Source organism: Camelus ferus, chromosome 5 (genome assembly GCF_009834535.1).
Source record: "Camelus ferus isolate YT-003-E chromosome 5, BCGSAC_Cfer_1.0, whole genome shotgun sequence".
Taxonomy (NCBI): Eukaryota; Metazoa; Chordata; class Mammalia; order Artiodactyla; family Camelidae; genus Camelus; species Camelus ferus.
The window spans coordinates 270,971-414,641 of NC_045700.1; positions in this window are offsets into that span (position 1 = coordinate 270,971).

Here is a 143,671-nt window from a genome sequence, read left to right on the forward strand (position 1 = left end):
CCACACTCAGAATTCCGGAACACGGATGACTTTGTTGGGGAGGTTTGTGACGGCCCTCCACGCAGTTGCCTGGTGTCACAGGTGTTCCGGGCAGAGGAAAGTTCGCTAATTACCTCCACTCTCCAGGTGGAGGCACTAGATGCTACCTGCTTTTCCAACACAACCCCCTCATTCCCCGGCAGCCCGCACTTGGAGGGACTCAGGGAAGACACACGAAGGTCTCCTAGGCGATCCCGGGTGCTGCAGACAGAAGACGGATCCTCCCCACACTCAGAATTCCGGAACACGGCTGACTGTGTGGGGGAGGTTTGGGGCCGCACTCCACGCAGCTGCCTGGTGTCACAGGTGTTTCCTGGCAGGGGGAAGTCCGCTAATTACCTCCCCTGTCAAGGGGGAGGCACTAGATGCTACATGCCTTTCCAGCCCAAACCCCGCCTTTCCCCGGCAGCCCGCACTGGGAGGGGGTCGGGGAATATACGCGAAGTGCTCCTAGGAGATCCCGGCTGCTGCAGACAGAAGACGGAAACTCCCCACACTCAGAATACCGGAACACGGCTGACTGTGTGGGGGAGGTTTGGGGCCGCCCTCCACGCAGCTGCCTGGTGTCACAGGTGTTCCCTGGCAGGGGGAAGTCCGCTAATTACCTCCCCTGTCCAGGTGGAGGCACTAGATTCTACCTGAATTTCCAACACGACCCCCTCATTCCCCGGCATCCCGCACCGGTAGGCACTTTGGGAAGACACGCGAAGGGCTCCTAGGCGATCCCGGGTGCTGCAGACAGAAGACGGATCCTCCCCACACTCAGAATTCCGAAACACAGGCTGACTGTGTGGGGGAGGTTTGGGGCCGCCCTCCACGCAGCTTCCTGGTGTCACAGGTGTTCCCTGGCAGGGGGAATTCCGCTAATTACCTCCCCTGTCCAGGGGGAGGCATTAGATGCTACCTGCCTTTCCAGCCCAACCCCCGCATTTCCCCGGCAACCCGCACAGGGAGGGACTCGGGAACGATACGCGAAGGGCTCCTAGGAGATCCCGGGTGATGCAGACAGAAGACGGAACCTCCCCACACTCACAATTCCGGAACAAGGCTGACTGTGTGGGGGAGGTTTTGGGCCGCCCGCCACGCAGCTGCCTGGTGTCACAGGTGTTCCCTGGCAGGGGGAATTCCGCTAATTACCTCCCCTGTCCAGGGGGAGGCACTAGATGCTACCTGACTTTCCAGCACAACACCCGCATTTACCCGGCAGCCCGCACTGGGAGGGACTCGTTGAAGACACGCGAAGGGCTCCTAGGCGATCCCGGGTGCTGCAGACTGAAGACAAAACCTCCCCACACTCAGAATTCCGGAACACGGCTGACTGTTTTGGGTGTTTTGGGGTCGCCCTCCACGCAGCTGCTTGGTGTCACAGGTGTTCGCTGGCAGGGGGATATCTGCTAATTACCTCCCCTGTCCAGGGGGAGGCACTAGATGCTACCTGCCTTTCCAGCCCAACCCCCGCCTTTCCCCGGCAGCCCGCACAGTGAGGGCCTCGGGGAAGATACGTGAAGGGCTCCTAGGAGATCCCGGGTGCTGCAGACAGAAGACGGATCCTCCCCACTCTCAGAATTCCGGAACACGGCTGACTGTGTGGGGGAGGTTTGGGGCCGCCCTCCACGCAGCTGCCTGGTGTCTCAGGTGTTCCCTGGCAGGGGGAAGTCCGCTAATTTTCTCCCATGTCCAGGGGGAGGCAGTAGATGCTACCTGCCTTTCCAGCCCAACCCCCGCCTTTCCCCGGCAGCCCGCACAGTGAGGGCCTCGGGGAAGATTCGCGAAGGGCTCCTAGGAGATCCCGGGTGCTGCAGACAGAGGACGGATCCTCCCCACACTCAGAATTCCGAAACACGGCTGACTGTGTGGGGGAGGTTTGGGGCCGCCCTCCACGCAGCTGCCTGGTGTCACAGGTGTTCCCTGGCAGGGGGAAGTCCGCTAATTACCTCCCCTGTCCAGGGGGAGGCACTAGATGCTACCTGCCTTTCCAGCACAACACCCGCATTTACCCGGCAGCCCGCACTGGGAGGGAATCGGTGAAGACACGCGAAGGGCTCCTAGGCGATCCCGGGTGCTGCAGACAGAAGACAAAACCTCCCCACACTCAGAATTCCGGAACACGGCTGACTGTTTTGGGTGTTTGGGGTCGCCCTCCACGCAGCTGCTTGGTGTCACAGGTGTTCGCTGGCAGGGGGATATCTGCTAATTACCTCCCCAGTCCAGGGGGAGGCACTAGATGCTACCTGCCTTTCCAGCCCAACCCCCGCCTTTCCCCGGCAGCCCGCACAGTGAGGGCCTCGGGGAAGATACGTGAAGGGCTCCTAGGAGATCCCGGGTGCTGCAGACAGAAGACGGATCCTCCCCACTCTCAGAATTCCGGAACACGGCTGACTGTGTGGGGGAGGTTTGGGGCCGCCCTCCACGCAGCTGCCTGGTGTCTCAGGTGTTCCCTGGCAGGGGGAAGTCCGCTAATTTTCTCCCATGTCCAGGGGGAGGCAGTAGATGCTACCTGCCTTTCCAGCCCAACCCCCGCCTTTCCCCGGCAGCCCGCACAGTGAGGGCCTCGGGGAAGATTCGCGAAGGGCTCCTAGGAGATCCCGGGTGCTGCAGACAGAGGACGGATCCTCCCCACACTCAGAATTCCGAAACACGGCTGACTGTGTGGGGGAGGTTTGGGGCCGCCCTCCACGCAGCTGCCTGGTGTCACAGGTGTTCCCTGGCAGGGGGAAGTCCGCTAATTACCTCCCCTGTCCAGGGGGAGGCACTAGATGCTACCTGCCTTTCCAGCACAACACCCGCATTTACCCGGCAGCCCGCACTGGGAGGGAATCGGTGAAGACACGCGAAGGGCTCCTAGGCGATCCCGGGTGCTGCAGACAGAAGACAAAACCTCCCCACACTCAGAATTCCGGAACACGGCTGACTGTTTTGGGTGTTTGGGGTCGCCCTCCACGCAGCTGCTTGGTGTCACAGGTGTTCGCTGGCAGGGGGATATCTGCTAATTACCTCCCCAGTCCAGGGGGAGGCACTAGATGCTACCTGCCTTTCCAGCCCAACCCCCGCCTTTCCCCGGCAGCCCGCACAGTGAGGGCCTCGGGGAAGATACGTGAAGGGCTCCTAGGAGATCCCGGGTGCTGCAGACAGAAGACGGATCCTCCCCACTCTCAGAATTCCGGAACACGGCTGACTGTGTGGGGGAGGTTTGGGGCCGCCCTCCACGCAGCTGCCTGGTGTCTCAGGTGTTCCCTGGCAGGGGGAAGTCCGCTAATTTTCTCCCATGTCCAGGGGGAGGCAGTAGATGCTACCTGCCTTTCCAGCCCAACCCCCGCCTTTCCCCGGCAGCCCGCACAGTGAGGGCCTCGGGGAAGATTCGCGAAGGGCTCCTAGGAGATCCCGGGTGCTGCAGACAGAGGACGGATCCTCCCCACACTCAGAATTCCGAAACACGGCTGACTGTGTGGGGGAGGTTTGGGGCCGCCCTCCACGCAGCTGCCTGGTGTCACAGGTGTTCCCTGGCAGGGGGAAGTCCGCTAATTACCTCCCCTGTCCAGGGGGAGGCACTAGATGCTACCTGCCTTTCCAGCACAACACCCGCATTTACCCGGCAGCCCGCACTGGGAGGGAATCGGTGAAGACACGCGAAGGGCTCCTAGGCGATCCCGGGTGCTGCAGACAGAAGACAAAACCTCCCCACACTCAGAATTCCGGAACACGGCTGACTGTTTTGGGTGTTTTGGTGCCGCCCTCCACGCAGCTGCTTGGTGTCAGAGGTGTTCCCTGGCAGGGGGTAGTCCGCTAATTACCTCCCCTGTCCAGGGGGAGGCACTAGATGCTACCTGCCTTTCCAGCCCAACCCCCGCCTTTCCCGTCAGCCCGCACAGGGAGGGCCGCGGGGAAGATACGCGAAGGGCTCCTAGGAGATCCAGGGTGTTGCAGACAGAAGACGGAACCTCCCCACACTCAGAATTCCGGAACACGGCTGACTGTGTTGGGGAGGTTTGGGGCCGCCCTCCACGCAGTTGCCTGGTGTCACAGGTGTTCCCTGGCAGAGGAAAGTCCGCTAATTACCTCCACTCTCCAGGTGGAGGCACTAGATGCTACCTGCTTTTCCAACACAACCCCCTCATTCCCCGGCAGCCCGCACTTGGAGGGACTCAGGGAAGACACACGAAGGCCTCCTAGGCGATCCCGGGTGCTGCAGACAGAAGACGGATCCTCCCCACACTCAGAATTCCGGAACACGGCTGACTCTGTGGGGGAGTTCTGGGGCCGCCCTCCACGCAGCTGCCTGGTGTCACAGGTGTTCCCTGGCAGGGGGAAGTCCGCTAATTACCTCCCCTTTCCAGGTGGAGGCACTAGATGCTACCTGAATTTCCAGCACGACCCCCTCATTCCCCGGCATCCCGCACCGGTAGGCACTTTGGGAAGACACGCGAAGGGCTCCTAGGCGATCCCGGGTGCTGCAGACAGAAGACGGAACCTCCCCACACTCACAATTCCGGAACAAGGCTGACTGTGTGGGGGAGGTTTGGGGCCGCCCGCCACGCAGCTGCCTGGTGTCACAGGTTTTCCCTGGCAGGGGGAAGTCCGCTAATTACCTCCCCTGTCCAGGGGGAGGCACTAGATGCTACCTGCCTTTCCAGCACAACACCCGCATTTACCCGGCAGCCCGCACTGGGAGGGAATCGGTGAAGACACGCGAAGGGCTCCTAGGCGATCCCGGGTGCTGCAGACAGAAGACAAAACCTCCCCACACTCAGAATTCCGGAACACGGCTGACTGTTTTGGGTGTTTTGGTGCCGCCCTCCACGCAGCTGCTTGGTGTCACAGGTGTTCCCTGGCAGGGGGAAGTCCGCTAATTACCTCCCATGTCCAGGGGGAGGCACTAGATGCTACCTGCCTTTCCAGCCCAACTCCCGCCTTTCCCGTCAGCCCGCACAGGGAGGGCCGCGGGGAAGATAAGCGAAGGGCTCCTAGGAGATCCCGGGTGCTGCAGACAGAAGACGGAACCTCCCCACACGCATAATTCCGGAACAAGACTGACTGTGTTGGGGAGGTATGAGGCCGCCCTCCACGCAGCTGCCTGGTGTCACAGGTGTTCCCTGGCAGGGGGAAGTCCGCTAATTTCCTCCCCCGTCCAGGGGGAGGCACTAGATGCTACCTGCCTTTCTAGCCCAACGCCCGCCTTTCCCCGGCAGCCCGCTCAGGTAGGGACTCCGGGAAGACACGCGAAGGGCTCCTAGGCGATCCCGGGTGCTGCAGACAGAAGACGGAACCTCCCCACACTCAGAATTCCGGAACACGGCTGACTGTGTGGGGGAGGTTTGGGGCCGCCCACCACGCAGCTGCCTGTTGTCTCAGGTGTTCCCTGGCAGGGGGAAGTCCGCTAATTACCTCCCCTGTCCATAGGGAGGCACTAGATGCTACCTGCCTTTCCAGCCCAACCCCCGCCTTTCCCCGGCAGCCCGCACAGTGAGGGCCTCGGGGAAGATACTGCGAAGGGCTCCTAGGAGATCCCGGGTGTTGCAGACAGAAGACGGATCCTCCCCACACTCAGAATTCCGGAACACGTCTGACTGTGTGGGGGAGGTTTGGGGCCGCCCTCCACGCAGCTGCCTGGTGTCTCAGGTGTTCCCTGGCAGGGGGAAGTCCGCTAATTATCTCCCCTGTCCAGGGGGAGGCAGTAGATGCTACCTGCCTTTCCAGCCCAACCCCCGCCTTTCCTCGGCAGCCCGCACAGGGAGGGCCTCGGGGAAGACACGCGAAGGGCTCCTAGGCGATCCCGGGTGCTGCAGACAGAAGACGGAACCTCCCCACACTCAGAATTCCGGAACACGGCTGACTGTGTGGGGGAGGTTTGGGGCCGCCCTCCACGCAGCTGCCTGGTGTCACAGGTGTTCCCTGGCAGGGGGAAGTCCGCTAATTACCTCCCCTGTCCAGGTGGAGGCACTAGATGCTACCTGAATTTCCAGCACGACCCCCTCATTCCCCGGCATCCCGCACCGGTAGGCACTTTGGGAAGACACGCGAAGGGCTCCTAGGCGATCCCGGGTGCTGCAGACAGAAGACGGATCCTCCCCACACTCAGAATTCCGAAACACGGCTGACTGTGTGGGGGAGGTTTGGGGACGCCCTCCACGCAGCTTCCTGGTGTAACAGGTGTTCCCTGGCAGGGGGAATTCCGCTAAATACCTCCCCTGTCCAGGGGGAGGCACTAGATGCTACCTGCCTTTCCAGCCCAACCCCCGCATTTCCACGGCAACCCGCACAGGGAGGGACTCGGGAACGATACGCGAAGGGCTCCTAGGAGATCCCGGGTGTTGCAGACAGAAGACGGAACCTCCCCACACTCACAATTCCGGAACTAGGCTGACTGTGTGGGGGAGATTTGGGGCCGCCCGCCACGCAGCTGCCTGGTGTCACAGGTGTTCCCTGGCAGGGGGAATTCCGCTAATTACCTCCCCTGTCCAGGGGGAGGCACTAGATGCTACCTGCCTTTCCAGCACAACACCCGCCTTTACCCGGCTGCCCGCACTGGGAGGGACTCGGTGAAGACACGCGAAGGGCTCCTAGGCGATCCCGGGTGCTGCAGACAGAAGACAAAACCTCCCCACACTCAGAATTCCGGAACACGGCTGACAGTTTTGGGTGTTTTGGGGTCGCCCTCCACGCAGCTGCTTGGTGTCACAGGTGTTCGCTGGCAGGAGGATGTCTGCTAATTACCTCCCCAGTCCAGGTGGAGGCACTAGATGCTACCTGCCTTTCCAGCCCAACCCCCGCCTTTCCCGTCAGCCCGCACAGGGAGGGCCGCGGGGAAGATACGCGAAGGGCTCCTAGGAGATCCCGGGTGCTGCAGACAGAAGACGGAACCTCCCCACACTCAGAATTCCGGAACACGGCTGACTGTGTGGGGGAGGTTTGGGGCCGTTCTCCACGCAGCTGCCTGTTGTCTCAGGTGTTCCCTGGCAGGGGGAAGTCCGCTAATTACCTCCCCTGTCCATAGGGAGGCACTAGATGCTACCTGCCTTTCCAGCCCAACCCCCGCCTTTCCCCGGCAGCCTGCACAGTGAGGGCCTCGGGGAAGATACGTGAAGGGCTCCTAGGAGATCCCGGGTGCTGCAGACAGAAGACGGATCCTCCCCACTCTCACAATTCCGGAACACGACTGACTGTGTGGGGGAGTTTTGGGGCCGCCCTCCACGAAGCTGCCTGGTGTCTCAGGTGTTCCCTGGCAGGGGGAAGTCCGCTAATTTTCTCCCATGTCCAGGGGGAGGCACTAGATGCTACCTGCATTTCCAGCACAACCCCCTCATTCCCCGGCAGCACTCACCGGTAGGCAATTTTGGAAGACACGCGAAGGGCTCCTAGGCGATCCCGGGTGCTGCAGACTGAAGACGGAACCTCCCCACACTCAGAATTCCGGAACACGGCTGACTGTGTGTGGGAGGTTTGGGGCCGCACTCCACGCAGCTGCCTGGTGTCACAGGTGTTCCCTGGCAGGGGGAATTCCGCTAATTACCTCCCCTGTCCAGGGGGAGGCACTAGATGATACCTGCCTTTCCAGCCCATCCCCCGCATTTCCCCGGCAGCCCGCACTGGGAGGGACTCGGTTAAGACACGCGAAAGGCTCCTAGGCGATCCCGGGTGCTGCAGACAGAAGATGGAACCTCCCCACACTCAGAATTCCGGAACAAGGCTGACTGTGTGGGGGAGGTTTGGAGCCGCCCTCCACGCAGCTGCCTGGTGTCACAGGTGTTCCCTGTCAGGGGGAAGTCCGCTAATTACCTCCCATGTCAAGGGGGAGGCACTAGATGCTACATGCTTTTCCAGCCCAAACCCCGCCTTTCCCCGGCAGCCCGCACATGGAGGGACTCAGGGAAGACACGCGAAGTGCTCCTAGGCGATCCCGGGTGCTGCAGACAGAAGACGGATCCTCCCCACAATCAGAATTCCAGAACACGCCTGACTGTGTGGGGGAGGTTTGGGGCCACCCTCCACGCATCTGCCTGTTGTCACAGGTGTTCCCTGGCAGGGGGAAATCCGCTAATTACCTCCCCTGTCCAGGGGGAGGCACTAGATGCTACCTGCCTTTCCAGACCAATCCCCGCCTTTCACAGGCTGCCCGCACTGGGAGGGACTCGGTGAAGACACGCGAAGGGCTCCTAGGCGATCCCGGGTGCTGCAGACAGAAGATGGATCCTCCCCACACTCAGAATTCCGGAACAAGTCTGACTGTGTGGGGGAGGTTTGGGGCCGCCCTCCACGCAGCTGCCTGGTGTCACAGGTGTTCCCTGGCAGGGGGAAGTCCGCTAATTACCTCCCCTGTCAAGGGGGAGGCACTAGTTGCTACATGCCTTTCCAGCCCAAACCCCGCATTTCCCCGGCACCCCGCACTGGGAGGGTGTCGGGGAATATACGCGAAGGGCTCCTAGGAGATCCCGGGTGCTGCAGACAGAAGACGGAACCTCCCCACACTCAGAATTCCGGAACACGGCTGACTGTGTGGGGGAGGTTTGGGGCCGTTCTCCACGCAACTGCCTGTTGTCTCAGGTGTTCCCTGGCAGGGGGAAGTCCGCTAATTACCTCCCCTGTCCATAGGGAGGCACTTGATGCTACCTGCCTTTCCAGCCCAACCCCCGCCTTTCCCCGGCAGCCCGCACAGTGAGGGCCTCGGGGAAGATTCGCGAAGGGCTCCTAGGAGATCCCGGGTGCTGCAGACAGAAGACGGATCCTCCCCACACTCAGAATTCCGAAACACGGCTGACTGTGTGGGGGAGGTTTGGGGCCGCCATCCACGCAGCTTCCTGGTGTCACAGGTGTTCCCTGGCTGGGGGAAGTCCGCCAATTGCCTCCCCAGTCCAGGGGGAGGCACTAGATGCTACTTGCATTTCCAGCTCAACCCCAACTATTCCCCGGAAGCCCGCACAGGGAGGCACTCTGGGAAGACACGCGAAGGGCTCCTAGGAGATCCCGCGTGCTGCAGACAGATGAAGGATCCTCCCCACACTCAGAATTTCGGAACAAGGCTGACTGTGTTGGGGAGGCTTTGGGCCGCCCTCCCCGCAGCTGACTGTTGTCAAAGGTTTTCCCTGGCAGGGGGAATTCCGCTAATTAACTCCCATGTACAGGGGGAGGCTCTAGATGCTACCTGCATTTCCAGCCCAACCCCCACCTTTCCCCAGCAGCCCGCACTGGGAGGGACTCGGGGAAGACACGCGAAAGGCTCCTAGGAGATCCCGGGTGCTGCAGACAGAAGACGGAACCTCCCATCCCTCAGAATTCCGGAACAAGGCTTACTGTGTGGGGGAGGTCTGGGCGGCCCTCCACGCAGCTTCCTGGTGTCACAGGTGTTCCCTGGCAGGGGGAATTCCGCTAATTACCTCCCCTGTCCAGGGGGAGGCACTAGATGCTACCTGCATTTCCAGCCCTACACCCGCATGTCCCCGTCATCCCGCATTGGGAGGCACTCTGGGAAGACACGCGAAGGGCTCCTAGGAGATCCCGGGTGCTGCAGACAGTTGACGGAACCTCCCCACACTCAGAATTCCGGAACAAGACTGACTGTGTTGGGGAGGCTTTGGGCCACCCTCCACGAAGCTGACTGGTGTCACAGGTGTTCCCTGGCAGGGGGAATTCCGCTAATTACGTCCCCTGTCCAGGGGGAGGCACTAGATGCTACCTGCATTTCCATCCCAACCCCCGCCTTTCCCCGGCAGCCCGCACTGGGAGGGCCTCGGGGAAGACACGCGAAAGGCTCCTAGGAGATCCCGGGTGCTGCAGACAGATGACGGAACCTCCCCACACTCAGAATTCCGGAATAAGTCTTACTGTGTGGGGGAGTTCTGGGCGGCCCTCCACGCAGCTGACTGGTGTCACAGGTGTTCCCTGGCAGGGGGAATTCCGCTAATTACCTCCCCTGTTCAGGGGGATGCAATAGATGCTTCCTGCATTTCCAGCCGTACACCCGCATGTCCCCGTCATCCCGCACAGGGAGGCACTCTGGGAAGACACGCGAAGGGTTCCTAGGAGAACCCGGGTGCTACAGACAGATGACGGAACCTCCCAACACTCAGAATTCCGGAACTCTGCTGACTGTGTGGGGGAGGTTTGGGGCCGCCCTCCACGCATCTGCCTGGTGTCACAGGTGTTCCCTGGCAGGTGGAAGTCCGCTAATTATCTCCCCAGTCCAGGGGTAGGCGCTAGATGCTACCTGCATATCCAGGACACCCCCGCATTTCATCGGGAGCCCGCACTTGGAGGGACTCGGGGAAGACACGAGAAGGGCGCCTAGGAGATCCCGCGTGCTGCAGACAGATGAAGGATCCTCCCCACACTCAGAATTTCGGAACAAGGCTGACTGTGTTGGGGAGGCTTTGGGCCGCCCTCCCCGCAGCTGACTGGTGTCAAAGGTGTTCCCTGGCAGGGGGAATTCCGCTAATTAACTCCCATGTACAGGGGGAGGCACTAGATGCTACCTGCATTTCCAGCCCAACCCCCGCCTTTCCCCGGCAGCCCGCACTGGGAGGGACTCGGGGAAGACACGCGAAAGGCTCCTAGGAGATCCCGGGTGCTGCAGACAGAAGACGGAACCTCCCATCCCTCAGAATTCCGGAACAAGGCTTACTGTGTGGGGGAGGTCTGGGCGGCCCTCCACGCAGCTTCCTGGTGTCACAGGTGTTCCCTGGCAGGGGGAATTCCGCTAATTACCTCCCCTGTCCAGGGGGAGGCACTAGATGCTACCTGCATTTCCAGCCCTACACCCGCATGTCCCTGTCATCCCGCATTGGGAGGCACTCTGGGAAGACACGCGAAGGGCTCCTAGGAGATCCCGGGTGCTGCAGACAGTTGACGGAACCTCCCCACACTCAGAATTCCGGAACAAGACTGACTGTGTTGGGGAGGCTTTGGGCCACCCTCCACTCAGCTGACTGGTGTCACAGGTGTTCCCTTGCATGGGGAATTCCGCTAATAACCTCCCCTGTCCAGGGGGAGGCACTAGATGCTACCTGCATTTCCAGCCCAACCCCCGCCTTTCCCCGGCAGCCCGCACTGGGAGGGACTCGGGGAAGACACGCGAAGGGCTCCTAGGAGATCCCGGGTGCTGCAGACAGATGACGGAACCTCCCCACACTCAGAATTCCGGAACAAGGATTACTGTGTGGGGGAGGTCTGGGCGGCCCTCCACGTAGCTGACTGGTGTCACAGATGTTCCCTGGCAGGGGGAAGTCCGCCAATTGCCTCCCAATTCCAGGGGGAGGCACTAGATGCTACCTGCATTTCCAGCTCAACCCCATCTATTCCCCGGCAGCCCGCACAGGGAGGCACTCGGGGAAGACACGCGAAATGCCCCTAGGAGATCCCGGGTGCTGCAGAGAGAAGACGGAACCTCCCCACACTCAGAATTCCGTAACTCGGCTGACTGTGTGTGGGAGGTTTGGGGCCGCCCTCCACGAAGCTGACTGGTGTCACAGGTGTTCCCTGGCAGGGGAATTCCGCTAATTACCTCCCCTGTCCAGGGGGAGGCACTAGATGCTACCTGCATTTCCAGCCCAACCCCCGCCTTTCCCCGGCAGCCCGCACTGGGAGGGCCTCGGGGAAGACACGCGAAAGGCTCCTAGGAGATCCCGGATGCTGCAGACAGATGACGGAACCTCCCCACACTCAGAATTCCGGAATAAGTCTTACTGTGTGGGGGAGTTCTGGGCGGCCCTCCACGCAGCTGACTGGTGTCACAGGTGTTCCCTGGCAGGGGAAATTCCGCTAATTACCTCCCCTGTTCAGGGGGAGGCACTATATGCTACCTGCATTTCCAGCCCTACACCCGCATGTCCCCGTCATCCCGCACAGGGAGGCACTCTGGGAAGACACGCGAAGGGCTCCTAGGAGAACCCGGGTGCTGCAGACAGATGACGGAACCTCCCAACACTCAGAATTCCGGAACACTGCTGACTGTGTGGGGGAGGTTTGGGGCCGCCCTCCACGCAGCTGCCTGGAGTCACAGGTGTTCCCTGGCAGGGGGAAGTCCGCTAATTAACTCCCAAGTCCAGGGGGAGGCACTAGATGGTACCTGCATTTCCAGCTCAACCCCCGCAATTCCCCGGCAGCCCACACTGGGAGTCACTCGGGGAAGACACGCGAAGGGCTCCTAGGTGATCCCGGGTGCTGCATAAGATGACGGAATCTCCCCACACTCAGAATTCCGGAACACGGCTGACTGTTTGGGCGAGGTTTGGGGCCCCCTCCACGCAGCTGACTGGTGTCACAGATGTTCCCTCGCAGGGGGAATTCCGCTAATTACCTCCACTGTCAGGGGGAGGCAGTAGAGTCTACCTGCACTTCCAGCCCAACCCCCGCATTTCCCTGGCAGCCCGCACTGGGAGGGACTCGGGGAAGACAAGCGAAGTGCTCCTAGGGGATCCCGGATGCCGCAGACAGATGATGGAACCTCCCTAAACTTAGAATTCCGGAACACGGCTGACTGTGTGGGGGAGGTTTGGGGACACCCCCACGCAGTTGCCTGGTGTGACAGGTGTTCCCTGGCAGGGGGAAGTCGGCTAATTGCCTCCCCTCTCCAGGGGGATGCACTAGATTTTACCTGCATTTCCAGGCCAACCCCCGCATTTCCCCTGCAGCCCGCACTGGGAAAGAATCGGGAAGACACGCTAAGGGCTCCTAGGAGATCCCGGGTGCTGCAGAGAGAAGACGGAACCTCCCCACACTCAGAATTCCGGAACTCGGCTGACTGTGTGTGGGAGGATTGGGGCCGCCCTCTACGCAGCTGCTTGGTGTCACAGGTGTTCCCTGGCAGGGGGAATTCCGCTAATTACCTCCCCAGTCCAGGGGGAGGCACTAGATGCTACCTGCATTTCCAGCTCAACCCCCGCAATTCCCCGGCAGCCCGCACTGGGAAGGACTCGGGGAAGTCACGCGAAGGTCTCCTCGATGATCCCGGGTGCTACAGAGAGAAGACGGAACCTCCCCACTCTCAGAATTCCGGAACACGGCTTACTGTGTGGGGGAGGTTTGGGGCACCCCTCCACGCATCTGCCTGGTTTCACAGGTGTTGCCTGGCACGGGGAAGTCCGCTAATTACCTCCCCTGTCCAGGGGGAGGCACTAGAAGCTACCTGCATTTCCAGGCCACCCCAGGCTTTCCCCGGCAGCCCGCACTGGTAGGGACTCGGGGAAGACACGCGAAGGGCTCCTAGGTGATCCCGGGTGCTGCAGACAGATGACGGAACCTCCCAACACTCAGAATTCCGGAACTCTGCTGACTGTGTGGGGGAGGTTTGGGGCCGCCCTCCACGCATCTGCCTGGTGTCACAGGTGTTCCCTGGCAGGTGGAAGTCCGCTAATTATCTCCCCTGTCCAGGGGTAGGCGCTAGATGCTACCTGCATATCCAGGACACCCCCGCATTTCATCGGGAGCCCGCACTTGGAGGGACTCGGGGAAGACACGAGAAGGGCGCCTAGGAGATCCCGCGTGCTGCAGACAGATGAAGGATCCTCCCCACACTCAGAATTTCGGAACAAGGCCTGACTGTGTTGGGGAGGCTTTGGGCCGCCCTTCCCGCAGCTGACTGGTGTCAAAGGTGTTCCCTGGCAGGGGGAATTCCGCTAATTAACTCCCATGTACAGGGGGAGGCACTAGATGCTACCTGCATTTCCAGCACAACCCCCGCCTTTCCCCGGCAGCCCGCACTGGGAGGGACTCGGGGAAGACACGCGAAGGGCTCCTAGGAGATCCCGGGTGCTGCAGACAGATGACGGAACCTCCCCACACTCAGAATTCCGGAACAAGGATTACTGTGTGGGGGAGGTCTGGGCGGCCCTCCACGTAGCTGACTGGTGTCACAGATGTTCCCTGGCAGGGGGAAGTCCGCCAATTGCCTCCCAATTCCAGGGGGAGGCACTAGATGCTACCTGCATTTCCAGCTCAACCCCATCTATTCCCCGGCAGCCCGCACAGGGAGGCACTCGGGGAAGACACGCGAAATGCCCCTAGGAGATCCCGGGTGCTGCAGAGAGAAGACGGAACCTCCCCACACTCAGAATTCCGTAACTCGGCTGACTGTGTGTGGGAGGTTTGGGGCCGCCCTCCACGAAGCTGACTGGTGTCACAGGTGTTCCCTGGCAGGGGAATTCCGCTAATTACCTCCCCTGTCCAGGGGGAGGCACTAGATGCTACCTGCATTTCCAGCCCAACCCCCGCCTTTCCCCGGCAGCCCGCACTGGGAGGGCCTCGGGGAAGACACGCGAAAGGCTCCTAGGAGATCCCGGATGCTGCAGACAGATGACGGAACCTCCCCACACTCAGAATTCCGGAATAAGTCTTACTGTGTGGGGGAGTTCTGGGCGGCCCTCCACGCAGCTGACTGGTGTCACAGGTGTTCCCTGGCAGGGGAAATTCCGCTAATTACCTCCCCTGTTCAGGGGGAGGCACTATATGCTACCTGCATTTCCAGCCCTACACCCGCATGTCCCCGTCATCCCGCACAGGGAGGCACTCTGGGAAGACACGCGAAGGGCTCCTAGGAGAACCCGGGTGCTGCAGACAGATGACGGAACCTCCCAACACTCAGAATTCCGGAACACTGCTGACTGTGTGGGGGAGGTTTGGGGCCGCCCTCCACGCAGCTGCCTGGAGTCACAGGTGTTCCCTGGCAGGGGGAAGTCCGCTAATTAACTCCCAAGTCCAGGGGGAGGCACTAGATGGTACCTGCATTTCCAGCTCAACCCCCGCAATTCCCCGGCAGCCCACACTGGGAGTCACTCGGGGAAGACACGCGAAGGGCTCCTAGGTGATCCCGGGTGCTGCATAAGATGACGGAATCTCCCCACACTCAGAATTCCGGAACACGGCTGACAGTTTGGGCGAGGTTTGGGGCCCCCTCCACGCAGCTGACTGGTGTCACAGATGTTCCCTCGCAGGGGGAATTCCGCTAATTACCTCCACTGTCAGGGGGAGACAGTAGAGTCTACCTGCACTTCCAGCCCAACCCCCGCATTTCCCTGGCAGCCCGCACTGGGAGGGACTCGGGGAAGACAAGCGAAGTGCTCCTAGGGGATCCCGGATGCCGCAGACAGATGATGGAACCTCCCTAAACTTAGAATTCCGGAACACGGCTGACTGTGTGGGGGAGGTTTGGGGACACCCCCCACGCAGTTGCCTGGTGTGACAGGTGTTCCCTGGCAGGGGGAAGTCGGCTAATTTCCTCCCCTCTCCAGGGGGATGCACTAGATTTTACCTGCATTTCCAGGACAACCCCCGCATTTCCCCTGCAGCCCGCACTGGGAAAGAATCGGGAAGACACGCTAAGGGCTCCTAGGAGATCCCGGGTGCTGCAGAGAGAAGACGGAACCTCCCCACACTCAGAATTCCGGAACTCGGCTGACTGTGTGTGGGAGGTTTGGGGCCGCCCTCTACGCAGCTGCTTGGTGTCACAGGTGTTCCCTGGCAAGGGGAATTCCGCTAATTACCTCCCCTGTCCAGGGGGAGGCACTAGATGCTACCTGCATTTCCAGCCCTACACCGGCATGTCCCCGTCATCCCGCATTGGGAGGCAATCTGGGAAGACACGCGAAGGGCTCCTAGGAGATCCCGTGTGCTGCAGACAGATTACGGAACCTCCCAACACTCAGAATTCCGGAACACTGCTGACTGTGTGGGGGAGGTTTATGGCCGCCCTCCACGCAGCTGCCTGGTGTCACAGGTGTTCCCTGGCAGGGGGAAGTCCGCTAATTACCTCCCCAGTCCAGGGGGAGGCACTAGATGCTACCTGCATTTCCAGCTCAACCCCCGCAATTCCCCGGCAGCCCGCACTGGGAAGGACTCGGGGAAGTCACGCGAAGGTCTCCTCGATGATCCCGGGTGCTACAGAGAGAAGACGGAACCTCCCCACTCTCAGAATTCCGGAACACGGCTTACTGTGTGGGGGAGGTTTGGGGCACCCCTCCACGCATCTGCCTGGTTTCACAGGTGTTGCCTGGCACGGGGAAGTCCGCTAATTACCTCCCCTGTCCAGGGGGAGGCACTAGATGCTACCTGCATTTCCAGGCCACCCCAGGCTTTCCCCGGCAGCCCGCACTGGTAGGGACTCGGGGAAGACACCGAAGGGCTCCTAGGAGATCCCGGGTGCTGCAGACAGATGACGGAACCTCCCCAAACTCAGAATTCCGGAACAAGACTGACTGTGTTGGGGAGGCTTTGGGCCGCCCTCCCCGCAGCTGACTGGTGTCAAAGGTGTTCCCTGGCAGGGGGAATTCCGCTAATAACCTCCCCTGTCCAGGGGGAGGCACTAGATGCTACCAGCCTTTCCAGCCCAACCCCCGCCTTTCCCCGGCAGCCCGCACTGGGAGGGACTCGGGGAAGACACGCGAAGGGCTCCTAGGAGATCCCGGGTGCTGCAGACAGATGACGGAACCTCCCCACACTCAGAATTCCGGAACAAGACTTACTGTGTGGGGGAGGTCTGGGCGTCCATCCACGTAGCTGACTGGTGTCACAGATGTTCCCTGGCAGGGGAAAGTCCGCTAATTACCTACCCTGTCCAGGGGGAGACACTAGATGCTACCTGCATTTCCATCGCAAAACCCGCATGTCCCCGTCATCTCGCACTGGGAGGCAGTCTGGGAAGACACGCGAAGGGCTCCTAGGAGATACCGGGTGCTGCAGACAGATGACGGAACCTCCCCACACTCAGTATTCCGGAACACGGCTGACTGTGTGGGCGAGTATTGGGGCCGAACTCCACTAAGCTGACTGGTGTCACAGATGTTCCCTGGCAGGGGGAATTCCGCTAATTACCTCCAGTGTCAAGGGGAGGAACTAGAGTCTACCTGCATTTCCAGCCCAACCCCGCCTTTCCCCGGCAGCCCGCACTGTGTGGGACTCGGGGAAGAAACGCGAAGTGCTCCTAGGGGATCCCGGGTGCCGCAGACAGATGATGGAACCTCCCTAATCTCAGAATTCTGGAACACGGCTGACTGTGTGGGGGAGGTTTGGGGACACCCCCCACGCAGCTGCCTGGTGTCACAGGTGTTCCCTGGCAGGGGGAATTCGGCTCATTTCCTCCCCACTCCAGGTGGAGGCACTAGAATTTACCTGCATTTCCAGGCCAACCCCCGCATTTCCCCTGCAGCCCGCACTGGGATGCACTCGGGGAAGACACGCGAAGGGCTCCTAGGTGATCCCGGGTGCTGCATAAAATGACGGAATCTCCCCACACTCAGAATTCCGGAACACGGCTGACTGTGTGGGCGAGGTTTGGGTCCCCCTCCACGCAGCTGACTGGTGTCACAGATGTTCCTTGGCAGGGGGAATTCCGCTAATTACCTCCATTGTCAGGGGGAGGCACTAGATGCTACCTGCATTTCCAGCCCAACCCCCGCATTTCCCCGGCAGCCCGCACTGGAAGGGACTCGGGGAAGACAAGCGAAATGCTCCTAGGGGATCCAGGGTGCCGCAGTCAGATGATGGAATCTCCCTAATCTTAGAATTCCGGAACACGGCTGACTGTGTGGGGGAGGTTTGGGGACACCCTCCACGCAGCTGCCTGGTGTCACATGTGTTCCTTGGCAGGGGGAATTCGGCTAATTTCCTCCCCTCTCCAGGGGGAGGCACTAGATTTTACCTGCATTTCCAGGCCAACCCCCGCATTTCCCCTGCAGCCCGCACTGGGAAAGAATCGGGAAAACACTTTAAGGTCTCCTAGGAGATCCCGGGTGCTGCAGACAGAAGGAGGAACCTTCCCACACTCAGAATTCCGGAACAAGGCTGACTGTGTTGGGGAGGTTTTGGGCCGCCCTCCACGCAGCTGAATGGTGTCACAGGTGTTCCCTGGCAGGTGGAAGTCCGATAATTACCTCCCCAGTCCAGGGGGAGGCACTAGATGCTACCTGCATTTCCAGCTCAACCCCCGCAATTCCCCGGCAGCCCGCACTGGGAAGGACTCGGGGAAGTCACGCGAAGGACTCCTCGATGATCCCGGGTGCTACAGAGAGAAGACGGAACCTCCCCACTCTCAGAATTCCGGAACACGGCTTACTGTGTGGGGGAGGTTTGGGGCAACCCTCCACGCATCTGCCTGGTTTCACAGGTGTTGCCTGGCACGGGGAAGTCCGCTAATTACCTCCCCTGTCCAGGGGGAGGCACTAGATGCTACCTGCATTTCCAGGCCACCCCAGGCTTTCCCCGGCAGCCCGCACTGGTAGGGACTCGGGGAAGACACGCGAAGGGCTCCTAGGAGATCCCGGGTGCTGCAGACAGATGACGGAACCTCCCCAAACTCAGAATTCCGGAACAAGACTGACTGTGTTGGGGAGGCTTTGGGCCGCCCTCCCCGCAGCTGACTGGTGTCAAAGGTGTTCCCTGGCAGGGGGAATTCCGCTAATAACCTCCCCTGTCCAGGGGGAGGCACTAGATGCTACCAGCCTTTCCAGCCCAACCCCCGCCTTTCCCCGGCAGCCCGCACTGGGAGGGACTCGTTGAAGACACGCGAAGGGCTCCTAGGAGATCCCGGGTGCTGCAGACAGATGACGGAACCTCCCCACACTCAGAATTCCGGAACAAGACTTACTGTGTGGGGGAGGTCTGGGCGTCCATCCACGTAGCTGACTGGTGTCACAGATGTTCCCTGGCAGGGGGAAGTCCGCTAATTACCTACCCTGTCCAGGGGGAGACACTAGATGCTACCTGCATTTCCATCGCAAAACCCGCATGTCCCCGTCATCTCGCACTGGGAGGCAGTCTGGGAAGTCACGCGAAGGGCTCCTAGGAGATACCGGGTGCTGCAGACAGATGACGGAACCTCCCCACACTCAGTATTCCGGAACACGGCTGACTGTGTGGGCGAGTATTGGGGCCGAACTCCACTAAGCTGACTGGTGTCACAGATGTTCCCTGGCAGGGGGAAGTCCGCTAATTACCTACCCTGTCCAGGGGGAGACACTAGATGCTACCTGCATTTCCATCGCAAAACCCGCATGTCCCCGTCATCTCCCACTGGGAGGCAGTCTGGGAAGACACGCGAAGGGCTCCTAGGAGATACCGGGTGCTGCAGACAGATGACGGAACCTCCCCACACTCAGTATTCCGGAACACGGCTGACTGTGTGGGCGAGTATTGGGGCCGAACTCCACTAAGCTGACTGGTGTCACAGATGTTCCCTGGCAGGGGGAATTCCGCTAATTACCTCCAGTGTCAAGGGGAGGAACTAGAGTCTACCTGCATTTCCAGCCCAACCCCGCCTTTCCCCGGCAGCCCGCACTGTGTGGGACTCGGGGAAGAAACGCGAAGTGCTCCTAGGGGATCCCGGGTGCCGCAGACAGAAGAAGGAACCTCCCCAAACTCAGAATTCCGGAACTCGGCTGACTGTGTGGGGGAGGTTTGGGGAAACCCCCCACGCAGCTGCCTGGTGTCACAGGTGTTCCCTGTCAGGGTGAATTCTGTTAATTTCCTCCCCTGTCCAGGGGGAGGCACTAGAAGCTACCTTCATTTGCAGCCCAACACCCGCATGTCCCAGTCATCCCGCACTGGGAGCCACTCTGGGAAGATATGCGAAGGGCTCCTAGGAGATCCCGGGTGCTGCAGACCGATGACGAAACCTCCCAACACTCAGAATTCTGGAACACTGCTGACTGTGTGGGGGAGGTTTGGGGCCGCACTCCACGCAGCTGCCTGGTGTCACAGGTGTTCCCTGGTAGGGGGAATTCCGCTAATTACCTCCCCAGTCCAGGGGGAGGCACTAGATTCTACCTGAATTTGCAGCCCAACCCCCGCAATTCCCCGGCAGCCCGAACTGGGAGGCACTCGGGGAAGACACGCGAAGGGCTCCTAGTTGATCCCGGGTGCTGCATAAGATGACGGAACCCCCCCACACTCAGAATTCCGAAACACTTCTGACTGTGTGGGCGAGGATTTGTGCCGCACTCCACGCAGCTGACTGGTGTCACAGATGTTCCCTGGCAGGGGGAATTCCGCTAATTACCTCCACTGTCAGGGGGAGGCACTAGATGTTACCTGCATTTCCAGCCCAACCCCCGCATTTCCCCGGTAGCCCGCACTGGGGAAGAATCGGAGGAAAACAAGAGATGGGCTCCTAGGAGATCCTGGGTGCTGCAGACAGAAGAAGGAACCTCCACACAATCAGAATTCCGGAACAAGGCTGACTGTGTTGGGGAGGATTTGGGCCGCCATCCACGCAGCTGAATGGTGTCACAGGTGTTCCCTGGCAGGTGGAAGTCCGCTAATTACCTCCCCAGTCCAAGGGGAGGCACTAGATGCTACCAGCATTTCCAGCTCAACCCCCGCAATTCCCCGGCAGCCCGCACTGGGAGAGACTCCGGGAAGTCACGCGAAGGGCTCCTAGAAGATCCCGGGTGCTGCAGAGGGAAGACGGAACCTCCCCACACTCAGAATTCCGGAATAAGTCTTACTGTGTGGGGGAGTTCTGGGCGGCCCTCCACGCAGCTGACTGGTGTCACAGGTGTTCCCTGGCAGGGGGAAGTCCGCTAATTACCTCCCCTGTCCAGGGGGAGGCACTAGATCCTACCTGCATTTCCAGCCCTACACACGCATGTCCCCGTCATCCCGCACTGGGAGGCACTCTGGGAAGACACGCGAAGGGCTCCTAGGAGAACCCGGGTGCTGCAGACAGATGACGGAACCTCCCAACACTCAGAAATCCGGAACACTGCTGACTGTGTGGGGGAGGTTTGGGGCCGCCCTCCACGCAGCTGCCTGGTGTCACAGGTGTTCCCTGGCAGGGGAAGTCCGCTAATTACCTCCCCAGTCCAGGGGGAGGCACTAGATGCTACCTGCATTTCCAGCTCAACCCCCGCAATTCCCCGGCAGCCCACACACGGAGGCACTCGGGGAAGACACGCGAAGAGCTCCTATGTGATCCCGGGTGCTGCATAAGATGACGGAATCTCCCCACACTCAGAATTCCGGAACACGGCTGACTGTGTGGGCGAGGTTTGGGGCCCCCTCCACGCAGCTGACTGGTGTCACAGATGTTCCTTGGCAGGGGGAATTCCGCTAATTACCTCCACTGTCAGGGGGAGGCACTAGAGTCTACCTGCATTTCCAGCCCAACCCCCGCTTTTCCCCGGCAGCCCGCACTGGGAGGGACTCGGGAAAGACAAGCGAAGTGCTCCTAGGGGATCCCGGGTTCCGCAGACAGATGATGGAACCTCCCTAAACTTAGAATTCCGGAACACGGCTGACTGTGTGGGGGAGGTTTGAGGACACCCCCCACGCAGCTGCCTGGTGTCACAGGTGTTCCCTGGCAGGGGGAATTCGGCTAATTTCCTCCCCTCTCCAGGCGGAGGCACTAGATTTTACCTGCATTTCCAGGCCAACCTCCGCATTTCCCCTGCAGCCCGCACAGGGAAAGAATCGGGAAGACACGCTAAGGGCTCCTAGGAGATCCCGGGTGCTGCAGAGAGAAGACGGAACCTCCCCACACTCAGAATTCCGGAACTCGGCTGACTGTGTGTGGGAGGTTTGGGGCCTCCCTCCACGCAGCTGCTTGGTGTCACAGGTGTTCCCTGGAAGGGTGAATTCTGCTAATTACCTCCCCTGTCCAGGGGGAGGAACTAGATGCTACCTGCATTTCCATCCCAACCCCCGCAATTGACCGGCAGCCCGCACTGGGAAAGAATCGGAGGAAGACACGCGATGGGCTCCTAGGAGATCCCGGGTTCTGCAGACAGAAGAAGGAACCTCCCCACCATCAGAATTCCGGAACAAGGCTGACTGTGTTGGGGAGGATTTGGGCCGCCCTCCACGCAGCTGAATGGTGTCACAGGTGTTCCCTGGCAGGTGGAATTCCGATAATTACCTCCCCAGTCCAGGGGGAGGCACTAGATGCTACCTGCATTTCCAGCACAACCCCCGCAATTCCCCGGCAGCCCGCACTGGGAGAGACTCCGGGAAGTCCCGCGAAGGGCTCCTAGAAAATCCCGGGTGCTGCAGAGGGAAGACGGAACCTCCCCACTCTCAGAATTCCGGAACACTGCTGACTGTTTGAGGGAGGATTGGGGCCGCCCTCCACGCATCTGCCTGGTGTCACAGGTGTTCCCTGGGAGGGGGAAGTCCTCTAATTACCTCCCCAGTCCAGGGGGAGGCACTAGATGTTACCTGCATTTCCAGCTCAACACCATCTATTCCCCGGCAGCCCGCACTGGGAGGCACTCGGGGAAGACCAGCGAAATGCTCCTACGTGATCCCGGGTGATGCATAATATGACGGAACCTCCCCACAATCAGATTTCCGGAACACGGCTGACTGTGTGGGCGAGGTTTGGGGCCGACCTCCACGCAACTGACTGGTGTCACAGATGTACCTTGGCAGGGGGAATTCCGCTAATTACCTCCACTGTCAGGGGTAGTCACTAGTGTCTACCTGCATTTCCAGCCCAACCCCCGCCTTTCCCCGGCAGCCCGCACTGGGAAAGAATCGGAGGAACACACGCGATGGGCTCCTAGGAGATCCCAGGTGCTGCAGACAGAAGAAGTAACCTCCCCAAACTCAGAATTCCGGAACTCGGCTGACTGTGTGGAGGAGTTTTGGGGCCGCCCACCACGCAGCTGCCTGGTGACTCAAGTGATCCCTGGCAGTGGGAATTCCGCTAATTTCCTCCCCTTTCCAGGGGGAGGCACTAGAAGCTACCTTCATTAGCAGCCCAACACCCGCATGTCCCAGTCATCCCGCACTGGGAGCCACTCTGGGAAGATATGCGTAGGGCTCCTTGGAGATCCCGGGTGCTGCAGACCGATGACGAAACCTCCCAACACTCAGAATTCCGGAACACTGCTGACTGTGTGGGGGAGGTTTGGGGCCGCACTCCACGCAGCTGCCTGGTGTCACAGGTGTTCCCTGGCAGGGGGAAGTCCGCTAATTACCTCCCCAGTCCAGTGAGAGGCACTTGATGCTACCTGAATTTGCAGCCCAACCCCCGCAATTCCCCGGCAGCCCGCACTGGGAGGCACTCGGGGAAGACACGCGAAGGGCTCCTAGTTGATCCCGGGTGCTGCATAAGATGACGGAACCCCCCCACACTCAGAATTCCGGAACACGTCTGACTGTGTGGGCGAGGATTTGTGCCGCACTCCACGCAGCTGACTGGTGTCACAGATGTTCCCTGGCAGGGGGAATTCCGCTAATTACCTCCACTGTCAGGGGGAGGCACTAGATGTTACCTGCATTTCCAGCCCAACCCCCGCATTTCCCCGGTAGCCCGCACTGGGGAAGAATCGGAGGAAGACAAGCGATGGGCTCCTAGGAGATCCCGGGTGCTGCAGACAGAAGAAGGAACCTCCCCACAATCAGAATTCCGGAACAAGGCTGACTGTGTTGGGGAGGATTTGGGCCGCCATCCACGCAGCTGAATGGTGTCACAGGTGTTCCCTGGCAGGTGGAAGTCCGCTAATTACCTCCCCAGTCCAAGGGGAGGCACTAGATGCTACCAGCATTTCCAGCTCAACCCCCGCAATTCCCCGGCAGCCCGCACTGGGAGAGACTCCGGGAAGTCACGCGAAGGGCTCCTAGAAGATCCCGGGTGCTGCAGAGGGAAGACGGTACCTCCCCACACTCAGAATTCCGGAATAAGTCTTACTGTGTGGGGGAGTTCTGGGAGGCCCTCCACGCAGCTGACTGGTGTCACAGGTGTTCCCTGGCAGGGGGAAGTCCGCTAATTACCTCCCCTGTCCAGGGGGAGGCACTACATGCTACCTGCATTTCCAGCCCTACACCCGCATGTCCCCGTCATCCCGCACTGGGAGGCACTCTGGGAAGAGACGCGAAGGGCTCCTAGGAGAACCCGGGTGCTGCAGACAGATGATGGAACCTCCCAACACTCAGAATTCCGGAACACTGCTGACTGTGTGGGGGAGGTTTGGGGCCGCCCTCCACGCAGCTGCCTGGTGTCACAGGTGTTCCCTGGCAGGGGATTCCGCTAATTACCTCCCCAGTCCAGGGGGAGGCACTAGATGCTACCTGCATTTCCAGCTCAACCCCCGCAATTCCCCGGCAGCCCACACTGGGAGGCACTCGGGGAAGACACGCGAAGGGCTCCTATGTGATCCCGGGTGCTGCATAAGATGACGGAATCTTCCCACACTCAGAATTCCGGAACACGGCTGACTGTGTGGGTGATGTTTGGGGCCCCCTCCACGCAGCTGACTGGTGTCACAGATGTTCCTTGGCAGGGGGAATTCCGCTAATTACCTCCACTCTCAGGGGGAGGCACTAGAGTCTACCTGCATTTCCAGCCCAACCCCCGCATTTCCCTGGCAGCCCGCACTGGGAGGGACTCGGGGAAGACAAGCGAAGTGCTCCTAGGGGATCCCGGGTGCCGCAGACAGATGATGGAACCTCCCTAATCTTAGAATTCCGGAACACGGCTGACTGTGTGGGGGAGGTTTGGGGACACCCCCCACGCAGCTGCCTGGTGTCACAGGTGTTCCCTGGCAGGGGGAATTCGGCTAATTTCCTCCCCTCTCCAGGGGGAGGCACTAGATTTTACCTGCATTTCCAGGCCAACCCCCGCATTTCCCCGGAAGCCCGCACTGGGAAAGAATCGGGAAGACACGGTAAGGGCTCCTAGGGGATCCCGGGTGCTGCAGAGAGAAGACGGAACCTCCCCACACTCAGAATTCCGGAACTCGGCTGACTGTGTGTGGGAGGTTTGGGGCCGCCCTCCACGCAGCTGCTTGGTGTCACATGTGTTCCCTGGCAGGGTGAATTCTGCTAATTACCTCCCCTGTCCAGGGGGAGGCACTAGATGCTACCTGCATTTCCAGCCCAACCCCCGCAATTCCCCGGCAGCCCGCACTGGGAAAGAATCGGAGGAAGACACGCGATGGGCTCCTAGGAGATCCCGGGTGCTGCAGACAGAAGAAGGAACCTCCCCAAACTCAGAATTCCGGAACTCGGCTGACTGTGTGGGGGAGGTTTGGGGACACCTCCCACGCAGCTGCCTGGTGTCACAGGTGTTCCCTGGCAGGGGGAATTCGGCTAATTTCCTCCCCCCTCCAGGGGGAGGCACTAGATTTACCTGCATTTCCAGGCCAACCCTCGCATTTCCCCGGCAGCCCGCACTGGGAAAGAATCGGGAAGACACGCGAAGGGCTCCTAGGAGATCCAGGGTGCTGCAGAGAGAAGACGGAACCTCCCCACACTCAGAATTCCGGAACTCGGCAGACTGTGTGGGGGAGCTTTGGGGCCGCCCACCACGCAGCTGCCTGGTGACACAGGTGTTCCCTGGCAGTGGGAATTCCGCTAATTTCCTCCCCCCTCCAGGGGGAGGCACTAGATTTACCTGCATTTCCAGGCCAACCCCCGCCTTTCCCCGGCAGCCCGCACTGGGAGGGACTCGGGGAAAACACGCGAAGTGCTCCTAGGGGATCCCGGGTCTTGCAGATAGATGACGGAACCTCCCCACACTCAGAATTCCGGAACAAGGCTTACTGTTTAGGGGAGGTCTGGACGGCCCTCCACGCAGCTGACTGGTGTAACAGGTGTTCCCTGTCAGGGGGAAGTCCGCTAATTACCTCCACTGTCAGGGGGAGGCACTAGATGCTACTTGCATTTCCAGCCCAACCCCCGCAATTCCCCGGCAGCCCGCACTGGGAGGCACTCGGGGAAGACTGGCGAAGGGCTCCTATTTGATCCCGGGTGCTGCATAAGATGACGGAACCCCCCCACACTCAGAGTCCCGGAACACGTCTGACTGTGTGTGCGAGGTTTGCTGCCTCACTCTACGAAGCTGACTGGTGTCACAGATGTTCCCTGGCAGGGGGAATTCCGCTAATTATCTCCACTGTCAGGGGGAGGCACTAGATGCTACTTGCATTTCCAGCCCAACCCCCGCCTTTCCCCGGCAGCCCGCACTGTGTGGGACTCGGGGAAGACACGCGAAGTGCTCTTAGGGGATCCCGGGTGCTGAAGACAGATGATAGAACCTCCCCAATCTTAGAATTCCGGAACACTGCTGACTGTGTGGGGGAGGTTTGGGGCCGCCCTCCACGGAGCTGCCTGGTGTCACAGGTGTTCCCTGGCAGGGGGAAGTCCGCTAATTAACTCCCCATTCCAGGGGGAGGCATTAGATTTTACCTGCATTTCCAGGCCAACCCCCACATTTCCCCGGCATCTGGCACTGGGAAAGAATCGGGAAGACACGCGAAGGGCTCTAGGAGATCCCGTGTGCGGCAGACAGAAGACGGAACCTCCCCACACTCAGAATTCCGGAACAAGGCTGACTGTGTGGGGGAGGTTTTGGGCGGCACTCTACGCAGCTGACTGGTGTCACAGGTGTTCCCTGGCAGGGGGAAGTCCGCTAATTACCTCCCCTGTCCAGGTGTAGGCACTAGATGCTACCTGCATTTCCAGCCCAACACCCGCATGTGCCCGTCATCCCGCACTGGGAGGCACTCTGGGAAGATATGCGAAGGGCTCCTAGGAGATCCCGGGTGCTGCAGACAGATGACGGAACCTCCCAACACTCAGAATTCAGGAACAATGCTGACTGTGTGGGGGAGGTTTGGGGCCGCCCTCCACGCAGCTGCCTGGTGTCACAATTTTTCCCTGGCAGGATGAAGTCCACTGATTACCTCCCCTGTCCAGGGGGAGGCACTAGATGCTACCTGCATTTCCAGCCCAACCCCCGCATTTCCCCGGCAGCCCGCAATGGGAGGGACTCGTGGAAGACACGCGAAGGGCTCCTAGGAGATCCCGGGTGCTGCAGACAGATGACGGAACCTCCCCGCACTCAGAATTCCGGAACAAGGCTTACTGTGTGGGGGAGGTCTGGGCGGCCCTCCACGTAGCTGACTGGTGTCACAGATGTTCCCTGGCAGGGGGAAGTCCCCTAATTACCTCCCCTGTCCAGGGGGAGGCACTAGATGCTACCTGCATTTCCAGCCCAACCCCCGCCTTTCCACGGCAGCCCGCACTGAGAGGGACACGGGGAAGACACGCGAAAAGCTCCTAGGAGATCCCTGGTGCAGCAGACAGATGACGGAACCTCCCCACACTCAGAATTCCGGAACAAGGCTTACTGTGTGGTGGAGGTCTGGGCGGCCCTCCTTGTAGCTGACTGATGTCACAGATATTCCCAGGCAGGGGGAAGTCCGCTAATTACCTCCCCTGTCCAGGGGGAGGAACTAGATGCTAAATGCATTTCCAGCGCAACACCCGCATTTCCCCGTCATCCCGCACTGGGAGGCACTCTGGGAAGACACGCGAAGGGCTCCTAGGAGATCCCGGGTGCTGCAGACAGATGACGGAACCTCCCAACACTCAGAATCCCGGAACAATGCTGACTGTGTGGGGGAGGATTGGGGCTGACCTCCACGCAGCTGCCTGGTGTCACAGGTTTTCCCTGGCAGGGGGAAATCCGCTAATTACCTCCCCAGTCCAGGGGGAGGCACTAGATGCTACCTGCATTTCCAGCCCAACCCCTGCCTTTCCCCGGCAGCCCGCACTGAGAGGGACACGGGGAAGACACGCGAAAGGCTCCTAGGAGATCCCTGGTGCAGCAGACAGATGACGGAACCTCCCCACACTCAGAATTCTGGAACAAGGCTTACTGTGTGGTGGAGGTCTGGGCGGCCCTCCATGTAGCTGACTGATGTCACAGATATTCCCAGGCAGGGGGAAGTCCGCTAATTAACTCCCCATTCCAGGGGGAGGCATTAGATTTTACCTGCATTTCCAGGCCAACCCCCACATTTCCCCGGCATCTGGCACTGGGAAAGAATCGGGAAGACACGCGAAGGGCTCTAGGAGATCCCGGGTGCGGCAGACAGAAGACGGAACCTCCCCACACTCAGAATTCCGGAACAAGGCTGACTGTGTGGGGGAGGTTTTGGGCGGCACTCTACGCAGCTGACTGGTGTCACAGGTGTTCCCTGGCAGGGGGAAGTCCGCTAATTACCTCCCCTGTCCAGGTGTAGGCACTAGATGCTACCTGCATTTCCAGCCCAACCCCCGCTATTCCCCGGCAGTCCGCACTGGGAAAGAATCGGAGGAAGACAAGTGATGGGCTCCTAGGAGATCCCGGGTGCTGCAGACAGAAGTAGGAACCTCCCCAAACTCAGAATTCCGGAACTCGGCTGACAGTGTGGGGGAGTTTTGGGGCCGCCCACCACGCAGCTGCCTGGTGACACAGGTGTTCACTGGCAGTGGGAATTCCGCTAATTTCCTCCCCTGTCCAGGGGGAGGCTCTAGATGCTACCTGCATTTCCAGCCCAACCCCCGCCTTTCCCCAGAAGCCTGAACTGTGAGGGACTCTGGGAAGACACGCGAAGTGCTCCTAGGAGATCCCGGGTGCTGCAGACAGATGACGGAACCTCCCAACACTCAGAAACCCGGAACAATGCTGACTGTGTGGGGAGGTTTGGGGCCGCACTCCACGCAGCTGCCTGGTGTCACAGGTGTTCACTGGCAGGAGGAAGTCCGCTAATTACCTCCCCTGTCCAGGGGGAGGCACTAGATGCTACCAGCATTTCCAGCCAAACCCACGCATTTCCCGGTCAGCCCACATTGGGAGACACTCGGGGAAACCACGCGAAATGCTCCTAGAAGATCCCCGGTGCTGCAGACCGAAGACGGAACCTCCCCACACTCAGAAACCCGGAACACGGCTGACTGTGTGGGGGAGATTTGGGGCCGCCCTCCACGCAGCTGCCTGGTGTCACAGGTGTTCCCTGGCAGGGGGAATTCCGCTAATTAACTCCCCATTCCAGGGGGAGGCATTAGATTTTACCTGCATTTCCAGGCCAACCCCCACATTTCCCCGGCATCCGGCACTGGGAAAGAATCGGGAAGACACGCGAAGGGCTCTAGGAGATCTCGGGTGCGGCAGACAGAAAACGGAACCTCCCCACACTCAGAATTCCGGAACAAGGCTTATTGTTTGGGGGAGTTCTGGGCGGCCCTCCACGCAGCTGACTGGTGTAACAGGTGTTCCCTGTCAGGGGGAAGTCCGCTAATTACCTCCCCTGTCCAGGGGGAGGCACTAGAAGCTACCTTAATTTGCAGCCCAACACCAGCATGTCCCCGTCATTCCGCCCTGGGAGCCACTCTGGGAAGATATGCGAATGGCTCCTAGGCCATCCCGGGTGCTGCAGACAGATGACGGAACCTCCCATTACTCAGAATCCCGGAACAATGCTGAATGTGTGGGGGAGTTTTGGGGCCGCACTCCACGCAGCTGCCTGGTGTCACAGGTGTTCCCTGGCAGGAGGAAGTCCGCTAATTACCTCCCCTGTCCAGGGGGAAGCACTAGATGCTACCTGCATTTCCAGCCAAACCCACGCATTTCCCTGTCAGCCCGCATTGGGAGACACTCGGGGAAACCACGCGAAATGCTCCTATAAGATCCCGGGTGCTGCAGACAGAAGACGGAACCTCCCCACACTCAGAAAACCGGAACACGGCTGACTGTGTGGGGGAGATTTGGGGCCGCCCTCCACGCAGCTGCCTGGTGTCACAGGTGTTCCCTGGCAGGAGGAAGTCCGCTAATTACCTCCCCTGTCCAGGGGGAGGCACTAGATGCTACCTGCACTTCCAGGCCAACCCCCGCATTTCCCCAGCAGCCCACGCTGGGAGGTACTCGGGGAAGACACGCGAAGGGCTCCTAGGAGATCCCGGGTGCTGCAGACAGAAGACGGAACCTCCCCACACTCAGAATTCCGGAACATGGCTGACTGAGTGGGGGAGGTTTTTGGCCGCCCTCCACGCAGCTGCGTGGTTTCACAGTTGTTCCCTGGCAGGGGGAATTCCGCTAATTACCTACCCTGTCCAGGGGGAGGAACTAGATGCTACCTGCATTTCCAACACAACCCCCACTTTTCGCCGGCAGCCCGCACTGTGAGGCACTCGGGGAAGACACGCGAATGGCTCCTAGGAGATCCCGGGTTCTGCAGACAGATGATGGTACCTCCCCAATCTCAGAATTCCGGAACACTGCTGACTGTGTGGGGGAGTTTTGGGGCCGCCCACCACGCAGCTGCTTCGTGTCACAGGTGTTCCCTGTCAGGGGGAATTCCGCTAATTACCTCCCCAGTCCACGGGGAGGCACTAGATTTTACCTGCATTTCCAGCCCATCCCCCGCATTTCCCCGGCAGCCCGCATTGGGAAAGAATCGGGAAGAAATGCGAAGGGCTCCTAGGAGATCCCGGGTGCTGCAGACAGAAGACGGAACCTCCCCAAACTCAGAATTCCGGAACTCGGCTGACTGTGAGGTGGAGGTTGGGGCCGCCGTACACGCAGCTGCCTGGTGTCACAGGTGTTCCCTGGCAGTGGGAAGTCCGCTAATTACCTCCCCTGTCAAGGGGGAGGCACTAGATGATACCTGCATTTCCAGCCCAACCCCCGCATTTCCCCGGCAGCCCGCAATGGGAGGGACTCGGGGAAGACACGCGAAGGGCTCCTAGGAGATCCCGGGAGCTGCAGACAGATGACGGAACCTCCCCACACTCAGAATTCCGGAACAAGACTGACTGTGTTGGGAGGTTTTGGGCCGCGCTCCACGCAGGTGACTGGTGTCACAGGTGTTCCCTTGCAGGGAGAATTCCGCTAATTACCTCCCCTGTCCAGGGGGAGGCACTAGATGCTACCTGCATTTCCAGACCAACCCCCGCATTTCCCCGGGAGCCCGCAATGGGAAAGAATCGGGAAGACATGCGAAGTGCTCCTAGGAGATCCCGGGTGCTGCAGAGAGAAGACGGAACTTCCCCAAACTCAGAATTCCGGAACACGCCTGACTGTGTGGGGGAGGTTGAGGCCGCCCTCCAGGAATCTGCCTGGTGTCACAGGTGTTCCCTGGCAGTGGGAATTCCGCCAATTACCTCCCCTGTCAAGGGGGAGGCACTAGATGCTACCTGCATTTCCAGCCCAACCCCCGCCTTTCCCAGGAAGCCCGCACTGGTAGGGATTCGGGGAAGACACGCGAAGGGCTCCTAGTAGATCCCGGGTGCTGCAGACAGATGACAGAACCTCCCCACACTCAGAAATCCGGAACAAGGCTGACTGTGTTTGGGAGGTTTTGGGCCGCCCTCCACGCAGGTGACTGGTGTCACAGGTGATCCCTGGCAGGGAGAATTCCGCTAATTACCTCCCCTGTCCAGGACAAGGAACTAGATGCTACCTGCATTTCCAGCCCTACACCCGCATGTCCCCGTCATCCCGCACTGGGAGGCACTCTGGGAAGACACGCGAAGGGCTCCTAGGAGATCCGGGTTGCTGCAGACAGATGACGGAACCTCCCAACACTCAGAATTCCGGAACATTTCTGACTGTGTGGGGGAGGTTTGTGTCCGCACTCCACGCAGCTGCCTGGTGTCACAGGTGTTCCCTGGCAGGGGAAATTCCGCTAAATACCTCCCCTGTCCAGGGGGGGCACTTGATTTTACCTGAATTTCCAGCCCATCCCCCGCATTTCCCCTGCAGCCCGCACTGGGTAAGAATCGTGTAGACACGCGAAGGGCTCCTAGGAGATCCCGGGTGCTGCAGACAGATGACGGAACCTCCCAACACTCAGAATCCTGGAACAATGCTGACTGTGTGGGGGAGGTTTGTGGCCGAAATCCACGCAGCTGCCTGGTGTCACAGGTGTTCCCCGGCAGGGGGAATTCCGCTAATTACCTCCACTGTCAGGGGGAGGTACTAGAGTCTACCTGCATTTCCAGCCCAACCCCCGCCTTTCCCCGGCAGCCCGCACTGGGAGGGACTCGGGGAAGACACGCGAAGTGCTCCTAGGGGATCCCGGGTGCTGCAAACAGATGATAGAACCTCCCCAATCTCAGAATTCCGGAACAAGGCTGACTGTGTGGGGGAGGTTTGGGGCCGCACTCCACGGAGCTGCCTGGTGTCACAGGTGTTCCCTGGCAGGGGGAAGTCCGCTAATTAACTCCCCAGTCCAGGGGGAGGCATTAGAGTTTACCTGCATTTCCAGGCCAACCCCCGCATTTCCCCGGCAGCCCGCACTGGGAAAGAATCGGGAAGACACGCGAAGTGCTCCTAGGAGATCCCGGGTGCTGCAGACAGATGACAGAACCTCCCAACACTCAGAATTCTGGAACACTGCTGACTGTGTGGGGGAGGATTGTGGTCGCCCTCCACGCAGCTGCCTGGTGTCACAGGTGTTCCCTGGCAGTGGGAAGTCTGCTAAATACCTCCCCTGTCCAGGGGGAGGCACTAGATGCTACCTGCATTTACAGCCTAACACCCGCATTTCCCGGGCAGGCCGCACTGGGCGGGACTCGGGGAAGGCACGCGAAGGGCTCCTAGTAGATCCCGGGTGCTGCAGACAGATTACAGAACCTCCCAACACTCAGAATTCCGGAACAATGCTGACTGTTGGGGAGGTTTAGTGCCGCCCTCCACGCAGCTGCCTGGTGTCACATGTGTTCCCTGGCAGGGGGAAGTCCGCTATTACCTCCCCTGTCCAGGGGGAGTCACTAGATGCTACCTGCATTTACAGCCCAACCCCCGCATTTCCCAGGCAGCCCGAAAAGTGAGGCACTCGGGGAAGACAGGCGAAGGGCTCCTAGGTGATCCCGGGTTCTGCATAAGATGACGGAACATCCCCACACTCAGAATTCAGGAACAAGGCTGACTGTTTGGGGGAGGTTTTGGGCCGCCTCCACGAGGCTGACTGGTGTCACAGGTGTTCCCTGGCAGGTGGAAGTCCGCTAATTACCTCCCCTGTCCAGGGGGAGGCACTAGATGCTACCTGCATTTCCAGACCAACACACGCATGTCCCCGTCATCCCGCACAGGGAGGCACTCTGGGAAGACATGCGAAGTGCTCCTAGGAGATCACGGTTGCTGCAGACAGATGACGGAACCTCCCAACACTAAGAATTCCGGAACATGGCTGACTGTGTGGGCGATTTTTGGGGCCGCCCTGCACGCAGCTAACTGGTGTCACAGATGTTCCCTGGCAGGGGGAATTCCGCTAATTACCTCCCATGTCACGGGGAGTCACTAGATGCTACTTGCATTTCCAGGACAACCCCCGCCTTTCCCCGGCAGCCCGCACGGGGAGGGCCTCGGTGAAGACACGCGAAGGGCTCCTAGGAGATCCCGGGTGCTGCAGACAGATGATGGTACCTCCAAAATCTCAGAATTCCGGAACACGGCTGACTGTGTGGGGGAGTTTTGGGGCCGCCCACCACGCAGCTGCTTGGTGTCACAGGTGTACCCAGTCAGGAGGAATTCCGCTAATTACCTCCCCAGTCCAGGGGGAGGCACTAGATTTTACCTGCATTTCCAGCCCATCCCCCGCATTTCCCCGGCAGCCCGCATTGGGAGACACTCGGGGAAACCACGCGAAATGCTCCTAGGAGATCCCGGGTGTTGCAGACAGAAGACGGAACCTCCCCACACTCAGAAAACCGGAACACGGCTGACTGTGTGGGGGAGATTTGGGGCCGCCCTCCACGCAGCTGCCTGGTTTCACAGGTGTTCCCTGGCAGGAGGAAGTCCGCTAATTACCTCCCCTGTCCAGGGGGAGGCACTAGATGCTACCTGCACTTCCAGGCCAACCCCCGCATTTCTCCAGCAGCCCACACTGGGAGGTACTCGGGGAAGACACGCGAAGGGCTCCTAGGAGATCCCGGGTGCTGCAGACAGAAGACGGAACCTCCCCACAATCAGAATTCCGGAACATGGCTGACTGAGTGGGGGAGGTTTGGGGCCGCCCTCCACGCAGCTGCATGGTTTTACAGGTGTTCCCTGGCAGGGGGAAGTCCGCTAATTACCTCCCCAGTCCAGGGGGAGGCACTAGATGCTACCTGCATTTCCAGCTCAATCCCATCTATTCCCCGGGAGCCCGCACTGGGAGGCACTCTGGGAAGACACGCGAAATGCTCCTAGGTGATCCCGGGTGCTGCATAAGATGACGGAACATCCCCACACTCAGAATTCTGGAACATGCTGACTGTGTGGGCGAGTTTTGGGGCCGAACTCCACGCAGCTGATTGGTGTCACAGATGTTCCCTGGCAGGGGGAATTCCGCTAATTACCTCCACTTTCAGGGGGAGGCACTAGAGTCTACCTGCATTTCCAGCCAAACCCCCGCCTTTCCCCGGCAGCCCGCAATGGCAGGGACTCGGGGAAGACACGCGAAGTGCTCCTAGGGGATCCCGGGTGCTGCAGATATATGATGGAACCTCCCCACACTCAGAATTCCGGAACAAGGCTTACTGTTTGGGGGAGTTCTGGGCGGCCCTCCACGCAGCTGACTGGTGTAACAGGTGTTCCCTGTCAGGGGGAAGTCCGCTAATTACCTCCCCTGTCCAGGGGGAGGCACTAGAAGCTACCTTCATTTGCAGCCCAACACCAGCATGTCCCCGTCATTCCGCCCTGGGAGCCACTCTGGGAAGATATGCGAATGGCTCCTAGGAGATCCCGGGTGCTGCAGACAGAAGACGGAACCTCCCCACACTCAGAAAACCGGAACACGGCTGACTGTGTGGGGGAGATTTGGGGCCGCCCTCCACGCAGCTGCCTGGTGTCACAGGTGTTCCCTGGCAGGAGGAAGTCCGCTAATTACCTCCCCTGTCCAGGGGGAGGCACTAGATGCTACCTGCACTTCCAGGCCAACCCCCGCATTTCCCCAGCAGCCCACGCTGGGAGGTACTCGGGGAAGACACGCGAAGGGCTCCTAGGAGATCCCGGGTGCTGCAGACAGAAGACGGAACCTCCCCACACTCAGAATTCCGGAACATGACTGACTGAGTGGGGGAGGTTTTTGGCCGCCCTCCACGCAGCTGCGTGGTTTCACAGTTGTTCCCTGGCAGGGGGAATTCCGCTAATTACGTACCCTGTCCAGGGGGAGGAACTAGATGCTACCTGCATTTCCAACACAACCCCCGCTTTTCGCCGGCAGCCCGCACTGTGAGGCACTCGGGGAAGACACGCGAATGGCTCCTAGGAGATCCCGGGTTCTGCAGACAGATGATGGTACCTCCCCAATCTCAGAATTCCGGAACACTGCTGACTGTGTGGGGGAGTTTTGGGGCCGCCCACCACGCAGCTGCTTCGTGTCACAGGTGTTCCCTGTCAGGGGGAATTCCGCTAATTACCTCCCCAGTCCAGGGGGAGGCACTAGATTTTACCTGCATTTCCAGCCCATCCCCCGCATTTCCCCGGCAGCCCGCATTGGGAAAGAATCGGGAAGAAATGCGAAGGGCTCCTAGGAGATCCCGGGTGCTGCAGACAGAAGACGGAACCTCCCCAAACTCAGAATTCTGGAACTCGGCTGACTGTGAGGTGGAGGTTGGGGCCGCCGTACACGCAGCTGCCTGGTGTCACAGGTGTTCCCTGGCAGTGGGAAGTCCGCTAATTACCTCCCCTGTCAAGGGGGAGGCACTAGATGATACCTGCATTTCCAGCCCAACCCCCGCATTTCCCCGGCAGCCCGCAATGGGAGGGACTTGGGGAAGACATGCGAAGGGCTCCTAGGAGATCCCGGGAGCTGCAGACAGATGACGGAACCTCCCCACACTCAGAATTCCGGAACAAGACTGACTGTGTTGGGAGGTTTTGGGCCGCGCTCCACGCAGGTGACTGGTGTCACAGGTGTTCCCTTGCAGGGAGAATTCCGCTAAATACCTCCCCTGTCCAGGGGGAGGCACTAGATGCTACCTGCATTTCCAGACCAACCCTCGCATTTCCCCGGGAGCCCGCAATGGGAAAGAATCGGGAAGACATGCGAAGGGCTCCTAGGAGATCCCGGGTGCTGCAGAGAGAAGACGGAACTTCCCCAAACTCAGAATTCCGGAACTCGGCTGACTGTGTGGGGGAGGTTGAGGCCGCCCTCCAGGAATCTGCCTGGTGTCACAGGTGTTCCCTGGCAGTGGGAATTCCGCCAATTACCTCCCCTGTCAAGGGGGAGGCACTAGATGCTACCTGCATTTCCAGCCCAACCCCCGCCTTTCCCAGGAAGCCCGCACTGGTAGGGATTCGGGGAAGACACGCGAAGGGCTCCTAGTAGATCCCGGGTGCTGCAGACAGATGACAGAACCTCCCCACACTCAGAAATCCGGAACAAGGCTGACTGTGTTTGGGAGGTTTTGGGCCGCCCTCCACGCAGGTGACTGGTGTCACAGGTGATCCCTGGCAGGGAGAATTCCGCTAATTACCTCCCCTGTCCAGGACGAGGAACTAGATGCTACCTGCATTTCCAGCCCTACACCCGCATGTCCCCGTCATCCCGCACTGGGAGGCACTCTGGGAAGACACGCGAAGGGCTCCTAGGAGATCCGGGTTGCTGCAGACAGATGACGGAACCTCCCAACACTCAGAATTCCGGAACATTTCTGACTGTGTGGGGGAGGTTTGTGTCCGCACTCCACGCAGCTGCCTGGTGTCACAGGTGTTCCCTGGCAGGGGAAATTCCGCTAAATACCTCCCCTGTCCAGGGGGGGCACTTGATTTTACCTGAATTTCCAGCCCATCCCCCGCATTTCCCCTGCAGCCCGCACTGGGTAAGAATCGTGTAGACACGCGAAGGGCTCCTAGGAGATCCCGGGTGCTGCAGACAGATGACGGAACCTCCCAACACTCAGAATCCTGGAACAATGCTGACTGTGTGGGGGAGGTTTGTGGCCGAAATCCACGCAGCTGCCTGGTGTCACAGGTGTTCCCCGGCAGGGGTAATTCCGCTAATTACCTCCACTGTCAGGGGGAGGTACTAGAGTCTACCTGCATTTCCAGCCCAACCCCCGCCTTTCCCCGGCAGCCCGCACTGGGAGGGACTCGGGGAAGACACGCGAAGTGCTCCTAGGGGATCCCGGGTGCTGCAAACAGATGATAGAACCTCCCCAATCTCAGAATTCCGGAACAAGGCTGACTGTGTGGGGGAGGTTTGGGGCCGCACTCCACGGAGCTGCCTGGTGTCACAGGTGTTCCCTGGCAGGGGGAAGTCCGCTAATTAACTCCCCAGACCAGGGGGAGGCATTAGAGTTTACCTGCATTTCCAGGCCAACCCCCGCATTTCCCCGGCAGCCCGCACTGGGAAAGAATCGGGAAGACACGCGAAGTGCTGCTAGGAGATCCCGGGTGCTGCAGACAGATGACAGAACCTCCCAACACTCAGAATTCTGGAACACTGCTGACTGTGTGGGGGAGGATTGTGGTCGCCCTCCACGCAGCTGCCTGGTGTCACAGGTGTTCCCTGGCAGTGGGAAGTCTGCTAAATACCTCCCCTTTCCAGGGGGAGGCACTAGATGCTACCTGCATTTACAGCCTAACACCCGCATTTCCCGGGCAGGCCGCACTGGGCGGGACTCGGGGAAGGCACGCGAAGGGCTCCTAGTAGATCCCGGGTGCTGCAGACAAATTACAGAACCTCCCAACACTCAGAATTCCGGAACAATGCTGACTGTTGGGGAGGTTTAGGGCCGCCCTCCACGCAGCTGCCTGGTGTCACAGGTGTTCCCTGGCAGGGGGAAGTCCGCTATTACCTCCCCTGTCCAGGGGGAGGCACTAGATGCTACCTGCATTTACAGCCCAACCCCCGCATTTCCCAGGCAGCCCGAAAAGTGAGGCACTCGGGGAAGACACGCGAAGGGCTCCTAGGTGATCCCGGGTTCTGCATAAGATGACGGAACATCCCCACACTCAGAATTCAGGAACAAGGCTGACTGTTTGGGGGAGGTTTTGGGCCGCCTCCACGAGGCTGTCTGGTGTCACAGGTGTTCCCTGGCAGGTGGAAGTCCGCTAATTACCTCCCCTGTCCAGGGGGAGGCACTAGATGCTACCTGCATTTCCAGACCAACACACGCATGTCCCCGTCATCCCGCACAGGGAGGCACTCTGGGAAGACATGCGAAGGGCTCCTAGGAGATCACGGTTGCTGCAGACAGATGACGGAACCTCCCAACACTAAGAATTCCGGAACATGGCTGACTGTGTGGGCGATTTTTGGGGCCGCCCTGCACGCAGCTAACTGGTGTCACAGATGTTCCCTGGCAGGGGGAATTCCGCTAATTACCTCCCATGTCACGGGGAGTCACTAGATGCTACTTGCATTTCCAGGACAACCCCCACCTTTCCCCGGCAGCCCGCACGGGGAGGGCCTCGGTGAAGACACGCGAAGGGCTCCTAGGAGATCCCGGGTGCTGCAGACAGATGATGGTACCTCCAAAATCTCAGAATTCCGGAACACGGCTGACTGTGTGGGGGAGTTTTGGGGCCGCCCACCACGCAGCTGCTTGGTGTCACAGGTGTACCCAGTCAGGAGGAATTCCGCTAATTACCTCCCCAGTCCAGGGGGAGGCACTAGATTTTACCTGCATTTCCAGCCCATCCCCCGCATTTCCCCGGCAGCCCGCATTGGGAGACACTCGGGGAAACCACGCGAAATGCTCCTAGGAGATCCCGGGTGCTGCAGACAGAAGACGGAACCTCCCCACACTCAGAAAACCGGAACACGGCTGACTGTGTGGGGGAGATTTGGGGCCGCCCTCCACGCAGCTGCCTGGTTTCACAGCTGTTCCCTGGCAGGAGGAAGTCCGCTAATTACCTCCCCTGTCCAGGGGGAGGCACTAGATGCTACCTGCACTTCCAGGCCAACCCCCGCATTTCTCCATCAGCCCACACTGGGAGGTACTCGGGGAAGACACGCGAAGGGCTCCTAGGAGATCCCGGGTGCTGCAGACAGAAGACGGAACCTCCCCACAATCAGAATTCCGGAACATGGCTGACTGAGTGGGGGAGGTTTGGGGCCGCCCTCCACGCAGCTGCCGTGGTTTCACAGGTGTTCCCTGGCAGGGGGAAGTCCGCTAATTACCTCCCCAGTCCAGGGGGAGGCACTAGATGCTACCTGCATTTCCAGCTCAATCCCATCTATTCCCCGGGAGCCCGCACTGGGAGGCACTCTGGGAAGACACGCGAAATGCTCCTAGGTGATCCCGGGTGCTGCATAAGATGACGGAACATCCCCACACTCAGAATTCTGGAACATGCTGACTGTGTGGGCGAGTTTTGGGGCCGAACTCCACGCAGCTGATTGGTGTCACAGATGTTCCCTGGCAGGGGGAATTCCGCTAATTACCTCCACTTTCAGGGGGAGGCACTACAGTCTACCTGCATTTCCAGCCAAACCCCCGCCTTTCCCCGGTAGCCCGCAATGGGAGGGACTCGGGGAAGACACGCGAAGTGCTCCTAGGGGATCCCGGGTGCAGCAGATATATGATGGAACCTCCCTAAGCTCAGAATTCCGGAACACTGCTGACTGTGTGGGGGAGGTTTGGGGACAACCCCCACGCAGCTGCCTGGTGTCACAGGTGTTCCCTGGTAGGGTGAATTCTGCTAATTACCTAGCCTGCCCAGGGGGAGGCACTAGATGCTACCTGCATTTCCAGCCCAACCCCCGCTATTCCCCGGCAGCCCGCACTGGGAAAGAATCGGAGGAAGACAAGCGATGGGCTCCTAGGAGATCCCGGGTGCTGCAGACAGAAGAAGGAACCTCCCCAAACTCAGAATTCCGGAAAAAGGCTGACTGTTTGGGGGAGGTCTGGGCGGCCCTCCACGCAGCTGACTGGTGTAACAGGTGTTCCCTGTCAGGGGGAAGTCCGCTAATTACCTCCCCTGTCCAGGGGTAGGCACTAGATGCTACCTACATTTGCAGCCCAACACCCGCATATTCCCGTCATTCCGCACTGGGAGCCACTCTGGGAAGATATGCGAATGGCTCCTAGGAGATCCCGGGTGCTGCAGACAGATGACGGAACCTTCCAACACTCAGAATCCCGGAACAATGCTGACTGTGTGTGGGAGGTTTGTGGCCGAAATCCACGCTGCTGCCTGGTGTCACAGGTGTTCCACGGCAGGGGGAATTCCGCTAATTACCTCCACTGTCAGGGGGAGGTACTAGAGTCTACCTGCATTTCCAGCCCAACCCCCGCATTTCCCCGGCAGCCCGCACTGGGAGGGACTCGGGGAAGACACGCGAAGTGCTCCTAGGGGATCCCGGGTGCTGCAGACAGATGATAGAACCTCCCCAATCTCAGAATTCCGGAACAAGGCTGACTGTGTGGGGGAGGTTTGGGGCCGCACTCCACGGAGCTGCCTGGTGTCACAGGTGTTCCCTGGCAGGGGGAAGTCCGCTAATTAACTCCCCAGTCCAGGGGGAGGCATTAGAGTTTACCTGCATTTCCAGGCCAACCCTCGCATTTCCCCGGCAGCCCGCAATGGGAAAGAATCGGGAAGACACGCGAAGGGCTCCTAGGAGATCCCGGGTGCTGCAGACAGATGACGGAACCTCCCAAAGCTCAGAATTCTGGAACACTGCTGACTGTGTGGGGGAGGATTTTGGTCGCCCTCCACGCAGCTGCCTGGTGTTCCCTGGCAGTGGGAAGTCTGCTAATTACCTCCCCTGTCCAGGGGGAGGCACTAGATGCTACCTGCATTTCCAGCCAAACCCACGCATTTCCCGGTCAGCCCGCATTGGGAGACACTCGGGGAAACCACGCGAAATGCTCCTAGAAGATCCCGGGTGCTGCAGACAGAAGACGGAACCTCCCCACACTCAGAAAACCGGAACACGGCTGACTGTGTGGGGGAGATTTGGGGCCGCCCTCCACGCAGCTGCCTGGTGTCACAGGTGTTCCCTGGCAGGAGGAAGTCCGCTAATTACCTCCCCTGTCCAGGGGGAGGCACTAGATTTTACCTGCATTTCCAGGAAAACCCCCGCATTTCCCCGGCAGCCCGCATTGGGAGACACTCGGGAAACCACGCGAAATGCTCCTAGGAGATCCCGGGTGCTGCAGACAGAAGACGGAACCTCCCCACACTCAGAAAACCGGAACATGGCTGACTGTGTGGGGGAGATTTGGGGCCGCCCTCCACGCAGCTGCCTGGTTTCACAGGTGTTCCCTGGTAGGGTGAATTCTGCTAATTACCTAGCCTGTCCAGGGGGAGGCACTAGATGCTACCTGCATTTCCAGCACAACCCCCGCTATTCCCCGGCAGTCCGCACTGGGAAAGAATCGGAGGAAGACAAGTGATGGGCTCCTAAGAGATCCCGGGTGCTGCAGACAGAAGTAGGAACCTCCCCAAACTCAGAAATCCGGAACTCGGCTGACAGTGTGGGGGAGTTTTGGGGCCGCCCACCACGCAGCTGCCTGGTGACACAGGTGTTCACTGGCAGTGGGAATTCCGCTAATTTCCTCCCCTGTCCAGGGGGAGGCTCTAGATGCTACCTGCATTTCCAGCCCAACCCCCGCCTTTCCCCAGAAGCCTGAACTGTGAGGGACTCGGGGAAGACACGCGAAGTGCTCCTAGGAGATCCCGGGTGCTGCAGACAGATGACGGAACCTCCCAACACTCAGAAACCCGGAACACGGCTGACTGTGTGGGGGAGATTTGGGGCCGCCCTCCACGCAGCTGCCTGGTGTCACAGGTGTTCATTGGCAGGAGGAAGTCCGCTAATTACCTCCCCTGTCCAGGGGGAGGCACTAGATGCTACCAGCATTTCCAGCCAAACCCACGCATTTCCCGGTCAGCCCACATTGGGAGACACTCGGGGAAACCACGCGAAATGCTCCTAGAAGATCCCCGGTGCTGCAGACAGAAGACGGAACCTCCCCACACTCAGAAAAGCGGAACACGGCTGACTGTGTGGGGGAGATTTGGGGCCGCCCTCCACGCAGCTGCCTGGTGTCACAGGTGTTCATTGGCAGGAGGAAGTCCGCTAATTACCTCCCCTGTCCAGGGGGAGGCACTAGATGCTATCTGCATTTCCAGGGAAACCCACGCATTTCCCGGTCAGCCCGCATTTGGAGATACTCGGGGAAACCACGCGAAATGCTCCTAGAAGATCCCGGGTGCTGCAGACCGAAGACGGAACCTCCCCACACTCAGAAACCCGGAACACGGCTGACTGTGTGGGGGAGATTTGGGGCCGCCCTCCACGCAGCTGCCTGGTGTCACAGGTGTTCATTGGCAGGAGGAAGTCCGCTAATTACCTCCCCTGTCCAGGGGGAGGCACTAGATGCTACCTGCACTTCCACGCCAACCGCCGCATTTCCCCAGGAGCCCACGCTGGGAGGTACTCGGGGAAGACACGCGAAGGGCTCCTAGGAGATCCCGGGTGCTGCAGACAGAAGACGGAACCTCCCCACACTCAGAAACCCGGAACACGGCTGACTGTGTGGGGGAGATTTGGGGCCGCCCTCCACGCAGCTGCCTGGTGTCACAGGTGTTCCCTGGCAGGGGGAAGTCCGCTAATTAACTCCCCATTCCAGGGGGAGGCATTAGATTTTACCTGCATTTCCAGGGCAACCCCCACATTTCCCCGGCATCCGGCACTGGGAAAGAATCGGGAAGACACGCGAAGGGCTCTAGGAGATCCCGGGTGCGGCAGACAGAAAACGGAACCTCCCCACACTCAGAATTCCGGAACAAGGCTTATTGTTTGGGGGAGTTCTGGGCGGCCCTCCACGCAGCTGACTGGTGTAACAGGTGTTCCCTGTCAGAGGGAAGTCCGCTAATTACCTCCCCTGTCCATGGGGAGGCACTAGAAGCTACCTTCATTTGCAGCCCAACACCAGCATGTCCCCGTCATTCCGCCCTGGGAGCCACTCTGGGAAGATATGCGAATGGCTCCTAGGCCATCCCGGGTGCTGCAGACAGATGACGGAACCTCCCATTACTCAGAATCCCGGAACAATGCTGAATGTGTGGGGGAGTTTTGGGGCCGCACTCCACGCAGCTGCCTGGTGTCACAGGTGTTCCCTGGCAGGAGGAAGTCCGCTAATTACCTCCCCTGTCCAGGGGGAAGCACTAGATGCTACCTGCATTTCCAGCCAAACCCACGCATTTCCCGGTCAGCCCGCATTGGGAGACACTCGGGGAAACCACGCGAAATGCTCCTAGAAGATCCCGGGTGCTGCAGACAGAAGACGGAACCTCCCCACACTCAGAAAACCGGAACACGGCTGACTGTGTGGGGGAGATTTGGGGCCGCCCTCCACGCAGCTGCCTGGTGTCACAGGTGTTCCCTGGCAGGAGGAAGTCCGCTAATTACCTCCCCTGTCCAGGGGGAGGCACTAGATGCTACCTGCACTTCCAGGCCAACCCCCGCATTTCCCCAGCAGCCCACGCTGGGAGGTACTCGGGGAAGACACGCGAAGGGCTCCTAGGAGATCCCGGGTGCTGCAGACAGAAGACGGAACCTCCCCACACTCAGAATTCCGGAACATGGCTGACTGAGTGGGGGAGGTTTTTGGCCGCCCTCCACGCAGCTGCGTGGTTTCACAGTTGTTCCCTGGCAGGGGGAATTCCGCTAATTACCTACCCTGTCCAGGGGGAGGAACTAGATGCTACCTGCATTTCCAACACAACCCCCGCTTTTCGCCGGCAGCCCGCACTGTGAGGCACTCGGGGAAGACACGCGAATGGCTCCTAGGAGATCCCGGGTTCTGCAGACAGATGATGGTACCTCCCCAATCTCAGAATTCCGGAACACTGCTGACTGTGTGGGGGAGTTTTGGGGCCGCCCACCACGCAGCTGCTTCGTGTCACAGGTGTTCCCTGTCAGGGGGAATTCCGCTAATTACCTCCACAGTCCAGGGGGAGGCACTAGATTTTACCTGCATTTCCAGCCCATCCCCCGCATTTCCCCGGCAGCCCGCATTGGGAAAGAATCGGGAAGAAATGCGAAGGGCTCCTAGGAGATCCCGGGTGCTGCAGACAGAAGACGGAACCTCCCCAAACTCAGAATTCCGGAACTCGGCTGACTGTGAGGTGGAGGTTGGGGCCGCCGTACACGCAGCTGCCTGGTGTCACAGGTGTTCCCTGGCAGTGGGAAGTCCGCTAATTACCTCCCCTGTCAAGGGGGAGGCACTAGATGATACCTGCATTTCCAGCCCAACCCCCGCATTTCCCCGGCAGCCCGCAATGGGAGGGACTCGGGGAAGACACGCGAAGGGCTCCTAGGAGATCCCGGGAGCTGCAGACAGATGACGGAACCTCCCCACACTCAGAATTCCGGAACAAGACTGACTGTGTTGGGAGGTTTTGGGCCGCGCTCCACGCAGGTGACTGGTGTCACAGGTGTTCCCTTGCAGGGAGAATTCCGCTAATTACCTCCCCTGTCCAGGGGGAGGCACTAGATGCTACCTGCATTTCCAGACCAACCCCCGCATTTCCCCGGGAGCCCGCAATGGGAAAGAATCGGGAAGACATGCGAAGTGCTCCTAGGAGATCCCGGGTGCTGCAGAGAGAAGACGGAACTTCCCCAAACTCAGAATTCCGGAACACGCCTGACTGTGTGGGGGAGGTTGAGGCCGCCCTCCAGGAATCTGCCTGGTGTCACAGGTGTTCCCTGGCAGTGGGAATTCCGCCAATTACCTCCCCTGTCAAGGGGGAGGCACTAGATGCTACCTGCATTTCCAGCCCAACCCCCGCCTTTCCCAGGAAGCCCGCACTGGTAGGGATTCGGGGAAGACACGCGAAGGGCTCCTAGTAGATCCCGGGTGCTGCAGACAGATGACAGAACCTCCCCACACTCAGAAATCCGGAACAAGGCTGACTGTGTTTGGGAGGTTTTGGGCCGCCCTCCACGCAGGTGACTGGTGTCACAGGTGATCCCTGGCAGGGAGAATTCCGCTAATTACCTCCCCTGTCCAGGACGAGGAACTAGATGCTACCTGCATTTCCAGCCCTACACCCGCATGTCCCCGTCATCCCGCACTGGGAGGCACTCTGGGAAGACACGCGAAGGGCTCCTAGGAGATCCGGGTTGCTGCAGACAGAAGACGGAACCTCCCAACACTCAGAATTCCGGAACATTTCTGACTGTGTGGGGGAGGTTTGTGTCCGCACTCCACGCAGCTGCCTGTTGTCACAGGTGTTCCCTGGCAGGGGAAATTCCGCTAAATACCTCCCCTGTCCCGGGGGGGCACTTGATTTTACCTGAATTTCCAGCCCATCCCCCGCATTTCCCCTGCAGCCCGCACTGGGTAAGAATCGTGTAGACACGCGAAGGGCTCCTAGGAGATCCCGGGTGCTGCAGACAGATGACGGAACCTCCCAACACTCAGAATCCTGGAACAATGCTGACTGTGTGGGGGAGGTTTGTGGCCGAAATCCACGCAGCTGCCTGGTGTCACAGGTGTTCCCCGGCAGGGGGAATTCCGCTAATTACCTCCACTGTCAGGGGGAGGTACTAGAGTCTACCTGCATTTCCAGCACAACCCCCGCCTTTCCCCGGCAGCCCGCACTGGGAGGGACTCGGGGAAGACACGCGAAGTGCTCCTAGGGGATCCCGGGTGCTGCAAACAGATGATAGAACCTCCCCAATCTCAGAATTCCGGAACAAGGCTGACTGTGTGGGGGAGGTTTGGGGCCGCACTCCACGGAGCTGCCTGGTGTCACAGGTGTTCCCTGGCAGGTGGAAGTCCGCTAATTAACTCCCCAGTCCAGGGGGAGGCATTAGAGTTTACCTGCATTTCCAGGCCAACCCCCGCATTTCCCCGGCAGCCCGCACTGGGAAAGAATCGGGAAGACACGCGAAGTGCTCCTAGGAGATCCCGGGTGCTGCAGACAGATGACAGAACCTCCCAACACTCAGAATTCTGGAACACTGCTGACTGTGTGGGGGAGGATTGTGGTCGCCCTCCACGCAGCTGCCTGGTGTCACAGGTGTTCCCTGGCAGTGGGAAGTCTGCTAAATACCTCCCCTGTCCAGGGGGAGGCACTAGATGCTACCTGCATTTACAGCCTAACACCCGCATTTCCCGGGCAGGCCGCACTGGGCGGGACTCGGGGAAGGCACGCGAAGGGCTCCTAGTAGATCCCGGGTGCTGCAGACAGATTACAGAACCTCCCAACACTCAGAATTCCGGAACAATGCTGACTGTTGGGGAGGTTTAGGGCCGCCCTCCACGCAGCTGCCTGGTGTCACATGTGTTCCCTGGCAGGGGGAAGTCCGCTATTACCTCCCCTGTCCAGGGGGAGTCACTAGATGCTACCTGCATTTACAGCCCAACCCCCGCATTTCCCAGGCAGCCCGAAAAGTGAGGCACTCGGGGAAGACACGCGAAGGGCTCCTAGGTGATCCCGGGTTCTGCATAAGATGACGGAACATCCCCACACTCAGAATTCAGGAACAAGGCTGACTGTTTGGGGGAGGTTTTGGGCCGCCTCCACGAGGCTGACTGGTGTCACAGGTGTTCCCTGGCAGGTGGAAGTCCGCTAATTACCTCCCCTGTCCAGGGGGAGGCACTAGATGCTACCTGCATTTCCAGACCAACACACGCATGTCCCTGTCATCCCGCACAGGGAGGCACACTGGGAAGACATGCGAAGGGCTCCTAGGAGATCACGGTTGCTGCAGACAGATGACGGAACCTCCCAACACTAAGAATTCCGGAACATGGCTGACTGTGTGGGCGATTTTTGGGGCCGCCCTGCACGCAGCTAACTGGTGTCACAGATGTTCCCTGGCAGGGGGAATTCCGCTAATTACCTCCCATGTCACGGGGAGTCACTAGATGCTACTTGCATTTCCAGGACAACCCCCACCTTTCCCCGGCAGCCCGCACGGGGAGGGCCTCGGTGAAGACACGCGAAGGGCTCCAAGGAGATCCCGGGTGCTGCAGACAGATGATGGTACCTCCAAAATCTCAGAATTCCGGAACACGGCTGACTGTGTGGGGGAGTTTTGGGGCCGCCCACCACGCAGCTGCTTGGTGTCACAGGTGTACCCAGTCAGGAGGAATTCCGCTAATTACCTCCCCAGTCCAGGGGGAGGCACTAGATTTTACCTGCATTTCCAGCCCATCCCCCGCATTTCCCCGGCAGCCCGCATTGGGAGACACTCGGGGAAACCACGCAAAATGCTCCTAGGAGATCCCGGGTGCTGCAGACAGAAGACGGAACCTCCCCACACTCAGAAAACCGGAACACGGCTGACTGTGTGGGGGAGATTTGGGGCCGCCCTCCACGCAGCTGCCTGGTGTCACAGGTGTTCCCTGGCAGGAGGAAGTCCGCTAATTACCTCCCCTGTCCAGGGGGAGGCACTAGATGCTACCTGCACTTCCAGGCCAACCCCCGCATTTCCCCAGCAGCCCACGCTGGGAGGTACTCGGGGAAGACACGCGAAGGGCTCCTAGGAGATCCCGGGTGCTGCAGACAGAAGACGGAACCTCCCCACACTCAGAATTCCGGAACATGACTGACTGAGTGGGGGAGGTTTTTGGCCGCCCTCCACGCAGCTGCGTGGTTTCACAGTTGTTCCCTGGCAGGGGGAATTCCGCTAATTACGTACCCTGTCCAGGGGGAGGAACTAGATGCTACCTGCATTTCCAACACAACCCCCGCTTTTCGCCGGCAGCCCGCACTGTGAGGCACTCGGGGAAGACACGCGAATGGCTCCTAGGAGATCCCGGGTTCTGCAGACAGATGATGGTACCTCCCCAATCTCAGAATTCCGGAACACTGCTGACTGTGTGGGGGAGTTTTGGGGCCGCCCACCACGCAGCTGCTTCGTGTCACAGGTGTTCCCTGTCAGGGGGAATTCCGCTAATTACCTCCCCAGTCCAGGGGGAGGCACTAGATTTTACCTGCATTTCCAGCCCATCCCCCGCATTTCCCCGGCAGCCCGCATTGGGAAAGAATCGGGAAGAAATGCGAAGGGCTCCTAGGAGATCCCGGGTGCTGCAGACAGAAGACGGAACCTCCCCAAACTCAGAATTCTGGAACTCGGCTGACTGTGAGGTGGAGGTTGGGGCCGCCGTACACGCAGCTGCCTGGTGTCACAGGTGTTCCCTGGCAGTGGGAAGTCCGCTAATTACCTCCCCTGTCAAGGGGGAGGCACTAGATGATACCTGCATTTCCAGCCCAACCCCCGCATTTCCCCGGCAGCCCGCAATGGGAGGGACTCGGGGAAGACACGCGAAGGGCTCCTAGGAGATCCCGGGAGCTGCAGACAGATGACGGAACCTCCCCACACTCAGAATTCCGGAACAAGACTGACTGTGTTGGGAGGTTTTGGGCCGCGCTCCACGCAGGTGACTGGTGTCACAGGTGTTCCCTTGCAGGGAGAATTCCGCTAATTACCTCCCCTGTCCAGGGGGAGGCACTAGATGCTACCTGCATTTCCAGACCAACCCCCGCATTTCCCCGGGAGCCCGCAATGGGAAAGAATCGGGAAGACATGCGAAGTGCTCCTAGGAGATCCCGGGTGCTGCAGAGAGAAGACGGAACTTCCCCAAACTCAGAATTCCGGAACACGCCTGACTGTGTGGGGGAGGTTGAGGCCGCCCTCCAGGAATCTGCCTGGTGTCACAGGTGTTCCCTGGCAGTGGGAATTCCGCCAATTACCTCCCCTGTCAAGGGGGAGGCACTAGATGCTACCTGCATTTCCAGCCCAACCCCCGCCTTTCCCAGGAAGCCCGCACTGGTAGGGATTCGGGGAAGACACGCGAAGGGCTCCTAGTAGATCCCGGGTGCTGCAGACAGATGACAGAACCTCCCCACACTCAGAAATCCGGAACAAGGCTGACTGTGTTTGGGAGGTTTTGGGCCGCCCTCCACGCAGGTGACTGGTGTCACAGGTGATCCCTGGCAGGGAGAATTCCGCTAATTACCTCCCCTGTCCAGGACGAGGAACTAGATGCTACCTGCATTTCCAGCCCTACACCCGCATGTCCCCGTCATCCCGCACTGGGAGGCACTCTGGGAAGACACGCGAAGGGCTCCTAGGAGATCCGGGTTGCTGCAGACAGAAGACGGAACCTCCCAACACTCAGAATTCCGGAACATTTCTGACTGTGTGGGGGAGGTTTGTGTCCGCACTCCACGCAGCTGCCTGTTGTCACAGGTGTTCCCTGGCAGGGGAAATTCCGCTAAATACCTCCCCTGTCCCGGGGGGGCACTTGATTTTACCTGAATTTCCAGCCCATCCCCCGCATTTCCCCTGCAGCCCGCACTGGGTAAGAATCGTGTAGACACGCGAAGGGCTCCTAGGAGATCCCGGGTGCTGCAGACAGATGACGGAACCTCCCAACACTCAGAATCCTGGAACAATGCTGACTGTGTGGGGGAGGTTTGTGGCCGAAATCCACGCAGCTGCCTGGTGTCACAGGTGTTCCCCGGCAGGGGGAATTCCGCTAATTACCTCCACTGTCAGGGGGAGGTACTAGAGTCTACCTGCATTTCCAGCCCAACCCCCGCCTTTCCCCGGCAGCCCGCACTGGGAGGGACTCGGGGAAGACACGCGAAGTGCTCCTAGGGGATCCCGGGTGCTGCAAACAGATGATAGAACCTCCCCAATCTCAGAATTCCGGAACAAGGCTGACTGTGTGGGGGAGGTTTGGGGCCGCACTCCACGGAGCTGCCTGGTGTCACAGGTGTTCCCTGGCAGGTGGAAGTCCGCTAATTAACTCCCCAGTCCAGGGGGAGGCATTAGAGTTTACCTGCATTTCCAGGCCAACCCCCGCATTTCCCCGGCAGCCCGCACTGGGAAAGAATCGGGAAGACACGCGAAGTGCTCCTAGGAGATCCCGGGTGCTGCAGACAGATGACAGAACCTCCCAACACTCAGAATTCTGGAACACTGCTGACTGTGTGGGGGAGGATTGTGGTCGCCCTCCACGCAGCTGCCTGGTGTCACAGGTGTTCCCTGGCAGTGGGAAGTCTGCTAAATACCTCCCCTGTCCAGGGGGAGGCACTAGATGCTACCTGCATTTACAGCCTAACACCCGCATTTCCCGGGCAGGCCGCACTGGGCGGGACTCGGGGAAGGCACGCGAAGGGCTCCTAGTAGATCCCGGGTGCTGCAGACAGATTACAGAACCTCCCAACACTCAGAATTCCGGAACAATGCTGACTGTTGGGGAGGTTTAGGGCCGCCCTCCACGCAGCTGCCTGGTGTCACATGTGTTCCCTGGCAGGGGGAAGTCCGCTATTACCTCCCCTGTCCAGGGGGAGTCACTAGATGCTACCTGCATTTACAGCCCAACCCCCGCATTTCCCAGGCAGCCCGAAAAGTGAGGCACTCGGGGAAGACACGCGAAGGGCTCCTAGGTGATCCCGGGTTCTGCATAAGATGACGGAACATCCCCACACTCAGAATTCAGGAACAAGGCTGACTGTTTGGGGGAGGTTTTGGGCCGCCTCCACGAGGCTGACTGGTGTCACAGGTGTTCCCTGGCAGGTGGAAGTCCGCTAATTACCTCCCCTGTCCAGGGGGAGGCACTAGATGCTACCTGCATTTCCAGACCAACACACGCATGTCCCTGTCATCCCGCACAGGGAGGCACACTGGGAAGACATGCGAAGGGCTCCTAGGAGATCACGGTTGCTGCAGACAGATGACGGAACCTCCCAACACTAAGAATTCCGGAACATGGCTGACTGTGTGGGCGATTTTTGGGGCCGCCCTGCACGCAGCTAACTGGTGTCACAGATGTTCCCTGGCAGGGGGAATTCCGCTAATTACCTCCCATGTCACGGGGAGTCACTAGATGCTACTTGCATTTCCAGGACAACCCCCACCTTTCCCCGGCAGCCCGCACGGGGAGGGCCTCGGTGAAGACACGCGAAGGGCTCCAAGGAGATCCCGGGTGCTGCAGACAGATGATGGTACCTCCAAAATCTCAGAATTCCGGAACACGGCTGACTGTGTGGGGGAGTTTTGGGGCCGCCCACCACGCAGCTGCTTGGTGTCACAGGTGTACCCAGTCAGGAGGAATTCCGCTAATTACCTCCCCAGTCCAGGGGGAGGCACTAGATTTTACCTGCATTTCCAGCCCATCCCCCGCATTTCCCCGGCAGCCCGCATTGGGAGACACTCGGGGAAACCACGCAAAATGCTCCTAGGAGATCCCGGGTGCTGCAGACAGAAGACGGAACCTCCCCACACTCAGAAAACCGGAACACGGCTGACTGTGTGGGGGAGATTTGGGGCCGCCCTCCACGCAGCTGCCTGGTGTCACAGGTGTTCCCTGGCAGGAGGAAGTCCGCTAATTACCTCCCCTGTCCAGGGGGAGGCACTAGATGCTACCTGCACTTCCAGGCCAACCCCCGCATTTCCCCAGCAGCCCACGCTGGGAGGTACTCGGGGAAGACACGCGAAGGGCTCCTAGGAGATCCCGGGTGCTGCAGACAGAAGACGGAACCTCCCCACACTCAGAATTCCGGAACATGACTGACTGAGTGGGGGAGGTTTTTGGCCGCCCTCCACGCAGCTGCGTGGTTTCACAGTTGTTCCCTGGCAGGGGGAATTCCGCTAATTACGTACCCTGTCCAGGGGGAGGAACTAGATGCTACCTGCATTTCCAACACAACCCCCGCTTTTCGCCGGCAGCCCGCACTGTGAGGCACTCGGGGAAGACACGCGAATGGCTCCTAGGAGATCCCGGGTTCTGCAGACAGATGATGGTACCTCCCCAATCTCAGAATTCCGGAACACTGCTGACTGTGTGGGGGAGTTTTGGGGCCGCCCACCACGCAGCTGCTTCGTGTCACAGGTGTTCCCTGTCAGGGGGAATTCCGCTAATTACCTCCCCAGTCCAGGGGGAGGCACTAGATTTTACCTGCATTTCCAGCCCATCCCCCGCATTTCCCCGGCAGCCCGCATTGGGAAAGAATCGGGAAGAAATGCGAAGGGCTCCTAGGAGATCCCGGGTGCTGCAGACAGAAGACGGAACCTCCCCAAACTCAGAATTCTGGAACTCGGCTGACTGTGAGGTGGAGGTTGGGGCCGCCGTACACGCAGCTGCCTGGTGTCACAGGTGTTCCCTGGCAGTGGGAAGTCCGCTAATTACCTCCCCTGTCAAGGGGGAGGCACTAGATGATACCTGCATTTCCAGCCCAACCCCCGCATTTCCCCGGCAGCCCGCAGTGGGAGGGACTTGGGGAAGACATGCGAAGGGCTCCTAGGAGATCCCGGGAGCTGCAGACAGATGACGGAACCTCCCCACACTCAGAATTCCGGAACAAGACTGACTGTGTTGGGAGGTTTTGGGCCGCGCTCCACGCAGGTGACTGGTGTCACAGGTGTTCCCTTGCAGGGAGAATTCCGCTAAATACCTCCCCTGTCCAGGGGGAGGCACTAGATGCTACCTGCATTTCCAGACCAACCCTCGCATTTCCCCGGGAGCCCGCAATGGGAAAGAATCGGGAAGACATGCGAAGGGCTCCTAGGAGATCCCGGGTGCTGCAGAGAGAAGACGGAACTTCCCCAAACTCAGAATTCCGGAACTCGGCTGACTGTGTGGGGGAGGTTGAGGCCGCCCTCCAGGAATCTGCCTGGTGTCACAGGTGTTCCCTGGCAGTGGGAATTCCGCCAATTACCTCCCCTGTCAAGGGGGAGGCACTAGATGCTACCTGCATTTCCAGCCCAACCCCCGCCTTTCCCAGGAAGCCCGCACTGGTAGGGATTCGGGGAAGACACGCGAAGGGCTCCTAGTAGATCCCGGGTGCTGCAGACAGATGACAGAACCTCCCCACACTCAGAAATCCGGAACAAGGCTGACTGTGTTTGGGAGGTTTTGGGCCGCCCTCCACGCAGGTGACTGGTGTCACAGGTGATCCCTGGCAGGGAGAATTCCGCTAATTACCTCCCCTGTCCAGGACGAGGAACTAGATGCTACCTGCATTTCCAGCCCTACACCCGCATGTCCCAGTCATCCCGCATTGGGAGGCACTCTGGGAAGACACGCGAAGGGCTCCTAGGAGATCCGGGGTGCTGCAGACAGATGACGGAACCTCCCAACACTCAGAATTCCGGAACATTTCTGACTGTGTGGGGGAGGTTTGGGTCCGCACTCCACGCAGCTGCCTGGTGTCACAGGTGTTCCCTGGCAGGGGAAATTCCGCTAAATACCTCCCCTGTCCAGGGGGGGCACTTGATTTTACCTGAATTTCCAGCCCATCCCCCGCATTTCCCCTGCAGCCCGCACTGGGTAAGAATCGTGTAGACACGCGAAGGGCTCCTAGGAGATCCCGGGTGCTGCAGACAGATGACGGAACCTCCCAACACTCAGAATCCCGGAACAATGCTGACTGTGTGGGGGAGGTTTGTGGCCGAAATCCACGCAGCTGCCTGGTGTCACAGGTGTTCCCCGGCAGGGGGAATTCCGCTAATTACCTCCACTGTCAGGGGGAGGTACTAGAGTCTACCTGCATTTCCAGCCCAACCCCCGCCTTTCCCCGGCAGCCCGCACTGGGAGGGACCGGGGAAGACACGCGAAGTGCTCCTATGGGATCCCGGGTGCTGCAAACAGATGATAGAACCTCCCCAATCTCAGAATTCCGGAACAAGGCTGACTGTGTGGGGGAGGTTTGGGGCCGCACTCCACGGAGCTGCCTGGTGTCACAGGTGTTCCCTGGCAGGGGGAAGTCCGCTAATTAACTCCCCAGACCAGGGGGAGGCATTAGAGTTTACCTGCATTTCCAGGCCAACCCCCGCATTTCCCCGGCAGCCCGCACTGGGAAAGAATCGGGAAGACACGCGAAGTGCTCCTAGGAGATCCCGGGTGCTGCAGACAGATGACAGAACCTCCCAACACTCAGAATTCTGGAACACTGCTGACTGTGTGGGGGAGGATTGTGGTCGCCCTCCACGCAGCTGCCTGGTGTCACAGGTGTTCCCTGGCAGTGGGAAGTCTGCTAAATACCTCCCCTGTCCAGGGGGAGGCACTAGATGCTACCTGCATTTACAGCCTAACACCCGCATTTCCCGGGCAGGCCGCACTGGGCGGGACTCGGGGAAGGCACGCGAAGGGCTCCTAGTAGATCCCGGGTGCTGCAGACAGATTACAGAACCTCCCAACACTCAGAATTCCGGAACAATGCTGACTGTTGGGGAGGTTTAGTGCCGCCCTCCACGCAGCTGCCTGGTGTCACATGTGTTCCCTGGCAGGGGGAAGTCCGCTATTACCTCCCCTGTCCAGGGGGAGTCACTAGATGCTACCTGCATTTACAGCCCAACCCCCGCATTTCCCAGGCAGCCCGAAAAGTGAGGCACTCGGGGAAGACACGCGAAGGGCTCCTAGGTGATCCCGGGTTCTGCATAAGATGACGGAACATCCCCACACTCAGAATTCAGGAACAAGGCTGACTGTTTGGGGGAGGTTTTGGGCCGCCTCCACGAGGCTGACTGGTGTCACAGGTGTTCCCTGGCAGGTGGAAGTCCGCTAATTACCTCCCCTGTCCAGGGGGAGGCACTAGATGCTACCTGCATTTCCAGACCAACACACGCATGTCCCCGTCATCCCGCACAGGGAGGCACTCTGGGAAGACATGCGAAGGGCTCCTAGGAGATCACGGTTGCTGCAGACAGATGACGGAACCTCCCAACACTAAGAATTCCGGAACATGGCTGACTGTGTGGGCGATTTTTGGGGCCGCCCTGCACGCAGCTAACTGGTGTCACAGATGTTCCCTGGCAGGGGGAATTCCGCTAATTACCTCCCATGTCACGGGGAGTCACTAGATGCTACTTGCATTTCCAGGACAACCCCCACCTTTCCCCGGCAGCCCGCAAGGGGAGGGCCTCGGTGAAGACACGCGAAGGGCTCCAAGGAGATCCCGGGTGCTGCAGACAGATGATGGTACCTCCAAAATCTCAGAATTCCGGAACACGGCTGACTGTGTGGGGGAGTTTTGGGGCCGCCCACCACGCAGCTGCTTGGTGTCACAGGTGTACCCAGTCAGGAGGAATTCCGCTAATTACCTCCCCAGTCCAGGGGGAGGCACTAGATTTTACCTGCATTTCCAGCCCATCCCCCGCATTTCCCCGGCAGCCCGCATTGGGAGACACTCGGGGAAACCACGCAAAATGCTCCTAGGAGATCCCGGGTGCTGCAGACAGAAGACGGAACCTCCCCACACTCAGAAAACCGGAACACGGCTGACTGTGTGGGGGAGATTTGGGGCCGCCCTCCACGCAGCTGCCTGGTTTCACAGCTGTTCCCTGGCAGGAGGAAGTCCGCTTATTACCTCCCCTGTCCAGGGGGAGGCACTAGATGCTACCTGCACTTCCAGGCCAACCCCCGCATTTCTCCATCAGCCCACACTGGGAGGTACTCGGGGAAGACACGCGAAGGGCTCCTAGGAGATCCCGGGTGCTGCAGACAGAAGACGGAACCTCCCCACAATCAGAATTCCGGAACATGGCTGACTGAGTGGGGGAGGTTTGGGGCCGCCCTCCACGCAGCTGCGTGGTTTCACAGGTGTTCCCTGGCAGGGGGAAGTCCGCTAATTACCTCCCCAGTCCAGGGGGAGGCACTAGATGCTACCTGCATTTCCAGCTCAATCCCATCTATTCCCCGGGAGCCCGCACTGGGAGGCACTCTGGGAAGACACGCGAAATGCTCCTAGGTGATCCCGGGTGCTGCATAAGATGACGGAACATCCCCACACTCAGAATTCTGGAACATGCTGACTGTGTGGGCGAGTTTTGGGGCCGAACTCCACGCAGCTGATTGGTGTCACAGATGTTCCCTGGCAGGGGGAATTCCGCTAATTACCTCCACTTTCAGGGGGAGGCACTAGAGTCTACCTGCATTTCCAGCCAAACCCCCGCCTTTCCCCGGCAGCCCGCAATGGGAGGGACTCGGGGAAGACACGCGAAGTGCTCCTAGTGGATCCCGGGTGCAGCAGATATATGATGGAACCTCCCTAAGCTCAGAATTCCGGAACACTGCTGACTGTGTGGGGGAGGTTTGGGGACACCCCCCACGCAGCTGCCTGGTGTCACAGGTGTTCCCTGGTAGGGTGAATTCTGCTAATTACCTAGCCTGCCCAGGGGGAGGCACTAGATGCTACCTGCATTTCCAGCCCAACCCCCGCTATTCCCCGGCAGCCCGCACTGGGAAAGAATCGGAGGAAGACAAGCGATGGGCTCCTAGGAGATCCCGGGTGCTGCAGACAGAAGAAGGAACCTCCCCAAACTCAGAATTCCGGAAAAAGGCTGACTGTTTGGGGGAGGTCTGGGCGGCCCTCCACGCAGCTGACTGGTGTAACAGGTGTTCCCTGTCAGGGGGAAGTCCGCTAATTACCTCCCCTGTCCAGGGGTAGGCACTAGATGCTACCTACATTTGCAGCCCAACACCCGCATATTCCCGTCATTCCGCACTGGGAGCCACTCTGGGAAGATATGCGAATGGCTCCTAGGAGATCCCGGGTGCTGCAGACAGATGACGGAACCTTCCAACACTCAGAATCCCGGAATAATGCTGACTGTGTGTGGGAGGTTTGTGGCCGAAATCCACGCTGCTGCCTGGTGTCACAGGTGTTCCACGGCAGGGGGAATTCCGCTAATTACCTCCACTGTCAGGGGGAGGTACTAGAGTCTACCTGCATTTCCAGCCCAACCCCCGCATTTCCCCGGCAGCCCGCACTGGGAGGGACTCGGGGAAGACACGCGAAGTGCTCCTAGGGGATCCCGGGTGCTGCAGACAGATGATAGAACCTCCCCACACTCAGAATTCCGGAACTAGGCTGACTGTGTTGGGGAGGTTTGGGGCCGCCCACCACGCACCTGCTTGGTGTAACAGGTGTTCCCTGTCAGGGGGAATTCCGCTAATTACCTCCCCAGTCCAGGGGGAGACACTAGATTTTACCTGCATTTCCAGCCCATCCCCCCCATTTCCCCGGCAGCCCGCAATGGGAAAGAATCGGGAAGCAACGCGAAGGGCTCCTAGGAGATCCCGGGTGCTGCAGACAGATGACGGAACCTCCCAACACTCAGAATTCTGGAACACTGCTGACCTTGTGGGGGAGGATTGTGATCGCCCTCCACGCAGCTGCCTGGTGTCACAGGTGTTCCCTGGCAGTGGGAAATCTGCTAATTACCTCCCCTGTCCAGGGGGAGGCACTAGATGCTACCTGCATTTCCAGCCAAACCCACGCATTTCCCGGTCAGTCCGCATTGGGAGACACTCGGGGAAAACACGCGAAAAGCACCTAGAAGATCCCGGGTGCTGCAGACAGAAGACGGAACCTCCCCACACTCAGAAAACCGGAACACGGCTGACTGTGTGGGGGAGATTTGGGGCCGCCCTCCACGTAGCTGCCTGGTGTCAGAGGTGTTCCCTGGCAGGAGGAAGTCCGCTAATTACCTCCCCTGTCCAGGGGGAGGCACTAGATGCTACCTGCACTTCCAGGCCAACCCCCGCATTTCCCCAGCAGCCCACACTGGGAGGTACTCGGGGAAGACACGCAAAGGGCTCCTAGGAGATCCCGGGTGCTGCAGACAGAAGATGGAAACTCCCCACACTCAGAATTCCGGAACATGGCTGACTGAGTGGGGGAGGTTTGGGGCCGCCCTCCACGCAGCTGCGTGGTTTCACAGTTGTTCCCTGGCAGGGGGAATTCCGCTAATTACCTACCCAGTCCAGGGGGAGGAACTAGATGCTACCAGCATTTCCAACACAACCCCCGCATTTCACCGGCAGCCCGCACTGTGAGGCACTCGGGGAAGACAAGCGAATGGCTCCTACGAGATCCCGGGTTCTGCAGACAGAAGACGTAACCTCCCCACACTCAGAATTCCGGAACACGGCTGAATGTGTGGGGGAGGTTTGGGGCCGCCCTCCACGCAGCTGCCTGGTGTCACAGGTGTTCCCTGGCAGGGGAAATCCGCTAATTACTTCCCCATTCCAAACGGAGGCACTAGATGCTACCTGCATTTACAGCCTAACACCCGCCTTTCCCGGGCAGCCCGCACTGGGCGGGACTCGGGGAAGGCACGCGAAGGGCTCCTAGTAGATCCCGGGTGCTGCAGACAGATTAAAGAACCTCCCAACACTCAGAATTCCGGAACAATGCTGACTGTGTGGGGGAGGATTTTGGGCCGCCCTCCACGCAGCTGCCTGGTGTCACAGGTGTTCCCTGGCAGGGGGAAGTCCGCTAATTACCTCCCCTGTCCAGGGGGAGGCACTAGATGCTACCTGCATTTACAGCCCAACCCCCGCATTTCCCCGGCAGCCCGAAAAGTGAGGCACTCGGGGAAGATACGCGAAGTGCTCCTAGGTGATCCCGGGTTCTGCATAAGATGACGGAACATTCCCACACTCAGAATTCCGGAACAAAGCTGACTGTGTGTGGGAGGTTTTGGGCCGCCTCCACGAGGCTGACTGGTGTCACAGGTGTTCCCTGGCAGGTGGAAGTCCGCTAATTACCTCCCCTGTCCAAGGGGAGGCACTAGATGCTACCTGCATTTCCAGACCAACCCACGCATGTCCCCGTCATCCCGCACAGGTAGGCACTCTGGGAAGACACGCGAAGGGTTCCTAGGAGATCCCGGGTGCTGCAGACAGATGATGGTACCTCCCCAATCTCAGAATTCCGGAACACGGCTGACTGTGTGGGGGAGTTTTGGGGCCGCCCCCCACGCAGCTGCTTGGTGTCACAGGTGTTCCCTGTCAGGGGGAATTCCGCTAATTACCTCCCCAGTCCAGGGGGAGGCACTAGATTTTACCTGCATTTCCAGCCCATCCCCCGCATTTCGCCGACAGCCCGCATTGAGAAAGAATCGGGAAGAAACGCGAAGGGCTCCTAGGAGATCCCGGGTGCTGCAGACAGATGATGGTACCTCCCCAATCTCAGAATTCCGGAACACGGCTAACTGTGTGGGTGAGTTTTGGGGCCGCCCACCACGCAGCTGCTTGGTGTCAAGGGGTTCCCTGTCAGGGGGAATTCCACTAATTACCTCCCCAGTCCAGGGGGAGGCACTAGATTTTACCTGCATTTCCAGCCCATCCCCCGCATTTCCCCGGCAGCCCGCATTGGGAAAGAATCGGGAAGAAACGCGAAGGGCTCCTAGGAGATCCCGGGTGCTGCAGACAGAAGACGGAACCTCCCCACACTCAGAATTCCGGAACACGGCAGACTGTGTGGGGGAGATTTGGGGCAGCTCTCCACGCAGGTGACAGTTGTCACAGGTGTTCCCTGGCAGGTGGAATTACGCTAATTACCTCCCCTGTCCAGAGGGAGGCACTAGATGCTACCTGCATTTCCAGACCAACACCCGCATATCCCCGTCATCCCTCACAGGGAGGCACTCTGGGAAGCCACGCGAATGGCTCCTAGGAGATCCCGGGTGCTGCAGACAGATGACAGAACCTCCACACACTCAGAATTCTGGAACATGGCTGACTGTGTGGGGGAGGTTTGGGGCCACACACCACGCAGCTGCCTGGTGTCACAGGTGTTCCCTGGCAGTGGGAAGTCTGCTAATTACCTCCCCTGTCCAGGGGGAGGCACTAGATGCTACCTGCATTTCCAGCCAAACCCACGCATTTCCCGGTCAGCCTGCATTGGGAGACACTCGGGGAAACCACGCGAAATGCTCCTAGGAGATCCCGGGTGCTGCAGACAGAAGACGGAACCTCCCTACACTCAGAAAACCGGAACACGGCTGACTGTGTGGGGGAGATTTGGGGCCGACCTCCACGCAGCTGCCTGGTGTCACAGGTGTTCCCTGGCAGGATGAAGTCCGCTAGTTACCTCCCCTGTCCAGGGGGAGGCACTAGATGCTACCTGCACTTCCAGGCCATCCCCCGCAATTCCCCAGCAGCCCACACTGGGAGGTACTCGGGGAAGACACGCGAAGGGCTCCTATGAGATCCCGGGTGCCTCAGACAGAAGACGGAACCTCCCCACACTCAGAATTCCAGAACATGGCTGACTGAGTGGGGGAGGTTTGGGGCCGCCCTCCACGCAGTTGCCTGGTGTCACAGGTGTTCCCTGGCAGGGTGAAGTCCGCTAATTACCTCCCCATTCCAAACGGAGGCACTAGATGCTACCTGCATTTACAGCCTAACACCCGCCTTTCCCGGGCAGGCCGCACTGGGCGGGACTCGGGGAAGGCACGCGAAGGGCTCCTAGTAGTTCCCGGGTGCTGCAGACAGATTACAGAACCTCCCAACACTCAGAATTCCGGAACAATGCTGACTGTGTGGGGGAGGTTTGGGGCCGCCCTCCACGCAGCTGCCTGGTGTCACAGGTGTTCCCTGGCAGGGGGAAGTCCGCTAATTACCTCCCCTGTCCAGGGGGAGGCACTAGATGCTACCTGCATTTACAGCACAACCCCCGCATTTCCCCGGCAGCCCGAAAAGTTAGGCATTCTGGGAAGACACGCGAAGGGCTCCTAGGAGATCCCGGGTGCTGCAGACAGATGATGGTACCTCCCCAATCTCAGAATTCCGGAACACGTCTGTCTGTGTGGGGGAGTTTTGGGGCCGCCCACCACGCAGCTGCTTGGTGTCACAGGTGTTCCCTGTCAGGGGGAATTCCGCTAATTACCTCCCCAGTCCAGGGGGAGGCACTAGATTTTACCTGCTTTTCCACCCCACCCCCGAATTTCCCTGGCAGCCCGCATTGGGAAAGAATCGGGAAGAAACGCGAAGGGATCCTAGGAGATCCCGGGTGCTGCAGACAGATGATGGTACCTCCCCAATCTCAGAATTCCGGAACACGGCTGACTGTGTGGGGGAGATTTGGGGCCGCCCACCACGCAGCTGCTTGGTGTCACAGGTGTTCCCTGTCAGGTGGAATTCCGCTAATTACCTCCCCATTCCAGGGGGAGGCACTAGATTTTACCTGCATTTCCAGCCCATCCCCCGCATTTCCCCGGCAGCCCGCATTGGGAAAGAATCGGGAAGAAACCCGAAGGGCTCCTAGGAGATCCCGGGTGCTGCAGACAGATGACGGAACCTCCCAACACTCAGAATTCTGGAACACTGCTGACTGAATGGGGAAGGATTGTGGTCGCCCTCCACGCAGCTGCCTGGTGTCACAGGTTTTCCCTGGCAGTGGGAAGTCTGCTAATTAACTCCCCTGTCCAGGGGGAGGCACTAGATGCTACCTGCAATTCCAGCCAAACCCACGCATTTCCCGGTCAGCCCGCATTGGGAGACACTCGGGGAAACCACGCGAAATGCTCCTAGAAGATCCCGGGTGCTGCAGACATAAGACGAAACCTCCCCACACTCAGAAAACCGGAACACGGCTGACTGTGTGGGGGAGATTTGGGGCCGCCCTCCACGTAGCTGCCTGGTGTCACAGGTGTTCCCTGGCAGGAGGAAGTCCGCTAATTACCTCCCCTGTCCAGGGGGAGGCACTAGATGCTACCTGCACTTCCAGGCCAACCCCCGCATTTCCCCAGCAGCCCACACTGGTAGGTACTCGGGGAAGACACGCGAAATGCTCCTAGGAGATCCCGGGTGCTGCAGACAGATGATGGAACCTCCCCACACTCAGAATTCCGGAACATGGCTGACTGAGTGGGGGAGTTTTGGGGCCGCCCTCCACGCAGCTGCGTGGTTTCACAGTTGTTCCCTGGCAGGGGGAAATCCGCTAATTACCTACCCAGTCCAGGGGGAGGAAGTAGATGCTACCTGCATTTCCAACACAACCCCTGCATTTCGCCGGCAGCCCGCACTGTGAGGCACTCGGAGAAGTCACGCGAATGGCTCCTAGGAGATCCCGGGTTCTGCAGACAGAAGACGGAACCTCCCCACACTCAGAATTCCGGAACACGGCTGAATGTGTAGGGGAGGTTTGGGGCCGCCCTCCACGCAGCAGCCTGGTGTCACAGGTGTTCCCTGGCAGGGGGAAGTCCGCTAATTACCTCCCCATTCCAAATGGAGGCACTAGATTTTACCTGCATTTCCAGCCCATCCCCCGCATTTCGCCGGCAGCCCGCATTGGGAAAGAATCGGGAAGAAACGCGAAGGGCTCCTAGGAGATCCCGGGTGCTGCAGACAGATGATTCTACCTCCCCAATCTCAGAATTCCGGAACACGGCTGACTGTGTGGGGGAGTTTTGGGGCCGCCCACCACGCAGCTGCTTGGTGTCACAGGTGTTCCCTGTCAGGTGGAATTCCACTAATTACCTCCCCAGTCCAGGGGGAGGCACTAGATTTTACCTGCATTTCCAGCCCATCCCCCGCTTTTCCCCGGCAGCCCGCATTGGGAAAGAATCGGGAAGAAACGCGAAGGGCTCCTAGGAGATCCCGGGTGCTGCAGACAGAAGATGGAACCTCCCCACATTCAGAATTCCGGAACATGGCTGACTGAGTGGGGGAGGTTTGGGGCCGCCCTCCACGCAGATGCGTGGTTTCACAGTTGTTCCCTGGCAGGGGGAAGTCAGCTAATTTCCTCCCCATTCCAAGGGGAGGCACTAGATGCTACCTGCATTTACAGCCTAACACCCGCCTTTCCCGGGCAGCCCGCACTGGGCGGGACTCGGGGAAGGCACGCGAACGGCTCCTAGTAGATCCCGGGTGCTGCAGACAGATTACAGAACCTCCCAACACTCAGAATTCCGGAACAATGCTGACTGTGTGGGGGAGGTTTGGGGCCGTCCTCCACGCAGCTGCCTGGTGTCACAGGTGTTCCCTGGCAGGGGGAAGTCCGCTAATTACCTCCCCTGTCCAGGGGGAGGCACTAGATGCTACCTGCATTTCCAGCCAAACCCCCGCATTTCCCCGGCAGCCCGAAAAGTGAGGCACTCGGGGAAGACACGCGAAGGGCTCATAGGTGATCCCGGGTTCTGCAAAAGATTACGGAACATCCCCACACTCAGAATTCCGGAACAAGGCTGACTGTGTGGGGGAGGTTTTGGGCCGCCTCCATGAGGCTGACTGGTGTCACAGTTGTTCCCTGGCAGGTGGAAGTCCGCTAATTACCTCCCCTGTCCAAGGGGAGGCACTAGATGCTACCTGCATTTACAGACCAACACCCGCATATCCCCTTCATCCCTCACTGGGAGGCACTCTGGGAAGCCACGCGAATGGCTCCTAGGAGATCCCGGGTGCTGCAGACAGATGACGGAACCTCCCCACACTCAGAATTCTGGAACACGGCTGACTGTGTGGGGGAGATTTGGGGCCGCCCTCCACGCAGCTGCCTAGTGTCACAGGTGTTCCCTGGCAGGGAGAAATCCGCTAATTACCTCCCCTGTCCAGGGGGGGCACTAGATTTTACCTGAATTTCCAGCCCATCCCCCGCATTTCCCCTGCAGCCCGCACTGGGAAAGAATCGGGAAGACACGCGAAGGGCTCCTAGGCGATCCCGGGTGCTGCAGACAGAGGACGGAACCTCCCCACACTCAGAATACCGGAACTCGGCTGACTGTGTGGGGGAGGTTTGGGGCCGCCCTCCACGCAGCTGCCTGGTGTCACAGGTGATCCTTAGCAGTGGGAATTCTGCTAATTACCTCCCCTGTCCAGGTGGAGGCACTAGATACTACCTGCATTTCCAGCCCAATCCCCGCATTTCCCCGGGAGTCCGCACTGGGAAAGAATCGGTGAAGACACGCGAAGGGCTCTTAGGAAATCCCGGGTGCTGCAGACAGATGACGGATCCTCCCCGCACTCAGAATTCCGGAACAAGGCTGACTGTTTCTAGGAGGTTTTGGGCCGCCCTCCACGCAGCTGACAGGTGTCACAGTTGTTCCCTGGCAGGTGGAATTCCGCTAATTACCTCCCCTGTCCAGAGGGAGGCACTAGATGCTACCTGCATTTCCAGAACAACACCCGCATATCCCCGTCATCCCTCACAGGGAGTCACTCTGGGAAGCCACGCGAATGGCTCCTAGGAGATCCCGGGTGCTGCAGACAGATGACAGAACCTCCCCACACTCAGAATTCTGGAACACGGCTGACAGTGTGGGGGAGATTTGGGGCCGACCTCCACTCAGCTGCCTGGTGTCACAGGTGTTCCCTGGCAGGGTGAAGTCCGCTAATTACCTCCCCTGTCCAGGGGGATGCACTAGATGCTACCTGCATTTCGAGCCCAACCCCCGCCTTTCCCCGGCAGCCCGCACTGGGAGGTCCTCGTTGAAGACACGCGAAGGGATCCTAGGGGATCCCGGGTGTTGCAGACAGATGATAGTACCTCCACAAACTCAGAATTCCGGAACACGGCTGACTGTGTGGGGGATGTTTGGGGCCGCCCTCCACGCAGCTGCTTTGCGTCACAGGTGTTCCCTGGCAGGGGGAATTCCGCTAATTACCTCCCCAGGCATGGGGGAGGCACTAGATTTTACCTGCATTTCCAGCCCATCCCCCGCATTTCCCCTGCAGCCCGCACTGGGAAAGAATCGGGAAGACACGCGAAGGGCTCCTAGGAGATCCCGGGTGCTGCAGACAGAAGACGGAACCTCCCCACACTCAGAATTCCGGAACTCGGCTGACTGTGTGGGGGAGGTTTGGGGCCGCCCTCCACGCAGCTGCCTGGAGTCAGAGGTGTTCCTTAGCATTGGGAATTCTGCTAAATACCTCCCCTGTCCAGGGGGAGGCACTAGATGCTACCTGCATTTCCAGCCAAACCCCCACATTTCCCCGGGAGCCCGCACTGGGAAAGAATCGGGGAAGACACGCGAAGGGCTCCTAGGACATCCCGGGTGCTGCAGACAGAAGAAGGAACCTCCCCACACTCAGAATTCCGGAACACGGCTGACTTTGTGGGGGAGGTTTGGGGCCGCACTCCACGCAGCTGCCTTGTGTCACAGGAGTTCCCTTGCAGTGGGAAGTCCGCTAATTACCTCCCCTGTCAAGGGGGAGGCACTAGATGCTACCTTCTTTTCCAGCCCAACCCCCGCTTTTCTCCGGCAGCCCGCACTTGGAGGGACTCGGGAAAGACACGAGAAAGGCTCCTAGGTTATCCCGGGTGCTGCAGACAGATGACGGAACCTCCTCACACTCAGAAATGCGGAACAAGGCTGACTGTGTTGGGGAGGTTTTGGGCCGCCCTCTACGAAGCTGACTGGTTTCACAGGTGTTCCCTTGCAGGGGGAATTCTGCTAATTACCTCCCCTGTCCAGGGGGAGTCACTAGATGCTACCAGCATTTCCAGCCTAACCCCCGCATTTCCCGGTCAGCCCGCACGGGGAGTCACTCGTGGAAGACAAGCGAAGTGCTCCTTGCAGATTCCGGGTGCTGCAGACAGAAGAAGGAACCTCCCCACACTCAGAATTCCGGAACACGGCTGACTGTGTGGGGGAGATTTGGGGCCGAACACCACGCAGCTGCCTAGTGTCACAGTTGTTCCCTGGCTGGGGGAATTCGGCTAATTACCTAACCTGTCCAGGGGGAGGCACTAGATGCTACCTGCATTTCCAGGGCACCCCCGCCTTTCCCCGGCTGCCCGCACTGGGAGGGACTCGGTGAAGACATTCGAAGGGCTCCTAGGAGATCCCGGGTGCTGCAGAGAGATGACGGATCCTCCCCACACTCAGAATTCCGGAACAAGACTGACTGGGGGAGTATTTGGGCCGCCCTCCACGCAGCTGACAGCTGTCACAGGTGTTCCCTGGCAGGTGGATGTCCGCTAATTACCTCCCCTGTCCAGGGGGGGCACTAGATTTTACCTGAATTTCCAGCCTATCCCCCGCATTTCCCATGCAGCCCGCACTGGGAAAGAATCGGGAAGACACGCGAATGGCTCCTAGGAAATCCCGGGTGCTGCAGACAGATGACGGATCCTCCCCACACTCAGAATTCCGGAACAAGGCTGACTGTTTCTAGGAGGTTTTGGGCCGCCTTCCTCGCAGCTGACAGGTGTCACAGGTGTTCCCTTGCAGTGGTAATTCCGCCAATTACCTCCCCTGTCCAGGGGGAGGCACTAGATGCTACCTGCATTTCCAGCCAAACCCCCACATTTCCCCGGGAGCCCGCACTGGGAAAGAATCCTGGAAGACACGCGAAGGGCTCCTAGGACATCCCGGGTGCTGCAGACAGAAGAAGGAACCTCCCCACACTCAGAATTCCGGAACACGGCTGACTATGTGGGGGAGGTTTGGGGACGCACTCCACGCAGCTGCCTTGTTTCACAGGAGTTCCCTTGCAGTGGGGAGTCCGCTAATTACCTCCCCTGTCAAGGGGGAGGCACTAGATGCTACCTTCTTTTCCAGCCCAACCCCCACTTTTCCCCGGCAGCCCGCACTTGGAGGGACTCGGGAAAGACACGCGAAGGGCTCCTAGGATATCCCGGGCGCTGCAGACAGATGACGGAACCTCCCCACACTCAGAAATGCGGAACAAGACTGACTGTGTTTGGGAGGTTTTGGGCCGCCCTCTACGCAGCTGACTGGTTTCACAGGTGTTCGCTGGCAGGGAGAAGTCCGCTAATAACCTCCCCTGTCCAGGGGGAGGCACTCGATGCTACCTGCATTTCCAGTTCAACCCCCAACTTTCCCCTTCATCCCGCATTGGGAGGAACTCTGGGAAGACAAGCGAAGGGCTCCTAGGAGATCCCGGGTGCTGAATAAGATGACGGAACCTCCTCACACTCAGAATTCCGGAACAAGACTGACTGTGTGGGCGAGGTTTGGGGCCGCCCTCCATGCAGCTGACTGGTGTCACAGATGTTCCCTGGCAGGGGGAATTCCGCTAATTACCTTCTCTGACGGGGGGAGGCACTAGATGCTACCAGCATTTCCAGCCCAACCCCCGAATTTCCCGGTCAGCCCGCACGGGGACTCACTCGTGGAAGACAAGCGAAGTGCTCCTTGGAGATCCCGGGTGCTGCAGACAGATGACGGAACCTCCCCACTCTCAGAATTCCGGAACACGGCTGACTGTGTGGGGGAGGTTTGGGGCCGCCCTCTACGCAGCTGCCTTGTGTCACAGGAGTTCCCTTGCAGTGGGAAGTCCGCTAATTACCTCCCCTGTCAAGGGGGAGGGACTAGATGCTACCTGCTTTTCCAGCCCAACCCCCGCCTTTCCCCGGCAGCCCGCACGTGGAGGGACTCGGGAAAGACACGCGAAGAGCTCCTAGGATATCCCGGGTGCTGCAGACAGATGACGGAACCTCCCCACACTCAGAAATGCGGAACAAGGCTGACTGTGTTGGGGAGGTTTTGGGCCGCCCTCTACGAAGCTGACTGGTTTCACAGGTGTTCCCTGGCAGGGAGAAATCCGCTAATTACCTCCCCTGTCCAGGGGTAGGCACTAGATGCTACCTGCATTTCCCGCCCAACCCCCAACTTTCCCCTTCATCCCGCACTGGGAGTCACTCTGGGAAGACACGCGAATGGCTCCTAGGTGATCCCGTGTGCTGAATAAGATGACGGAATCTCCCCACACTCAGAATTCCGGAACAAGTCTGACTGTGTGGGCGAGGATTGGGGCCGCCCTCCATGCAGCTGACTGGTGTCACAGATATTCCCTGGCAGGGGGAATTCCGCTAATTACCTTCTCTGTCACGGGGAGGCACTAGATGCTACCTGCATTTACAGCCCAACCCCCGCCTTTCACTTGCAGCCCGCACTGGGATGGACTCGGGGAAGACAAGTGAAGGGCTCCTAGGTGATCCCGGGTGCTGCAGACAGATGATGGAACCTTCCCAAACTCAGAATCCCAGAACATGGCTGACTGTGTGGGGGAGGATTGGGGCCGCCCTCCACGCAGCTGCATGGTGTCACAGGTGTTCCCTTGCAGGGGGAATTCTGCTAATTACCTCCCCTGTCCAGGGGGAGGCACTAGATGCTACCTTTCTTTCCAGCCTAACCCCCGCATTTCCCGGTCAGCCCGCACGGGGAGTCACTCGTGGAAGACAAGCGAAGTGCTCCTTGGAGATCCGGGGTGCTGCAGACAGAAGAAGGAACCTCCCCACACTCAGAATTCCGGAACACGGCTGACTGTTGGGGGAGATTTGGGGCCGAACACCACGCAGCTGCCTGGTGTCACAGTTGTTCCCTGGCAGGGGGAATTCGGCTAATTACCTAACCTGTCCAGGGGGAGGCACTAGATGCTACCTGCATTTCCAGGCCACCCCCGCCTTTCCCCGGCTGCCCGCACTGGGAGGGACTCGGGGAAAACACGCGAAGGGCTCCTAGGGGATCCCGGGTGCTGCAGACAGATGACGGATCCTCCCCGCACTCAGAATTCCGGAACAAGGCTGATTGTTTCTAGGAGGTTTTGGGCCGCCCACCACGCAGCTGACAGGTGTCACAAGTGTTCCCTGGCAGGTGGAATTCCGCTAATTACCTCCCCGGCCCAGAGGGAGGCACTAGATGCTACCTGCATTTCCAGACCAACACCCGCATATCCCCGTCATCCCTCACAGGGAGGCACTCTGGGAAGCCACGCGAATGGCTCCTAGGAGATCCCGGGTGCTGCAGACAGATTACAGAACCTCCCCACACTCAGAATTCTGGAACATGGCTGACTGTGTCGGGGAGGTTTGGGGCCACAATCCACGCAGCTGCCTAGTGTCACAGGTGTTCCCTGGCAGTGGGAATTCTGCTAATTACCTCCCCTGTCCAGGGGGAGGCACTAGATGCTACCTGCATTTCCAGCCAAACCCACGCATTTCCCGGTCAGCCCGCATTGGGAGACACTCGGGGAAACCACGCGAAATGCTCCTAGGAGATCCTGGGTGCTGCAGACAGAAGACGGAACCTCCCCACACTCAGAAAACCGGAACACGGCTGACTGTGTGGGGGAGATTTGGGGCCGACCTCCACGCAGCTGCCTGATGTCACAGGTGTTCCATGGCAGGAGAAAGTCCGCTAGTTACCTCCCCTGTCCAGGGGGAGGCACTAGATGCTACCTGCACTTCCAGGCCATCCCCCGCAATTCCCCAGCAGCCCACACTGGGAGGTACTCGGGGAAGACACGCGAAGGGCTCCTATGAGATCCCGGGTGCTGCAGACAGAAGACGGGACCTCCCCACACTCAGAATTCCAGAACATGGCTGACTGAGTGGGGGAGGTTTGGGGCGCCCTCCACGCAGCTGCCTGGTGTCACAGGTGTTCCCTGGCAGGGTGAAGTCCGCTAATTACCTCCCCATTCCAAACGGAGGCACTAGATGCTACCTGCATTTACAGCCCAACCCGCGCATTTCCCCGGCAGCCCGAAAAGTGAGGCACTCGGGGAAGACACGCGAAGGGCTCCTAGGTGATCCCGGGTTCTGCATAAGATGACGGAACATCCCCACACTCAGAATTCCGGAACAAAGCTGACTGTGTGTGGGAGGTTTTGGGCCGCCTCCACGAGGCTGACTGGTGTCACAGGAGTTCCCTGGCCGGTGGAAGTCCGCTAATTACCTCCCCGGTCCAAGGGGAGGCACTAGATGCTACCTGCATTTCCAGAACAACACACGCATGTCCCCGTCATCCCGCACAGGGAGGCACTCTGGGAAGACACGCGAAGGGCTCCTAGGAGATCTCGGGTGCTGCAGACAGATGATGGTACCTCCCCAATCTCAGAATTCCGGAACACGGCTGTCTGTGTGGGGGAGTTTTGGGGCCGCCCACCACGCAGCTGCTTGGTGTCACAGGTGTTCCCTGTCAGGGGGAATTCCGCTAATTACCTCCCCAGTCCAGGGGGAGGCACTAGATTTTACCTGCATTTCCAGCACATCCCCCGCATTTCCCTGGCAGCCCGCATTGGGAAAGAATCGGGAAAAAACGCGAAGGGCTCCTAGGAGATCCCGGGTGCTGCAGACAGATGATGGTACCTCCCCAATCTCAGAATTCCGGAACACGGCTGACTGTGTGGGGGAGATTTGGGGCTGCCCTCCACGCAGCTGCCTGGAGTCACAGGTGTTCCTTAGCAGTGGGAATTCTGCTAATTACCTCCCCTGTCCAGGTGGAGGCACTAGATACTACCTGCATTTCCAGCCCAACCCCCGCATTTCCCCGGGAGTCCGCACTGGGAAAGAATCGGGGAAGACACGCGAAGGGCTCTTAGGAAATCCCGGGTGCTGCAGACAGATGACGGATCCTCCCCGCACTCAGAATTCCGGAACAAGGCTGACTGTTTCTAGGAGGTTTTGGGCCGCACTCCACGCAGCTGACAGGTGTCACAGGTGTTCCCTGGCAGGTGGAATTCCGCTAATTACCTCCCCTGTCCAGAGGGAGGCACTAGATGCTACCTGCATTTCCAGAACAACACCCGCATATCCCCGTCATCCCTCACAGGGAGGCACTCTGGGAAGCCACGCGAAGGGCTCCTAGGAGATCCCGGGTGCTGCAGACAGATGACAGAACCTCCCCACACTCAGAATTCTGGAACACGGCTGACTGTGTGGGGGAGATTTGGGGCCGACCTCCACTCAGCTGCCTGGTGTCACAGGTGTTCCCTGGCAGGGTGAAGTCCGCTAATTACCTCCCCTGTCCAGGGGGAGGCACTAGATGCTACCTGCATTTCGAGCCCAACCCCCGCCTTTCCCCGGCAGCCCGCACTGGGAGGTCCTCGGTGAAGACACGCGAAGGGATCCTAGGGGATCCCGGTAGTTGCAGACAGATGATGGTACCTCCCCAAACTCAGAATTCCGGAACACGGCTGACTGTGTGGGGGATGTTTGGGGCCGCACTCCACGCAGCTGCTTTGCGTCACAGGTGTTCCCTGGCAGGGGGAATTCCGCTAATTACCTCCACAGTCCTGGGGGAGGCACTAGATTTTACCTGCATTTCCAGCCCATCCCCTGGATTTCCCCGGCAGCCCGCACTGGGAAAGAATCGGGAAGACATGCGAAGGGCTCCTAGGAGATCCCGGGTGCTGCAGACAGAAGACGGAACCTCCCCAAACTCAGAATTCCGGAACTCGGCTGACTGTGTGGGGGAGGTTGAGGCCGCCCTCCACGAATCTGCCTGGTGTCACAGGTGTTCCCTGGCAGTGGGAATTCCGCCAATTACCTCCCCTGTCTAGGGGGAGGCACTAGATGCTACCTGCATTTCCAGCCCAACCCCTGCCTTTCCCAGGCAGCCCGCACTGGTAGGAATTCGGGGAAGACACGCGAAGGGCTCCTAGTAGATCCCGGGTGCTGCAGACAGATGACAGAACCTCCCAACACTCAGAATTCCGGAACAAGACTGACTGTTTGGGGGAGTATTTGGGCCGCCCTCCACGCAGCTGACAGCTGTCACAGGTGTTCCCTGGCAGGTGGAAGTCCGCTAATTACCTCCCCTGTCCAGAGGGAGGCACTAGATGCTACCTGCATTTCCAGACCAACACCCGCATATCCCCTTCATCCCTCACTGGGAGGCACTCTGGGAAGCCACGCGAATGGCTCCTAGGAGATCCCGGGTGCTGCAGACAGATGACGGAACCTCCCCACACTCAGAATTCCGGAACTCGGCTGACTGTGTGGGGGAGGTTTGGGGCCGCCCTCCACGCAGCTGCCTGGAGTCACAGGTGTTCCTTAGCAGTGGGAATTCTGCTAATTACCTCCCCTGTCCAGGTGGAGGCACTAGATACTACCTGCATTTCCAGCCCAACCCCCGCATTTCCCCGGGAGTCCGCACTGGGAAAGAATCGGGAAGACACGCGAAGGGCTCCTAGGCGATCCCGGGTGTTGCAGACAGAAGACGGAACCTCCCCACACTCAGAATTCCAGGAACTCGGCTGACTGTGTGGGGGAGGTTTGGGGCCGCCCTCCACGCAGCTGCCTGGAGTCACAGGTGTTCCTTAGCAGTGGGAATTCTGCTAATTACCTCCCCTGTCCAGGTGGAGGCACTAGATACTACCTGCATTTCCAGCCCAACCCCCGCATTTCCCCGGGAGTCCGCACTGGGAAAGAATCGGGGAAGACACGCGAAGGGCTCTTAGGAAATCCCGGGTGCTGCAGACAGATGACGGATCCTCCCCGCACTCAGAATTCTGGAACAAGGCTGACTGTTTCTAGGAGGTTTTGGGCCGCACTCCACGCAGCTGACAGGTGTCACAGGTGTTCCCTGGCAGGTGGAATTCCGCTAATTACCTCCCCTGTCCAGAGGGAGGCACTAGATGCTACCTGCATTTCCAGAACAACACCCGCATATCCCCGTCATCCCTCACAGGGAGGCACTCTGGGAAGCCACGCGAATGGCTCCTAGGAGATCCCGGGTGCTGCAGACAGATGACAGAACCTCCCCACACTCAGAATTCTGGAACACGGCTGACTGTGTGGGGGAGTTTTGGGGCCGCCCACCACGCAGCTGCTTGGTGTCACAGGTGTTCCCTGTCAGGGGGAATTCCGCTAATTACCTCCCCAGTCCTGGGGGAGGCACTAGATTTTACCTGCATTTCCAGCCCATCCCCCGCATTTCGCAGGCAGCCCGCATTGGGAAAGAATCGGGAAGAAACGCGAAGGGCTCCTAGGAGATCCCGGGTGCTGCAGACATTTGATGGTACCTACCCAATCTCAGAATTCCGGAACACGGCTGACTGTGTGGGGGAGTTTTGGGGCCGCCCACCACGCAGCTGCTTGGTGTCACAGGTGTTCCCTGTCAGGGGGAATTCCACTAATTACCTCCCCAGTCCAGGGGGAGGCACTAGATTTTACCTGCATTTCCAACCCATCCCCCGCATTTCCCCGGCAGCCCGCATTGGGAAAGAATCGGGAAGAAACGCGAAGGGCTCCTAGGAGATCCCGGGTGCTGCAGACAGAAGACGGAACCTCCCCACACTCAGAAAACCGGAACACGGCTGACTGTGTGGGGGAGATTTGGGGCCGCCCTCCACGCAGCTGCCTGGTGTCACAGGTGTTCCCTGGCAGGAGGAAGTCCGCTAATTACCTCCCCTGTCCAGGGGAGGCACTAGATGCTACCTGCACTTCCAGGCCAACCCCCGCATTTCCCCAGCAGCCCACACTGGGAGGTACTCGGGGAAGACACCCGAAGGGCTCCTCGGAGATCCCGGGTGCTGCAGACAGAAGATGGAACCTCCCCACATTCAGAATTCCGGAACATGGCTGACAGAGTGGGGGAGGTTTGGGGCCGCCCTCCACGCAGCTGCGTGGTTTCACAGTTGTTCCCTGGCAGGGGGAAGTCAGCTAATTACCTCCCCATTCCAAGGGGAGGCACTAGATGCTACCTGCATTTACAGCCTAACACCCGCCTTTCCCGGGCAGCCCGCACTGGGCGGGACTCGGGGAAGGCACGCGAACGGCTCCTAGTATATCCCGGGTGCTGCAGACAGATTACAGAACCTCCCAACACTCAGAATTCCGGAACAATGCTGACTGTGTGGGGGAGGTTTGGGGCCGCCCTCCACGCAGCTGCCTGGTGTCACAGGTGTTCCCTGGCAGGGGGAAGTCCGCTAATTACCTCCCCTGTCCAGGGGGAGGCACTAGATGCTACCTGCATTTCCAGCCAAACCCCCGCATTTCCCCGGCAGCCCGAAAAGTGAGGTACTCGGGGAAGACACGCGAAGGGCTCCTAGGTGATCCCGGGTTATGCATAAGATGACGGAACATCCCCACACTCAGAATTCCGGAACAAGGCTGACTGTGTGGGGGAGGTTTTGGGCCGCCTCCATGAGGCTGACTGGTGTCACAGGTGTTCCCTGGCAGGTGGAATTCCGCTAATTACCTCCCCTGTCCAGAGGGAGGCACTAGATGCTACCTGCATTTCCAGAACAACACCCGCATATCCCCGTCATCCCTCACAGGGAGGCACTCTGGGAAGCCACGCGAAGGGCTCCTAGGAGATCCCGGGTGCTGCAGACAGATGACAGAACCTCCCCACACTCAGAATTCTGGAACACGGCTGACTGTGTGGGGGAGATTTGGGGCCGACCTCCACTCAGCTGCCTGGTGTCACAGGTGTTCCCTGGCAGGGTGAAGTCCGCTAATTACCTCCCCTGTCCAGGGGGAGGCACTAGATGCTACCTGCATTTCGAGCCCAACCCCCGCCTTTCCCCGGCAGCCCGCACTGGGAGGTCCTCGGTGAAGACACGCGAAGGGATCCTAGGGGATCCCGGTAGTTGCAGACAGATGATGGTACCTCCCCAAACTCAGAATTCCGGAACACGGCTGACTGTGTGGGGGATGTTTGGGGCCGCACTCCACGCAGCTGCTTTGCGTCACAGGTGTTCCCTGGCAGGGGGAATTCCGCTAATTACCTCCACAGTCCTGGGGGAGGCACTAGATTTTACCTGCATTTCCAGCCCATCCCCTGGATTTCCCCGGCAGCCCGCACTGGGAAAGAATCGGGAAGACATGCGAAGGGCTCCTAGGAGATCCCGGGTGCTGCAGACAGAAGACGGAACCTCCCCAAACTCAGAATTCCGGAACTCGGCTGACTGTGTGGGGGAGGTTGAGGCCGCCCTCCACGAATCTGCCTGGTGTCACAGGTGTTCCCTGGCAGTGGGAATTCCGCCAATTACCTCCCCTGTCTAGGGGGAGGCACTAGATGCTACCTGCATTTCCAGCCCAACCCCTGCCTTTCCCAGGCAGCCCGCACTGGTAGGAATTCGGGGAAGACACGCGAAGGGCTCCTAGTAGATCCCGGGTGCTGCAGACAGATGACAGAACCTCCCAACACTCAGAATTCCGGAACAAGACTGACTGTTTGGGGGAGTATTTGGGCCGCCCTCCACGCAGCTGACAGCTGTCACAGGTGTTCCCTGGCAGGTGGAAGTCCGCTAATTACCTCCCCTGTCCAGAGGGAGGCACTAGATGCTACCTGCATTTCCAGACCAACACCCGCATATCCCCTTCATCCCTCACTGGGAGGCACTCTGGGAAGCCACGCGAATGGCTCCTAGGAGATCCCGGGTGCTGCAGACAGATGACGGAACCTCCCCACACTCAGAATTCCGGAACTCGGCTGACTGTGTGGGGGAGGTTTGGGGCCGCCCTCCACGCAGCTGCCTGGAGTCACAGGTGTTCCTTAGCAGTGGGAATTCTGCTAATTACCTCCCCTGTCCAGGTGGAGGCACTAGATACTACCTGCATTTCCAGCCCAACCCCCGCATTTCCCCGGGAGTCCGCACTGGGAAAGAATCGGGAAGACACGCGAAGGGCTCCTAGGCGATCCCGGGTGTTGCAGACAGAAGACGGAACCTCCCCACACTCAGAATTCCAGAACTCGGCTGACTGTGTGGGGGAGGTTTGGGGCCGCCCTCCACGCAGCTGCCTGGAGTCACAGGTGTTCCTTAGCAGTGGGAATTCTGCTAATTACCTCCCCTGTCCAGGTGGAGGCACTAGATACTACCTGCATTTCCAGCCCAACCCCCGCATTTCCCCGGGAGTCCGCACTGGGAAAGAATCGGGGAAGACACGCGAAGGGCTCTTAGGAAATCCCGGGTGCTGCAGACAGATGACGGATCCTCCCCGCACTCAGAATTCTGGAACAAGGCTGACTGTTTCTAGGAGGTTTTGGGCCGCACTCCACGCAGCTGACAGGTGTCACAGGTGTTCCCTGGCAGGTGGAATTCCGCTAATTACCTCCCCTGTCCAGAGGGAGGCACTAGATGCTACCTGCATTTCCAGAACAACACCCGCATATCCCCGTCATCCCTCACAGGGAGGCACTCTGGGAAGCCACGCGAATGGCTCCTAGGAGATCCCGGGTGCTGCAGACAGATGACAGAACCTCCCCACACTCAGAATTCTGGAACACGGCTGACTGTGTGGGGGAGTTTTGGGGCCGCCCACCACGCAGCTGCTTGGTGTCACAGGTGTTCCCTGTCAGGGGGAATTCCGCTAATTACCTCCCCAGTCCTGGGGGAGGCACTAGATTTTACCTGCATTTCCAGCCCATCCCCCGCATTTCGCAGGCAGCCCGCATTGGGAAAGAATCGGGAAGAAACGCGAAGGGCTCCTAGGAGATCCCGGGTGCTGCAGACATTTGATGGTACCTACCCAATCTCAGAATTCCGGAACACGGCTGACTGTGTGGGGGAGTTTTGGGGCCGCCCACCACGCAGCTGCTTGGTGTCACAGGTGTTCCCTGTCAGGGGGAATTCCACTAATTACCTCCCCAGTCCAGGGGGAGGCACTAGATTTTACCTGCATTTCCAACCCATCCCCCGCATTTCCCCGGCAGCCCGCATTGGGAAAGAATCGGGAAGAAACGCGAAGGGCTCCTAGGAGATCCCGGGTGCTGCAGACAGAAGACGGAACCTCCCCACACTCAGAAAACCGGAACACGGCTGACTGTGTGGGGGAGATTTGGGGCCGCCCTCCACGCAGCTGCCTGGTGTCACAGGTGTTCCCTGGCAGGAGGAAGTCCGCTAATTACCTCCCCTGTCCAGGGGGAGGCACTAGATGCTACCTGCACTTCCAGGCCAACCCCCGCATTTCCCCAGCAGCCCACACTGGGAGGTACTCGGGGAAGACACCCGAAGGGCTCCTCGGAGATCCCGGGTGCTGCAGACAGAAGATGGAACCTCCCCACATTCAGAATTCCGGAACATGGCTGACAGAGTGGGGGAGGTTTGGGGCCGCCCTCCACGCAGCTGCGTGGTTTCACAGTTGTTCCCTGGCAGGGGGAAGTCAGCTAATTACCTCCCCATTCCAAGGGGAGGCACTAGATGCTACCTGCATTTACAGCCTAACACCCGCCTTTCCCGGGCAGCCCGCACTGGGCGGGACTCGGGGAAGGCACGCGAACGGCTCCTAGTATATCCCGGGTGCTGCAGACAGATTACAGAACCTCCCAACACTCAGAATTCCGGAACAATGCTGACTGTGTGGGGGAGGTTTGGGGCCGCCCTCCACGCAGCTGCCTGGTGTCACAGGTGTTCCCTGGCAGGGGGAAGTCCGCTAATTACCTCCCCTGTCCAGGGGGAGGCACTAGATGCTACCTGCATTTCCAGCCAAACCCCCGCATTTCCCCGGCAGCCCGAAAAGTGAGGTACTCGGGGAAGACACGCGAAGGGCTCCTAGGTGATCCCGGGTTATGCATAAGATGACGGAACATCCCCACACTCAGAATTCCGGAACAAGGCTGACTGTGTGGGGGAGGTTTTGGGCCGCCTCCATGAGGCTGACTGGTGTCACAGGTGTTCCCTGGCAGGTGGAAGTCCGCTAATTACCTCCCCTGTCCAGGGGGAGGCACTAGATGCTACCTGCATTTCCAGACCAACACACGCATGTCCCCGTCATCCCGCACAGGGAGGCACTCTGGGAAGACATGCGAAGGGCTCCTAGGAGATCCCGGGTGCTGCAGACAGATGACGGATCCTCCCCACACTCAGAATTCCGCAACACGGCTGACTGTGTGGGGGATGTTTGGGGCCGCCCTCCACGCAGCTGCTTTGCGTCACAGGTGTTCCCTGGCAGGGGGAATTCCGCTAATTACCTCCACAGTCCTGGGGGAGGCACTAGATTTTACCTGCATTTCCAGCCCATCCCCTATATTTCCCCGGCAGCCCGCACTGGGAAAGAATCGGGAAGACATGCGAAGGGCTCCTAGGAGATCCCGGGTGCTGCAGACAGAAGACGGAACCTCCCCAAACTCAGAATTCCGGAACTCGGCTGACTGTGTGGGGGAGGTTGTGGCCGCCCTCCACGAATCTGCCTGGTGTCACAGGTGTTCCCTGGCAGTGGGAATTCCGCCAATTACCTCCCCTGTCTAGGGGGAGGCACTAGATGCTACCTGCATTTCCAGCCCAACCCCTGCCTTTCCAAGGCAGCCCGCACTGGTAGGAATTCGGGGAAGACACGCGAAGGGCTCCTAGTAGATCCCGGGTGCTGCAGACAGATGACAGAACCTCCCAACACTCAGAATTCCGGAACAAGACTGACTGTTTGGGGGAGTATTTGGGCCGCCCTCCACGCAGCTGACAGCTGTCACAGGTGTTCCCTGGCAGGTGGAAGTCCGCTAATTACCTCCCCTGTCCAGAGGGAGGCACTAGATGCTACCTGCATTTCCAGACCAACACCCGCATATCCCCTTCATCCCTCACTGGGAGGCACTCTGGGAAGCCACGCGAATGGCTCCTAGGAGATCCCGGATGCTGCAGACAGATGACGGAACCTCCCCACACTCAGAATTCCGGAACTCGGCTGACTGTGTGGGGGAGGTTTGGGGCCGCCCTCCACGCAGCTGCCTGGAGTCACAGGTGTTCCTTAGCAGTGGGAATTCTGCTAATTACCTCCCCTGTCCAGGTGGAGGCACTAGATACTACCTGCATTTCCAGCCCAACCCCCGCATTTCCCCGGGAGTCCGCACTGGGAAAGAATCGGGAAGACACGCGAAGGGCTCCTAGGCGATCCCGGGTGTTGCAGACAGAAGACGGAACCTCCCCACACTCAGAATTCCGGAACTCGGCTGACTGTGTGGGGGAGGTTTGGGGCCGCCCTCCACGCAGCTGCCTGGAGTCACAGGTGTTCCTTAGCAGTGGGAATTCTGCTAATTACCTCCCCTGTCCAGGTGGAGGCACTAGATACTACCTGCATTTCCAGCCCAACCCCCGCATTTCCCCGGGAGTCCGCACTGGGAAAGAATCGGGGAAGACACGCGAAGGGCTCTTAGGAAATCCCGGGTGCTGCAGACAGATGACGGATCCTCCCCGCACTCAGAATTCTGGAACAAGGCTGACTGTTTCTAGGAGGTTTTGGGCCGCACTCCACGCAGCTGACAGGTGTCACAGGTGTTCCCTGGCAGGTGGAATTCCGCTAATTACCTCCCCTGTCCAGAGGGAGGCACTAGATGCTACCTGCATTTCCAGAACAACACCCGCATATCCCCGTCATCCCTCACAGGGAGGCACTCTGGGAAGCCACGCGAATGGCTCCTAGGAGATCCCGGGTGCTGCAGACAGATGACAGAACCTCCCCACACTCAGAATTCTGGAACACGGCTGACTGTGTGGGGGAGTTTTGGGGCCGCCCACCACGCAGCTGCTTGGTGTCACAGGTGTTCCCTGTCAGGGGGAATTCCGCTAATTACCTCCCCAGTCCTGGGGGAGGCACTAGATTTTACCTGCATTTCCAGCCCATCCCCCGCATTTCGCCGGCTGCCCGCATTGGGAAAGAATCGGGAAGAAACGCGAAGGGCTCCTAGGAGATCCCGGGTGCTGCAGACAGTTGATGGTACCTCCCCAATCTCAGAATTCCGGAACACGGCTGACTGTGTGGGGGAGTTTTGGGGCCGCCCACCACGCAGCTGCTTGGTGTCACAGGTGTTCCCTGTCAGGGGGAATTCCACTAATTACCTCCCCAGTCCAGGGGGAGGCACTAGATTTTACCTGCATTTCCAGCCCATCCCCCGCATTTCCCCGGCAGCCCGCATTGGGAAAGAATCGGGAAGAAACCCGAAGGGCTCCTAGGAGATCCCGGGTGCTGCAGACAGAAGACGGAACCTCCCCACACTCAGAAAACCGGAACACGGCTGACTGTGTGGGGGAGATTTGGGGCCGCCCTCCACGCAGCTGCCTGGTGTCACAGGTGTTCCCTGGCAGGAGGAAGTCCGCTAATTACCTCCCCTGTCCAGGGGAAGGCACTAGATGCTACCTGCACTTCCAGGCCAACCCCCGCATTTCCCCAGCAGCCCACACTGGGAGGTACTCGGGGAAGACACCCGAAGGGCTCCTCGGAGATCCCGGGTGCTGCAGACAGAAGATGGAACCTCCCCACATTCAGAATTCCGGAACATGGCTGACGGAGTGGGGGAGGTTTGGGGCCGCCCTCCACGCAGCTGCGTGGTTTCACAGTTGTTCCCTGGCAGGGGGAAGTCAGCTAATTACCTCCCCATTCCAAGGGGAGGCACTAGATGCTACCTGCATTTACAGCCTAACACCTGCCTTTCCCGGGCAGCCCGCACTGGGCGGGACTCGGGGAAGGCACGCGAACGGCTCCTAGTAGATCCCGGGTGCTGCAGACAGATTACAGAACCTCCCAACACTCAGAATTCCGGAACAATGCTGACTGTGTGGGGGAGGTTTGGGGCCGCCCTCCACGCAGCTGCCTGGTGTCACAGGTGTTCACTGGCAGGGGGAAGTCCGCTAATTACCTCCCCTGTCCAGGGGGAGGCACTAGATGCTACCTGCATTTCCAGCCAAACCCCCGCATTTCCCCGGCAGCCCGAAAAGTGAGGCACTCGGGGAAGACACGCGAAGGGCTCCTAGGTGATCCCGGGTTCTGCATAAGATGACGGAACATCCCCACACTCAGAATTCCGGAACAAGGCTGACTGTGTGGGGGAGGTTTTGGGCCGCCACCATGAGGCTGACTGGTGTCACAGGTGTTCCCTGGCAGGTGAAAGTCCGCTAATTACCTCCCCTGTCCAGGGGGAGGCACTAGATGCTACCTGCATTTCCAGACCAACACACGCATGTCCCCGTCATCCCGCACAGGGAGGCACTCTGGGAAGACATGCGAAGGGCTCCTAGGAGATCCCGGGTGCTGCAGACAGATGACGGATCCTCCCCACACTCAGAATTCCGCAACACGGCTGACTGTGTGGGGGATGTTTGGGGCCGCCCTCCACGCAGCTGCTTTGCGTCACAGGTGTTCCCTGGCAGGGGGAATTCCGCTAATTACCTCCACAGTCCTGGGGGAAGCACTAGATTTTACCTGCATTTCCAGCCCATCCCCTGGATTTCCCCGGCAGCCCGCACTGGGAAAGAATCGGGAAGACATGCGAAGGGCTCCTAGGAGATCCCGGGTGCTGCAGACAGAAGACGGAACCTCCCCAAACTCAGAAATCCGGAACTCGGCTGACTGTGTGGGGGAGGTTGAGGCCGCCCTCCACGAATCTGCCTGGTGTCACAGGTGTTCCCTGGCAGTGGGAATTCCGCCAATTACCTCCCCTGTCTAGGGGGAGGCACTAGATGCTACCTGCATTTCCAGCCCAACCCCTGCCTTTCCCAGGCAGCCCGCACTGGTAGGAATTCGGGGAAGACACGCGAAGGGCTCCTAGTAGATCCCGGGTGCTGCAGACAGATGACAGAACCTCCCCACACTCAGAATTCCCGAACAAGACTGACTGTTTGGGGGAGTATTTGGGCCGCCCTCCACGCAGCTGACAGCTGTCACAGGTGTTCCCTGGCAGGTGGAAGTCCGCTAATTACCTCCCCTGTCCAGAGGGAGGCACTAGATGCTACCTGCATTTCCAGACCAACACCCGCATATCCCCTTCATCCCTCACTGGGAGGCACTCTGGGAAGCCACGCGAATGGCTCCTAGGAGATCCCGGGTGCTGCAGACAGATGACGGAACCTCCCCACACTCAGAATTCTGCAACACGGCTGACTGTGTGGGGGAGATTTGGGGCCGCCCTCTACGCAGCTGCCTAGTGTCACAGGTGTTCCCTGGCAGGGAGAAATCCGCTAATTACCTCATCTGTCCAGGGGGGGCACTAGATTTTACCTGAATTTCCAGCCCATCCCCCGCATTTCCCCTGCAGCCCGCACTGGGAAAGAATCGGGAAGACACGCGAAGGGCTCCTAGGCGATCCCGGGTGTTGCAGACAGAAGACGGAACCTCCCCACACTCAGAATTCCGGAACTCGGCTGACTGTGTGGGGGAGGTTTGGGGCCGCCCTCCACGCAGCTTCCTGGAGTCACAGGTGTTCCTTAGCAGTGGGAATTCTGCTAATTACCTCCCCTGTCCAGGTGGAGGCACTAGATACTACCTGCATTTCCAGCCCAACCCCCGCATTTCCCTGGGAGTCCGCACTGGGAAAGAATCGGGGAAGACACGCGAAGGGCTCTTAGGAAATCCCGGGTGCTGCAGACAGATGACGGATCCTCCCTGCACTCAGAATTCCGGAACAAGGCTGACTGTTTCTAGGAGGTTTTGGGCCGCACTCCACCCAGCTGACAGGTGTCACAGGTGTTCCCTGGCAGGTGGAATTCCGCTAATTACCTCCCCTGTCCAGAGGGAGGCACTAGATGCTACCTGCATTTCCAGAACAACACCCGCATATCCCCGTCATCCCTCACAGGGAGGCACTCTGGGAAGCCACGCGAATGGCTCCTAGGAGATCCCTGGTGCTGCAGACAGATGACAGAACCTCCCCACACTCAGAATTCTGGAACACGGCTGACTGTGTGGGGGAGATTTGGGGCCGACCTCCACTCAGCTGCCTGGTGTCACAGGTGTTCCCTGGCAGGGTGAAGTCCGCTAATTACCTCCCCTGTCCAGGGGGAGGCACTAGATGCTACCTGCATTTCGAGCCCAACCCCCGCTTTTCCCCGGCAGCACGCACTGGGAGGTCCTCGGTGAAGAAACGCGAAGGGATCCTAGGGGATCCCGGTTGTTGCAGACAGATGATGGTACCTCCCCAAACTCAGAATTCCGGAACACGGCTGACTGTGTGGGGGATGTTTGGGGCCGCCCTCCACGCAGCTGCTTTGCGTCACAGGTGTTCCCTGGCAGGTGGAAGTCCGCTAATTACCTCCCCTGTCCAGGGGGTGGCACTAGATGCTACCTGCATTTCCAGACCAACACACGCATGTCCCCGTCATCCCGCACAGGGAGGCACTCTGGGAAGACATGCGAAGGGCTCCTAGGAGATCCCGGGTGCTGCAGACAGATGACGGATCCTCCCCACACTCAGAATTCCGCAACACGGCTGACTGTGTGGGGGATGTTTGGGGCCGCCCTCCACGCAGCTGCTTTGCGTCACAGGTGTTCCCTGGCAGGGGGAATTCCGCTAATTACCTCCACAGTCCTGGGGGAGGCACTAGATTTTACCTGCATTTCCAGCCCATCCCCTGGATTTCCCCGGCAGCCCGCACTGGGAAAGAATCGGGAAGACATGCGAAGGGCTCCTAGGAGATCCCGGGTGCTGCAGACAGAAGACGGAACCTCCCCAAACTCAGAATTCCGGAACTCGGCTGACTGTGTGGGGGAGGTTGAGGCCGCCCTCCACGAATCTGCCTGGTGTCACAGGTGTTCCCTGGCAGTGGGAATTCCGCCAATTACCTCCCCTGTCTAGGGGGAGGCACTAGATGCTACCTGCATTTCCAGCCCAACCCCTGCCTTTCCCAGGCAGCCCGCACTGGTAGGAATTCGGGGAAGACACGCGAAAGGCTCCTAGTAGATCCCGGGTGCTGCAGACAGATGACAGAACCTCCCCACACTCAGAATTCCGGAACAAGACTGACTTTTTAGGGGAGTATTTGGGCCGCCCTCCACGCAGCTGACAGCTGTCACAGGTGTTCCCTGGCAGGTGGAAGTCCGCTAATTACCTCCCCTGTCCAGAGGGAGGCACTAGATGCTACCTGCATTTCCAGACCAACACCCGCATATCCCCTTCATCCCTCACTGGGAGGCACTCTGGGAAGCCACGCGAATGGCTCCTAGGAGATCCCGGGTGCTGCAGACAGATGACGGAACCTCCCCACACTCAGAATTCTGGAACACGGCTGACTGTGTGGGGGAGATTTGGGGCCGCCCTCTACGCAGCTGCCTAGTGTCACAGGTGTTCACTGGCAGGGAGAAATCCGCTAATTACCTCATCTGTCCAGGGGGGGCACTAGATTTTACCTGAATTTCCAGCCCATCCCCCGCATTTCCCCTGCAGCCCGCACTGGGAAAGAATCGGGAAGACACGCGAAGGGCTCCTAGGCGATCCCGGGTGTTGCAGACAGAAGACGGAACCTCCCCACACTCAGAATTCCGGAACTCGGCTGACTGTGTGGGGGAGGTTTGGGGCCGCCCTCCACGCAGCTTCCTGGAGTCACAGGTGTTCCTTAGCAGTGGGAATTCTGCTAATTACCTCCCCTGTCCAGGTGGAGGCACTAGATACTACCTGCATTTCCAGCCCAACCCCCGCATTTCCCCGGGAGTCCGCACTGGGAAAGAATCGGGGAAGACACGCGAAGGGCTCTTAGGAAATCCCGGGTGCTGCAGACAGATGACGGATCCTCCCCGCACTCAGAATTCTGGAACAAGGCTGACTGTTTCTAGGAGGTTTTGGGCCGCACTCCACGCAGCTGACAGGTGTCACAGGTATTCCCTTGCAGGTGGAATTCCGCTAATTACCTCCCCTGTCCAGAGGGAGGCACTAGATGCTACCTGCATTTCCAGAACAACACCCGCATATCCCCGTCATCCCTCACAGGGAGGCACTCTGGGAAGCCACGCGAATGGCTCCTAGGAGATCCCGGGTGCTGCAGACAGAACACAGAACCTCCCCACACTCAGAATTCTGGAACACGGCTGACTGTGTGGGGGAGATTTGGGGCCGACCTCCACTCAGCTGCCTGGTGTCACAGGTGTTCCCTGGCAGGGTGAAGTCCGCTAATTACCTCCCCTGTCCAGGGGGATGCACTAGATGCTACCTGCATTTCGAGCCCAACCCCCGCCTTTCCCCGGCAGCCCGCACTGGGAGGTCCTCGGTGAAGACACGCGAAGGGATCCTAGGGGATCCCGGTTGTTGCAGACAGATGATGGTACCTCCCCAAATTCAGAATTCCGGAACACAGCTGACTGTGTGGGGGATGTTTGGGGCCGCACTCCACGCAGCTGCTTTGCGTCACAGGTGTTCCCTGGCAGGGGGAATTCCTCTAATTACCTCACCAGTCCCGGGGGAGGCACTAGATTTTACCTGCATTTCCAGCCCATCCCCCGGATTTCCCCGGCAGCCCGCACTGGGAAAGAATCGGGAAGACATGCGAAGGGCTCCTAGGAGATAACGGGTGCTGCAGACAGAAGACGGAACCTCCCCAAACTCAGAATTCCGGAACACGGCTGACTGTGTGGGGGAGGTTGAGGCCGCCCTCCACGAATCTGCCTGGTGTCACAGGTGTTCCCTGGCAGTGGGAATTCCGCCAAATACCTCCCCTGTCAAGGTGGAGGCACTAGATGCTACCTGCATTTCCAGCCCAACCCCCGCCTTTCCCAGGCAGCCCGCACTGGTAGGGATTCGGGGAAGACACGCGAAGGACTCCGAGTAGATCCCGGGTGCTGCAGACAGATGACGGAACCTCCCCACACTCAGAATTCCGGAACACTTCTGACTGTGTTGGGGAGGTTTGGGTCCGCACTCCACGCAGCTGCCTGGTGTCACAGGTGTTCCCTGGCAGGGGAAAGTCCGCTAAATACCTCCCCTGTCCAGGGGGGGCACTAGATTTTACCTGAATTTCCAGAACATCCCCCGCATTTCCCAAGCAGCCCGCACTGGGAAAGAATCGGGAAGACACGCGAAGGGCTCCTAGGAGATCCCGGGTGCTGCAGACAGAAGGCGGAACCTCCCCATACTCAGAATTCCGGAACTCGGCTGACTGTGTGGGGGAGGTTTGGGGCCGCCCTCCACGCAGCTGCCTGGAGTCAGAGGTGTTCTTAGCAGTGGGAATTCTGCTAAATACCTCCCCTGTCCAGGGGGAGGCACTAGATGCTACCTGCATTTCCAGCCAAACCCCCATATTTCCCCGGGAGCCCGCACTGGGAAAGAATCCTGGAAGACACGCGAAGGGCTCCTAGGACATCCCGGGTGCTGCAGACAGATGACGGAACCTCCCAACACTCAGAATTCCGGAACACTTCTGACTGTGTGGGGGAGGTTTGGGTCCGCCCTCCACGCAGCTGCCTCGTGTCTCAGGTGTTCCCTGGCAGGGGAAAGTCCGCTAAATACCTCCCCTGTCCAGGGGGGGCACTAGATTTTACCTGAATTTCCAGACCATCCCCCGTATTTCCCCTGCAGCCCGCACTGGGAAAGAATCAGGAAGACACGCGAAGGGCTCCTAGGAGATCCCGGGTGCTGCAGACAGAAGACGGAACCTCCCCACACTCAGAATACCGGAACTCGGCTGACTGTGTGGGGGAGGTTTGGGGCCGCCCTCCACGCAGCTGCCTGGAGTCAGAGGTGTTCCTTAGCAGTGGGAATTCTGCTAAATACCTCCCCTGTCAAGGGGGAGGCACTAGATGCTACCTGCATTTCCAGCCAAACCCCCACATTTCCCCGGGAGCCCGCACTGGGAAAGAATCGGGGAAGACACGCGAAGGGCTCCTAGGACATCCCGGGTGCTGCAGACAGAAGAAGGAACCTCCCCACACTCAGAATTCCGGAACACGGCTGACTGTGTGGGGGAGGTTTGGGGCCGCACTCCACGCAGCTGCCTTGTGTCACAGGAGTTCCCTTGCAGTGGGAAGTCCGCTAATTACCTCCCCTGTCAAGGGGGAGGCACTAGATGCTACCTTCTTTTCCAGCCCAACCCCAGCTTTTCCCCGGCAGCCCGCACTTGGAGGGACTCGGGAAAGACACGCGAAGGGCTCCTAGGTTATCCCGGGTGCTGCGGACAGATGACGGAACCTCCCCACACTCAGAAATGCGGAACAAGGCTGACTGTGTTGGGGAGGTTTTGGGCCGCCCTCCACGCAGGTGACTGGTTTCACAGGTGTTCCCTGGCAGGGAGAATTCCGCTAATTACCTCCCCTGTCCAGGGGGAGTCACTAGATGCTACCAGCATTTCCAGCCTAACCCCCGCATTTCCCGGTCAGCCCGCACGGGGAGTCACTCGTGGAAGACAAGCGAAGTGCTCCTTTTAGATTCTGGGTGCTGCAGACAGAAGAAGGAACCTCCCCACACTCAGAATTCCGGAACACGGCTGACTGTGTGGGGGAGATTTGGGGCCGAACACCACGCAGCTGCCTAGTGTCACAGTTGTTCCCTGGCAGGGGGAATTCGGCTAATTACCTAACCTGTCCAGGGGGAGGCACTAGATGCTACCTGCATTTCCAGGGCACCCCCGCCTTTCCCCGGCTGCCCGCACTGGGAGGGACTCGGTGAAGACATTCGAAGGGCTCCTAGGAGATCCCGGGTGCTGCAGAGAGATGACGGATCCTCCCCACACTCAGAATTCCGGAACAAGACTGACTGTTTTGCGGAGTATGTGGGCCGCCCTCCACGCAGCTGACAGCTGTCACAGGTGTTCCCTGGCAGGTGGAAGTCCGCTAATTACCTCCCCTGTCCAGAGGGAGGCACTAGATGCTACCTGCATTTCCAGAACAACACCCGCATATCCCCTTCATCACTCACTGGGAGGCACTCTGGGAAGCCACGCGAATGGCTCCTAGGAGATCCCGGGTGCTGCAGACAGATGACGGAACCTCCCCACACTCAGAATTCTGGAACACGGCTGACTGTGTGGGGGAGTTTTGGGGCCGCCCTCCACGCAGCTGCCTAGTGTCACAGGTGTTCCCTGACAGGGAGAAATCCGCTAATTACCTCCCCTGTCCAGGGGGGGCACTAGATTTTACCTGAATTTCCAGCCTATCCCCCGCATTTCCCCTGCAGCCCGCACTGGGAAAGAATCGGGAAGACACGCGAAGGGCTCCTAGGAGATCCCGGGTGCTGCAGACAGAAGACGGAACCTCCCCACACTCAGAATTCTGGAACTCGGCTGACTGTGTGGGGGATGTTTGGGGCCGCCCTCCACGCAGCTGCCTGGAGTCAGAGGTGTTCCTTAGCAGTGGGAATTCTGCTAAATACCTCCCCTGTCCAGGGGGAGGCACTAGATGCTGCCTGCATTTCCAGCCAAACGCCCACATTTCCCCGGGAGCCCGCACTGGGAAAGAATCCTGGAAGACACGCGAAGGGCTCCTAGGAAATCCCGGGTGCTGCAGACAGATGACGGATCCTCCCCACACTCAGAATTCCGGAACAAGGCTGACTGTTTCTAGGAGGTTTTGGGCCGCCTTCCTCGCAGCTGACAGGTGTCACAGGTGTTCCCTGGCAGTGGGAATTCGGCTAATTACCTAACCTGTCCAGGGGGAGGCACTAGATGCTACCTGCATTTCCAGGGCACCCCCGCCTTTCCCCGGCTGCCCGCACTGGGAGGGACTCGGTGAAGACATTCGAAGGGCTCCTAGGAGATCGCGGGTGCTGCAGAGAGATGACGGATCCTCCCCACACTCAGAATTCCGGAACAAGACTGACTGTTTGGGGGAGTATTTGGGCCGCCCTCCACGCAGCTGACAGCTGTCACAGGTGTTCCCTGGCAGGTGGATGTCCGCTAATTACCTCCCCTGTCCAGGGGGGGCACTAGATTTTACCTGAATTTCCAGCCTATCCCCCGCATTTCCCATGCAGCCCGCACTGGGAAAGAATCGGGAAGACACGCGAATGGCTCCTAGGAAATCCCGGGTGCTGCAGACAGATGACGGATCCTCCCCACACTCAGAATTCCGGAACAAGGCTGACTGTTTCTAGGAGGTTTTGGGCCGCCTTCCTCGCAGCTGACATGTGTCACAGGTGTTCCCTTGCAGTGGTAATTCCGCCAATTACCTCCCCTGTCCAGGGGGAGGCACTAGATGCTACCTGCATTTCCAGCCAAACCCCCACATTTCCCCGGGAGCCCGCACTGGGTAAGAATCCTGGAAGACACGCGAAGGGCTCCTAGGACATCCCGGGTGCTGCAGACAGAAGAAGGAACCTCCCCACACTCAGAATTCCGGAACACGGCTGACTGTGTGGGGGAGGTTTGGGGACGCACTCCACGCAGCTGCCTTGTATCACAGGAGTTCCCTTGCAGTGGGGAGTCCGCTAATTACCTCCCCTGTCAAGGGGGAGGCACTAGATGCTACCTTCTTTTCCAGCCCAACCCCCACTTTTCCCCGGCAGCCCGCACTTGGAGGGACTCGGGAAAGACACGCGAAGGGCTCCTAGGATATCCCGGGCGCTGCAGACAGATGACGGAACCTCCCCACACTCAGAAATGCGGAACAAGACTGACTGTGTTTGGGAGGTTTTGGGCCGCCCTCTACGCAGCTGACTGGTTTCACAGATGTTCGCTGGCAGGGAGAAGTCCGCTAATAACCTCCCCTGTCCAGGGGGAGGCACTCGATGCTACCTGCATTTCCAGCCCAACCCCCAACTTTCCCCTTCATCCCGCATTGGGAGGAACTCTGGGAAGACAAGCGAAGGGCTCCTAGGAGATCCCGGGTGCTGAATAAGATGACGGAACCTCCTCACACTCAGAATTCCGGAACAAGACTGACTGTGTGGGCGAGGTTTGGGGCCGCCCTCCATGCAGCTGACTGGTGTCACAGATGTTCCCTGGCAGGGGGAATTCCGCTAATTACCTTCTCTGACGGGGGGAGGCACTAGATGCTACCAGCATTTCCAGCCCAACCCCCGAATTTCCCGGTCAGCCCGCACGGGGACTCACTCGTGGAAGACAAGCGAAGTGCTCCTTGGAGATCCCGGGTGCTGCAGACAGATGACGGAACCTCCCCACTCTCAGAATTCCGGAACACGGCTGACTGTGTGGGGGAGGTTTGGGGCCGCCCTCTACGCAGCTGCCTTTTGTCACAGGAGTTCCCTTGCAGTGGGAAGTCCGCTAATTACCTCCCCTGTCAAGGGGGAGGGACTAGATGCTACCTGCTTTTCCAGCCCAACCCCCGCCTTTCCCCGGCAGCCCGCACGTGGAGGGACTCGGGAAAGACACGCGAAGGGCTCCTAGGTTATCCCGGGTGCTGCAGACAGATGACGGAACCTCCCCACACTCAGAAATGCGGAACAAGGCTGACTGTGTTGGGGAGGTTTTGGGCCGCCCTCTACGAAGCTGACTGGTTTCACAGGTGTTCCCTGGCAGGGAGAAATCCGCTAATTACCTCCCCTGTCCAGGGGTAGGCACTAGATGCTACCTGCATTTCCCGCCCAACCCCCAACTTTCCCCTTCATCCCGCACTGGGAGGCACTCTGGGAAGACACGCGAATGGCTCCTAGGTGATCCCGTGTGCTGAATAAGATGACGGAATCTCCCCACACTCAGAATTCCGGAACAAGACTGACTGTGTGGGCGAGGATTGGGGCCGCCCTCCATGCAGCTGACTGGTGTCACAGATGTTCCCTGGCAGGGGGAATTCCGCTAATTACCTTCTCTGTCACGGGGAGGCACTAGATGCTACCTGCATTTACAGCCCAACCCCCGCCTTTCACTTGCAGCCCGCACTGGGATGGACTCGGGGAAGACAAGTGAAGGGCTCCTAGGTGATCCCGGGTGCTGCAGACAGATGATGGAACCTTCCCAAACTCAGAATCCCAGAACACGGCTGACTGTGTGGGGGAGGATTGGGGCCGCCCTCCACGCAGATGCATGGTGTCACAGGTGTTCCCTTGCAGGGGGAATTCTGCTAATTACCTCCCCTGTCCAGGGGGAGGCACTAGATGCTACCTTTCTTTCCAGCCTAACCCCCGCATTTCCCGGTCAGCCCGCACGGGGAGTCACTCGTGGAAGACAAGCGAAGTGCTCCTTGGAGATCCGCGGTGCTGCAGACAGAAGAAGGAACCTCCCCACACTCAGAATTCCGGAACACGGCTGACTGTATGGGGGAGATTTGGGGCCGAACACCACGCAGATGCCTGGTGTCACAGTTGTTCCCTGGCAGGGGGAATTCGGCTAATTACCTAACCTGTCCAGGGGGAGGCACTAGATGCTACCTGCATTTCCAGGCCACCCCCGCCTTTCCCCGGCTGCCCGCACTGGGAGGGACTCGGGGAAAACACGCGAAGTGCTCCTAGGGGATCCCGGGTGCTGCAGACAGATGACGGATCCTCCCCGCACTCAGAATTCCGGAACAAGGCTGATTGTTTCTAGGAGGTTTTGGGCCGCCCACCACGCAGCTGACAGGTGTCACAGGTGTTCCCTGGCAGGTGGAATTCCGCTAATTACCTCCCCTGCCCAGAGGGAGGCACTAGATGCTACCTGCATTTCCAGACCAACACCCGCATATCCCCGTCATCCCTCACAGGGAGGCACTCTGGGAAGCCACGCGAATGGCTCCTAGGAGATCCCGGGTGCTGCAGACAGATTACAGAACCTCCCCACACTCAGAATTCTGGAACATGGCTGACTGTGTGGGGGAGGTTTGGGGCCACAATCCACGCAGCTGCCTAGTGTCACAGGTGTTCCCTGGCAGTGGGAATTCTGCTAATTACCTCCCCTGTCCAGGGGGAGGCACTAGATGCTACCTGCATTTCCAGCCAAACCCACGCATTTCCCGGTCAGCCCGCATTGGGAGACACTCGGGGAAACCACGCGAAATGCTCCTAGGAGATCCTGGGTGCTGCAGACAGAAGACGGAACCTCCCCACACTCAGAAAACCGGAACACGGCTGACTGTGTGGGGGAGATTTGGGGCCGACCTCCACGCAGCTGCCTGGTGTCACAGGTGTTCCATGGCAGGAGAAAGTCCGCTAGTTACCTCCCCAGTCCAGGGGGAGGCACTAGATTTTACCTGCATTTCCAGCCCATCCCCCGCATTTCCCTGGCAGCCCGCATTGGGAAAGAATCGGGAAGAAACGCGAAGGGCTCCTAGGAGATCCCGGGTGCTGCAGACAGATGATGGTACCTCCCCAATCTCAGAATTCCGGAACACGGCTGACTGTGTGGGGGAGATTTGGGGCTGCCCTCCACGCAGCTGCCTGGAGTCACAGGTGTTCCTTAGCAGTGGGAATTCTGCTAATTACCTCCCCTGTCCAGGTGGAGGCACTAGATACTACCTGCATTTCCAGCCCAACCCCCGCATTTCCCCGGGAGTCCGCACTGGGAAAGAATCGGGGAAGACACGCGAAGGGCTCTTAGGAAATCCCGGGTGCTGCAGACAGATGACGGATCCTCCCCGCACTCAGAATTCCGGAACAAGGCTGACTGTTTCTAGGAGGTTTTGGGCCGCACTCCACGCAGCTGACAGGTGTCACAGGTGTTCTCTGGCAGGTGGAATTCCGCTAATTACCTCCCCTGTCCAGAGGGAGGCACTAGATGCTACCTGCATTTCCAGAACAACACCCGCATATCCCCGTCATCCCTCACAGGGAGGCACTCTGGGAAGCCACGCGAAGGGCTCCTAGGAGATCCCGGGTGCTGCAGACAGATGACAGAACCTCCCCACACTCAGAATTCTGGAACACGGCTGACTGTGTGGGGGAGATTTGGGGCCGACCTCCACTCAGCTGCCTGGTGTCACAGGTGTTCCCTGGCAGGGTGAAGTCCGCTAATTACCTCCCCTGTCCAGGGGGAGGCACTAGATGCTACCTGCATTTCGAGCCCAACCCCCGCCTTTCCCCGGCAGCCCGCACTGGGAGGTCCTCGGTGAAGACACGCGAAGGGATCCTAGGGGATCCCGGTAGTTGCAGACAGATGATGGTACCTCCCCAAACTCAGAATTCCGGAACACGGCTGACTGTGTGGGGGATGTTTGGGGCCGCCCTCCACGCAGCTGCTTTGCGTCACAGGTGTTCCCTGGCAGGTGGAAGTCCGCTAATTACCTCCCCTGTCCAGGGGGAGGCACTAGATGCTACCTGCATTTCCAGACCAACACACGCATGTCCCCGTCATCCCGCACAGGGAGGCACTCTGGGAAGACATGCGAAGGGCTCCTAGGGGATCCCGGGTGCTGCAGACAGATGACGGATCCTCCCCACACTCAGAATTCCGCAACACGGCTGACTGTGTGGGGGATGTTTGGGGCCGCCCTCCACGAAGCTGCTTTGCGTCACAGGTGTTCCCTGGCAGGGGGAATTCCGCTAATTACCTCCACAGTCCTGGGGGAGGCACTAGATTTTACCTGCATTTCCAGCCCATCCCCTGGATTTCCCTGGCAGCCCGCACTGGGAAAGAATCGGGAAGACATGCGAAGGGCTCCTAGGAGATCCCGGGTGCTGCAGACAGAAGACGGAACCTCCCCAAACTCAGAATTCCGGAAGTCGGCTGACTGTGTGGGGGAGGTTGAGGCCGCCCTCCACGAATCTGCCTGGTGTCACAGGTGTTCCCTGGCAGTGGGAATTCCGCCAATTACCTCCCCTGTCTAGGGGGAGGCACTAGATGCTACCTGCATTTCCAGCCCAACCCCTGCCTTTCCCAGGCAGCCCGCACTGGTAGGAATTCGGGGAAGACACGCGAAGGGCTCCTAGTAGATCCCGGGTGCTGCAGACAGATGACAGAACCTCCCAACACTCAGAATTCCGGAACAAGACTGACTGTTTGGGGGAGTATTTGGGCCGCCCTCCACGCAGCTGACAGCTGTCACAGGTGTTCCCTGGCAGGTGGAAGTCCGCTAATTACCTCCCCTGTCCAGAGGGAGGCACTAGATGCTACCTGCATTTCCAGACCAACACCCGCATATCCCCTTCATCCCTCACTGGGAGGCACTCTGGGAAGCCACGCGAATGGCTCCTAGGAGATCCCGGGTGCTGCAGACAGATGACGGAATCTCCCCACACTCAGAATTCCGGAACTCGGCTGACTGTGTGGGGGAGGTTTGGGGCCGCCCTCCACGCAGCTGCCTGGAGTCACAGGTGTTCCTTAGCAGTGGGAATTCTGCTAATTACCTCCCCTGTCCAGGTGGAGGCACTAGATACTACCTGCATTTCCAGCCCAACCCCCGCATTTCCCCGGGAGTCCGCACTGGGAAAGAATCGGGAAGACACGCGAAGGGCTCCTAGGCGATCCCGGGTGTTGCAGACAGAAGACGGAACCTCCCCACACTCAGAATTCCGGAACTCGGCTGACTGTGTGGGGGAGGTTTGGGGCCGCCCTCCACGCAGCTGCCTGGAGTCACAGGTGTTCCTTAGCAGTGGGAATTCTGCTAATTACCTCCCCTGTCCAGGTGGAGGCACTAGATACTACCTGCATTTCCAGCCCAACCCCCGCATTTCCCCGGGAGTCCGCACTGGGAAAGAATCGGGGAAGACACGCGAAGGGCTCTTAGGAAATCCCGGGTGCTGCAGACAGATGACGGATCCTCCCCGCACTCAGAATTCTGGAACAAGGCTGACTGTTTCTAGGAGGTTTTGGGCCGCACTCCACGCAGCTGACAGGTGTCACAGGTGTTCCCTGGCAGGTGGAATTCCGCTAATTACCTCCCCTGTCCAGAGGGAGGCACTAGATGCTACCTGCATTTCCAGAACAACACCCGCATATCCCCGTCATCCCTCACAGGGAGGCACTCTGGGAAGCCACGCGAATGGCTCCTAGGAGATCCCGGGTGCTGCAGACAGATGACAGAACCTCCCCACACTCAGAATTCTGGAACACGGCTGACTGTGTGGGGGAGTTTTGGGGCCGCCCACCACGCAGCTGCTTGGTGTCACAGGTGTTCCCTGTCAGGGGGAATTCCGCTAATTACCTCCCCAGTCCTGGGGGAGGCACTAGATTTTACCTGCATTTCCAGCCCATCCCCCGCATTTCGCCGGCAGCCCGCATTGGGAAAGAATCGGGAAGAAACGCGAAGTGCTCCTAGGAGATCCCGGGTGCTGCAGACAGTTGATGGTACCTCCCCAATCTCAGAATTCCGGAACACGGCTGACTGTGTGGGGGAGTTTTGGGGCCGCCCACCACGCAGCTGCTTGGTGTCACAGGTGTTCCCTGTCAGGGGGAATTCCACTAATTACCTCCCCAGTCCAGGGGGAGGCACTAGATTTTACCTCCATTTCCAACCCATCCCCCGCATTTCCCCGGCAGCCCGCATTGGGAAAGAATCGGGAAGAAACGCGAAGGGCTCCTAGGAGATCCCGGGTGCTGCAGACAGAAGACGGAACCTCCCCACACTCAGAAAACCGGAACACGGCTGACTGTGTGGGGGAGATTTGGGGCCGCCCTCCACGCAGCTGCCTGGTGTCACAGGTGTTCCCTGGCAGGAGGAAGTCCGCTAATTACCTCCCCTGTCCAGGGGGAGGCACTAGATGCTACCTGCACTTCCAGGCCAACCCCCGCATTTCCCCAGCAGCCCACACTGGGAGGTACTCGGGGAAGACACCCGAAGGGCTCCTCGGAGATCCCGGGTGCTGCAGACAGAAGATGGAACCTCCCCACATTCAGAATTCCGGAACATGGCTGACGGAGTGGGGGAGGTTTGGGGCCGCCCTCCACTCAGCTGCGTGGTTTCACAGTTGTTCCCTGGCAGGGGGAAGTCAGCTAATTACCTCCCCATTCCAAGGGGAGGCACTAGATGCTACCTGCATTTACAGCCTAACACCCGCCTTTCCCGGGCAGCCCGCACTGGGCGGGACTCGGGGAAGGCACGCGAACGGCTCCTAGTAGATCCCGGGTGCTGCAGACAGATTACAGAACCTCCCAACACTCAGAATTCCGGAACAATGCTGACTGTGTGGGGGAGGTTTGGGGCCGCCCTCCACGCAGCTGCCTGGTGTCACAGGTGTTCCCTGGCAGGGGGAAGTCCGCTAATTACCTCCCCTGTCCAGGGGGAGGCACTAGATGCTACCTGCATTTCCAGCCAAACCCCCGCATTTCCCCGGCAGCCCGAAAAGTGAGGCACTCGGGGAAGACACGCGAAGGGCTCCTAGGTGATCCCGGGTTCTGCATAAGATGACGGAACATCCCCACACTCAGAATTCCGGAACAAGTCTGACTGTGTGGGGGAGGTTTTGGGCCGCCTCCATGAGGCTGACTGGTGTCACAGGTGTTCCCTGGCAGGTGGAAGTCCGCTAATTACCTCCCCTGTCCAGGGGGAGGCACTAGATGCTACCTGCATTTCCAGACAAACACACGCATGTCCCCGTCATCCCGCACAGGGAGGCACTCTGGGAAGACATGCGAAGGGCTCCTAGGAGATCCCGGGTGCTGCAGACAGATGACGGATCCTCCCCACACTCAGAATTCCGCAACACGGCTGACTGTGTGGGGGATGTTTGGGGCCGCCCTCCACGCAGCTGCTTTGCGTCACAGGTGTTCCCTGGCAGGGGGAATTCCGCTAATTACCTCCACAGTCCTGGGGGAGGCACTAGATTTTACCTGCATTTCCAGCCCATCCCCTATATTTCCCCGGCAGCCCGCACTGGGAAAGAATCGGGAAGACATGCGAAGGGCTCCTAGGAGATCCCGGGTGCTGCAGACAGAAGACGGAACCTCCCCAAACTCAGAATTCCGGAACTCGGCTGACTGTGTGGGGGAGGTTGAGGCCGCCCTCCACGAATCTGCCTGGTGTCACAGGTGTTCCCTGGCAGTGGGAATTCCGCCAATTACCTCCCCTGTCTAGGGGGAGGCACTAGATGCTACCTGCATTTCCAGCCCAACCCCTGCCTTTCCCAGGCAGCCCGCACTGGTAGGAATTCGGGGAAGACACGCGAAGGGCTCCTAGTAGATCCCGGGTGCTGCAGACAGATGACAGAACCTCCCAACACTCAGAATTCCGGAACAAGACTGACTGTTTGGGGGAGTATTTGGGCCGCCCTCCACGCAGCTGACAGCTGTCACAGGTGTTCCCTGGCAGGTGGAAGTCCGCTAATTACCTCCCCTGTCCAGAGGGAGGCACTAGATGCTACCTGCATTTCCAGACCAACACCCGCATATCCCCTTCATCCCTCACTGGGAGGCACTCTGGGAAGCCACGCGAATGGCTCCTAGGAGATCCCGGGTGCTGCAGACAGATGACGGAACCTCCCCACACTCAGAATTCCGGAACTCGGCTGACTGTGTGGGGGAGGTTTGGGGCCGCCTTCCACGCAGCTGCCTGGAGTCACAGGTGTTCCTTAGCAGTGGGAATTCTGCTAATTACCTCCCCTGTCCAGGTGGAGGCACTAGATACTACCTGCATTTCCAGCCCAACCCCCGCATTTCCCCGGGAGTCCGCACTGGGAAAGAATCGGGAAGACACGCGAAGGGCTCCTAGGCGATCCCGGGTGTTGCAGACAGAAGACGGAACCTCCCCACACTCAGAATTCCGGAACTCGGCTGACTGTGTGGGGGAGGTTTGGGGCCGCCCTCCACGCAGCTGCCTGGAGTCACAGGTGTTCCTTAGCAGTGGGAATTCTGCTAATTACCTCCCCTGTCCAGGTGGAGGCACTAGATACTACCTGCATTTCCAGCCCAACCCCCGCATTTCCCCGGGAGTCCGCACTGGGAAAGAATCGGGGAAGACACGCGAAGGGCTCTTAGGAAATCCCGGGTGCTGCAGACAGATGACGGATCCTCCCCGCACTCAGAATTCTGGAACAAGGCTGACTGTTTCTAGGAGGTTTTGGGCCGCACTCCACGCAGATGACAGGTGTCACAGGTTTTCCCTGGCAGGTGGAATTCCGCTAATTACCTCCCCTGTCCAGAGGGAGGCACTAGATGCTACCTGCATTTCCAGAACAACACCCGCATATCCCCGTCATCCCTCACAGGGAGGCACTCTGGGAAGCCACGCGAATGGCTCCTAGGAGATCCCGGGTGCTGCAGACAGATGACAGAACCTCCCCACACTCAGAATTCTGGAACACGGCTGACTGTGTGGGGGAGTTTTGGGGCCGCCCACCACGCAGCTGCTTGGTGTCACAGGTGTTCCCTGTCAGGGGGAATTCCGCTAATTACCTCCCCAGTCCTGGGGAGGCACTAGATTTTACCTGCATTTCCAGCCCATCCCCCGCATTTCGCCGGCTGCCCGCATTGGGAAAGAATCGGGAAGAAACGCGAAGGGCTCCTAGGAGATCCCGGGTGCTGCAGACAGTTGATGGTACCTCCCCAATCTCAGAATTCCGGAACACGGCTGACTGTGTGGGGGAGTTTTGGGGCCGCCCACCACGCAGCTGCTTGGTGTCACAGGTGTTCCCTGTCAGGGGGAATTCCACTAATTACCTCCCCAGTCCAGGGGGAGGCACTAGATTTTACCTGCATTTCCAGCCCATCCCCCGCATTTCCCCGGCAGCCCGCATTGGGAAAGAATCGGGAAGAAACGCGAAGGGCTCCTAGGAGATCCCGGGTGCTGCAGACAGAAGACGGAACCTCCCCACACTCAGAAAACCGGAACACGGCTGACTGTGTGGGGGAGATTTGGGGCCGCCCTCCACGCAGCTGCCTGGTGTCACAGGTGTTCCCTGGCAGGAGGAAGTCCGCTAATTACCTCCCCTGTCCAGGGGGAGGCACTAGATGCTACCTGAACTTCCAGGCCAACCCCCGCATTTCCCCAGCAGCCCACACTGGGAGGTACTCGGGGAAGACACCCGAAGGGCTCCTCGGAGATCCCGGGTGCTGCAGACAGAAGATGGAACCTCCCCACATTCAGAATTCCGGAACATGGCTGACGGAGTGGGGGAGGTTTGGGGCCGCCCTCCACGCAGCTGCGTGGTTTCACAGTTGTTCCCTGGCAGGGGGAAGTCAGCTAATTACCTCCCCATTCCAAGGGGAGGCACTAGATGCTACCTGCATTTCCAGCCCAACCCCCAACTTTCCCCTTCATCCCGCATTGGGAGGCACTCTGGGAAGACACGCGAAGGGCTCCTAGGAGATCCCGGGTGCTGAATAAGATGACGGAACCTCCCCACACTCAGAATTCCGGACAAGGCTGACTGTGTGGGCGAGGATTGGGGCCGCCCTCCATGCAGGTGACTGGTGTCACAGATGTTCCCTGGCAGGGGGAATTCCGCTAATTACCTTCTCTGTCAGGGGGAGGCACTAGATGCTACCAGCATTTCCAGCCCAACCCCCGAATTTCCCGGTCAGCCCGCACGGGGAGTCACTAGTGGAAGACAAGCGAAGTGCTCCTTGGAGATCCCGGGTGCTGCAGACAGATGACGGAACCTCAACACTCTCAGAATTCCGGAACACGGCTGACTGTGTGGGGGAGGTTTGGGGCCGCCCTCCACGCAGCTGCCTTGTGTCACAGGAGTTCCCTTGCAGTGGGAAGTCCGCTAATTACCTCCCCTGTCAAGGGGGAGGCACTAGATGCTACCTGCTTTTCCAGCCCAACCCCCGCCTTTCCCCGGCAGCCCGCACGTGGAGGGACTCGGGAAAGACACGCGAAGAGCTCCTAGGATATCCCGGGTGCTGCAGACTGATGACGGAACCTCCCCACACTCAGAAATGCGGAACAAGGCTGACTGTGTTGGGGAGGTTTTGGGCCGCCCTCTACGCAGCTGACTGGTTTCACAGGTGTTCCCTGGCAGGGAGAAATCCGCTAATTACCTCCCCTGTCCAGGGGTATTCACTAGATGCTACCTGCATTTCCAGCCCAAACCCCACCTTTCCCCTTCATCCCGCACTGGGAGGCACTCTGGGAAGACACGCGAATGGCTCCTAGGTGATCCCGGGTGCTGATTAAGATGACGGAACCTCCCCACACTCAGAAATGCGGAACAAGACTGACTGTGTGGGAGAGGTTTGGGGCCGCCCTCCATGCAGCTGACTGGTGTCACAGATGTTCCCTGGCAGGGGGAATTCCGCTAATTACCTTCTCTGTCACGGGGAGGCACTAGATGCTACCTGCATTTACAGCCCAACCCCCGCCTTTCACTTGCAGCCCGCACTGGGATGGACTCGGGGAAGACAAGTGAAGGGCTCCTAGGTGATCCCGGGTGCTGCAGACAGATGATGGAACCTTCCCAATCTCAGAATCCCAGAACACGGCTGACTGTGTGGGGGAGGATTGGGGCCGCCCTCCACGCAGCTGCATGGTGTCACATGTGTTCCCTTGCAGGGGGAATTCTGCTAATTACCTCCCCTGTCCAGGGGGAGTCACTAGATGCTACCAGCATTTCCAGCCTAACCCCCGCATTTCCCGGTCAGCCCGCACGGGGAGTCACTCGTGGAAGACAAGCGAAGTGCCCCATGGAGATCCCGGGTGCTGCAGACAGAAGAAGGAACCTCCCCACACTCAGAATTCCGGAACTCGGCTGACTGTGTGGGGGAGGTTTGGGGCCGCCCTCCACGCAGCTTCCTGGAGTCACAGGTGTTCCTTAGCAGTGGGAATTCTGCTAATTACCTCCCCTGTCCAGGTGGAGGCACTAGATACTACCTGCATTTCCAGCCCAACCCCCGCATTTCCCCGGGAGTCCGCACTGGGAAAGAATCGGGGAAGACACGCGAAGGGCTCTTAGGAAATCCCGGGTACTGCAGACAGATGACGGATCCTCCCCGCACTCAGAATTCCGGAACAAGGCTGACTGTTTCTAGGAGGTTTTGGGCCGCACTCCACGCAGCTGACAGGTGTCACAGGTGTTCCCTGGCAGGTGGAATTCCGCTAATTACCTCCCCTGTCCAGAGGGAGGCACTAGATGCTACCTGCATTTCCAGAACAACACCCGCATATCCCCGTCATCCCTCACAGGGAGGCACTCTGGGAAGCCACGCGAATGGCTCCTAGGAGATCCCGGGTGCTGCAGACAGATGACAGAACCTCCCCACACTCAGAATTCTGGAACACGGCTGACTGTGTGGGGGAGATTTGGGGCCGACCTCCACTCAGCTGCCTGGTGTCACAGGTGTTCCCTGGCAGGGTGAAGTCCGCTAATTACCTCCCCTGTCCAGGGGGATGCACTAGATGCTACCTGCATTTCGAGCCAAACCCCCGCCTTTCCCCGGCAGCCCGCACTGGGAGGTCCTCGGTGAAGACACGCGAAGGGATCCTAGGGGATCCCGGTTGTTGCAGACAGATAATGGTACCTCCCCAAACTCAGAAATCCGGAACACGGCTGACTGTGTGGGGGATGTTTGGGGCCGCACTCCACGCAGCTGCTTTGCGTCACAAGTGTTCCCTGGCAGGGGGAATTCCGCTAATTACCTCCCCTGTCCCGGGGGAGGCACTAGATTTTACCTGCATTTCCAGCCCATCCCCCGGATTTCCCCGGCAGCCCGCACTGGGAAAGAATCGGGAAGACATGCGAAGGGCTCCTAGGAGATAACGGGTGCTGCAGACAGAAGACGGAACCTCCCCAATCTCAGAATACCGGAACTCGGCTGACTGTGTGGGGGAGGTTTGGGGCCGCCCTCCACGCAGCTGCCTGGAGTCAAAGGTGTTCCTTATCAGTGGGAATTCTGCTAAATACCTCCCCTGTCCAGGGGGAGGCACTAGATGCTACCTGCATTTCCAGCCAAACCCCCATATTTCTCCGGGAGCCCGCACTGGGAAAGAATCCTGGAAGACACGCGAAGGGCTCCTAGGACATCCCGGGTGCTGCAGACAGATGACGGAACCTCCCAACACTCAGAATTCCGGAACACTTCTGACTGTGTGGGGGAGGTTTGGGTCCGCCCTCCACGCAGCTGCCTCGTGTCACAGGTGTTCCCTGGCAGGGGAAAGTCCGCTAAATACCTCCCCTGTCCAGGTGGGGCACTAGATTTTACCTGAATTTCCAGACCATCCCCCGCATTTCCCCTGCAGCCCGCACTGGGAAAGAATCGGGAAGACACGCGAAGGGCTCCTAGGAGATCCCGGGTGCTGCAGACAGAAGACGGAACCTCACCACACTCAGAATACCGGAACTCGGCTGACTGTGTGGGGGAGGTTTGGGGCCGCCCTCCACGCAGCTGCCTGGAGTCAGAGGTGTTCCTTAGCAGTGGGAATTCTGCTAAATACCTCCCCTGTCAAGGGGGAGGCACTAGATGCTACCTGCATTTCCAGCCAAACCCCCACATTTCCCCGGGAGCCCGCACTGGGAAAGAATCGGGGAAGACACGCGAAGGGCTCCTAGGACATCCCGGGTGCTGCAGACAGAAGAAGGAACCTCCCCACTCTCAGAATTCCAGAACACGGCTGACTGTGTGGGGGAGGTTTGGGGCCGCACTCCACGCAGCTGCCTTGTGTCACAGGAGTTCCCTTGCAGTGGGAAGTCCGCTAATTACCTCCCCTGTCAAGGGGGAGGCACTAGATGCTACCTTCTTTTCCAGCCCAACCCCAGCTTTTCCCCGGCAGCCCAGCACTTGGAGGGACTCGGGAAAGACACGCGAAGGGCTCCTAGGTTATCCCGGGTGCTGCAGACAGATGACGGAACCTCCCCACACTCAGAAATGCGGAACAAGGCTGACTGTGTTGGGGAGGTTTTGGGCCGCCCTCCACGCAGGTGACTGGTTTCACAGGTGTTCCCTGGCAGGGAGAAGTCCGCTAATTACCTCCCCTGTCCAGGGGGAGGCACTCGATGCTACCTGCATTTCCAGCCCAACACCCGCATGTCCCCTTCATCCCGCATTGGGAGGCACTCTGGGAAGACACGCGAAGGGCTCCTAGGAGATCCCGGGTGCTGAATAAGATGACGGAACCTCCCCACACTCAGAATTCCGGAACAAGGCTGACTGTGTGGGCGAGGTTTAGGGCAGCCCTCCATGCAGCTGTCTGGTGTCACAGATGTTCCCTGGCAGGGGGAATTCCGCTAATTACCTTCTCTGTCAGGGGGAGGCACTAGATGCTACCTGCATTTACAGCCCAACCCCCGCCTTTCCCCGGCAGCCCGCACTGGGGCGGACTAGGGGAAGACAAGTGAAGGGCTCCTATGTGATCCCGGGTGCTGCAGACAGATGATGGAACCTTCCCAATCTCAGAATCCCGGAACACGGCTGACTGTGTGGGGGAGGATTGGGGCCGCCCTCCACGCAGCTGCATGGTGTCACAGGTGTTCCCTTGCAGGGGGAATTCTGCTAATTACCTCCCCTGTCCAGGGGGAGTCACTAGATTCTACCAGCATTTCCAGCCTAACCCCCGCATTTCCCGGTCCGCCCGCACGGGGAGTCACTCGTGGAAGACAAGCGAAGTGCTCCTTTTAGATTCCGGGTGCTACAGACAGAAGAAGGAACCTCCCCACTCTCAGAATTCCGGAACACGGCTGACTGTGTGGGGGAGATTTGGGGCCGAACACCACGCAGCTGCCTAGTGTCACAGTTGTTCCCTGGCAGGGGGAATTCGGCTAATTACCTAACCTGTCCAGGAGGAGGCACTAGATGCTACCTGCATTTCCAGGGCACCCCCGCCTTTCCCCGGCTGCCCGCACTGGGAGGGACTCGGTGAAGACATTCGAAGGGCTCCTAGGAGATCCCGGGTGCTGCAGAGAGATGACGGATCCTCCCCACACTCAGAATTCCGGAACAAGACTGACTGTTTGGGGGAGTATGTGGGCCGCCCTCCACGCAGCTGACAGCTGTCACAGGTGTTCCCTGGCAGGTGGAAGTCCGCTAATTACCTCCCCTTTCCAGAGGGAGGCACTAGATGCTACCTGCATTTCCAGACCAACACCCGCATTTCCCCTTCATCCCTCACTGGGAGGCACTCTGGGAAGCCACGCGAATGGCTCCTAGGAGATCCCGGGTGCTGCAGACAGATGACGGAACCTCCCCACACTCAGAATTCTGGAACACGGCTGACTGTGTGGGGGAGTTTTGGGGCCGCCCTCCACGCAGCTGCCTAGTGTCACAGGTGTTCCCTGGCAGGGAGAAATCCGCTAATTACCTCCCCTGTCCAGGGGGGGCACTAGATTTTACCTGAATTTCCAGCCTATCCCCCGCATTTCCCCTGCAGCCCGCACTGGGAAAGAATCGGGAAGACACGCGAAGGGCTCCTAGGAGATCCCGGGTGCTGCAGACAGAAGACGGAACCTCCCCACACTCAGAATTCCGGAACTCGGCTGACTGTGTGGGGGAGGTTTGGGGCCGCCCTCCACGCAGCTGCCTGGAGTCAGAGGTGTTCCTTAGCAGTGGGAATTCTGCTAAATACCTCCCCTGTCCAGGGGGAGGCACTAGGTGCTACCTGCATTTCCAGCCAAACCCCCACATTTCCCCGGGAGCCCGCACTGGGAAAGAATCCTGGAAGACACGCGAAGGGCTACTAGGAAATCCCGGGTGCTGCAGACAGATGACGGGTCCTCCCCACACTCAGAATTCCGGAACAAGGCTGACTGTTTCTAGGAGGTTTTGGGCCGCCTTCCTCGCAGCTGACAGGTGTCACAGGTGTTCCCTGGCAGTGGGAATTCCGCCAATTAGCTCCCCTGTCCAGGGGGAGGCACTAGATGCTACCTGCATTTCCAGCCCAACCCCCGCCTTTCCCAGGCAGCCCGCAATGGTAGGGATTCGGGGAAGACACGCGAAGGGCTCCTAGTAGATCCCGGGTGCTGCAGACAGATGACAGAACCTCCCCACACTCAGAAATCCGGAAGAAGGCTGACTGTGTTTGGGAGGTATTGGGCCGCCCTACACGCAGGTGACTGGTGTCACAGGTGTTCCCTGGCAGGGAGAAGTCCGCTAATTACCTCCCCTGTCCAGGGGGAGGCACTAGATGCTACCTGCATTTCCAGCCATACACCCGCATGTCCCCGTCATCCCGCACTGGGAGGCACTCTGGGAAGAAACGCGAAGGGCTCCTAGGAGATCCCGGGTGCTGCAGACAGATGACGGAACCTCCCAACACTCAGAATTCCGGAACACGGCTGACTGTGTGGGGGAGATTTGGGGCCGAACACCACGCAGCTGCCTAGTGTCACAGTTGTTCCCTGGCAGGGGGAATTCGACTAATTACCTAACCTGTCCAGGAGGAGGCACTAGATGCTACCTGCATTTCCAGGGCACCCCCGCCTTTCCCCGGCTGCCCGCACTGGGAGGGACTCGGTGAAGACATTCGAAGGGTTCCTAGGAGATCCCGGGTGCTGCAGAGAGATGACGGATCCTCCCCACACTCAGAATTCCGGAACAAGACTGACTGTTTGGGGGAGTATGTGGGCCGCCCTCCACGCAGCTGACAGCTGTCACAGGTGTTCCCTGGCAGGTGGAAGTCCGCTAATTACCTCCCCTTTCCAGAGGGAGGCACTAGATGCTACCTGCATTTCCGGACCAACACCCGCTTATCCCCTTCATCCCTCACTGGGAGGCACTCTGGGAAGCCACGCGAATGGCTCCTAGGAGATCCCGGGTGCTGCAGACAGATGATGGAACCTTCCCAATCTCAGAATCCCAGAACACGGCTGACTGTGTGGGGGAGGATTGGGGCCGCCCTCCACGCAGCTGCATGGTGTCACAGGTGTTCCCTTGCAGGGGGAATTCTGCTAATTACCTCCCCTGTCCAGGGGGAGTCACTAGATGCTACCAGCATTTCCAGCCTAACCCCCGCATTTCCCGGTCAGCCCGCACGGGGAGTCACTCGTGGAAGACAAGCGAAGTGCCCCTTGGAGATCCCGGGTGCTGCAGACAGAAGAAGGAACCTCCCCACACTCAGAATTCCGGAACTCGGCTGACTGTGTGGGGGAGGTTTGGGGCCGCCCTCCACGCAGCTTCCTGGAGTCACAGGTGTTCCTTAGCAGTGGGAATTCTGCTATTTACCTCCCCTGTCCAGGTGGAGGCACTAGATACTACCTGCATTTCCAGCCCAACCCCCGCATTTCCCCGGGAGTCCGCACTGGGAAAGAATCGGGGAAGACACGCGAAGGGCTCTTAGGAAATCCCGGGTGCTGCAGAAAGATGACGGATCCTCCCCGCACTCAGAATTCCGGAACAAGGCTGACTGTTTCTAGGAGGTTTTGGGCCGCACTCCACGCAGCTGACAGGTGTCACAGGTGTTCCCTGGCAGGTGGAATTCCGCTAATTACCTCCCCATGTCCAGAGGGAGGCACTAGATGCTACCTGCATTTCCAGAACAACACCCGCATATCCCCGTCATCCCTCACAGGGAGGCACTCTGTGAAGCCACGCGAATGGCTCCTAGGAGATCCCGGGTGCTGCAGACAGATGACAGAACCTCCCCACACTCAGAATTCTGGAACACGGCTGACTGTGTGGGGGAGATTTGGGGCCGACCTCCACTCAGCTGCCTGGTGTCACAGGTGTTCCCTGGCAGGGTGAAGTCCGCTAATTACCTCCCCTGTCCAGGGGGATGCACTAGATGCTACCTGCATTTCGAGCCCAACCCCCGCCTTTCCCCGGCAGCCCGCACTGGGAGGTCCTCGGTGAAGACACGCGAAGGGATCCTAGGGGATCCCGGTTGTTGCAGACAGATGATGGTACCTCCCCAAACTCAGAATTCCGGAACACGGCTGACTGTGTGGGGGATGTTTGGGGCCGCACTCCACGCAGCTGCTTTGCGTCACAGGTGTTCCCTGGCAGGGGGAATTCCGCTAATTACCTCCCCAGTCCCGGGGGAGGCACTAGATTTTACCTGCATTTCCAGCCCATCCCCCGGATTTCCCCGGCAGCCCGCACTGGGAAAGAATCGGGAAGACATGCGAAGGGCTCCTAGGAGATAACGGGTGCTGCAGACAGAAGACGGAACCTCCCCAAACTCAGAATTCCGGAACACGGCTGACTGTGTGGGGGAGGTTTGGGGCCGCCCTCCACGAATCTGCCTGGTGTCACACGTGTTCCCTGGCAGTGGGAATTCCGCCAAATACCTCCCCTGTCAAGGTGGAGGCACTAGATGCTACCTGCATTTCCAGCCCAACCCCCGACTTTCCCAGGAAGCCCGCACTGGTAGGGATTCGGGGAAGACACGCGAAGGACTCCTAGTAGATCCCTGGTGCTGCAGACAGATGACGGAACCTCCCCACACTCAGAATTCCGGAACACTTCTGACTGTTGGGGAGGTTTGGGTCCGCTCTCCACGCAGATGCCTGGTGTCACAGGTGTTCCCTGGCAGGGGAAAGTCCGCTAAATACCTCCCCTGTCCAGGGGGGGCACTAGATTTTACCTGAATTTCCAGCCCATCCCCCGCATTTCCCCTGCAGCCCGCACTGGGAAAGAATCGGGAAGACACGCGAAGGGCTCCTAGGTGATCCCGGGTGCTGCAGACAGAAGACGGAACCTCCCCACACTCAGAATTCCGGAACTCGGCTGACTGTGTGGGGGAGGTTTGGGGCCGCCCTTCACGCAGCTGCCTGGAGTCAGAGGTGTTCTTAGCAGTGGGAATTCTGCTAAATACCTCCCCTGTCCAGGGGGAGGCACTAGATGCTACCTGCATTTCCAGCCAAACCCCCATATTTCTCCGGGAGCCCGCACTGGGAAAGAATCCTGGAAGACACGCGAAGGGCTCCTAGGACATCCCGGGTGCTGCAGACAGATGACGGAACCTCCCAACACTCAGAATTCCGGAACACTTCTGACTGTGTGGGGGAGGTTTGGGTCCGCCCTCCACGCAGCTGCCTCGTGTCACAGGTGTTCCCTGGCAGGGGAAAGTCCGCTAAATACCTCCCCTGTCCAGGGGGGGCACTAGATTTTACCTGAATTTCCAGACCATCCCCCGCATTTCCCCTGCAGCCCGCACTGGGAAAGAATCGGGAAGACACGCGAAGGGCTCCTAGGAGATCCCGGGTGCTGCAGACAGAAGACGGAACCTCCCCACACTCAGAATTCCGGAACTCGGCTGACTGTGTGGGGGAGGTTTGGGGCCGCCCTCCACGCAGCTGCCTGGAGTCAGAGGTGTTCCTTAGCAGTGGGAATTCTGCTAAATACCTCCCCTGTCAAGGGGGAGGCACTAGATGCTACCTGCATTTCCAGCCAAACCCCCACATTTCCCCGGGAGCCCGCACTGGGAAAGAATCGGGGAAGACACGCGAAGGGCTCCTAGGACATCCCGGGTGCTGCAGACAGAAGAAGGAACCTCCCCACACTCAGAATTCCGGAACACGGCTGACTGTGTGGGGGAGGTTTGGGGCCGCACTCCACGCAGCTGCCTTGTGTCACAGGAGTTCCCTTGCAGTGGGAAGTCCGCTAATTACCTCCCCTGTCAAGGGGGAGGCACTAGATGCTACCTTCTTTTCCAGCCCAACCCCAGCTTTTCCCCGGCAGCCCGCACTTGGAGGGACTCGGGAAAGACACGCGAAGGGCTCCTAGGTTATCCCGGGTGCTGCAGACAGATGACGGAACCTCCCCACACTCAGAAATGCGGAACAAGGCTGACTGTGTTGGGGAGGTTTTGGGCCGCCCTCCACGCAGGTGACTGGTTTCACAGGTGTTCCCTGGCAGGGAGAAGTCCGCTAATTACCTCCCCTGTCCAGGGGGAGGCACTCGATGCTACCTGCATTTCCAGCCCAACACCCGCATGTCCCCTTCATCCCGCATTGGGAGGCACTCTGGGAAGACACGCGAAGGGCTCCTAGGAGATCCCGGGTGCTGAATAAGATGACGGAACCTCCCCACACTCAGAATTCCGGAACAAGGCTGACTGTGTGGGCGAGGTTTGGGGCAGCCCTCCATGCAGCTGACTGGTGTCACAGATGTTCCCTGGCAGGGGGAATTCCGCTAATTACCTTCTCTGTCAGGGGGAGGCACTAGATGCTACCTGCATTTACAGCCCAACCCCCGCCTTTCCCCGGCAGCCCGCACTGGGGCGGACTCGGGGAAGACAAGTGAAGGGCTCCTATGTGATCCCGGGTGCTGCAGACAGATGATGGAACCTTCCCAATCTCAGAATCCCGGAACACGGCTGACTGTGTGGGGGAGGATTGGGGCCGCCCTCCACGCAGCTGCATGGTGTCACAGGTGTTCCCTTGCAGGGGGAATTCTGCTAATTACCTCCCCTGTCCAGGGGGAGTCACTAGATTCTACCAGCTTTTCCAGCCTAACCCCCGCATTTCCCGTTCAGCCCGCACGGGGAGTCACTCGTGGAAGACAAGCGAAGTGCTCCTTTTAGATTCCGGGTGCTACAGACAGAAGAAGGAACCTCCCCACTCTCAGAATTCCGGAACACGGCTGACTGTGTGGGGGAGATTTGGGGCCGAACACCACGCAGCTGCCTAGTGTCACAGTTGTTCCCTGGCAGGGGGAATTCGGCTAATTACCTTCTCTGTCTGGGGGAGGCACTAGATGCTACCTGCATTTACAGCCCAACCCCCGCCTTTCCCCGGCAGCCCGCACTGGGGGGGACTCGGGGAAGACATGTGAAGGGCTCCTATATGATCCCGGGTGCTGCAGACAGATGATGGAACCTTCCCAATCTCAGAATCCCGGAACACGGCTGACTGTGTGGGGGAGGATTGGGGCCGCCCTCCACGCAGCTGCATGTTGTCACAGGTGTTCCCTTGCAGGGGGAATTCTGCTAATTACCTCCCCTGTCCAGGGGGAGTCACTAGATGCTACCAGCATTTCCAGCCTAACCCCCGCATTTCCCGGTCAGCCCGCACGGGGAGTCACTCGTGGAATACAAGCGAAGTGCTCCTTTTAGATTCCGGGTGCTGCAGACAGAAGAAGGAACCTCCCCACACTCAGAATTCCGGAACACGGCTGACTGTGTGGGGGAGATTTGGGGCCGAACACCACGCAGCTGCCTAGTGTCACAGTTGTTCCCTGGCAGGGGGAATTGGGCTAATTACCTAACCTGTCCAGGGGGAGGCACTAGATGCTTCCTGCATTTCCAGGGCACCCCCGCCTTTCCCCGGCTGCCCGCACTGGGAGGGACTCGGTGAAGACATTCGAAGGGCTCCTAGGAGATCCCGGGTGCTGCAGAGATATGACGGATCCTCCCCACACTCAGAATTCCGGAACAAGACTGACTGTTTGGGGGAGTATGTGGGCCGCCCTCCACGCAGCTGACAGCTGTCACAGGTGTTCCCTGGCAGGTGGAAGTCCGCTAATTACCTCCCCTTTCCAGAGGGAGGCACTAGATGCTACCTGCATTTCCAGACCAACACCCGCATATCCCCTTCATCCCTCACTGGGAGGCACTCTGGGAAGCCACGCGAATGGCTCCTAGGAGATCCCGGGTGCTGCAGACAGATGACGGAACCTCCCCACACTCAGAATTCTGGAACACGGCTGACTGTGTTTGGGAGGTATTGGGCCGCCCTCCACGCAGGTGACTGGTGTCACAGGTGTTCCCTGGCAGGGAGAAGTCCGCTAATTACCTCCCCTGTCCAGGGGTAGGCACTAGATGCTACCTGCATTTCCAGCCCAAACCCCAACTTTCCCCTTCATCCCGCACTGGGAGGCACTCTGGGAAGACACGCGAATGGCTCCTAGGTGATCCCGGGTGCTGAATAAGATGACGGAACCTCCCCACACTCAGAATTCCGGAACAAGGCTGACTGTTTCTAGGAGGTTTTGGGCCGCCTTCCTCGAAGCTGACAGGTGTCACAGGTGTTCCCTGGCAGTGGGAATTCCGCCAATTACCTCCCCTGTCCAGGGGGAGGCACTAGATGCTACCTGCATTTCCAGCCCAACCCCCGCCTTTCCCCGGCAGCCCGCACGTGGAGGGACTCGGGAAAGACACGCGAAGAGCTTCTAGGATATCCCGGGTGCTGCAGACTGATGACGGAACCTCCCCACACTCAGAAATGCGGAACAAGGCTGACTGTGTTGGGGAGGTTTTGGGCCGCCCTCTACGCAGCTGACTGGTTTCACAGGTGTTCCCTGGCAGGGAGAAATCCGCTAATTACCTCCCCTGTCCAGGGGTAGGCACTAGATGCTACCTGCATTTCCAGCCCAAACCCCACCTTTCCCCTTCATCCCGCACTGGGAGGCACTCTGGGAAGACACGCGAATGGCTCCTAGGTGATCCCGGGTGCTGAATAAGATGACGGAACCTCCCCACACTCAGAATTCCGGAGCAAGACTGACTGTGTGGGCGAGGTTTGGGGCCGCCCTCCATGCAGCTGACTGGTGTCACAGATGTTCCCTGGCAGGGGGAATTCCGCTAATTACCTTCTCTGTCACGGGGAGGCACTAGATGCTACCTGCATTTACAGCCCAACCCCCGCCTTTCACTTGCAGCCCGCACTGGGATGGACTCGGGGAAGACAAGTGAAGGGCTCCTAGGTGATCCCGGGTGCTGCAGACAGATGATGGAACCTTCCCAATCTCAGAATCCCAGAACACGGCTGACTGTGTGGGGGAGGATTGGGGCCGCCCTCCACGCAGCTGCATGGTGTCACAGGTGTTCCCTTGCAGGGGGAATTCTGCTAATTACCTCCCCTGTCCAGGGGGAGTCACTAGATGCTACCAGCATTTCCAGCCTAACCCCCGCATTTCCCGGTCAGCCCGCACGGGGAGTCACTCGTGGAAGACAAGCGAAGTGCCCCTTGGAGATCCCGGGTGCTGCAGACAGAAGAAGGAACCTCCCCACACTCAGAATTCCGGAACTCGGCTGACTGTGTGGGGGAGGTTTGGGGCCGCCCTCCACGCAGCTTCCTGGAGTCACAGGTGTTCCTTAGCAGTGGGAATTCTGCTATTTACCTCCCCTGTCCAGGTGGAGGCAGTAGATACTACCTGCATTTCCAGCCCAACCCCCGCATTTCCCCGGGAGTCCGCACTGGGAAAGAATCGGGGAAGACACGCGAAGGGCTCTTAGGAAATCCCGGGTGCTGCAGAAAGATGACGGATCCTCCCCGCACTCAGAATTCCGGAACAAGGCTGACTGTTTCTAGGAGGTTTTGGGCCGCACTCCACGCAGCTGACAGGTGTCACAGGTGTTCCCTGGCAGGTGGAATTCCGCTAATTACCTCCCCTGTCCAGAGGGAGGCACTAGATGCTACCTGCATTTCCAGAACAACACCCGCATATCCCCGTCATCCCTCACAGGGAGGCACTCTGGGAAGCCACGCGAATGGCTCCTAGGAGATCCCGGGTGCTGCAGACAGATGACAGAACCTCCCCACACTCAGAATTCTGGAACACGGCTGACTGTGTGGGGGAGATTTGGGGCCGACCTCCACTCAGCTGCCTGGTGTCACAGGTGTTCCCTGGCAGGGTGAAGTCCGCTAATTACCTCCCCTGTCCAGGGGGATGCACTAGATGCTACCTGCATTTCGAGCCCAACCCCCGCCTTTCCCCGGCAGCCCGCACTGGGAGGTCCTCGGTGAAGACACGCGAAGGGATCCTAGGGGATCCCGGTTGTTGCAGACAGATGATGGTACCTCCCCAAACTCAGAATTCCGGAACACGGCTGACTGTGTGGGGGATGTTTGGGGCCGCACTCCACGCAGCTGCCTGGTGTCACAGGTGTTCCCTGGCAGGGGGAATTCCGCTAAATACCTCCCCAGTCCCGGGGGAGGCACTAGATTTTACCTGCATTTCCAGCCCATCCCCCGGATTTCCCCGGCAGCCCGCACTGGGAAAGAATCGGGAAGACATGCGAAGGGCTCCTAGGAGATAACGGGTGCTGCAGACAGAAGACGGAACCTCCCCAAACTCAGAATTCCGGAACACGGCTGACTGTGTGGGGGAGGTTTGGGGCCGCCCTCCACGAATCTGCCTGGTGTCACACGTGTTCCCTGGCAGTGGGAATTCCGCCAAATACCTCCCCTGTCAAGGTGGAGGCACTAGATGCTACCTGCATTTCCAGCCCAACCCCCGCCTTTCCCAGGCAGCCCGCACTGGTAGGGATTCGGGGAAGACACGCGAAGGACTCCTAGTAGATCCCGGGTGCTGCAGACAGATGACGGAACCTCCCCACACTCAGAATTCCGGAACACTTCTGACTGTGTTGGGGAGGTTTGGGTCCGCTCTCCACGCAGATGCCTGGTGTCACAGGTGTTCCCTGGCAGGGGAAAGTCCGCTAAATACCTCCCCTGTCCAGGGGGGGCACTAGATTTTACCTGAATTTCCAGCCCATCCCCCGCATTTCCCCTGCAGCCCGCACTGGGAAAGAATCGGGAAGACACGCGAAGGGCTCCTAGGAGATCCCGGGTGCTGCAGACAGAAGACGGAACCTCCCCACACTCAGAATTCCGGAACTCGGCTGACTGTGTGGGGGAGGTATGGGGCCGCCCTCCACGCAGCTGCCTGGAGTCAGAGGTGTTCCTTATCAGTGGGAATTCTGCTAAATACCTCCCCTGTCCAGGGGGAGGCACAAGATGCTACCTGCATTTCCAGCCAAACCCCCACATTTCCCCGGGAGCCCGCACTGGGAAAGAATCCTGGAAGACACGCGAAGGGCTCCTAGGACATCCCGGGTGCTGCAGACAGATGACGGAACCTCCCAACACTCAGAATTCCGGAACACTTCTGACTGTGTGGGGGAGGTTTGGGTCCGCCCTCCACGCAGCTGCCTCGTGTCACAGGTGTTCCCTGGCAGGGGAAAGTCCGCTAAATACCTCCCCTGTCCAGGGGGGGCACTAGATTTTACCTGAATTTCCAGAACATCCCCCGCATTTCCCCTGCAGCCCGCACTGGGAAAGAATCGGGAAGACACGCGAAGGGCTCCTAGGTTATCCCGGGTGCTGCAGACAGAAGACGGAACCTCCCCACACTCAGAATTCCGGAACTCGGCTGACTGTGTGGGGGAGGTTTGGGGCCGCCCTTCACGCAGCTGCCTGGAGTCAGAGGTGTTCTTAGCAGTGGGAATTCTGCTAAATACCTCCCCTGTCCAGGGGGAGGCACTAGATGCTACCTGCATTTCCAGCCAAACCCCCATATTTCTCCGGGAGCCCGCACTGGGAAAGAATCCTGGAAGACACGCGAAGGGCTCCTAGGACATCCCGGGTGCTGCAGACAGATGACGGAACCTCCCAACACTCAGAATTCCGGAACACTTCTGACTGTGTGGGGGAGGTTTGGGTCCGCCCTCCACGCAGCTGCCTCGTGTCACAGGTGTTCCCTGGCAGGGGAAAGTCCGCTAAATACCTCCCCTGTCCAGGGGGGGCACTAGATTTTACCTGAATTTCCAGACCATCCCCCGCATTTCCCCTGCAGCCCGCACTGGGAAAGAATCGGGAAGACACGCGAAGGGCTCCTAGGAGATCCCGGGTGCTGCAGACAGAAGACGGAACCTCCCCACACTCAGAATTCCGGAACTCGGCTGACTGTGTGGGGGAGGTTTGGGGCCGCCCTCCACGCAGCTGCCTGGAGTCAGAGGTGTTCCTTAGCTGTGGGAATTCTGCTAAATACCTCCCCTGTCAAGGGGGAGGCACTAGATGCTACCTGCATTTCCAGCCAAACCCCCACATTTCCCCGGGAGCCCGCACTGGGAAAGAATCGGGGAAGACACGCGAAGGGCTCCTAGGACATCCCGGGTGCTGCAGACAGAAGAAGGAACCTCCCCACACTCAGAATTCCGGAACACGGCTGACTGTGTGGGGGAGGTTTGGGGCCGCACTCCACGCAGCTGCCTTGTGTCACAGGAGTTCCCTTGCAGTGGGAAGTCCGCTAATTACCTCCCCTGTCAAGGGGGAGGCACTAGATGCTACCTTCTTTTCCAGCCCAACCCCAGCTTTTCCCCGGCAGCCCGCACTTGGAGGGACTCGGGAAAGACACGCGAAGGGCTCCTAGGTTATCCCGGGTGCTGCAGACAGATGACGGAACCTCCCCACACTCAGAAATGCGGAACAAGGCTGACTGTGTTGGGGAGGTTTTGGGCCGCCCTCCACGCAGGTGACTGGTTTCACAGGTGTTCCCTGGCAGGGAGAAGTCCGCTAATTACCTCCCCTGTCCAGGGGGAGGCATTCGATGCTACCTGCATTTCCAGCCCAACACCCGCATGTCCCCTTCATCCCGCATTGGGAGGCACTCTGGGAAGACACGCGAAGGGCTCCTAGGACATCCCGGGTGCTGCAGACAGATGACGGAACCTCCCAACACTCAGAATTCCGGAACACTTCTGACTGTGTGGGGGAGGTTTGGGTCCGCCCTCCACGCAGCTGCCTCGTGTCACAGGTGTTCCCTGGCAGGGGAAAGTCCGCTAAATACCTCCCCTGTCCAGGGGGGGCACTAGATTTTACCTGAATTTCCAGAACATCCCCCGCATTTCCCCTGCAGCCCGCACTGGGAAAGAATCGGGAAGACACGCGAAGGGCTCCTAGGAGATCCCGGGTGCTGCAGACAGAAGACGGAACCTCCCCACACTCAGAATTCCGGAACTCGGCTGACTGTGTGGGGGAGGTTTGGGGCCGCCCTTCACGCAGCTGCCTGGAGTCAGAGGTGTTCTTAGCAGTGGGAATTCTGCTAAATACCTCCCCTGTCCAGGGGGAGGCACTAGATGCTACCTGCATTTCCAGCCAAACCCCCATATTTCTCCGGGAGCCCGCACTGGGAAAGAATCCTGGAAGACACGCGAAGGGCTCCTAGGACATCCCGGGTGCTGCAGACAGATGACGGAACCTCCCAACACTCAGAATTCCGGAACACTTCTGACTGTGTGGGGGAGGTTTGGGTCCGCCCTCCACGCAGCTGCCTCGTGTCACAGGTGTTCCCTGGCAGGGGAAAGTCCGCTAAATACCTCCCCTGTCCAGGGGGGGCACTAGATTTTACCTGAATTTCCAGACCATCCCCCGCATTTCCCCTGCAGCCCGCACTGGGAAAGAATCGGGAAGACACGCGAAGGGCTCCTAGGAGATCCCGGGTGCTGCAGACAGAAGACGGAACCTCCCCACACTCAGAATTCCGGAACTCGGCTGACTGTGTGGGGGAGGTTTGGGGCCGCCCTCCACGCAGCTGCCTGGAGTCAGAGGTGTTCCTTAGCAGTGGGAATTCTGCTAAATACCTCCCCTGTCAAGGGGGAGGCACTAGATGCTACCTGCATTTCCAGCCAAACCCCCACATTTCCCCGGGAGCCCGCACTGGGAAAGAATCGGGGAAGACACGCGAAGGGCTCCTAGGACATCCCGGGTGCTGCAGACAGAAGAAGGAACCTCCCCACACTCAGAATTCCGGAACACGGCTGACTGTGTGGGGGAGGTTTGGGGCCGCACTCCACGCAGCTGCCTTGTGTCACAGGAGTTCCCTTGCAGTGGGAAGTCCGCTAATTACCTCCCCTGTCAAGGGGGAGGCACTAGATGCTACCTTCTTTTCCAGCCCAACCCCAGCTTTTCCCCGGCAGCCCGCACTTGGAGGGACTCGGGAAAGACACGCGAAGGGCTCCTAGGTTATCCCGGGTGCTGCAGACAGATGACGGAACCTCCCCACACTCAGAAATGTGGAACAAGGCTGACTGTGTTGGGGAGGTTTTGGGCCGCCCTCCACGCAGGTGACTGGTTTCACAGGTGTTCCCTGGCAGGGAGAAGTCCGCTAATTACCTCCCCTGTCCAGGGGGAGGCACTCGATGCTACCTGCATTTCCAGCCCAACACCCGCATGTCCCCTTCATCCCGCATTGGGAGGCACTCTGGGAAGACACGCGAAGGGCTCCTAGGAGATCCCGGGTGCTGAATAATATGACGGAACCTCCCCACACTCAGAATTCCGGAACAAGGCTGACTGTGTGGGCGAGGTTTGGGGCAGCCCTCCATGCAGCTGACTGGTGTCACAGATGTTCCCTGGCAGGGGGAATTCCGCTAATTACCTTCTCTGTCAGGGGGAGGCACTAGATGCTACCTGCATTTACAGCCCAACCCCCGCCTTTCCCCGACAGCCCGCACTGGGGCGGACTCGGGGAAGACAAGTGAAGGGCTCCTATGTGATCCCGGGTGCTGCAGACAGATGATGGAACCTTCCCAATCTCAGAATCCCGGAACACGGCTGACTGTGTGGGGAGGATTGGGGCCGCCCTCCACGCAGCTGCATGGTGTCACAGGTGTTCCCTTGCAGGGGGAATTCTGCTAATTACCTCCCCTGTCCAGGGGGAGTCACTAGATTCTACCAGCATTTCCAGCCTAACCCCCGCATTTCCCGGTCAGCCCGCACGGGGAGTCACTCGTGGAAGACAAGCGAAGTGCTCCTTTTAGATTCCGGGTGCTACAGACAGAAGAAGGAACCTCCCCACTCTCAGAATTCCGGAACACGGCTGACTGTGTGGGGGAGATTTGGGGCCGAACACCACGCAGCTGCCTAGTGTCACAGTTGTTCCCTGGCAGGGGGAATTCGGCTAATTACCTAACCTGTCCAGGGGGAGGCACTAGATGCTACCTGCATTTCCAGGGCACCCCTGCCTTTCCCCGGCTGCCCGCACTGGGAGGGACTCGGTGAAGACATTCGAAGGGCTCCTAGGAGATCCCGGGTGCTGCAGAGAGATGACGGATCCTCCCCACACTCAGAATTCCGGAACAAGACTGACTGTTTGGGGGAGTATGTGGGCCGCCCTCCACGCAGCTGACAGCTGTCACAGGTGTTCCCTGGCAGGTGGAAGTCCGCTAATTACCTCCCCTTTCCAGAGGGAGGCACTAGATGCTACCTGCATTTCCAGACCAACACCCGCATATCCCCTTCATCCCTCACTGGGAGGCACTCTGGGAAGCCACGCGAATGGCTCCTAGGAGATCCCGGGTGCTGCAGACAGATGACGGAACCTCCCCACACTCAGAATTCTGGAACACGGCTGACTGTGTTTGGGAGGTATTGGGCCGCCCTCCACGCAGGTGACTGGTGTCACAGGTGTTCCCTGGCAGGGAGAAGTCCGCTAATTACCTCCCCTGTCCAGGGGGAGGCACTAGATGCTACCTGCATTTCCAGCCCAAACCCCACCTTTCCCCTTCATCCCGCACTGGGAGGCACTCTGGGAAGACACGCGAATGGCTCCTAGGTGATCCCGGGTGCTGAATAAGATGACGGAACCTCCCCACACTCAGAATTCCGGAACAAGGCTGACTGTTTCTAGGAGGTTTTGGGCCGCCTTCCTCGAAGCTGACAGGTGTCACAGGTGTTCCCTGGCAGTGGGAATTCCGCCAATTACCTCCCCTGTCCAGGGGGAGGCACTAGATGCTACCTGCATTTCCAGCCCAACCCCCGCCTTTCCCCGGCAGCCCGCACGTGGAGGGACTCGGGAAAGACACGCGAAGAGCTCCTAGGATATCCCGGGTGCTGCAGACTGATGACGGAACCTCCCCACACTCAGAAATGCGGAACAAGGCTGACTGTGTTGGGGAGGTTTTGGGCCGCCCTCTACGCAGCTGACTGGTTTCACAGGTGTTCCCTGGCAGGGAGAAATCCGCTAATTACCTCCCCTGTCCAGGGGTAGGCACTAGATGCTACCTGCATTTCCAGCCCAAACCCCACCTTTCCCCTTCATCCCGCACTGGGAGGCACTCTGGGAAGACACGCGAATGGCTCCTAGGTGATCCCGGGTGCTGAATAAGATGACGGAACCTCCCCACACTCAGAATTCCGGAACAAGACTGACTGTGTGGGCGAGGTTTGGGGCCGCCCTCCATGCAGCTGACTGGTGTCACAGATGTTCCCTGGCAGGGGGAATTCCGCTAATTACCTTCTCTGTCACGGGGAGGCACTAGATGCTACCTGCATTTACAGCCCAACCCCCGCCTTTCACTTGCAGCCCGCACTGGGATGGACTCGGGGAAGACAAGTGAAGGGCTCCTAGGTGATCCCGGGTGCTGCAGACAGATGATGGAACCTTCCCAATCTCAGAATCCCAGAACACGGCTGACTGTGTGGGGGAGGATTGGGGCCGCCCTCCACGCAGCTGCATGGTGTCACAGGTGTTCCCTTGCAGGGGGAATTCTGCTAATTACCTCCCCTGTCCAGGGGGAGTCACTAGATGCTACCAGCATTTCCAGCCTAACCCCCGCATTTCCCGGTCAGCCCGCACGGGGAGTCACTCGTGGAAGACAAGCGAAGTGCCCCTTGGAGATCCCGGGTGCTGCAGACAGAAGAAGGAACCTCCCCACACTCAGAATTCCGGAACTCGGCTGACTGTGTGGGGGAGGTTTGGGGCCGCCCTCCACGCAGCTTCCTGGAGTCACAGGTGTTCCTTAGCAGTGGGAATTCTGCTATTTACCTCCCCTGTCCAGGTGGAGGCACTAGATACTACCTGCATTTCCAGCCCAACCCCCGCATTTCCCCGGGAGTCCGCACTGGGAAAGAATCGGGGAAGACACGCGAAGGGCTCTTAGGAAATCCCGGGTGCTGCAGAAAGATGACGGATCCTCCCCGCACTCAGAATTCCGGAACAAGGCTGACTGTTTCTAGGAGGTTTTGGGCCGCACTCCACGCAGCTGACAGGTGTCACAGGTGTTCCCTGGCAGGTGGAATTCCGCTAATTACCTCCCCTGTCCAGAGGGAGGCACTAGATGCTACCTGCATTTCCAGAACAACACCCGCATATCCCCGTCATCCCTCACAGGGAGGCACTCTGGGAAGCCACGCGAATGGCTCCTAGGAGATCCCGGGTGCTGCAGACAGATGACAGAACCTCCCCACACTCAGAATTCTGGAACACGGCTGACTGTGTGGGGGAGATTTGGGGCCGACCTCCACTCAGCTGCCTGGTGTCACAGGTGTTCCCTGGCAGGGTGAAGTCCGCTAATTACCTCCCCTGTCCAGGGGGAGGCATTCGATGCTACCTGCATTTCCAGCCCAACACCCGCATGTCCCCTTCATCCCGCATTGGGAGGCACTCTGGGAAGACACGCGAAGGGCTCCTATGACATCCCGGGTGCTGCAGACAGATGACGGAACCTCCCAACACTCAGAATTCCGGAACACTTCTGACTGTGTGGGGGAGGTTTGGGTCCGCCCTCCACGCAGCTGCCTCGTGTCACAGGTGTTCCCTGGCAGGGGAAAGTCCGCTAAATACCTCCCCTGTCCAGGGGGGGCACTAGATTTTACCTGAATTTCCAGAACATCCCCCGCATTTCCCCTGCAGCCCGCACTGGGAAAGAATCGGGAAGACACGCGAAGGGCTCCTAGGAGATCCCGGGTGCTGCAGACAGAAGACGGAACCTCCCCACACTCAGAATTCCGGAACTCGGCTGACTGTGTGGGGGAGGTTTGGGGCCGCCCTTCACGCAGCTGCCTGGAGTCAGAGGTGTTCTTAGCAGTGGGAATTCTGCTAAATACCTCCCCTGTCCAGGGGGAGGCACTAGATGCTACCTGCATTTCCAGCCAAACCCCCATATTTCTCCGGGAGCCCGCACTGGGAAAGAATCCTGGAAGACACGCGAAGGGCTCCTAGGACATCCCGGGTGCTGCAGACAGATGACGGAACCTCCCAACACTCAGAATTCCGGAACACTTCTGACTGTGTGGGGGAGGTTTGGGTCCGCCCTCCACGCAGCTGCCTCGTGTCACAGGTGTTCCCTGGCAGGGGAAAGTCCGCTAAATACCTCCCCTGTCCAGGGGGGGCACTAGATTTTACCTGAATTTCCAGACCATCCCCCGCATTTCCCCTGCAGCCCGCACTGGGAAAGAATCGGGAAGACACGCGAAGGGCTCCTAGGAGATCCCGGGTGCTGCAGACAGAAGACGGAACCTCCCCACACTCAGAATTCCGGAACTCGGCTGACTGTGTGGGGGAGGTTTGGGGCCGCCCTCCACGCAGCTGCCTGGAGTCAGAGGTGTTCCTTAGCAGTGGGAATTCTGCTAAATACCTCCCCTGTCAAGGGGGAGGCACTAGATGCTACCTGCATTTCCAGCCAAACCCCCACATTTCCCCGGGAGCCCGCACTGGGAAAGAATCGGGGAAGACACGCGAAGGGCTCCTAGGACATCCCGGGTGCTGCAGACAGAAGAAGGAACCTCCCCACACTCAGAATTCCGGAACACGGCTGACTGTGTGGGGGAGGTTTGGGGCCGCACTCCACGCAGCTGCCTTGTGTCACAGGAGTTCCCTTGCAGTGGGAAGTCCGCTAATTACCTCCCCTGTCAAGGGGGAGGCACTAGATGCTACCTTCTTTTCCAGCCCAACCCCAGCTTTTCCCCGGCAGCCCGCACTTGGAGGGACTCGGGAAAGACACGCGAAGGGCTCCTAGGTTATCCCGGGTGCTGCAGACAGATGACGGAACCTCCCCACACTCAGAAATGTGGAACAAGGCTGACTGTGTTGGGGAGGTTTTGGGCCGCCCTCCACGCAGGTGACTGGTTTCACAGGTGTTCCCTGGCAGGGAGAAGTCCGCTAATTACCTCCCCTGTCCAGGGGGAGGCACTCGATGCTACCTGCATTTCCAGCCCAACACCCGCATGTCCCCTTCATCCCGCATTGGGAGGCACTCTGGGAAGACACGCGAAGGGCTCCTAGGAGATCCCGGGTGCTGAATAATATGACGGAACCTCCCCACACTCAGAATTCCGGAACAAGGCTGACTGTGTGGGCGAGGTTTGGGGCAGCCCTCCATGCAGCTGACTGGTGTCACAGATGTTCCCTGGCAGGGGGAATTCCGCTAATTACCTTCTCTGTCAGGGGGAGGCACTAGATGCTACCTGCATTTACAGCCCAACCCCCGCCTTTCCCCGACAGCCCGCACTGGGGCGGACTCGGGGAAGACAAGTGAAGGGCTCCTATGTGATCCCGGGTGCTGCAGACAGATGATGGAACCTTCCCAATCTCAGAATCCCGGAACACGGCTGACTGTGTGGGGAGGATTGGGGCCGCCCTCCACGCAGCTGCATGGTGTCACAGGTGTTCCCTTGCAGGGGGAATTCTGCTAATTACCTCCCCTGTCCAGGGGGAGTCACTAGATTCTACCAGCATTTCCAGCCTAACCCCCGCATTTCCCGGTCAGCCCGCACGGGGAGTCACTCGTGGAAGACAAGCGAAGTGCTCCTTTTAGATTCCGGGTGCTACAGACAGAAGAAGGAACCTCCCCACTCTCAGAATTCCGGAACACGGCTGACTGTGTGGGGGAGATTTGGGGCCGAACACCACGCAGCTGCCTAGTGTCACAGTTGTTCCCTGGCAGGGGGAATTCGGCTAATTACCTAACCTGTCCAGGGGGAGGCACTAGATGCTACCTGCATTTCCAGGGCACCCCTGCCTTTCCCCGGCTGCCCGCACTGGGAGGGACTCGGTGAAGACATTCGAAGGGCTCCTAGGAGATCCCGGGTGCTGCAGAGAGATGACGGATCCTCCCCACACTCAGAATTCCGGAACAAGACTGACTGTTTGGGGGAGTATGTGGGCCGCCCTCCACGCAGCTGACAGCTGTCACAGGTGTTCCCTGGCAGGTGGAAGTCCGCTAATTACCTCCCCTTTCCAGAGGGAGGCACTAGATGCTACCTGCATTTCCAGACCAACACCCGCATATCCCCTTCATCCCTCACTGGGAGGCACTCTGGGAAGCCACGCGAATGGCTCCTAGGAGATCCCGGGTGCTGCAGACAGATGACGGAACCTCCCCACACTCAGAATTCTGGAACACGGCTGACTGTGTTTGGGAGGTATTGGGCCGCCCTCCACGCAGGTGACTGGTGTCACAGGTGTTCCCTGGCAGGGAGAAGTCCGCTAATTACCTCCCCTGTCCAGGGGGAGGCACTAGATGCTACCTGCATTTCCAGCCCAAACCCCACCTTTCCCCTTCATCCCGCACTGGGAGGCACTCTGGGAAGACACGCGAATGGCTCCTAGGTGATCCCGGGTGCTGAATAAGATGACGGAACCTCCCCACACTCAGAATTCCGGAACAAGGCTGACTGTTTCTAGGAGGTTTTGGGCCGCCTTCCTCGAAGCTGACAGGTGTCACAGGTGTTCCCTGGCAGTGGGAATTCCGCCAATTACCTCCCCTGTCCAGGGGGAGGCACTAGATGCTACCTGCATTTCCAGCCCAACCCCCGCCTTTCCCCGGCAGCCCGCACGTGGAGGGACTCGGGAAAGACACGCGAAGAGCTCCTAGGATATCCCGGGTGCTGCAGACTGATGACGGAACCTCCCCACACTCAGAAATGCGGAACAAGGCTGACTGTGTTGGGGAGGTTTTGGGCCGCCCTCTACGCAGCTGACTGGTTTCACAGGTGTTCCCTGGCAGGGAGAAATCCGCTAATTACCTCCCCTGTCCAGGGGTAGGCACTAGATGCTACCTGCATTTCCAGCCCAAACCCCACCTTTCCCCTTCATCCCGCACTGGGAGGCACTCTGGGAAGACACGCGAATGGCTCCTAGGTGATCCCGGGTGCTGAATAAGATGACGGAACCTCCCCACACTCAGAATTCCGGAACAAGACTGACTGTGTGGGCGAGGTTTGGGGCCGCCCTCCATGCAGCTGACTGGTGTCACAGATGTTCCCTGGCAGGGGGAATTCCGCTAATTACCTTCTCTGTCACGGGGAGGCACTAGATGCTACCTGCATTTACAGCCCAACCCCCGCCTTTCACTTGCAGCCCGCACTGGGATGGACTCGGGGAAGACAAGTGAAGGGCTCCTAGGTGATCCCGGGTGCTGCAGACAGATGATGGAACCTTCCCAATCTCAGAATCCCAGAACACGGCTGACTGTGTGGGGGAGGATTGGGGCCGCCCTCCACGCAGCTGCATGGTGTCACAGGTGTTCCCTTGCAGGGGGAATTCTGCTAATTACCTCCCCTGTCCAGGGGGAGTCACTAGATGCTACCAGCATTTCCAGCCTAACCCCCGCATTTCCCGGTCAGCCCGCACGGGGAGTCACTCGTGGAAGACAAGCGAAGTGCCCCTTGGAGATCCCGGGTGCTGCAGACAGAAGAAGGAACCTCCCCACACTCAGAATTCCGGAACTCGGCTGACTGTGTGGGGGAGGTTTGGGGCCGCCCTCCACGCAGCTTCCTGGAGTCACAGGTGTTCCTTAGCAGTGGGAATTCTGCTATTTACCTCCCCTGTCCAGGTGGAGGCACTAGATACTACCTGCATTTCCAGCCCAACCCCCGCATTTCCCCGGGAGTCCGCACTGGGAAAGAATCGGGGAAGACACGCGAAGGGCTCTTAGGAAATCCCGGGTGCTGCAGAAAGATGACGGATCCTCCCCGCACTCAGAATTCCGGAACAAGGCTGACTGTTTCTAGGAGGTTTTGGGCCGCACTCCACGCAGCTGACAGGTGTCACAGGTGTTCCCTGGCAGGTGGAATTCCGCTAATTACCTCCCCTGTCCAGAGGGAGGCACTAGATGCTACCTGCATTTCCAGAACAACACCCGCATATCCCCGTCATCCCTCACAGGGAGGCACTCTGGGAAGCCACGCGAATGGCTCCTAGGAGATCCCGGGTGCTGCAGACAGATGACAGAACCTCCCCACACTCAGAATTCTGGAACACGGCTGACTGTGTGGGGGAGATTTGGGGCCGACCTCCACTCAGCTGCCTGGTGTCACAGGTGTTCCCTGGCAGGGTGAAGTCCGCTAATTACCTCCCCTGTCCAGGGGGATGCACTAGATGCTACCTGCATTTCGAGCCCAACCCCCGCCTTTCCCCGGCAGCCCGCACTGGGAGGTCCTCGGTGAAGACACGCGAAGGGATCCTAGGGGATCCCGGTTGTTGCAGACAGATGATGGTACCTCCCCAAACTCAGAATTCCGGAACACGGCTGACTGTGTGGGGGATGTTTGGGGCCGCACTCCACGCAGCTGCTTTGCGTCACAGGTGTTCCCTGGCAGGGGGAATTCCGCTAATTACCTCCCCAGTCCCGGGGGAGGCACTAGATTTTACCTGCATTTCCAGCCCATCCCCCGGATTTCCCCGGCAGCCAGCACTGGGAAAGAATCGGGAAGACATGCGAAGGGCTCCTAGGAGATAACGGGTGCTGCAGACAGAAGACGGAACCTCCCCAAACTCAGAATTCCGGAACACGGCTGACTGTGTGGGGGAGGTTTGGGGCCGCCCTCCACGAATCTGCCTGGTGTCACACGTGTTCCCTGGCAGTGGGAATTCCGCCAAATACCTCCCCTGTCAAGGTGGAGGCACTAGATGCTACCTGCATTTCCAGCCCAACCCCCGCCTTTCCCAGGCAGCCCGCACTGGTAGGGATTCGGGGAAGACACGCGAAGGACTCCTAGTAGATCCCGGGTGCTGCAGACAGATGACGGAACCTCCCCACACTCAGAATTCCGGAACACTTCTGACTGTGTTGGGGAGGTTTGGGTCCGCTCTCCACGCTGATGCCTGGTGTCACAGGTGTTCCCTGGCAGGGGAAAGTCCGCTAAATACCTCCCCTGTCCAGGGGGGGCACTAGATTTTACCTGAATTTCCAGACCATCCCCCGCATTTCCCCTGCAGCCCGCACTGGGAAAGAATCGGGAAGACACGCGAAGGGCTCCTAGGAGATCCCGGGTGCTGCAGACAGAAGACGGAACCTCCCCACACTCAGAATTCCGGAACTCGGCTGACTGTGTGGGGGAGGTTTGGGGCCGCCCTCCACGCAGCTGCCTGGAGTCAGAGGTGTTCCTTATCAGTGGGAATTCTGCTAAATACCTCCCCTGTCCAGGGGGAGGCACAAGATGCTACCTGCATTTCCAGCCAAACCCCCACATTTCCCCGGGAGCCCGCACTGGGAAAGAATCCTGGAAGACACGCGAAGGGCTCCTAGGACATCCCGGGTGCTGCAGACAGATGACGGAACCTCCCAACACTCAGAATTCCGGAACACTTCTGACTGTGTGGGGGAGGTTTGGGTCCGCCCTCCACGCAGCTGCCTCGTGTCACAGGTGTTCCCTGGCAGGGGAAAGTCCGCTAAATACCTCCCCTGTCCAGGGGGGGCACTAGATTTTACCTGAATTTCCAGAACATCCCCCGCATTTCCCCTGCAGCCCGCACTGGGAAAGAATCGGGAAGACACGCGAAGGGCTCCTAGGAGATCCCGGGTGCTGCAGACAGAAGACGGAACCTCCCCACACTCAGAATTCCGGAACTCGGCTGACTGTGTGGGGGAGGTTTGGGGCCGCCCTTCACGCAGCTGCCTGGAGTCAGAGGTGTTCTTAGCAGTGGGAATTCTGCTAAATACCTCCCCTGTCCAGGGGGAGGCACTAGATGCTACCTGCATTTCCAGCCAAACCCCCATATTTCTCCGGGAGCCCGCACTGGGAAAGAATCCTGGAAGACACGCGAAGGGCTCCTAGGACATCCCGGGTGCTGCAGACAGATGACGGAACCTCCCAACACTCAGAATTCCGGAACACTTCTGACTGTGTGGGGGAGGTTTGGGTCCGCCCTCCACGCAGCTGCCTCGTGTCACAGGTGTTCCCTGGCAGGGGAAAGTCCGCTAAATACCTCCCCTGTCCAGGGGGGGCACTAGATTTTACCTGAATTTCCAGACCATCCCCCGCATTTCCCCTGCAGCCCGCACTGGGAAAGAATCGGGAAGACACGCGAAGGGCTCCTAGGAGATCCCGGGTGCTGCAGACAGAAGACGGAACCTCCCCACACTCAGAATTCCGGAACTCGGCTGACTGTGTTGGGGAGGTTTGGGGCCGCCCTCCACGCAGCTGCCTGGAGTCAGAGGTGTTCCTTAGCAGTGGGAATTCTGCTAAATACCTCCCCTGTCAAGGGGGAGGCACTAGATGCTACCTGCATTTCCAGCCAAACCCCCACATTTCCCCGGGAGCCCGCACTGGGAAAGAATCGGGGAAGACACGCGAAGGGCTCCTAGGACATCCCGGGTGCTGCAGACAGAAGAAGGAACCTCCCCACACTCAGAATTCCGGAACACGGCTGACTGTGTGGGGGAGGTTTGGGGCCGCACTCCACGCAGCTGCCTTGTGTCACAGGAGTTCCCTTGCAGTGGGAAGTCCGCTAATTACCTCCCCTGTCAAGGGGGAGGCACTAGATGCTACCTTCTTTTCCAGCCCAACCCCAGCTTTTCCCCGGCAGCCCGCACTTGGAGGGACTCGGGAAAGACACGCGAAGGGCTCCTAGGTTATCCCGGGTGCTGCAGACAGATGACGGAACCTCCCCACACTCAGAAATGCGGAACAAGGCTGACTGTGTTGGGGAGGTTTTGGGCCGCCCTCCACGCAGGTGACTGGTTTCACAGGTGTTCCCTGGCAGGGAGAAGTCCGCTAATTACCTCCCCTGTCCAGGGGGAGGCACTCGATGCTACCTGCATTTCCAGCCCAACACCCGCATGTCCCCTTCATCCCGCATTGGGAGGCACTCTGGGAAGACACGCGAAGGGCTCCTAGGAGATCCCGGGTGCTGAATAAGATGACGGAACCTCCCCACACTCAGAATTCCGGAACAAGGCTGACTGTGTGGGCGAGGTTTGGGGCAGCCCTCCATGCAGCTGACTGGTGTCACAGATGTTCCCTGGCAGGGGGAATTCCGCTAATTACCTTCTCTGTCAGGGGGAGGCACTAGATGCTACCTGCATTTACAGCCCAACCCCCGCCTTTCCCCGGCAGCCCGCACTGGGGCGGACTCGGGGAAGACAAGTGAAGGGCTCCTATGTGATCCCGGGTGCTGCAGACAGATGATGGAACCTTCCCAATCTCAGAATCCCGGAACACGGCTGACTGTGTGGGGGAGGATTGGGGCCGCCCTCCACGCAGCTGCATGGTGTCACAGGTGTTCCCTTGCAGGGGGAATTCTGCTAATTACCTCCCCTGTCCAGGGGGAGTCACTAGATTCTACCAGCATTTCCAGCCTAACCCCCGCATTTCCCGGTCAGCCCGCACGGGGAGTCACTCGTGGAAGACAAGCGAAGTGCTCCTTTTAGATTCCGGGTGCTACAGACAGAAGAAGGAACCTCCCCACTCTCAGAATTCCGGAACACGGCTGACTGTGTGGGGGAGATTTGGGGCCGAACACCACGCAGCTGCCTAGTGTCACAGTTGTTCCCTGGCAGGGGGAATTCGGCTAATTACCTAACCTGTCCAGGGGGAGGCACTAGATGCTACCTGCATTTCCAGGGCACCCCTGCCTTTCCCCGGCTGCCCGCACTGGGAGGGACTCGGTGAAGACATTCGAAGGGCTCCTAGGAGATCCCGGGTGCTGCAGAGAGATGACGGATCCTCCCCACACTCAGAATTCCGGAACAAGACTGACTGTTTGGGGGAGTATGTGGGCCGCCCTCCACGCAGCTGACAGCTGTCACAGGTGTTCCCTGGCAGGGTGAAGTCCGCTAATTACCTCCCCTTTCCAGAGGGAGGCACTAGATGCTACCTGTATTTCCAGACCAACACCCGCATATCCCCTTCATCCCTCACTGGGAGGCACTCTGGGAAGCCACGCGAATGGCTCCTAGGAGATCCCGGGTGCTGCAGACAGATGACGGAACCTCCCCACACTCAGAATTCTTTAACACGGCTGACTGTGTTTGGGAGGTATTGGGCCGCCCTCCACGCAGGTGACTGGTGTCACAGGTGTTCCCTGGCAGGGAGAAGTCCGCTAATTACCTCCCCTGTCCAGGGGGAGGCACTAGATGCTACCTGCATTTCCAGCCCAAACCCCACCTTTCCCCTTCATCCCGCACTGGGAGGCACTCTGGGAAGACACGCGAATGGCTCCTAGGTGATCCCGGGTGCTGAATAAGATGACGGAACCTCCCCACACTCAGAATTCCGGAACAAGGCTGACTGTTTCTAGGAGGTTTTGGGCCGCCTTCCTCGAAGCTGACAGGTGTCACAGGTGTTCCCTGGCAGTGGGAATTCCGCCAATTACCTCCCCTGTCCAGGGGGAGGCACTAGATGCTACCTGCATTTCCAGCCCAACCCCCGCCTTTCCCCGGCAGCCCGCACGTGGAGGGACTCGGGAAAGACACGCGAAGAGCTCCTAGGATATCCCGGGTGCTGCAGACTGATGACGGAACCTCCCCACACTCAGAAATGCGGAACAAGGCTGACTGTGTTGGGGAGGTTTTGGGCCGCCCTCTACGCAGCTGACTGGTTTCACAGGTGTTCCCTGGCAGGGAGAAATCCGCTAATTACCTCCCCTGTCCAGGGGTAGGCACTAGATGCTACCTGCATTTCCAGCCCAAACCCCACCTTTCCCCTTCATCCCGCACTGGGAGGCACTCTGGGAAGACACGCGAATGGCTCCTAGGTGATCCCGGGTGCTGAATAAGATGACGGAACCTCCCCACACTCAGAATTCCGGAACAAGACTGACTGTGTGGGCGAGGTTTGGGGCCGCACTCCATGCAGCTGACTGGTGTCACAGATGTTCCCTGGCAGGGGGAATTCCGCTAATTACCTTCTCTGTCACGGGGAGGCACTAGATGCTACCTGCATTTACAGCCCAACCCCCGCCTTTCACTTGCAGCCCGCACTGGGATGGACTCGGGGAAGACAAGTGAAGGGCTCCTAGGTGATCCCGGGTGCTGCAGACAGATGATGGAACCTTCCCAATCTCAGAATCCCAGAACACGGCTGACTGTGTGGGGGAGGATTGGGGCCGCCCTCCACGCAGCTGCATGGTGTCACAGGTGTTCCCTTGCAGGGGGAATTCTGCTAATTACCTCCCCTGTCCAGGGGGAGTCACTAGATGCTACCAGCATTTCCAGCCTAACCCCCGCATTTCCCGGTCAGCCCGCACGGGGAGTCACTCGTGGAAGACAAGCGAAGTGCCCCTTGGAGATCCCGGGTGCTGCAGACAGAAGAAGGAACCTCCCCACACTCAGAATTCCGGAACTCGGCTGACTGTGTGGGGGAGGTTTGGGGCCGCCCTCCACGCAGCTTCCTGGAGTCACAGGTGTTCCTTAGCAGTGGGAATTCTGCTATTTACCTCCCCTGTCCAGGTGGAGGCACTAGATACTACCTGCATTTCCAGCCCAACTCCCCGCATTTCCCCGGGAGTCCGCACTGGGAAAGAATCGGGGAAGACACGCGAAGGGCTCTTAGGAAATCCCGGGTGCTGCAGAAAGATGACGGATCCTCCCCGCACTCAGAATTCCGGAACAAGGCTGACTGTTTCTAGGAGGTTTTGGGCCGCACTCCACGCAGCTGACAGGTGTCACAGGTGTTCCCTGGCAGGTGGAATTCCGCTAATTACCTCCCCTGTCCAGAGGGAGGCACTAGATGCTACCTGCATTTCCAGAACAACACCCGCATATCCCCGTCATCCCTCACAGGGAGGCACTCTGGGAAGCCACGCGAATGGCTCCTAGGAGATCCCGGGTGCTGCAGACAGATGACAGAACCTCCCCACACTCAGAATTCTGGAACACGGCTGACTGTGTGGGGGAGATTTGGGGCCGACCTCCACTCAGCTGCCTGGTGTCACAGGTGTTCCCTGGCAGGGTGAAGTCCGCTAATTACCTCCCCTGTCCAGGGGGATGCACTAGATGCTACCTGCATTTCGAGCCCAACCCCCGCCTTTCCCCGGCCGCCCGCACTGGGAGGTCCTCGGTGAAGACACGCGAAGGGATCCTAGGGGATCCCGGTTGTTGCAGACAGATGATGGTACCTCCCCAAACTCAGAATTCCGGAACACGGCTGACTGTGTGGGGGATGTTTGGGGCCGCACTCCACGCAGCTGCTTTGCGTCACAGGTGTTCCCTGGCAGGGGGAATTCCGCTAATTACCTCCCCAGTCCCGGGGGAGGCACTAGATTTTACCTGCATTTCCAGCCCATCCCCCGGATTTCCCCGGCAGCCCGCACTGGGAAAGAATCGGGAAGACATGCGAAGGGCTCCTAGGAGATAACGGGTGCTGCAGACAGAAGACGGAACCTCCCCAAACTCAGAATTCCGGAACACGGCTGACTGTGTGGGGGAGGTTTGGGGCCGCCCTCCACGAATCTGCCTGGTGTCACACGTGTTCCCTGGCAGTGGGAATTCCGCCAAATACCTCCCCTGTCAAGGTGGAGGCACTAGATGCTACCTGCATTTCCAGCCCAACCCCCGACTTTCCCAGGCAGCCCGCACTGGTAGGGATTCGGGGAAGACACGCGAAGGACTCCTAGTAGATCCCGGGTGCTGCAGACAGATGACGGAACCTCCCCACACTCAGAATTCCGGAACACTTCTGACTGTGTTGGGGAGGTTTGGGTCCGCTCTCCACGCAGCTGCCTGGTGTCACAGGTGTTCCCTGGCAGGGGAAAGTCCGCTAAATACCTCCCCTGTCCAGGGGGGGCACTAGATTTTACCTGAATTTCCAGCCCATCCCCCGCATTTCCCCTGCAGCCCGCACTGGGAAAGAATCGGGAAGACACGCGAAGGGCTCCTAGGAGATCCCGGGTGCTGCAGACAGAAGACGGAACCTCCCCACACTCAGAATTCCGGAACTCGGCTGACTGTGTGGGGGAGGTTTGGGGCCGCCCTCCACGCAGCTGCCTGGAGTCAGAGGTGTTCCTTATCAGTGGGAATTCTGCTAAATACCTCCCCTGTCCAGGGGGAGGCACAAGATGCTACCTGCATTTCCAGCCAAACCCCCACATTTCCCCGGGAGCCCGCACTGGGAAAGAATCCTGGAAGACACGCGAAGTGCTCCTAGGACATCCCGGGTGCTGCAGACAGATGACGGAACCTCCCAAAACTCAGAATTCCGGAACACTTCTGACTGTGTGGGGGAGGTTTGGGTCCGCCCTCCACGCAGCTGCCTCGTGTCACAGGTGTTCCCTGGCAGGGGAAAGTCCGCTAAATACCTCCCCTGTCCAGGGGGGGCACTAGATTTTACCTGAATTTCCAGACCATCCCCCGCATTTCCCCTGCAGCCCGCACTGGGAAAGAATCGGGAAGACACGCGAAGGGCTCCTAGGAGATCCCGGGTGCTGCAGACAGAAGACGGAACCTCCCCACACTCAGAATTCCGGAACTCGGCTGACTGTGTGGGGGAGGTTTGGGGCCGCCCTTCACGCAGCTGCCTGGAGTCAGAGGTGTTCTTAGCAGTGGGAATTCTGCTAAATACCTCCCCTGTCCAGGGGGAGGCACTAGATGCTACCTGCATTTCCAGCCAAACCCCCATATTTCTCCGGGAGCCCGCACTGGGAAAGAATCCTGGAAGACACGCGAAGGGCTCCTAGGACATCCCGGGTGCTGCAGACAGATGACGGAACCTCCCAACACTCAGAATTCCGGAACACTTCTGACTGTGTGGGGGAGGTTTGGGTCCGCACTCCACGCAGCTGCCTCGTGTCACAGGTGTTCCCTGGCAGGGGAAAGTCCGCTAAATACCTCCCCTGTCCAGGGGGGGCACTAGATTTTACCTGAATTTCCAGACCATCCCCCGCATTTCCCCTGCAGCCCGCACTGGGAAAGAATCGGGAAGACACGCGAAGGGCTCCTAGGAGATCCCGGGTGCTGCAGACAGAAGACGGAACCTCCCCACACTCAGAATTCCGGAACTCGGCTGACTGTGTGGGGGAGGTTTGGGGCCGCCCTCCACGCAGCTGCCTGGAGTCAGAGGTGTTCCTTAGCAGTGGGAATTCTGCTAAATACCTCCCCTGTCAAGGGGGAGGCACTAGATGCTACCTGCATTTCCAGCCAAACCCCCACATTTCCCCGGGAGCCCGCACTGGGAAAGAATCGGGGAAGACACGCGAAGGGCTCCTAGGACATCCCGGGTGCTGCAGACAGAAGAAGGAACCTCCCCACACTCAGAATTCCGGAACACGGCTGACTGTGTGGGGGAGGTTTGGGGCCGCACTCCACGCAGCTGCCTTGTGTCACAGGAGTTCCCTTGCAGTGGGAAGTCCGCTAATTACCTCCCCTGTCAAGGGGGAGGCACTAGATGCTACCTTCTTTTCCAGCCCAACCCCAGCTTTTCCCCGGCAGCCCGCACTTGGAGGGACTCGGGAAAGACACGCGAAGGGCTCCTAGGTTATCCCGGGTGCTGCAGACAGATGACGGAACCTCCCCACACTCAGAAATGCGGAACAAGGCTGACTGTGTTGGGGAGGTTTTGGGCCGACCTCCACGCAGTTGACTGGTTTCACAGGTGTTCCCTGGCAGGGAGAAGTCCGCTAATTACCTCCCCTGTCCAGGGGGAGGCACTCGATGCTACCTGCATTTCCAGCCCAACACCCGCATGTCCCCTTCATCCCGCATTGGGAGGCACTCTGGGAAGCACGCGAAGGGCTCCTAGGAGATCCCGGGTGCTGAATAAGATGACGGAACCTCCCCACACTCAGAATTCCGGAACAAGGCTGACTGTGTGGGCGAGGTTTGGGGCAGCCCTCCATGCAGCTGACTGGTGTCACAGATGTTCCCTGGCAGGGGGAATTCCGCTAATTACCTTCTCTGTCAGGGGGATGCACTAGATGCTACCTGCATTTACAGCCCAACCCCCGCCTTTCCCCGGCAGCCCGCACTGGGGCGGACTCGGGGAAGACAAGTGAAGGGCTCCTATGTGATCCCGGGTGCTGCAGACAGATGATGGAACCTTCCCAATCTCAGAATCCCGGAACACGGCTGACTGTGTGGGGGAGGATTGGGGCCGCCCTCCACGCAGCTGCATGGTGTCACAGGTGTTCCCTTGCAGGGGGAATTCTGCTAATTACCTCCGCTGTCCAGGGGGAGTCAATAGATTCTACCAGCATTTCCAGCCTAACCCCCGCATTTCCCGTTCAGCCCGCACGGGGAGTCACTCGTGGAAGTCAAGCGAAGTGCTCCTTTTAGATTCCGGGTGCTACAGACAGAAGAAGGAACCTCCCCACTCTCAGAATTCCGGAACACGGCTGACTGTGTGGGGGAGTATGTGGGCCGCCCTCCACGCAGCTGACAGCTGTCACAGGTGTTCCCTGGCAGGTGGAAGTCCGCTAATTACCTCCCCTTTCCAGAGGGAGGCACTAGATGCTACCTGCATTTCCAGACCAACACCCGCATATCCCCTTCATCCCTCACTGGGAGGCACTCTGGGAAGCCACGCGAATGGCTCCTAGGAGATCCCGGGTGCTGCAGACAGATGACGGAACCTCCCCACACTCAGAATTCTGGAACACGGCTGACTGTGTGGGGGAGTTTTTGGGCCGCCCTCCACGCAGCTGCCTAGTGTCACAGGTGTTCCCTGGCAGGGAGAAATCCGCTAATTACCTCCCCTGTCCAGGGGGGGCACTAGATTTTACCTGAATTTCCAGCCTATCCCCCGCATTTCCCCTGCAGCCCGCACTGGGAAAGAATCGGGAAGACACGCGAAGGGCTCCTAGGAGATCCCGGGTGCTGCAGACAGAAGACGGAACCTCCCCACACTCAGAATTCCGGAACTCGGCTGACTGTGTGGGGGAGGTTTGGGGCCGCCCTCCACGCAGCTGCCTGGAGTCAGAGGTGTTCCTTAGCAGTGGGAATTCTGCTAAATACCTCCCCTGTCCAGGGGGAGGCACTAGATGCTACCTGCATTTCCAGCCAAACCCCCACATTTCCCCGGGAGCCCGCACTGGGAAAGAATCCTGGAAGACACGCGAAGGGCTCCTAGGAAATCCCGGGTGCTGCAGACAGATGACGGATCCTCCCCACACTCAGAATTCCGGAACAAGGCTGACTGTTTCTAGGAGGTTTTGGGCCGCCTTCCTCGCAGCTGACAGGTGTCACAGGTGTTCCCTGGCAGTGGGAATTCCGCCAATTACCTCCCCTGTCCAGGGGGAGGCACTAGATGCTACCTGCATTTCCAGCCATACACCCGCATGTCCCCATCATCCCGCACTGGGAGGCACTCTGGGAAGACACGCGAAGGGCTCCTAGGAGATCCCGGGTGCTGCAGACAGATGACGGAACCTCCCAACACTCAGAATTCCGGAACATTTCTGACTGTGTGGGGGAGGTTTGGGTCCGCCATCCACGCAGCTGCCTGGTGTCACAGGTGTTCCCTGGCAGGGGAAAGTCCGCTAAATACCTCCCCTTTCCAGGGGGGGCACTAGATTTTACCTGAATTTCCAGCCCATCCCCCGCATTTCCCCTGCAGCCCGCACTGGGAAAGAATCGGGAAGACACGCGAAGTGCTCCTAGGGGATCCCGGGTGCTGCAGACAGAAGACGGAACCTCCCCACACTCAGAATTCCGGAACTCGGCTGACTGTGTGGGGGAGGTTTGGGGCCGCCCTCCACGCAGCTGCCTGGAGTCAGAGGTGTTCCTTAGCAGTGGGAATTCTGCTAAATACCTCCCCTGTCCAGGGGGAGGCACTAGATGCTACCTGCATTTCCAGCCAAACCCCCATATTTCCCCGGGAGCCCGCACTGGGAAAGAATCCTGGAAGACACGCGAAGGGCTCCTAGGACATCCCGGGTGCTGCAGACAGATGACGGAACCTCCCAACACTCAGAATTCCGGAACACTTCTGACTGTGTGGGGGAGGTTTGGGTCCGCCCTCCACGCAGCTGCCTCGTGTCACAGGTGTTCCCTGGCAGGGGAAATTCCGCTAAATACCTCCCCTGTCCAGGGGGGGCACTAGATTTTACCTGAATTTCCAGACCATCCCCCGCATTTCCCCTGCAGCCCGCACTGGGAAAGAATCGGGAAGACACGCGAAGGGCTCCAAGGAGATCCCGGGTGCTGCAGACAGAAGACGGAACCTCCCCACACTCAGAATACCGGAACTCGGCTGACTGTGTGGGGGATGTTTGGGGCCGCCCTCCACGCAGCTGCCTGGAGTCAGAGGTGTTCCTTAGCAGTGGGAATTCTGCTAAATACCTCCCCTGTCAAGGGGGAGGCACTAGATGCTACCTGCATTTCCAGCCAAACCCCCACATTTCCCCGGGAGCCCGCACTGGGAAAGAATCGGGGAAGACACGCGAAGGGCTCCTAGGACATCCCGGGTGCTGCAGACAGAAGAAGGAACCTCCCCACTCTCAGAATTCCAGAACACGGCTGACTGTGTGGGGGAGGTTTGGGGCCGCACTCCACGCAGCTGCCTTGTGTCACAGGAGTTCCCTTGCAGTGGGAAGTCCGCTAATTACCTCCCCTGTCAAGGGGGAGGCACTAGATGCTACCTTCTTTTCCAGCCCAACCCCAGCTTTTCCCCGGCAGCCCGCACTTGGAGGGACTCGGGAAAGACACGCGAAGGGCTCCTAGGTTATCCCGGGTGCTGCAGACAGATGACGGAACCTCCCCACACTCAGAAATGCGGAACAAGGCTGACTGTGTTGGGGAGGTTTTGGGCCGCCCTCTACGCAGCTGACTGGTTTCACAGGTGTTCCCTGGCAAGGAGAAGTCCGCTAATTACCTCCCCTGTCCAGGGGGAGGCACTCGATGCTACCTGCATTTCCAGCCCAACACCCGCATGTCCCCTTCATCCCGCATTGGGAGGCACTCTGGGAAGACACGCGAAGGGCTCCTAGGAGATCCCGGGTGCTGAATAAGATGACGGAACCTCCCCACACTCAGAATTCCGGAACAAGGCTGACTGTGTGGGCGAGGTTTGGGGCCGCCCTCCATGCAGCTGACTGGTGTCACAGATGTTCCCTGGCAGGGGGAATTCCGCTAATTACCTTCTCTGTCTGGGGGAGGCACTAGATGCTACCTGCATTTACAGCCCAACCCCCGCCTTTCCCCGGCAGCCCGCACTGGGGGGGACTCGGGGAAGACATGTGAAGGGCTCCTATGTGATCCCGGGTGCTGCAGACAGATGATGGAACCTTCCCAATCTCAGAATCCCGGAACACGGCTGACTGTGTGGGGGAGGATTGGGGCCGCCCTCCACGCAGCTGCATGTTGTCACAGGTGTTCCCTTGCAGGGGGAATTCTGCTAATTACCTCCCCTGTCCAGGGGGAGTCACTAGATGCTACCAGCATTTCCAGCCTAACCCCCGCATTTCCCGGTCAGCCCGCACGGGGAGTCACTCGTGGAATACAAGCGAAGTGCTCCTTTTAGATTCCGGGTGCTGCAGACAGAAGAAGGAACCTCCCCACACTCAGAATTCCGGAACACGGCTGACTGTGTGGGGGAGATTTGGGGCCGAACACCACGCAGCTGCCTAGTGTCACAGTTGTTCCCTGGCAGGGGGAATTCGGCTAATTACCTAACCTGTCCAGGGGGAGGCACTAGATGCTTCCTGCATTTCCAGGGCACCCCCGACTTTCCCCGGCTGCCCGCACTGGGAGGGACTCGGTGAAGACATTCGAAGGGCTCCTAGGAGATCCCGGGTGCTGCAGAGAGATGACGGATCCTCCCCACACTCAGAATTCCGGAAAAAGACTGACTGTTTGGGGGAGTATGTGGGCCGCCCTCCACGCAGCTGACAGCTGTCACAGGTGTTCCCTGGCAGGTGGAAGTCCGCTAATTACCTCCCCTGTCCAGAGGGAGGCACTAGATGCTACCTGCATTTCCAGACCAACACCCGCATATCCCCTTCATCCCTCAGTGGGAGGCACTCTGGGAAGCCACGCGAATGGCTCCTAGGAGATCCCGGGTGCTGCAGACAGATGACGGAACCTCCCCACACTCAGAATTCTGGAACACGGCTGACTGTGTGGGGGAGATTTGGGGCCGCCCTCCACGCAGCTGCCTAGTGTCACAGGTGTTCCCTGGCAGGGAGAAATCCGCTAATTACCTCCCCTGTCCAGGGGGGGCACTAGATTTTACCTGAATTTCCAGCCTATCCCCCGCATTTCCCCTGCAGCCCGCACTGGGAAAGAATCGGGAAGACACGCGAAGGGCTCCTAGGAGATCCCGGGTGCTGCAGACAGAAGACGGAACCTCCCCACACTCAGAATTCTGGAACACGGCTGACTGTGTGGGGGAGTTTTGGGGCCGCCCTCCACGCAGCTGCCTAGTGTCACAGGTGTTCCCTGGCAGGGAGAAATCCGCTAATTACCTCCCCTGTCCAGGGGTGGCACTAGATTTTACCTGAATTTCCAGCCTATCCCCCGCATTTCCCCTGCAGCCCGCACTGGGAAAGAATCGAGAAGACACGCGAAGGGCTCCTAGGAGATCCCGGGTGCTGCAGACAGAAGACGGAACCTCCCCACACTCTGAATTCCGGAACTCGGCTGACTGTGTGGGGGAGGTTTGGGGCCGCCATCCACGCAGCTGCCTGGAGTCAGAGGTGTTCCTTATCAGTGGGAATTCTGCTAAATACCTCCCCTGTCCAGGGGGAGGCACAAGATGCTACCTGCATTTCCAGCCAAACCCCCACATTTCCCCGGGAGCCCGCACTGGGAAAGAATCCTGGAAGACACGCGAAGGGCTCCTAGGAGATCCCGGGTGCTGCAGACAGAAGACGGAACCTCCCCACACTCAGAATTCCGGAACTCGGCTGACTGTGTGGGGGAGGTTTGGGGCCGCCCTCCACGCAGCTGCCTGGAGTCAGAGGTGTTCTTAGCAGTGGGAATTCTGCTAAATACCTCCCCTGTCCAGGGGGAGGCACTAGATGCTACCTGCATTTCCAGCCAAACCCCCATATTTCTCCGGGAGCCCGCACTGGGAAAGAATCCTGGAAGACACGCGAAGGGCTCCTAGGACATCCCGGGTGCTGCAGACAGATGACGGAACCTCCCAACACTCAGAATTCCGGAACACTTCTGACTGTGTGGGGGAGGTTTGGGTCCGCCCTCCACGCAGCTGCCTCGTGTCACAGGTGTTCCCTGGCAGGGGAAAGTCCGCTAAATACCTCCCCTGTCCAGGGGGGGCACTAGATTTTACCTGAATTTCCAGACCATCCCCCGCATTTCCCCTGCAGCCCGCACTGGGAAAGAATCGGGAAGACACGCGAAGGGCTCCTAGGAGATCCCGGGTGCTGCAGACAGAAGACGGAACCTCCCCACACTCAGAATACCGGAACTCGGCTGACTGTGTGGGGGAGGTTTGGGGCCGCCCTCCACGCAGCTGCCTGGAGTCAGAGGTGTTCCTTAGCTGTGGGAATTCTGCTAAATACCTCCCCTGTCAAGGGGGAGGCACTAGATGCTACCTGCATTTCCAGCCAAACCCCCACATTTCCCCGGTAGCCCGCACTGGGAAAGAATCGGGGAAGACACGCGAAGGGCTCCTAGGACATCCCGGGTGCTGCAGACAGAAGACGGAACCTCCCCACACTCAGAATTCCGGAACACGGCTGACTGTGTGGGGGAGGTTTGGGGCCGCACTCCACGCAGCTGCCTTGTGTCACAGGAGTTCCCTTGCAGTGGGAATTCCGCTAATTACCTCCCCTGTCAAGGGGGAGGCACTAGATGCTACCTTCTTTTCCAGCCCAACCCCAGCTTTTCCCCGGCAGCCCGCACTTGGAGGGACTCGGGAAAGACACGCGAAGGGCTCCTAGGTTATCCCGGGTGCTGCAGACAGATGACGGAACCTTCCCAATCTCAGAATCCCGGAACACGGCTGACTGTGTGGGGGAGGATTGGGGCCGCCCTCCACGCAGCTGCATGTTGTCACAGGTGTTCCCTTGCAGGGGGAATTCTGCTAATTACCTCCCCTGTCCAGGGGGAGTCACTAGATGCTACCAGCATTTCCAGCCTAACCCCCGCATTTCCCGGTCAGCCCGCACGGGGAGTCACTCGTGGAATACAAGCGAAGTGCTCCTTTTAGATTCCGGGTGCTGCAGACAGAAGAAGGAACCTCCCCACACTCAGAATTCCGGAACACGGCTGACTGTGTGGGGGAGATTTGGGGCCGAACACCACGCAGCTGCCTAGTGTCACAGTTGTTCCCTGGCAGGGGGAATTCGGCTAATTACCTAACCTGTCCAGGGGGAGGCACTAGATGCTTCCTGCATTTCCAGGGCACCCCCGACTTTCCCCGGCTGCCCGCACTGGGAGGGACTCGGTGAAGACATTCGAAGGGCTCCTAGGAGATCCCGGGTGCTGCAGAGAGATGACGGATCCTCCCCACACTCAGAATTCCGGAAAAAGACTGACTGTTTGGGGGAGTATGTGGGCCGCCCTCCACGCAGCTGACAGCTGTCACAGGTGTTCCCTGGCAGGTGGAAGTCCGCTAATTACCTCCCCTGTCCAGAGGGAGGCACTAGATGCTACCTGCATTTCCAGACCAACACCCGCATATCCCCTTCATCCCTCAGTGGGAGGCACTCTGGGAAGCCACGCGAATGGCTCCTAGGAGATCCCGGGTGCTGCAGACAGATGACGGAACCTCCCCACACTCAGAATTCTGGAACACGGCTGACTGTGTGGGGGAGATTTGGGGCCGCCCTCCACGCAGCTGCCTAGTGTCACAGGTGTTCCCTGGCAGGGAGAAATCCGCTAATTACCTCCCCTGTCCAGGGGGGGCACTAGATTTTACCTGAATTTCCAGCCTATCCCCCGCATTTCCCCTGCAGCCCGCACTGGGAAAGAATCGGGAAGACACGCGAAGGGCTCCTAGGAGATCCCGGGTGCTGCAGACAGAAGACGGAACCTCCCCACACTCAGAATTCTGGAACACGGCTGACTGTGTGGGGGAGTTTTGGGGCCGCCCTCCACGCAGCTGCCTAGTGTCACAGGTGTTCCCTGGCAGGGAGAAATCCGCTAATTACCTCCCCTGTCCAGGGGTGGCACTAGATTTTACCTGAATTTCCAGCCTATCCCCCGCATTTCCCCTGCAGCCCGCACTGGGAAAGAATCGAGAAGACACGCGAAGGGCTCCTAGGAGATCCCGGGTGCTGCAGACAGAAGACGGAACCTCCCCACACTCTGAATTCCGGAACTCGGCTGACTGTGTGGGGGAGGTTTGGGGCCGCCATCCACGCAGCTGCCTGGAGTCAGAGGTGTTCCTTATCAGTGGGAATTCTGCTAAATACCTCCCCTGTCCAGGGGGAGGCACAAGATGCTACCTGCATTTCCAGCCAAACCCCCACATTTCCCCGGGAGCCCGCACTGGGAAAGAATCCTGGAAGACACGCGAAGGGCTCCTAGGAGATCCCGGGTGCTGCAGACAGAAGACGGAACCTCCCCACACTCAGAATTCCGGAACTCGGCTGACTGTGTGGGGGAGGTTTGGGGCCGCCCTCCACGCAGCTGCCTGGAGTCAGAGGTGTTCTTAGCAGTGGGAATTCTGCTAAATACCTCCCCTGTCCAGGGGGAGGCACTAGATGCTACCTGCATTTCCAGCCAAACCCCCATATTTCTCCGGGAGCCCGCACTGGGAAAGAATCCTGGAAGACACGCGAAGGGCTCCTAGGACATCCCGGGTGCTGCAGACAGATGACGGAACCTCCCAACACTCAGAATTCCGGAACACTTCTGACTGTGTGGGGGAGGTTTGGGTCCGCCCTCCACGCAGCTGCCTCGTGTCACAGGTGTTCCCTGGCAGGGGAAAGTCCGCTAAATACCTCCCCTGTCCAGGGGGGGCACTAGATTTTACCTGAATTTCCAGACCATCCCCCGCATTTCCCCTGCAGCCCGCACTGGGAAAGAATCGGGAAGACACGCGAAGGGCTCCTAGGAGATCCCGGGTGCTGCAGACAGAAGACGGAACCTCCCCACACTCAGAATACCGGAACTCGGCTGACTGTGTGGGGGAGGTTTGGGGCCGCCCTCCACGCAGCTGCCTGGAGTCAGAGGTGTTCCTTAGCTGTGGGAATTCTGCTAAATACCTCCCCTGTCAAGGGGGAGGCACTAGATGCTACCTGCATTTCCAGCCAAACCCCCACATTTCCCCGGTAGCCCGCACTGGGAAAGAATCGGGGAAGACACGCGAAGGGCTCCTAGGACATCCCGGGTGCTGCAGACAGAAGAAGGAACCTCCCCACACTCAGAATTCCGGAACACGGCTGACTGTGTGGGGGAGGTTTGGGGCCGCACTCCACGCAGCTGCCTTGTGTCACAGGAGTTCCCTTGCAGTGGGAATTCCGCTAATTACCTCCCCTGTCAAGGGGGAGGCACTAGATGCTACCTTCTTTTCCAGCCCAACCCCAGCTTTTCCCCGGCAGCCCGCACTTGGAGGGACTCGGGAAAGACACGCGAAGGGCTCCTAGGTTATCCCGGGTGCTGCAGACAGATGACGGAACCTCCCCACACTCAGAAATGCGGAACAAGGCTGACTGTGTTGGGGAGGTTTTGGGCCGCCCTCCACGCAGGTGACTGGTTTCACAGGTGTTCCCTGGCAGGTGGAAGTCCGCTAATTACCTCCCCTTTCCAGAGGGAGGCACTAGATGCTACCTGTATTTCCAGACCAACACCCGCATATCCCCTTCATCCCTCACTGGGAGGCACTCTGGGAAGCCACGCGAATGGCTCCTAGGAGATCCCGGGTGCTGCAGACAGATGACGGAACCTCCCCACACTCAGAATTCTGGAACACGGCTGACTGTGTTTGGGAGGTATTGGGCCGCCCTCCACGCAGGTGACTGGTGTCACAGGTGTTCCCTGGCAGGGAGAAGTCCGCTAATTACCTCCCCTGTCCAGGGGGAGGCACTAGATGCTACCTGCATTTCCAGCCCAAACCCCACCTTTCCCCTTCATCCCGCACTGGGAGGCACTCTGGGAAGACACGCGAATGGCTCCTAGGTGATCCCGGGTGCTGAATAAGATGACGGAACCTCCCCACACTCAGAATTCCGGAACAAGGCTGACTGTTTCTAGGAGGTTTTGGGCCGCCTTCCTCGAAGCTGACAGGTGTCACAGGTGTTCCCTGGCAGTGGGAATTCCGCCAATTACCTCCCCTGTCCAGGGGGAGGCACTAGATGCTACCTGCATTTCCAGCCCAACCCCCGCCTTTCCCCGGCAGCCCGCACGTGGAGGGACTCGGGAAAGACACGCGAAGAGCTCCTAGGATATCCCGGGTGCTGCAGACTGATGACGGAACCTCCCCACACTCAGAAATGCGGAACAAGGCTGACTGTGTTGGGGAGGTTTTGGGCCGCCCTCTACGCAGCTGACTGGTTTCACAGGTGTTCCCTGGCAGGGAGAAATCCGCTAATTACCTCCCCTGTCCAGGGGTAGGCACTAGATGCTACCTGCATTTCCAGCCCAAACCCCACCTTTCCCCTTCATCCCGCACTGGGAGGCACTCTGGGAAGACACGCGAATGGCTCCTAGGTGATCCCGGGTGCTGAATAAGATGACGGAACCTCCCCACACTCAGAATTCCGGAACAAGACTGACTGTGTGGGCGAGGTTTGGGGCCGCCCTCCATGCAGCTGACTGGTGTCACAGATGTTCCCTGGCAGGGGGAATTCCGCTAATTACCTTCTCTGTCACGGGGAGGCACTAGATGCTACCTGCATTTACAGCCCAACCCCCGCCTTTCACTTGCAGCCCGCACTGGGATGGACTCGGGGAAGACAAGTGAAGGGCTCCTAGGTGATCCCGGGTGCTGCAGACAGATGATGGAACCTTCCCAATCTCAGAATCCCAGAACACGGCTGACTGTGTGGGGGAGGATTGGGGCCGCCCTCCACGCAGCTGCATGGTGTCACAGGTGTTCCCTTGCAGGGGGAATTCTGCTAATTACCTCCCCTGTCCAGGGGGAGTCACTAGATGCTACCAGCATTTCCAGCCTAACCCCCGCATTTCCCGGTCAGCCCGCACGGGGAGTCACTCGTGGAAGACAAGCGAAGTGCCCCTTGGAGATCCCGGGTGCTGCAGACAGAAGAAGGAACCTCCCCACACTCAGAATTCCGGAACTCGGCTGACTGTGTGGGGGAGGTTTGGGGCCGCCCTCCACGCAGCTTCCTGGAGTCACAGGTGTTCCTTAGCAGTGGGAATTCTGCTATTTACCTCCCCTGTCCAGGTGGAGGCACTAGATACTACCTGCATTTCCAGCCCAACCCCCGCATTTCCCCGGGAGTCCGCACTGGGAAAGAATCGGGGAAGACACGCGAAGGGCTCTTAGGAAATCCCGGGTGCTGCAGAAAGATGACGGATCCTCCCCGCACTCAGAATTCCAGAACAAGGCTGACTGTTTCTAGGAGGTTTTGGGCCGCACTCCACGCAGCTGACAGGTGTCACAGGTGTTCCCTGGCAGGTGGAATTCCGCTAATTACCTCCCCTGTCCAGAGGGAGGCACTAGATGCTACCTGCATTTCCAGAACAACACCCGCATATCCCCGTCATCCCTCACAGGGAGGCACTCTGGGAAGCCACGCGAATGGCTCCTAGGAGATCCCGGGTGCTGCAGACAGATGACAGAACCTCCCCACACTCAGAATTCTGGAACACGGCTGACTGTGTGGGGGAGATTTGGGGCCGACCTCCACTCAGCTGCCTGGTGTCACAGGTGTTCCCTGGCAGGGTGAAGTCCGCTAATTACCTCCCCTGTCCAGGGGGATGCACTAGATGCTACCTGCATTTCGAGCCCAACCCCCGCCTTTCCCCGGCAGCCCGCACTGGGAGGTCCTCGGTGAAGACACGCGAAGGGATACTAGGGGATCCCGGTTGTTGCAGACAGATGATGGTACCTCCCCAAACTCAGAATTCCGGAACACGGCTGACTGTGTGGGGGATGTTTGGGGCCGCACTCCACGCAGCTGCTTTGCGTCACAGGTGTTCCCTGGCAGGGGGAATTCCGCTAATTACCTCCCCAGTCCCGGGGGAGGCACTAGATTTTACCTGCATTTCCAGCCCATCCCCCGGATTTCCCCGGCAGCCCGCACTGGGAAAGAATCGGGAAGACATGCGAAGGGCTCCTAGGAGATAACGGGTGCTGCAGACAGAAGACGGAACCTCCCCAAACTCAGAATTCCGGAACACGGCTGACTGTGTGGGGGAGGTTTGGGGCCGCCCTCCACGAATCTGCCTGGTGTCACACGTGTTCCCTGGCAGTGGGAATTCCGCCAAATACCTCCCCTGTCAAGGTGGAGGCACTAGATGCTACCTGCATTTCCAGCCCAACCCCCGCCTTTCCCAGGCAGCCCGCACTGGTAGGGATTCGGGGAAGACACGCGAAGGACTCCTAGTAGATCCCGGGTGCTGCAGACAGATGACGGAACCTCCCCACACTCAGAATTCCGGAACACTTCTGACTGTGTTGGGGAGGTTTGGGTCCGCTCTCCACGCAGATGCCTGGTGTCACAGGTGTTCCCTGGCAGGGGAAAGTCCGCTAAATACCTCCCCTGTCCAGGGGGGGCACTAGATTTTACCTGA